Raw genomic sequence first — 144179 nt, forward strand, 5'->3', positions numbered from 1 at the left:
TTGATCTGGTGTATTTGATCTGCGCATGTGCCAGCACCAGTAGTGCAAGCCTCAGCACTATTGCGCCAGTGAAGTGAGTTCGGAAGAACTGAAAGTATGCATCTTAGAAAAAGTTTTCCTATACAAACTTTATATGTCCGAACTCAGAAACAACTAGACTTGGTCGCTGTGGTAGAACAGTTATTTTATTGCAGATTTTCTGCATGTACAGTACTAGTCAAACGTTTGGACACACCTACTCATTCAAGGGTTATACTTTATTTTTACTATTTTCTACATTGTAGAATAATAGTGAAGACATCAAAACTATGAAATAACACATATGAAATAATGTGTTAACCAAAAAACTGTTAAACAAATCAAAATATATTTTATATTTTAAATCCTTCTAAGTAGCCACCCTTTGCCTTGTTGACAGTATCACGTTTCAGGAGAAGACCCAGATGCAGACAGTGTCGAAGTAACAAAAGTGTATTACAAAAACAGGGGGCAGGCAAACGACAGGTCAAGGGCATGCAGAGGTCAGTAATCTAGATCCAAAAGGTACAGAACGGCAGGCAGTCTCAGGGTCAGGGCAGGCAGAGGTCAATAATCCAGGGTGGTGTGACAAGGTACAGAATTGCAGGCAGGCAGGTTCAGGGTCAGGGCAGGCAGAATGGGCAAAACCGGGAAAACTAGAAAACAGGAACTTGAAAAAGATAGGAGCAAGGGGAAAAACGCTGGTAGGCTTGACGAAACAAAACGAACTGGCAACAGACAAACAGAGAACACAGGTATAAATACACTGGGGATAATGGGGAAGATGGGCGACACCTGGATGGGGGTGGAGACAATCACAAAGACAGGTGAAACAGATCAGGGTGTGACAGACAGCTTTGCACACTCTTGGCATTCCCTCAACCAGCTTCACCTGGAATGCTTTTCCAACAGTCTTGAAAGAGTTCCCACATATGCTGAGCACTTATTGGCTGCTTTTCCTTCACTTCATCCCAAACCATATCAATTGGGTTGAGGTCGGGTGATTGTGGAGGCCAGGTCATCTGAAGCAGCACTCCATCACTCTCCTTCTTGGTCAAATAGCCCTTACACAGCCTGGAGGTGTGTTGGGTCATTGTCCTGTTGAAAAACAAATGATAGTCCCACTAAGCGCAAACCAGATGGGATGGCGTATCGCTGCAGAATGCTGTGGTAGCCATGCTGGTTAAGTGTGCCTTGAATTCTAAATAAATCACAGACAGTGTCACAAGCAAAGCACACCCACACATCACACCTCCTCCTCCATGCTTCAGGGTGGGAACTACACACGCGGAGATAATCCGTTCACCTACTCTGCGTCTCACAAAGATACCGCGATTGGAAACAAAAATCTCAGATTTGGACTCATCAGACCAAAGGACAGATTTCCACCGGTCTAATGTTCATTGCTTGTGTGTCTTGGCCCAAGCATGTCTCTTCTTCTTATTTTGTCCTTTAGTAGTGATTTCTTTGCAGAAATTCCACCATGATATATTTTGATTTGTTTAACACTTTTTTGGTTACTACATGATTCCATGTGTGTTATTTCATAGTTGTGATGTCTTCACTATTATTCTACAATGTAGAAAATAGTACAAATAAAGAAAAACCATTCAATGAGTAGGTGTGTCCAAACTTTTTACTAGTACTGTATTTAAGTCCCATCAGGTAGCCTGATTTAAAATGTGTCCATGTAAACCGGATTATTAGGGAAATCGTTCTTCTTGCAAAGCATGTAAACGTTTTAAACAAACTATTATATTAATCTGACTATCCAATCTGACATGTAACTGTACTCAATGTTTCAAGGACAAAATTACCTGTCATTGAGTATTTTTTTGTTAAAGTGGGGACAGTAACATTGGTGCTCTCAAAACATTTTACTTTAAGGAAAATGTTTTTATATATTTTATATTTTTTTATTTATTTGTATATTTAGCTCAATATAATTTAAAAGTGTCTGTAATAGAATAAACGTGGCAAAAACGAATGTAGACATTAATACATTCATTTTTATAGCTTCCAAAATATAGCTTTTTTACAATGGTGGGGGAGTACTAAAATGGAGGCGCAGTGGCCTCAAAACATCGTCCCCTGAAAGTCATCTAGTGTACATACTATATATAAAGCATTGGTCTCGGGTTGATACCTCTCTTCTGAACAGAACCGACCATGCCTATCGCTCTGGGTTTGATTACTCTGCCTTGCAGATTACTTTTGTGCATTACTTTCATTACAGTTCTCCTAGCAGCAGGATATTATCAAAGACAGTACAGTATGTAGAAACTCTGTGATATTATGCTGACAGCACAATCCCTATTATCTATTTTTTAAATAAGAGTCCCCCTGCAAAGACATGATGTTTTTCACAGCATTGCAACCACCTTTGAAAAAATACAGTGGGGAAAAAAATATTTAGTCAGCCACCAATTGTGCAAGTTCTCCCACTTAAAAAGATGAGAGAGGCCTGTAATTTTCATCATAGGTACACGTCAACTATGACAAATTGAGAAGAAAAAAATCCAGAAAATCACATTGTAGGATTTTTTATGAATTTATTTGCAAATTATGGTGGAAAATAAGTATTTGGTCACCTACAAACAAGCAAGATTTCTGGCTCTCACAGACCTGTAACTTCTTCTTTAAGAGGCTCCTCTGTCCTCCACTCGTTACCTGTATTAATGGCACCTGTTTGAACTTGTTATCAGTATAAAAGACACCTGTCCACAACCTCAAACAGTCACACTCCAAACTCCACTATGGCCAAGACCAAAGAGCTGTCAAAGGACACCAGAAACAAAATTGTAGACCTTCACCAGGCTGGGAAGACTGAATCTGCAATAGGTAAGCAGCTTGGTTTGATTAAATCAACTGTGGGAGCAATTATTAGGAAATGGAAGACATACAAGACCACTGATAAACTCCCTCGATCTGGGGCTCCACGCAAGATCTCACCCCGTGGGGTCAAAATGATCACAAGAACGGTGAGCAAAAATCCCAGAACCACACGGGGGGACCTAGTGAATGACCTGCAGAGAGCTGGGACCAAAGTAACAAAGCCTACCATCAGTAACACACTACGCCGCCAGGGACTCAAATCCTGCAGTGCCAGACGTGTCCCCCTGCTTAAGCCAGTACATGTCCAGGCCCGTCTGAAGTTTGCTAGAGTGCATTTGGATGATCCAGAAGAGGATTGGGAGAATGTCATATGGTCAGATGAAACCAAAATATAACTTTTTGTTAAAAACTCAACTCGTCGTGTTTGGAGGACAAAGAATGCTGAGTTGCATCCAAAGAACACCATACCTACTGTGAAGCATGGGGGTGGAAACATCATGCTTTGTGGCTGTTTTTCTGCAAAGGGACCAGGACGACTGATCCGTGTAAAGGAAAGAATGAATGGGGCCATGTATCGTGAGATTTTGAGTGAAAACCTCCTTCCATCAGCAAGGGCATTGAAGATGAAACGTGGCTGGGTCTTTCAGCATGACAATGATCCCAAACACACTGCCCGGGCAACGATGGAGTGGCTTCGTAAGAAGCATTTCAAGGTCCTGGAGTGGCCTAGCCAGTCTCCAGATCTCAACCCCATAGAAAATCTTTGGAGGGAGTTGAAAGTCCGTGTTGCCCAGCGACAGCCCCAAAACATCACTGCTCTAGAGGAGATCTGCATGGAGGAATGGGCCAAAATACCAGCAACAGTGTGTGAAAACCTTGTGAAGACTTACAGAAAATGTTTGACCTGTGTCATTGCCAAGAAAGGGTATATACAGTGGGGGGGAAAAGTATTTAGTCAGCCACCAATTGTGCAAGTTCTCCCACTTAAAAAGATGAGAGAGGCCTGTAATTTTCATCATAGGTACACGTCAACTATGACAGACAAATTGAGAAAAAAAAATCAAGAAAATCACATTGTAGGATTTTTTATGATTTTATTTGCAAATTATGGTGGAAAATAAGTATTTGGTCACCTACAAACAAGCAAGATTTCTGGCTCTCACAGACCTGTAACTTCTTCTTTAAGAGGCTCCTCTGTCCTCCACTCGTTTCCTGTATTAATGGCACCTGTTTGAACTTGTTATCAGTATAAAAGACACCTGTCCACAACCTCAAACAGTCACACTCCAAACTCCACTATGGCCAAGACCAAAGAGCTGTCAAAGGACACCAGAAACAAAATTGTAGACCTGCACCAGGCTGGGAAGACTGAATCTGCAATAGGTAAGCAGCTTGGTTTGAAGAAATCAACTGTGGGAGCAATTATTAGGAAATGGAAGACATACAAGACCACTGATAAACTCCCTCGATCTGGGGCTCCACGCAAGATCTCACCCCGTGGGGTCAAAATGATCACAAGAACGGTGAGCAAAAATCCCAGAACCACACGGGGGGACCTAGTGAATGACCTGCAGAGAGCTGGGACCAAAGGAACAAAGCCTACCATCAGTAACACACTACGCCGCCAGGGACTCAAATCCTGCAGTGCCAGACGTGTCCCCCTGCTTAAGCCAGTATATGTCCAGGCCCGTCTGAAGTTTGCTAGAGTGCATTTGGATGATCCAGAAGAGGATTGGGAGAATGTCATATGGTAAGATGAAACCAAAATATAACTTTTTGTTAAAAACTCAACTCGTCGTGTTTGGAGGACAAAGAATGCTGAGTTGCATCCAAAGAACACCATACCTACTGTGAAGCATGGGGGTGGAAACATCATGCTTTGGGGCTGTTTTTCTGCAAAGGGACCAGGATGACTGATCCGTGTAAAGGAAAGAATGAATGGGGCCATGTATCGTGAGATTTTGAGTGAAAACCTCCTTCCATCAGCAAGGGCATTGAAGATGAAACGTGGCTGGGTCTTTCAGCATGACAATGATCCCAAACACACCGCCCGGGCAACGAAGGAGTGGCTTCGTAAGAAGCATTTCAAGGTCCTGGAGTGGCCTAGCCAGTCTCCAGATCTCAACCCCATAGAAAATCTTTGGAGGGAGTTGAAAGTCTGTGTTGCCCAGAGACAGCCCCAAAACATCACTGCTCTAGAGGAGATCTGCATGGAGGAATGGGCCAAAATACCAGCAACAGTGTGCGAAAACCTTGTGAAGACTTACAGAAAACGTTTGACCCGTGTCATTGCCAACAAAGGGTATATAACAAAGTATTGAGAAACTTTTGTTATTGACCAAATACTTATTTTCCACCATAATTTGCAAATAAATTCATAAGAAATCCTACAATGTGATTTTCTGGATTTTTTCTCCTCATTTTGTCTGTCATAGTTGACGTGTACCTATGATGAAAATAACAGGCCTCTCTCATCTTTTTAAGTGGGAGAACTTGCACAATTGGTGGCTGACTAAATACTTTTTTCCCCCACTGTAACAAAGTATTGAGAAACTTTTGTTATTGACCAAATACTTATTTTCCACCATAATTTGCAAATAAATTCATTACAAATCCTACAATGTGATTTTCTGGATTAATTTTTTTCATTTTGTCTGTCATAGTTGACGTGTACCTATGATGAAAATTACAGGCCTCTCTCATCTTTTTAAGTGGGAGAACTTGCACAATTGGTGGCTGACTAAATACTTTTTTTCCCCACTGTAAGTGGATAATTTGACATTTTGTTTTTAATATTGTATCATTTATACCAACATCACTTTTGAAAGTTTACACAAATACAGGTATGTTGAAAGCTATTTTGTAGGCTATATTTAAATAAATACACTTTTAATAAAATACAGATATATGTGATTGGAATTACTACAAAACTTACACTGAACAAAAATATAAATGCAACATGCAACAATTTCAAATATTTTACTGAGTTACAGTTCATATAAGGAAATCAGTCAAATGAAATGAATTCATTAGGTCCTAATCTATGGATTTCACATGACTGGGAATATAGACATGCATCTGTATAAAATAAAATGTTATTTGTCACGTGCGCCGAATACAACAGGTGTAGACCTTACTGTGAAATGCTAACTTACAAGCCCTTAACCAACAATGCAGTTTTTAAGAAAAATAAGAGTTAAGAAAATATTTACTAAATAAACTAAAGTTTTTAAAAAAAAGTTACAAAATAAAATAACAATAACGAGGTTATATACAGGGGATACCGGTACCGAGTCAATGTGTGGGGGTACAGGTTAGTCAAGGTAATTGTGGTAAAATGTACATGTAGGTAGGGGTAAAGTGACTATGCATAGATAATAAACAGTGAGTAGCAGCAGCGTACAAAAAAGGGGGGGTCAATGCAAATAGTCCGGGTAGCCATTTGATTAACTGTTCAGCAGTCTTATGGCTTGGGGGTAGAAGCTGTTAAGGAGCCTTTTGGACCTAGACTTGGCGCTCCGGTACCGCTTGCCTTGCAGTAGCAGAGAGAACAGTCTATGACTAGGGTGGCTGTAGTCTTTGATAATTTTCCATAGGCCACAAAAAAAGGTTGCCGTGCGGTAGCAGAGAGAACAGTTTATGACTAGGGTGGCTGGGGTCTTTGACAATTTTCCACAGGCCACAAAAAAAGGTAGGGGAGTTGATCAGAAAAACAGTCAGTATCTGGTGTGATCACCATTTGCCTCATGCAGTGCGACACATAGAGTTGATTAGGCTGTTGATTGTGGGCTGTGGAATGTTGTCCCACTCCTCTTCAAGGGCTGTGCGATGTTGCTGGATATTGGAAGGAACTGGAACATGCTGTCGTACAATTCGATCCAGAGCATCCCAAACATGCTCAATGGATGACATGTCTGGTGAGTATGCATGCCATGGAAGAACTCTGACATTTTCAGCTTCCAGGAATTGTGTACAGATCCTTGCGACATGTCGCCGTGCATTATCATGCTGAAACATGAGGTGATGGCGGCGGATGAGTGGCATGACAGTGGGCCTCAGGATCTCGTCACGGTATCTCAAATCAAATCAAATCAAATGGTATTTGTCACATGCGCCGAATACAACCTTACCGTGAAATGCTTACTTACAAGCCCTTAACCAACAATGCAGTTCAAGAAATAGAGTTAAGAAAAGATTTACTAAATAAAAAAAAGTAAAAAATAAAAATAAAAAAAGTACCACAATAAAATTACATAACAATAACAAGGCTATATACAGGGGGTACCGGTACCGAGTCAATGTGCGGGGGTACAGGTTAGTCGAGGTAATTTGTACATGTAGGTAGGGGTAAAGTGACTATGCATAGATAATAAACAGTGAGTAGCAGCAGTGTAAAACAAATGGGGGTGGTCAATGTAAATAGTCCGGGTGACCATTTGATTAATTGTTCAGCAGTCTTATGGCTTGGGGGTAGAAGCTGTTAAGGAGCTTTGAGGACTTTGAGGATCTGGGGACCCATGTCATATCTTTTCAGTCTCCTGAGGGGGAAAAGGTGTTGTCGTGCCCTCTTCATGACTGTCTTGGTGTGTTTGGACCATGATAGTTTGTTGGTGATGTGGACACCAAGGAACTTGAAACTCTCTAATTTCTGTGCATTCAAATTGCCATCGATAAAATGCAATTGTGTTTGTTGTCCGTAGCTTATTCCTGCCCATACCATAACCCCACCGCCACAATGGGGCACTCTGTTCACAACGTTGACATTAGCAAACCGCTTGCCCACAAGACACCATACACGCTGTCTGCCATCTGCCCGATACAGTTGAAACCAAGATTCATCCGTGAAGAGCACACTTCTCCAGCGTGCCAGTGGCCATGGAAGGTGAGCATTTGCCCACTGAAATCAGTTACGACGCCAAACTGCAGTCAGGTCAAGACCCTGGTGAGGATGACGAGCATGGAGATGAGCTTCCTTGAGACGGTTTCTGACAGTTTGTGCAGAAATTCTTCAGTTGTGCAAACCCACAGTTTCATCAGCTGTCCGGGTGTCTGGTCTCAGACGCTCCCGCAGGTGAAGAAGCCGGATGTAGAGGTCCTGGGCTGGCGTGGTTACACGTGGTCTGTGGTTGTGAGGCTGGTTGGACATACTGCCAAATTATATAAAATGACATTGGAGGTAGCTTATGGTAGATAAATTAACAATTCTCTGGTAACAGCTCTGGTGGACATTCCTGCAGTCAGCATGCCAATTACACACTCCCTCAAAACTTGACACATTGTCCCCAGCACAAGGTGAATGATGTGTAATGATCATGCTGTTTAATCAGCTTCTTGATATGCCACACCTGTCAGGTGGATGGATTATCTTGGCAAAGAAGAAATGCTCACTAACAGGGATGTAAACAAATTTGTACACAACATTTGAGAGAAATAAGCGTTTTGTGCGTATGGACATATCTGGGATCTTTTATTTCAGCTCATGAAACATGGGACCAACGCTTTACATGTTTTGTTTATATTTTTGTTCAGTAGAAATTGGTCTCTTGTGCTGGGCAATGAGTTTAACAGAGTGCTGGTGACTCCTTACTTCACTGCAATGCAATACACTGAGTATACCAAACATTAGGAACACGTTCCTAATATTGAGTTGCTGCCTCACCCTTTTCCCTTCAGAACAGCCTCAATTTGTCGGGACATAGGCTCTACAAGGTGTCGAAAGCGTTCCACAGGGATGCTGGCCCATGTTGAACAGCAGCGTTGCAATTCCATAGTTTTTTTTTAAGGTTTCCTCGTTACCATACGAAAGTGACGTCATGATTTGTGCTGCTGGCGGAATACCCGTTCTTATTATGCTGCATTCAAACACTAGTCAAAACTAGGAAACTCGAACATTTCTGACTCGCTGATTCGTTGAACGCGGGACGTGTATAACTGCAACCAGATAGCATGTCGGACATTTCCGAATTTCCTAGTTCCGACTAGTACATGAACGTGGTATTATACCTCAGTGCAGAACACTAGTGTCACTTCCGTATTGCGTTTCTCAAAATTCGAGCGCGGTATGATTTCGTTTCATGTGGGAACGAAAAGTTAACCCGTGTATATTTCTTAGAGTTCGGTTGTAGCCAAAACAATTTTACCTGCTGTTAGTTCAACATGAGTGACGACCCGGACTCTCCTCCCGAAAGGGAAATGAAGGTAGGCAAACTATTGTACGTAGCTAGGTTCTGAAGTGGTTTGTTAGCTAACGTTAGCTAGCTAGATATCTAGCTAACGTTAGCTAAAGGCAACAGGGACGGGTTAACTCGTTTTCGTTTAGTCCTGGGGATAACCCTCCAATTGAAGTACTGTATTGGCTATTTCTTACAGCCCAATGCCCACAATGTTACTGGCTAACGTTAGTAGCTTGCTTATACTTTAGTCGAAGATAGCTAGCTAAGGCAGACTCCGCTAGGTAGCTAACAACAACATCACGAACATCAACGTCTCCATAAAAGCAATGTAACGTTATGGGTTAACAACAGTTGATAGCTACCTAGCTAGCTGTGTACAATTGGGTGTCTAACACTGACCTTCAGCTGTAATTTAGTAAGTCACGTTTGTTATGCCAGCTAGTTAGCTACTAACTACTGTAAAAAAAAATATATATCTATTTTTTTATGGACAAAAGCACAAATACAAAAACAGAAATATACAGACGAGTACATAAACCTAGCTAACGTAGACAGGGGTATTACATGTCAAAAGACATTATACATTTGTCAATGTTTTATGGTACATACTGCTTTTTTGTTTTTACATTTACTGATAATTTCAAATTAATGTTTCAGTTCTATCTTAAACAATGTAAAGATGGGTTTGTTCTCTGCACACTTAATCTTATGGATAAAGAAACTTCCAAGAACAATAAACAAATTAACAATGACAATTTAAATTGGGGTTGATATCAGTTGGGTCAAAATAAAACACAGGTTAATATCAGAGTCTTCCAAATAAACATTAACAGTAGTTTCCCTTAAAGTATTCTAACTCAATCCAAAATCTTCTGACATGAGAGCAGTCCCAAAATAGATGGTCAAGAGTTTCTGGGTCACAACCACAAAACACACATTTGTCATCAATAACAATTTTGAAGGTCTTTACAGGGTAGATGATATGAATGAGTTTATATGATGCCAGACATGCATCTCTGCATGTCTGGCAGACATATCAGTATGGATGACGGATCACCACCTCAAGCTGAACCTTGGCAAGACGGAGCTGCTCTTCCTCCCGGGGAAGGACTGCCCGTTCCATGATCTCGCCATCACGGTTGACAACTCCATTGTGTCCTCCTCCCAGAGTGCGAAGAGCCTTGGCGTGACCCTGGACAACACCCTGTCGTTCTCCGCTAACATCAAGGCGGTGACCCGATCCTGTAGGTTCATGCTCTACAACATTCGGAGAGTACGACCCTGCCGTACACAGGAAGCGGCACAGGTCCTAATCCAGGCACTTGTCGTCTCCCGTCTGGATTACTGCAACTCGCTGTTGGCTGGGCTCCCTGCCTGTGCCATTAAACCCCTACAACTCATCCAGAATGCCGCAGCCCGTCTGGTGTTCAACCTTCCCAAGTTCTCTCACGTCACCCCGCTCCTCCGCACACTCCACTGGCTTCCAGTTGAAGCTCGCATCTGTTACAAGACCATGGTGCTTGCCTATGGAGCTGTGAGGGGAACGGCACCTCCGTACCTTCAGGCTCTGATCAGTCCCTACACCCAAACGAGGGCATTGCGTTCATCCACCTCTGGCCTGCTGGCTCCCCTTCCTCTGCGGAAGCATAGTTCCCGCTCAGCCCAGTCAAAACTGTTCGCTGCTCTGGCACCCCAATGGTGGAACAAGCTCCCTCACGACGCCAGGACAGCGGAGTCACTCACCACCTTCCGGAGACATTTGAAACCCCACCTCTTTAAGGAATACCTGGGATAGGATAAAGTAATCCTTCTACCCCCCCCCCCCCCCCCCCCCCCCCCCAAAAAATATAATAATAATAATAATAATTTGTAAAGTGGTTATCCCACTGGCTACAGGGTGAATGCACCAATTTGTAAGTCGCTCTGGATAAGAGCGTCTGCTAAATGACGTAAATGTAAATATGATGCTTCTTTCACCTTGTTAGATATACAGTATTTGCTAGACAACGTGACTTTGTTCCAGTTCAGTCCCAGGGCTGCATTCCAGTATATTCTAGCAGAAGGAATAGTAACACCTTGACAGAGTTTTATTGTACTGTGTATGTATTTATGTATGTATGTAAAGTATGAATGTGTATTTTATTACAATTAGAGTTTAAAATGTAAATTCCCTCTAGCTGAATTGAGGCAGCAAATTCCTCAATAGTTGCACATGGAGTACTGTTATTCTCCTAAAAGAAGAGTATCACCTGTAGGTACAGCTCCAACAACTATTTGAAACTCCTCAGGATGATTGGAACATAGTGTGTTCTCATGAATTCTGGATGATTATATAGTTGTCCATCATTATTCAATAATTGTTTAACCCAGATAATGCTGTTGTCAAACCAGTTCTGGAAAAATAAAGACTTGTTTTTGTATCTTATGTCTCTATTATTCCAGATTGTATATCTACACTATATATACAAAAGTATGTGGACAACCCTTCAAATTAGTGGTTTTGGCTATTTCAGCCACACCCGTTGCTGATAGGTGTATAAAATCGAGCACACAGCCATGCAATCTCCATAGACAAATAGACTCAGTGATTTTCAACGTGGCACCGTCATAGGATGCCACCTTTCCAACAAGTCTGTTTGCCAAATTTCTGCCCCCAGTCAACTGTAAGTGCTGTTATTGTGAAGTGGAAAATTGAAGGAGCAACAACGGTTCAGCCGCGAAGTGGTAGGCCACACAAGCTCACAGAACGGGACCGCCGAGTGCTGAATCGCGTAGTGCGTAAAAACTGTCTGTCCTCTGGGAGGAAACATGGCACCTCTCATCACCTGGCCAATACCATCCCTACGGTGAAGCATGTTGGTGGCAGCATCATGCTGTGGGGGTGTTTTTCAGCGGCAGGGACTGGGAGACTAGTCAGGATCGAGGGAAAGATGAACGGAGCAAAGTACAGTGAGATCCTTGATGAAAACCTGCTCCAGAGCGCTCAGGACCTCAGACTAGAGCGAAGGTTCACCTTCCAATAGGACAACGACACTAAGCACACAGCCAAGACAACGCAGGAGTGGCTTCGGGACAAGTCTCTGAATGTCCTTGAGTAGCCCAGCCAGAGCCCGTACTTGAACCCAATCGAACATCTCTGGAGAGACCTGAAGATAGCTGTGCAGTGATGCTCCCCATCCAACCTGAAAGAGCTTGAGAGGATCTGCAGAGAAGAATGGGAGAAACTCCCCAAATACAGGTGTGCCAAGCTTGTAGTGTCATACCCAAGAAGACTTGAGGCTGTAATCGCTGCCAAAGGTGCTTCAACAAAGTACTGAGTAAAGGGTCTGAACACTTATGTAAATGTGGTATTTCCTTTTTAATACATTTACAAAAATGTATAACCTGTTTTTGCTTTGCTATTATGGGGTATTGTGTGTAGATTGATGAGGGAAAAAATATTTGATCAATTTTACAATAAGGCTGTAACGTAACAAAGTGGAAAAGTGAAGGGGTCTGAATACTTTCCGAGTGCACTGTATGTCTGCCCTTCATAAAACCAGATTGGTATCGTCAATGACTTCGTCAAGACCATTTTGAAGTCTTTCTGCAAAGATGGATGCTAGTAGCTTTCTATCATTGTTCATTATTATGATTGGTCTGCAATGTTCTATGATCATGGGATTTGTTTGTTTTGGGAGTTACAGAAATGAGGCCTTGAGTCATAGAAACAGGCCGGACCCCTAAGTCAATTGCCTCCTTAAAGACATTAAATGTAAATTCAACAATATCCTCCTGAAAATCTTCATAGAATTCACTAATAATGCCATCATTTTTACATTTACATTTTAGTCATTTTAGCAGACGCTCATATCCAGAGCGACTTACAGTTAGTGAGTGCATCAATTTTTTAATACTGGCCCCCCGTGGGAATCGAACCCACAACCCTGGCGTTGCAAACGCCATGCTCTACCAACTGAGCTACATCCCTGCTGGCCATTCCCTCCCCTACCCTGGACGACGCTGGGCCAATTGTGCGCCGCCCCATGGGTCTCCCGGTCACGGCCAGCTACGACAGAGCCTGGATTCGAACCAGGATCTCTAGTGGCACAGCTAGCACTAGCACTGCGATGCAGTGCCTTAGACCACTGCGCCACTTTTTTGCTATAGATTGTGAAAGTATTTTTTATCATTCCCTGGAGATTTGTTCTCTTTTAACTTGCTGATACATTTTTTTATTTCAATAATAGAGAAATTCATCACATGACTTTTTGAAGTCTTAATCTATGAACTTTGCATAGTCTTTGACAGAGTCCAGAAAGGCATACATGTCACTAGTAGGACAGGCATTACTGGTGTAAAATAAAATTGTATTTGTCACATGCACAGAATACAACAGGTGCTTACTTACAAGCCCTTAACCTACAATGCAGTTTTAAGAAAAATAAGATTTATATTGACTAAATAAACTAAAGTAAAAAAAGTAACACAAAATAACAATAACGAGGCTATACAGGGGCTACCGGTACCGAGTCAATGTGTGGAGGTACAGGTTAGTTGAGGTAATTGAGGTAATATGTACATTACATTTACATTTTAGTCATTTAGCAGACATTCTTATCCAGAGCGACTTACAGTTAGTGAATACATATATTTTTATACTGGCCCCCCGTGGGAATCGAACCCACAACCCTGGCGTTGCAAACGCCATGCTCTATCAACTGAGCTACATCCCTGCCGGCCATTCCCTCCCCTACCCTGGACGACGCTGGGCCAATTGTGCGCCGCCCATGAGTCTCCCGGTCGCGGCCGGCTGCGACAGAGCCTGGATTCGAACCAGGATCTCTAGTGGCACAGTTAGCACTGCGATGCAGTGCCTTAGACCACTGCGCCACTCAGGAGTTCAAGTAGATGTACATGTAGGTAGGGGTAAAGTCACTATGCATAGATAAATATTACCGTAGCTATATTAAGCTTATAAATATAAGTAAATTCAGTATATATATTTTTTGCTATAGATTGTGAAAGTATTTTTTTATTTTTTTTACCTTCCTGTAACCAACTTCTTGATCTTACAAATTCCCCTTTTGCTCTCTCTTCATACATTCGGTCCAGTTCTAGTTGTAAAAAAATTATTCACCCTTCTTCATCAAGGTCCACCATAGAGATTAAATAAAGTATTTCCTTAACACATTTCTCTTTTCTCAGTCTTTTAAGTTAAGCAATTTCTTTACCTCTCTTCATGGCTGTTTGTCTTATTTCATACTTCATTAATTCTAAATATTTCCCATAAGTCTTAGGTAGATTGTATAATATCTTTGGCAGCCATCTTGAATTTATAATCTCCCAACAACCTACTATTGAGTTTCCAATAAATTTGGTTTATTAACTTCAAAGCTATTCATATTTACTGATAATAATATATAACTTTATGATCAGTAAGAATAGATTGTTCAATGGATACCTTGATTACAGTATTATCTAATGAATTAGAAGTCAACCAGAAGTCAATTCTTTACTGTCTGGGCATGTCCTTGTTACACCAAGTGAAGTCCATATCCTTATTAGGATATTTAGATATGGATATATCGAATAACCCAAGACCAAGACATAGATTATTAAACTCAGGATTAACAATGATGGATCCAATTAGGGAAGGGGTGGTGGGGTTGGAAAGTAATAAAGGGAATTATATTTCAAAAATGGATATGAATGTGTGTGTGTGTGTGTGTGTGTGTGTGTGTGTGTGTGTATAAAAATATATATCTAAAAATATTTAACCTCAGCGAAAAAAGAAACGTCCCTTTTTCAGGACCCTGTCTTTCAAAGATAATTCGTAAAAATCCACAACTTCACAGATCTTAATTGTAAAGGGCTTAAACACTTTCCCATGCTTGTTCAATTAACCATAAACAATTAATGAACATGCACCTGTGGAACGGTCGTTAAGACACTAACAGATTACAGACGGTAGGCAATTAAGGTCACAGTTATGAAAACTTAGGACACTAACGAGGCCTTTCTACTGACTCTGAAAAACACCAAAAGAAAGATGCCCAGGGTTCCTGCTCATCTGCGTGAACGTGCCTTAGGCATGCTACAAGGAGGCATGAGGACTGCAGATGTGGCCAGGGCAATAAATTGCAGGGCAATAAATGTCCGTACTGTGAGACGCCTAAGACAGCGCTACAGGGAGACAGGACGGACAGCTGATCGTCCTCGCAGTGCCAGACCACGTGTAACAACACCTGCACAGGATCGGTACATCCGAACATCACACCTGTGGGACAGGTACAGGATGGCAACAACAACTGCCCGAGTTACACCAGGAACGCACAATCCCTCCATCAGTGCCTAGACCAGGGTTCTTCAATTCCGGTCCTGGAGGGCCGAAACACCTCTGTTTTTCATCCTCTCCTTCTAATCAGGGGCTAATTCAGACCTGGGACACCAGGTGAGTGCAATTAACTACCAGGTAGAAATAAAAAACAGAAGTGTTTCGGCCCTCCAGGACTGGAATTGAAGAACCCTGGCCTAGACTGTCCGCAATAGGCTGAGAGAGGCTGGACTTAGGGCTTGTAGGCCTGTTGTAAGGCAGGTCCTCACCAGACATCACCGGCAACAACGTCGCCTATGAGCACAAACCCACCGTCGCTGGACCAGACAGGACTGGCAAAAAGTGCTCTTCACTGACGAGTCGCGGTTTTGTCTCACCAGGGGTGATGGTCGGATTCGCGTTGAAGGAATGAGCGTTAAACCGAGGCCTGTACTCAGGAGCGGGATCGATTTGGGGGTGGAGGGTCCGTCATGGTCTGGGGCGGTGTGTCACAGCATCATCGGACTGAGCTTGTTGTCATTGCAGGCAATCTCAACGCTGTGCGTTACAGGGAAGATATCCTCCTCCCTCATGTGGTACTCTTCCTGCAGGCTCATCCTGACATGACCCTCCAGCATGACAATGCCACCAGCTATACTGCTCGTTTTGTGCGTGATTTCCTGCAAGACAGGAATGTCAGTGTTCTGCCATGGCCAGCGAAGAGCCCGGATCTCAATCCCATTGAGCACGTCTGGGACCTGTTGGATCGGAGGGTGAGGACTAGGACTTAATGGGTGCACTGCAGTACTTAATGCAGCTGGTGGCCACACCAGATACCCCCCCCCCCCCCCCCTTGTTGAGGGACACATTATTCAATTTCTGTTAGTCACATGTCTGTGGAAGTTGTTCAGTTTATGTCTCAGTTGTTGAATGTTATGTTCATAGAAGTATTTACCCATGTTAAGTTTGCTTAAAATAAACACAGTTGACAGTGAGAGGACGTTTATTATATATATATATATATATATATATATATATATATATATATATATATATATATATATATATATATATATATATATATATATATATATATATATGCGAGGGGGAAAAAACATGTGGGGATTGGAAGTGATGCAGACAATTACATTGATGAAAGTTACAATCTATCCCCCCATTCCATTACACCATAGCCTACTTGTCAACAGGATGTTTATATAACATTTTCAGAAATTGACCATATTAAATTATCATTGTAATTGCGTACAAAATTATGTCAGACATGCAGCTACACCAATGCTCTTTTTGCTGATGTCTGGGATGAATGCAGGAGCAGATTTCAGGAGCAGGACAAGACACCCTATTTTGGACGGATGACTCACATAAGAGCATGTACGTGATAATCATAGAAGCCAGATAGGCCTATGATGGTCAATGCTTCTTGACGGTGACATAAAGTGTATTTTCTTAGTCCATGTAAAGTGACACAGGATGGTCGTAATGCTTCATGAGTGTCATAAAGTGGGTTTTCTGCAAGTTATTTAAAATATGATGGGGAAAAAACTTGACTATAAAGAATTCATAACAACAACATAGGACTTAAGAAACACATTTCAAACGAACGGAAACTTCTTGGCAGGGAAAAAACACATTAGAATAAATGTGGGTTTTGACACTCCTTATGTAGGTGTCATAACCAGCCATAAAATAACACAATATACACTACATGACCAAAAGTATGTGGACACTTACTCATCGAACATCTCATTCCAAAATCATGGGCATTAAAATGGAGTTGGTCCCCCCTTTGCTGCTGTAACAGCCTCCACTCTTCTGGGAAGTCTTTCCACTAGATGTTGGAACATTGCTGCAGGGACTTGCTTCCATTCAGCCACGAGCATGCTTGGCATTGCGAATGGTGATCTTAGGCTTGTGTGCGGCTGCTCGGCCATGTAAACACATTTCGTGAAGCTCCCGACGAACAGTTATTGTGCTGATGTTGCTTCCAGAGGCAGTTTGGAACTCGGTAGTAAGTTTTGCAGCCGAGGACAGACTATTTTTACGCGCTTCAGCACTCGGCGGTCCCGTTCTGTGAGCTTGTGTGGCCTACCACTTCACGGCTGAGTTGTTGTTGCTCCTAGACGTTTCCACTTCACAATAACATAATTTTACAGTTGAACAGGGCAGCTCTAGCAGGGCAGAAATTTGACAAACTGACTTGTTGGAAAGGTGGCATCCTATGACAGTGCTACGTTGAAAGTCACTGAGCTCTTCAGTAAGGCCATTCTACTGCCAATGTTTGTCTATGGAGATTGAATGGCTGTGTGCTCGATTTTATACACCTGTCAGAAACGGGAGCGACTGAAATAGCCGAATCCACTAATTTGAAGGTGTCCCCACAACAGGTGTAAATATATGGGTCAGGACAGTGTTATGTCCCATGTTATGACATTATTACATGGTTATGACTGTCATAATGTGTTATAATGCTGGGTGTCAAGTAAAACGTTACCTAATTTTGATATCCTGAAATACACCTTTTAATTCTATTAATCACTTCAAATTCTTGAAATAATAACGTGTTTTGTTTGTTGTTGGATGAATAGATATGCCTTAATGAAAACATGACACTATTCAAATTCACTGTTAAAATTGTCCAACATCCAGAGTTTGGAGTCTTACTACTGATGTCCTTCCCTTTAAATACACCTCTTAAAACTGCTACTCTAGCGACATCCATAATAGGAGCATTTATTGCAGGAGGCATTCATTCCGCTGCTAGCTATCCCAACATTGGTGGTAGTAGTACTATAAAAACCACCACTAACTACCTAGTTGACTTATTTACAATCCTATCAACAATATATTTTTGTTAACATAGTCAATGTTCTTTACGGATCTTAAACCAGTAGCCTACAGTACAAGGGACATTCAGTGCCATCACGGTTATTAAGTATTTTATTATTCTTTTATGCAGGATTTTCAGTTCCGGCAAATGAAGAAAACCCGGGTATTTGATTCACCTGATGACCTGCCAAAGGACAGATCAAGTCTGCTCGCCGTCTCCAACAAATTCGGACTGACATTTGTCGGACTAGACAGAAAGATCAAGGTGTACCTCACGCGGGACATCCTAGCTGCAGACAAAGTTGATGGGAACTCCAATGAAATAAGTAAGAATGTCCTTACATTGGTCATTCCATCTTGTACAGTTTTTGCTAAGCAATTTTACTTGATTTTACCCTTTTCTCTCCATCTTACTCCCTTCTCTCTCATATCCCCTTTCTCTCTGCCTTAGTTGAGGGAATAGCAGCTTTGGCTGATGTTCCTGTGGAGTTGCCTGTGCACAACCTGAGCCTCAGTAGTGATGAGCTCACCCTGTCAGTCAGCGGCATGTCAGAGGAGTCTGGCCTGTCATTGGCCTTCTATGACGTCCGCACCTTCATCAACAAGGTGATTTAACTAACTCTCATAACAACACCCAACTGCTAATGGACCAGATAGATTGGTTTAGGTTCTAATATCTGCTACAAGATATGTGATATGCTCTTTTTCATTAGAATATGTTATGGCCTGCTTTTTTGAGAGGCAATATGTCCATCTTTGTTAGAAAACCACGTTTTTCAGAGTGATGTGATACGGTTTTGTCATGGTGAAACAGAGTCCAGAGTCCACGCTTTATCAACTACAAGCACACTAAGACTAGTCACCTCCACTTCTTCAGTTCCATATTTTCCCCACACACTTAATCCCCTAATTTCTATGGCTGTCCTCTTTCTCCAGGCCCGACCGCAGAAGTTGCCGTTTGTGACTCTGCGACCTGGAGTCGGCCTGGGCATAATTGTGCAGGACCTCAAATGGAATCCAGGGCAGGCGTCCATGCTGGCCACCTGTCTGTCTGACGGCAGCATGATGGTACTTGAGGTCACAGACAGTGTCACAGTGCAGGCCCAGCTCTCCGCCACCGAAGGAATCACCTGTGGTGAGTGTGACATAGTGTGTCATCACTTTGAGGAGTACATGCTGAAATTATTGTAATTTTTCATGTGATTGTCATTTCTACAGTTTTGCTCACTATTTCTGTCATCCTCTCTCTTCAAACAGTATGCTGGAGTCCCAAAGGAAAGCAAGTGGCAGCAGGAAAAATGAACGCGACAGTCAGTCAGTACACTCCAGTAAGTCTGTCCCAACAACTCGCAGTATAGTACGGAAATTGTAGACACACACATTATTCCTGTGACGTGTGTATGATGTATTATACGCCCTGGTGTGACTGACTGTGCTCTCCTGAACAGGGGCTTCAGGAGAAGAAAGTGATCCCTTGCCCAAGCTTCTACAGCTCTGACAACCCTGTCAAAGGTAAACTAGACACAGATCCCGCTGGCCTGAAGCAATAAACCTCTTAGCCTTTTTAGACATCTTCAGTGCCTTTATTCTCTGGACCCGATCTCAAATATATGTTTTCTTTGTTGTCCTTTCTCTGTCAGTGCTGGATGTGCAGTGGCTGAGTACGTTTGTGTTTGCCGTGGCGTATGCAGCAGCCGACGGCTGTCCAGAAACACCCCCTGAACTGGTGGTGATCTCCCTCCCTGTGAGTAGTACCACTGGTCTGTCATACATCTGAATGATGAGATCATTTTGCAGTGTTAATTATTAAAATATAAAAAGGTTCATTTCACTCAGTGACAAATGTTTTCCCTCCTAAGTGATAGATTATGGCATTTTGACAATTAACATGTTGATCTGACAGACAAAGACAGATAAGAGGGAGGAGAGGTACCTGAACTTCAACGACCCCGTCTACGGCACCTGCGCAGAGAGACAGCTCCACTACTTCCTCAGCCACATAGAGGACTGGTGAGACGCTCCCCACTCTGTATTCTGCCCTGCCTGTTCACAGAACACTGTGAAAGCTAAAAAGCTCGTATTTTCTTGTTTGCAGAAATTGGCTTTTGTATGCATACTCAGTTGGTATAAGCTCTGTTCTGTTTCCCTCAGGCTCTCCACTTCAATGTTTGAGGAACAACTGTGAGGTTGGTGAATCACATATACTCATTGTTGTTTCTCCTTCTTTCAGGGATGTTGTTCTTGCCGCATCGGCAGCCTCCATTGAAGTCAGTGTCATCGCCAAGCAAGAAGATAAGGTAATATTTGGGGACCAGCCATTGGTATGATTCTCACCTTGTGTCTTAGAAACTATAGCGGGTCAATGTGGATTTCTCAACTTCAGATGTCTTTGTGCAGCACGTAGTCAGATCCATTAGGTACCTTCCATAAGCAAACACCACCTCAGCATCTTCTGATAAATGATAATAGAGTAGCAAAGCCTGGGCAGCAGGTAGCCTAGCGGCTAAGAGCGTTGGGCCACTAACCGAAAAGTTGCTGGTTCGAATCCCCGAGCCGGCAAGGTGGCAAAACCTGCCGTTCTGCCCTTGAGCAAGGCAGTTAACCCCAAACAACAACTGCTCCCTGGGCGCGATGACGTGGACGTCGATTAAGGCAGCCCCCCGCACCTCTCTGATTCAGAGGGATTGGGTTAAATGCGGAAGACACATTTCGGTTGAATGCATTCCGTTGTGCAACTGACTAGGTATCCCCTTTCCCTTCCCAAAGGCCAACTGATATTGATCAAATGAGCCACTGACTGTCTATGTTGTCATGTAACCTCTCTGTGCCATGTGGTGTTGTTCAGACCAACTGGGAGCTGTGGCTACTGGAGGACGCCAGTAGGGGAGAGCTGCCTGTCTCTCAGAATAACGACGACACGCTGCCTTTGGGCCTGGCCATCGTCTACACCAGCCAGCAGGAGATCCACATCAGTGAGTGGTTGCTGCTCTCTCCTCTTCCAACTTTCCAGATTCTTCTATGACCCCATGCCAAACCGGTCACTTACTCCTTGATCCGCAGTAGGATTTGTAATTTTTAAAGGAAGCTATTTGACAGACACTTCCGCTAATCTGCCATATTGTTACCAGTCCAGTTTGTTCAGATCTGAGAATGTAGACTACACGGAAGCGTCAAGCAAAATAAGCTGGTGAACCATTTGGAATCAGCTGATATGTTGGTCAACCATGGCAGGATCAGTGAAAGTTGCACTTCAATTAGAAGCATAGTTACACATTTTTTTTATACACTGTCCAATGTTAATCTCCTCAGTAGCAGTTGGTAGGCAACGCTGGTTAGTGCATTTTTTTATTTTATTTTGGCAGCTGTGAGATGAATAGTGATAAACTACTGTCTCAGTGTCTACTGTTTAAGGCAGTCAGACAGTCACATAGCACCACTGATGTTGCTGTCTGGGCTCCCCACTCAAAAGGACTCCTCCAGCAAACCAAACCAGCAGTTTGTGCAGAATTTCAAAATGATTGTACTCTGATCAAACCCTGTCTCAAGTGAGACCTCAGCTGTATTGAAGAGAAAGAGCGAGGGAGAGATGGTGAGGCCCACGTTCATTAGAATGACTCAGACAAATGAAAGAACAACAAAAAAAGCAGAGCCAGACAAGTATGTCTGAGAATGTTGATGAGGTTTACCTTGAGCTTTCCAAACTTTTGTTTTCTCTATAGAGTGTCTCAGGCAAGCACACTCATTATTTGTCTCATCACTCTGGCCTTAGTGATGGTGCTTGGGGCTTTGTTTCTTATTAAGACCTTGAGGTCTCTTAATTCACACAGAAATATCACTTCCTATGCTCTGTCCTTGTACTTGTGTCTCTGCTTTTGTGTGTGTGGGCATGCATCTGCCTTGAGAGCTTTAGTGTGTGTTTGTCCGTGTGGGTGTTTGTGTGCCTTTCAATGGCTGTGTGTTTGCTTTTGTGTTGCAGTCTAAGTGTATGCCTGTGTGTTTCTCTCTGACTACCTATAGTTGTACTGCACTTCACTTGATGTCTCGTTGGCCCTCTCTAACATCTCTCTCCTATGTCGTTACAGCCGATGAGAAGACTTTGCCCCCGGTGCCCACTCTGCTGCTGCTGTCTACAGACGGAGTGTTGTGCCCCTTTTCACTGCTCAACCTCAACCCTGGGGCCAAGCAGCTGGTCTCTGCCCCCATTAACCTGGCCCTGGATGGAGAGAGACTGCCCCCTGCAGGTCTGGAGGAACTCTGCAGCGTCTTCATATTTACAAATAGTGTTTTTTTATTCTGTCACTGAAGACATTTGTCTTATGATACTTGCAATACCTAACTAACATAGTGTGGAGTACTTATAATAGTGTTGTGATATGGCCCACTAAAAGCAGCTCTCCTCTGCATTGCAGGTTCTGCAGCTCCCCCGCCCCCTTACCCAACCCCTCTCCCGTCAGCCCTGCGGGCGTTCCCTCCTCTCCGACCCCCCTCGGCCCCCACACAGACTCCCCCTGCCACCCTGTTCACCACCGCAGCCCCTGCCCCAGCTCCAGTCTCCTCACCCGGCTTCTCATTGTCCATGCCCCCTTCCTCCTCCGCTGTTCCCCCCTCTTTCTCTCTCGGGGGCTACACGGCCTTCAGCGTGGCCCCAGCCTCCGCTGGCTTCTCCTTCGCCTCCAAGCCCCTGACTGAGACCCCCGCCGAAGCCTCGGCCTTCTCCTTCAGTGCCCCCAAACCTCCAGTGGTGGAGACTACCCCGGACCCCTCCCCCGCTCCAACACCCACCCCCCAGCGCCTGGCCACCGCCTCCCCCATCACGGTGCTCCGAGGCACCCCAGAGCCAGCCACTCCCGCTGTGAAGATGAACCTCAATGACAGGTGAGAGGAGAGGTTGATATAACTTGCTGAATAACTTTGACTGTGTTCAGATATCTCTTAGATGCTAGCTGGCTGGCTTGGCTAGATACAGTGGGGGGGAAAAGTATTTAGTCAGCCACCAATTGTGCAAGTTCTCCCACATAAAAAGATGAGAGGCCTGTAATTTTCATCATACGTACACGTCAACTATGACAGACAAATTGAGAATTTTCTTTCCTGAAAATCACATTGTAGGATTTTTAATGAATTTATTTGCAAATTATGGTGTAAAATAAGTATTTGGTCAATAACAAAAGTTTCTCAATACTTTGTTATACAGTGGGGAAAAAAAGTATTTAGTCAGCCACCAATTGTGCAAGTTCTCCCACTTAAAAAGATGAGAGAGGCCTGTCATTTTCATCATAGGTACACGTCAACTATGACAGACAAAATTAGAAAAAAAATTCCAGAAAATCACATTGTAGGATTTTTAATGAATTTATTGGCATATGATGGTGGAAAATAAGTATTTGGTCAATAACAAAAGTTTCTCAATACTTTGTTATATACCCTTTGTTGGCAATGACACAGGTCAAACGTTTTCTGTAAGTCTTCACAAGGTTTTCACACACTGTTGCTGGTATTTTGGCCCATTCCTCCATGCAGATCTCCTCTAGAGCAGTGATGTTTTGGGGCTGTCGCTGGGCAACACAGACTTTCAACTCCCTCCAAAGATTTTCTATGGGGTTGAGATCTGGAGACTGGCTAGGCCACTCCAGGACCTTGAAATGCTTCTTACGAAGCCACTCCTTTGTTGCCCGGGCGGTGTGTTTGGGATCATTGTCATGCTGAAAGACCCAGCCACGTTTCATCTTCAATGCCCTTGCTGATGGAAGGAGGGTTTCACTCAAAATCTCACGATACATGGCCCCATTCATTCTTTCCTTTACACGGATCAGTCGTCCTGGTCCCTTTGCAGAAAAACAGACCCAAAGCATGATGTTTCCAACCCCATGCTTCACAGTAGGTATGGTGTTCTTTGGATGCAACTCAGCATTCTTTGTCCTCCAAACATGACGAGTTGAGTTTTTACCAAAAAGTTATATTTTGGTTTCATCTGACCATATGACATTCTCCCAATCCTCTTCTGGATCATCCAAATGCACTTCAGACGGGCCTGGACATGTACTGGCTTAAGCAGGGGGACACGTCTCGCACTACAGGATTTGAGTCCCTGGCGGCGTAGTGTGTTACTGATGGTTGGCTTTGTTACTTTGGTCCCAGCTCTCAGCAGGTCATTCACTAGGTCCCCCCGTGTGGTTCTGTGATTTTTGCTCACCGTTCTTGTGATCATTTTGACCCCACGGGGTGAGATCTTGCATGGAGCCCCAGATCGAGGGAGATTATCAGTGGTCTTGTATGTCTTCCATTTCCTAATAATTGCTCCCACAGTTGATTTCTTCAAACCAAGCTGCTTACCTGTTGCAGATTCAGTCTTCCCAGCCTGGTGCAGGTCTACAATTTTGTTTTTGGTGTCCTTTGAAAGCTCTTTGGTCTTGGCCATTGTGAAGTTTGGAGTGTGACTGTTTGAGGTTGTGGACAGGTGTCTTTTATACTGATAACAAGTTCAAACAGGTGCCATTAATACAGGTAACGAGTGGAGGACAGAGGAGCCTCTTAAAGAAGAAGTTACAGGTCTGTGAGAGCCAGAAATCTTGCTTGTTTGTAGGTGACCAAATACTTATTTTCCACCATAATTTGCAAATAAATTCATTAAAAATCCTACAATGGGATTTTATGGATTTTTTTTTCTCAATTTGTCTGTCATAGTTGACGTGTACCTATGATGAAAATTACAGGCCTCTCTCATCTTTTTAAGTGGGAGAACTTGCACAATTGGTGGCTGACTAAATACTTTTTTGCCCCACTGTATACCCTTTGTTGGCAATGACACAGGTCAAACTTTTTCTGTAAGTCTTCACAAGGTTTTCACACACTGTTGCTGGTATTTTGGCCCATTCCTCCATGCAGATCTCCTCTAGAGCAGTGATGTTTTGGGGCTGTCGCTGGGCAACACAGACTTTCAACTCCCTCCAAAGATTTTCTATGGGGTTGAGATCTGGAGACTGGCTAGGCCACTCCAGGACCTTGAAATGCTTCTTACGAAGCCACTCCTTCGTTGCCCGGGCGGTGTGTTTGGGATCATTGTCATGCTGAAAGACCCAGCCACGTTTCATCTTCAATGCCCTTGCTGATGGAAGGAGGGTTTCACTCAAAATCTCACGATACATGGCCCCATTCATTCTTTCCTTTACACGGATCAGTCGTCCTGGTCCCTTTGCAGAAAAACAGACCCAAAGCATGATGTTTCCAACCCCATGCTTCACAGTAGGTATGGTGTTCTTTGGATGCAACTCAGCATTCTTTGTCCTCCAAACATGACGAGTTGAGTTTTTACCAAAAAGTTCTATTTTGGTTTCATCTGACCATATGACATTCTCCCAATCCTCTTCTGGATCATCCAAATGCACTCTAGCAAACTTCAGACGGGCCTGGACATGTACTGGCTTAAGCAGGGGGACACGTCTGGCACTGCAGGATTTGAGTCCCTGGCGGCGTAGTGTGTTACTGATGGTAGGCATTGTTACTTTGGTCCCAGCTGTCTGCAGGTCATTCACTAGGTCCCCCCGTGTGGTTCTGGGATTTCTGCTCACCGTTCTTGTGATAATTTTGACCCCACGGGGTGAGATCTTGCGTGGAGCCCCAGATCGAGGGAGATTATCAGTGGTCTTGTATGTCTTCCATATCCTAATAATTGCTCCCACAATTGATTTCTTCAAACCAAGCTGCGTACCTATTGCAGATTCAGTCTTCCCAGCCTGGTGCAGGTCTACAATTTTGTTTCTGGTGTCCTTTGATAGCTCTTTGGTCTTGGCCATAGTGGAGTTTGGAGTGTGACTGTTTGAGGTTGTGGACAGGTGTCTTTTATACTGATAACAAGTTCAAACAGGTGCCATTAATACAGGTAACGAGTGGAGGACAGAGGAGCCTCTTAAAGAAGTTACAGGTCTGTGAGAGCCAGAAATCTTGCTTGTTTGTAGGTGACCAAATACTTATTTTCCACCATAATTTGCAAATAAATTCATTAAAAATCCTACAATGTGATTTTCTGGATTTTTTTTTCTTCTCAATTTGTCTGTCATAGTTGACGTGTACCTATGATGAAAATTACAGGCCTCTCTCATCTTTTTAAGTGGGAGAACTTGCACAATTGGTGGCTGACTAAATACTTTTTTTCCCCACTGTATGTTTCTGTTTCTGTCCCTCAGGTTCCTGGCAGTGGAGACCCCTGCTCCAGCTGCAGCTCCAGCCTCCCAGCCCTTCTCCTTCACCTCCATCCCCAAACCTGCCTTCTCTGAGCCCACCAGCCAGCCCGCCCTGCTGCCCATTGCCACCAAGCCCGCAGCCATGCCAGGTAAGGAGAATGATAAGCTTTATTTATACAGCATAATTCATACATACAGTATTTATATGAATGGCTTTGATTAAACAATACCATTTTAATTTGTATACCAACATTAGTATAGTTGTAGTTTGGTTTGTGATCCTTGATATCCATTCCGTCTCATCCCCAGTCCAAACCAGTACACCCCCCATGGTTGTACAGAAACCTGCCCCAGCCACCCAGACAAGTGCACCCACTCCACAGGTACTAAAACATCAGCCTGCTAAGATATTAGGCCACCAATCCATTTCTTGTAGTACTGGTCATAATAGTAAAGACTGTCTGTTTGCCCTCCTGTAGGCAGCGCTGAGTGTGAAGGCCCTGGAGAGACAGCTGCAGCAGAGGAAGGACTCTGACCCAGTCATGGCCGGAATACTGGAGGAGGTAATGGATTAATCCAATGGTCTTTCTCTTAAAGCTGAAATCTGCACAGGTGAAACAGCGCCACTGTTTGCCCCAGCGCCTTTGTTATTGTTTGTTTGGTTGATGAAACAGAGGCGAGGAGCGTCCGACAGTGTGGCTATAAATAAATAAATATATATATATATATATATATATTCTGGTGTTCTTTTGCACGTGCAATGATGGTAGAGGGCAGAAAAATCTTTGTTTTGAAGTAACTTCTTTGGTATAATATTCCAAACGGACGTGGCTGTTTCACCAAGTAAGGATTTCAGATTTAAACTACTGCTATATAATTACTTTTAATTGTATTACTTAATGCTATTTCTTGTCATAACCACACATATTCACCATAGTTAGCCCACAAAGGAATCGAACCCACAACTTTGGTATTTCCAGCACCATGCTCCAACCAACTTACAGTAAGTACATGGTTCATCATGGTAGCGTCATGCTGATTGTGTTCCTCTCAGATCGCCCACTTCCAGAAGGAGCTGGCTGACCTGAAGGCGCGCAGCCACAAGGCAGACTTCAGAGTGGGCACCATAGAGGAGATGAAAGAGCTGAGGAAAGAGTCTAAGGACCTCCACGTCTTCACCCTGGAGATTAAAGAAACCACTGAGGTACGGACTGAATCTGATTTAGATTGTATTATTAAAATGAGATGTAAGGCCAGTCTGTCAGGACATGAAGCTTGGTGAAGTTGCCATTGTTAATTAATGTATCCAGTTGTGTCCAATTCAAAATAACACTCAACCAACTGGTACCACACACAGTACAACCTCCTAAAGACCTAGACCCTTTCTATCCCTCATAGGCTCTGACCATGTGTGTGTTCTTGTTCTCCCCAGTCTCTCCATGGGGACATCAGCACTCTGAAGACCACCATGCTGGAGGGCTTTGCCGGGGCAGAGGACGCCAAGGCCCAGAGTGAGCTCAACAGAGACAGGGGCTACCTGCAGCTGCTCTACAAGAAACCACTGGACCCACGCAGTGAAGACCAACTCAAGGTAAGCCTGGGGTGGAGGAGGGTGATGGCTTATGGGAGGAAGTGTAAATGGAACTTCTATAATTCATCAGGGTGGATGTGGTAGAAATGGCAAAGGCAGAACACTATTGAAAAGTATTACCCATGTTAAACTGTTTTTCGTACAGCAGACTTTGTTTTGTTGGATGATAATTTCCTCTGGTGGTTTCTCCCCATAACTAGGAGATCCGCAGGCTGTACCAGTATGTGAAGTTTGCTGTGGAGGATGTGAGCGACGTGTTGGACCTGGAGTGGGAGAAACATCTGGAGAAGAAGAAGAAGAAACAGAAGTGAGGGAGAAGAAAAAATAATAGATCACTTACATTTTTGACCTGTAATTAATTTCCTATGACTATTTCTCATTATCATTGTATGTTGAATGTTTCCTTTCTAACCAATTCCCTCTGTGTCTCCTGTCTCTCCCAGACACATGATTGTCCCAGAAAGGGAGGCTCTGTTCAAGGCCCTGGCCAACAACCTAGACATCATCAACCAGCAGAAGCAGAGGCTGGACACACTGGTCAAAGATCTCCATGCCCTGCGGCTCTACAACAAGACTGCTGCCTGGAGTGCTCCTGCCCCCAGCCAGCCCGCTGCAGCCACCCCCACAGAACAGGGGTGTGTACAAGGGTGTATACCTGAAATACAATGGCCAGATATGTTGCAGCATGAGGATGTTTTTGGAGTCAGTTTAGTTTTTTTATATGTCAAAATGTTCACTGGGGCATGTGTGTGTTGCAAAGAATGATGCGTAGTGGATGAAAAACGAAGTAGGCTATCACTTCTTATGAATTACTTCTGTGTTTACTAGTTTGGACAACGAGCTGGAGAGTTTGAGAGATGCACTCCTGAAAGCCAGTCTGGAGACCATTCCCAAGACCACCTCGAAATCTCCAGGTAAAATACTTTATTTTTCCAACACATGTCTCACAGTGTTAACTATTGTTCTTGAGTGACGTAAATGTAATATGACTCTTTCCACTTCTTCAGCCAAGATGTCTCCGGTGAAGCAGTCTCAATTGCGTAACTTCCTCTCCAAGAGGCAGACACCACCAGTCCGCTCCACCGCTCCAGGTACTCCCAACACACAGAACATAGTGAGTAGTGTAAGTAATGTGTGGAATGTACCTCTCCTGAATGGTTCCATCTTTTACTCCAGCCAACCTGTCCCGCTCGGCCTTCCTCTCTCCCAAATACTATGAGGACATGGACGATGTGAGCTCCACCTCCTCCCTGTCTCAGGCCCTGGAGCCCGACTACTCCCACTGTTTTGAGGAGGAGGAGGAGCCCGAGCCTGCCCCCCTCCCCGTGCTGCCCGCCTCTATGCCCCGCCACCCCACGGTGGTACGCACCCCTTCCATAGCCCCGGGGTTTGGGGCCATCCAGTCCACTCCTTTCAGCAAGGTGCACCAGGGCCTGGGCATGGGCCTGGGACTCAGCCCCATCATAAGCACAGGTAGGAAACTCCATTGACTTTTTAGTTTATCTTTATTTTAACCAGGTTGGTCAGAGAACAAGAAGTTCTGAAACTGCTGTTGTGTTGTACTATGTAGTTTGTATTGCATGTTTTATCTTCTAGTAACAACCATCAGGACAGAGAGGGGACAGCCAACCATATGGCAAAGTGCTGTTCTATGTGGTTTTCAGAGAGCTGGTCTGTTGTACAATAAGTCATCAAATGTACTAACATCTTTAGCGATTTTCTAGTTCCAACCAATAAGATCAACTTGGGAGGTGCTGACAGCACTGCACTAGCCACTAAGACGGTGAAGCACGGAGCCCCTCCCACTGAGAAGGCCATACCCGTCCCCCTCCCTGCCCAACAGGCTGCTGCTAAAGCCGCTTTCCTCAGGCAGATGGCTAATCAGAAAACGGGTAGGTGGGGCATGACCGTTGTAGAGGTTGCAAATAATGGAAAGTGTATTGCCTTTGTGACTGATTTTCTGTCACTGTAACTCCCAGTTTGACACTCCGATGTATTGACCAGCAGAGCTTTAGTGACTGGTAGAGCTATTCTGCTCACCGTCTGTGTTGACTTTGAACAGTAAAACTCAATGCCATTTTGATACTCAGACACCAGGGGGAGACAAAGACCTCAGGATCCGTGGTGAACTGACAGCCCATGGTTTTACTATGCAGAATTATTGTTGATAATACTTTAATCAATACATTTAATTATTTAAACAGTACTTTTAATCTATTAGACCTATTCATGATAGTATACATCTGTGTCAGTAACCCAACATAATGTGTGCTGTTACATGCACACAATTATGTTGATTATTGTGGATAGTCAGATTAATATAATAGTTCGATTAAAATGTTTACATGCTTTGCAAGAATAGTAACATGCTTTTGCACCAATTTTGTCACTTTTGTTTATATCTGGTTGTCCCAATGTCAGTTGTAATGACGAATTGTCATTTACTTTTCTCCTTTGTGGTCAACCAGTGGTCAGTTCTTCTCTGGTAGAGTCTACCCTGAAGACCGTTCCCCAGTTGGTCAACATTCAGGAGCTCAAGGACAAAGGACCGCCTGTCTCCACTGTGATCAAGTAAGCCTTCATCATCATTATTACCACCCCTCTTCCTCAGGGCTTTACCTGAGGCCTACCTTCAAGACTGCTAGGCACCTTTTCTGATTGCAGTTCCCAAAACATAAAATATATGCACATAGATAAGACATTACATAAAAATATATATATGTAGATAAGAAATGTGTAGACAAAGTGAATACATTTCTTGTCCATCAAAATGGACTGTGATTAGGAACGGGGCTGAATGATTCCTATCTCATATCACTATAATATTACAATAATTGGATGATTCCAATCTGACTCACCATTACTGTACAAAGTAAATACTGTACACAGCAGCTTTCTTGTGTGTGTTTCTGTTTGTCTAACTTAAACTCCTGTGCACTGCAGTGTTGGGTCTGCTGACAGTGCTGTGTCCCTCACTGAGTCTCTCAGGGTCTGCCACAGGGACTCTGTTTCTCTTTTAAAAAAAGAACTCAAGTCACGGAAATACAAAGTCTCCCTTTGTAGTCTAATAAGCATAATGTGTATATATTTGAGTTTGAGTGATGCAGGGTCTTCTGATTGGCCAGGCTTTAAAATGAGGTCACGCTGAGGACCAGATTACTCAGAGGGAGAGCGGGGGGGGGGGGGGAGAGAGAATTGCTATTTTAGCTTTGTGAGGCATGTTTACAATGACTCGCTGAGGCAGAAAGATACAGCCACACACAAATAGGGCCAATGGAAAGAACGTGGTGAGTGAGTGTGCCGTACACCATACACAAAACTTACTGTGAACTATTTTTCACTGGCCCAGCTCATAGACGGTCACATCACTAGACTGGTGCTGCATGGAGGGGCTGTGCGTGTGGGGGATGGGCATATACGTGGACAATGGACCATGATATAAAGTATGTGTGTATAAGAGCGAGTGTGTGTGCATGTTGTGAGTTTACAACCTGGGGGGCGAGGGCCCACGTCAGTACTAGTCTATGCCGTTTGTCTATGTGTGTGGCTGCATACGCCCATATACAATATGTGTGGTTTGGGATATTTTGTGTGAGTCCCATCACAGCTGGCATATCCCAGGCCTCTATTGCTTATGCTGTGGGCCACAACAGCACAGAGCACAGCACTGCCGTCTCTCTCTATCTCTGCCTGTCAGGTCTGACATTTAAAACCCCACCCCCCTCCTCCCTTATCAGGTCAAGATGACCATCAATGAACTGATAAATTAACCTGAGTGCACAAACACACATAGAATTGAGCAATCATAAAACACAAGGGTAAAATAAATAAGCGTATGACACCCAGGTTGTAATGCTAATGGGGTGTATGTGAAGGGCATTGGTGTATAGACTAGACTAAAGCATGATATTGAACCCACCAGGGATTTATATGTGAATATGTCTAGAGACTGAAAGCATGAAAGAGATTTTCCGATACGTTTGTATACTTTTTAGCCAGTAGTTCTGAAAGTAGAGCTCACAAGCCAAAAGTGGTTCCTGAAAATGGCATACTATGTCACATATTTGCGCCACGTCTCTCTCGCTCTGCTGTGTGCATCTTGCTAGCTGACACTCAAATGGTGAGGGGGTGAAGTTAATTGGCTAGAAAATCGAATTGCTAGAGGGCTGGCACACTTGGGGGAAAATTGAGGGAAAATGGCGCATTACAGTTTTCAGAAAAAGTCGCTTTCAAACTATGGATTTTGTGTCTAATTGAGGTAATACAATAATACGGCTCATAGATTATGCATGTATGAACTACACATTGACACATCCAGCCCAAAACAATAGTCGCCAAAGTTCTGGAGCATGTCTTTAATCAAGTTGCTCTGAACACCTTATGTATCCAGCTGTTTTTGAGGCTGGATTGGCAAGCTCAAGACACTCCAAACATGCTTGGATCAGCATTCATACAACAGTGCCAGGTTCCTACCAACCATATGATGGCCCATTAAGCCTGTCACATGCTTCCCAGTCGAAACAGTTCGCACATAAATTATGACAATGTTCTGTCTTTTGGTGTTCGGCTGGTTTTTTTGGGGCTGTTCGAGCACACTTTTTTCTTGAGGTAAGTCTAAGTTCGGTAGCCGAAGTCTACGCCCCTTCGTTGGTGATTGGTCAACAGTACTACTAGTAGGAGTGGGAACAATAGACGGGATTCTTCAATGAAGTGTTTGTCATTCAACGAGAGACGACATGCAAAACATTTTTTAGTTGAGAAATACTTTACCAAACATCTTGGTTAGATGTAAAATTGAGCGACTAAGACCTTCGACAAAAACTTAAAATGAAATGACAGATTTCTTGATTTATCTTAGTATTGACTTGACTTTTTCTATGGCGTCTCAGGAGGGACAACCCGTAATATTGCTGCTTTTTTCTAGTTTTTCAAGCGAAGGTCTTTTTAAGGGAGTATGCGAGGCACAGATGTTTGCTTCGCCTAGCCGAGTTCTGCTAGGAGCAAACCGAACCTAGTATGCGGACACCTTTAGAGCCCAGAGTGACGGTTATATGGCTGACCTCCTGTCTTGACCTCGGGATTTGAAGAGTCAGATGGAACGCTGCTAATAAAAGACTTAACATTGCTCAATAATATGAGATGTGTATTAAAGAGCTTTGAGGTCACACATTGGATGCACACACAGCGCTCACATTTTGACCTCTTGTGTCAATGCAATTGCTGATATAAATGGCTGTTGATGACAGCTGTGCATGTCATGTGTCAATGCCAGAGTGACTGAGGGGCGCCAGGTTGGACAGAGTGGACAGATGTTTGACAGCTGGCATACAGGTGCAGGCTAGTGATGGGGGGTGGGGGATAAATATTACATATACAGTGGGGAGAACAAGTATTTGATACACTGCCGATTTTGCAGGTTTTCCTACTTACAAAGCATGCAGAGTTCTGTAATTTTTATCATAGGTACACTTCAACTGTGAGAGACGGAATCTAAAACAAAAATCTAGAAAATCACATTGTATGATTTTTAAGTAATGAATTTGCATTTTAGTGCATGACATAAGTATTTGACACATCAGAAAAGCAGAACTTAATATTTGGTACAGAAACCTTTGTTTGCAATTACAGAGATCATACGTTTCCTGTAGGTCTTGACCAGGTTTGCACACACTGCAGCAGGGATTTTGGCCCACTCCTCCATACAGACCTCCATACAGACCTAGATCCTTCAGGTTTCGGGGCTGTCGCTGGGCAATACGGACTTTCAGCTCCCTTCAAAGATTTTCTATTGGGTTCAGGTCTGGAGACTGGCTAGGCCACTCCAGGACATTGATGCTTCTTACGGAGCCACTCCTTAGTTGCCCTGGCTGTGTGTTTCGGGTCGTTGTCATGCTGGAAGACCCAGCCACGACCCATCTTCAATGCTCTTACTGAGGGAAGGAGGTTGTTGGCCAAGATCTCGCGATACATGGCCCCATCCATCCTCCCCTCAATACGGTGCAGTCGTCCTATCCCCTTTGCAGAAAAGCATCCCCAAAGAATGATGTTTCCACCTCAATGATTCACGGTTGGGATGGTGTTCTTGGGGTTGTACTCATCCTTCTTCTTCCTCCAGTTTAGACCAAAAAGCTCAATTTTTGTCTCATCAGACCACATGACCTTCTCCCATTCCTCCTCTGGATCATCCAGATGGTCATTGGCAAACTTCAGACGGGCCTGGACATGCGCTGGCTTGAGCAGGGGGACCTTGCGTGCGCTGCAGGATTTTAATCCATGACGGCGTAGTGTGTTACTAATGGTTTTCTTTGAGACTGTGGTCCCAGCTCTCTTCAGGTCATTGACCAGGTCCTGCCGTGTAGTTCTGGGCTGATCCCTCACCTTCCTCATGATCATTGATGCCCCACAAGGTGAGATCTTGCATGGAGCCCCAGACCGAGGGTGATTGACCGTCATCTTGAACTTCTTCCATTTTCTAATAATTGCGCCAACAGTTGTTGCCTTCTCACCAAGCTGCTTGCCTATTGTCCTGTAGCCCATCCCAGCCTTGTGCATGTCTACAATTTTATCCCTGATGTCCTTACACAGCTCTCTGGTCTTGGCCATTGTGGAGAGGTTGGAGTCTGTTTGATTGAGTGTGTGGACAGGTGTCTTTTATACAGGTAACGAGTTCAAACAGTTGCAGTTAATACAGGTAATGAGTGGAGAACAGGAGGGCTTCTTAAAGAAAAACTAACAGGTCTGTGAGAGCCGGAATTCTTACTGGTTGGTAGGTTATCAAATACTTATGTCATGCAATAAAATGCATATTAATTACTTAAAAATCATACAATGTGATTTTCTGGATTTTTGTTTTAGATTCCGTCTCTCACAGTTGAAGTGTACCTATGATAAAAATTACAGACCTCTACATGCTTTGTAAGTAGGAAAACCTGCAAAATCGGCAGTGTATCAAATACTTGTTCTCCCCACTGTAGTTACATATCGGGATATTGTTTTTGACGATGTATGGTTTTGATAATATCGCAATATTATTTTTGCGCTAGTTAGTTGAACCTGCACCAAAACTCCAGTATTTTTACTTCATAGCTTGTTCTCCATCTTTTTAAATGGGGAGCAAATGTGTTTTTAGCACTTTTATTTCCATGACTGATCAAAACTCGTTTTCTCCTGCTCTCTCTTGTCCCTCTGCAGCAGACATATGGTGAGCAATATGTTTGGAACATCAAATCGCAATAATCACTGTATCGAATCACATTACATATAGAATCATGAGAATCGCAATACATATCGTATCAGCACTCAAGTATTGTGATAATATCGTATCGTGAGGTCCCTGGCAATTCCCAGCCCTAGTACAGGCCTATGTTCCTGTTCTCATAGTGACAGAGAATGTCACTGTCCCCAATGTCACAGCACAGGCAGACTGGAGGGAGGAGGAGGACCTTCAATTTGTACCTTCAGCGGTTTCTGTTTTTATAATAATTGTTCTTGGGTGAAGGAGCAGTTGAAAGTGCATTTTATGCTTCTGAAGTGTAGATAACGAATAAACCCACAAATGTTCTACTCTTTGTAGACAATATCTGGTAATTGGGAATTAAATAGTTTGAATACATTTATTTATTCAGAGGACTCCTTGCTTACAAATTGAATTTTGGATAGTTTAAAGTCATACATTTGATTACATTTAAGAGTGTGAAATGCACATTACCCACCATCCTTGTCTAGGGAGATCTTTGTCTCTCTTACTTTGACCCTGCTCCCTATTTTTCACCATGGCATCAAGCTAAATCACCCATAGCTAATAAAGTCACCCATAGCCGGATGATTACTTCCCAGAAGAGTTATACACAGGAACAGCCATTTACTAATCCCATATCCCCAGCCTGTCCTGTCCTTACTGCAGTAGTGTTGTTGTCCTGCCCCAGCCACGGTGTGTAACTGGGGACACAGTATAGATTATCAGAGCCGCTGCTGCCAGCCAGATGCCAAGAGCCACTGTGACCTTTCACTTGATGGAGTGCCAACGTCCGGACGGAGAATGGGATTTGGTGTATGGGGGAAAACATAACCGCTGCAGTAATAGGGTTTTCTCTCATGCAACCTCTCTCTCTCCTCTGTCTTGTCTGTCCTCTGCTCTCCCATTCCTTCCCTGTATTTCTCTCATCTCATGCTCTTTTATACACACACGACTGACTAAATTCATCTTACTTAAACATGCCAGTCATGGTCTTTTTGAGCAGAGCACCTCCAAGCATATAGCCAGCTGTAGCATCCTTCCTATTAAGATTTACTTTGCATAATTCATTTCATTTTATCCGTGGGTGGTATTTTAATTTCAAGCTTCAGTGGCTGTGTGATAGAGTTATAGTGTACTATGTTCCAATTAACAACAGGAACATTGAACTGGAGTTGGTGGTCACTGGTGCCTGGCCTAGCCTGGCTGGCAGTGTCAAAGCCGGCTCACTTGTAAACCTGGGCTGATACATGGCAGTGCTTGTAAATGTGTGTGTCTGTTGGTGCCAGGTCACACTGCACATGTGTGCGCGTGTAGGGCTGGCACTGTTACCGTGTAACCGACGGTTATGGATGAAGACCATCATGAAAATAAAAACTCATAAATGTAAAAAAAAAAAAAAAAGTTGTATTTATTAATATTTTCTTGGAATGAACTGCTGATGTGTGTGTCTGCTTGACTTATAGCACCTAGGAAAGAGCAGGCAACAGCAGAGCTCTCTCCCATCTGAGTTAATGCAATGCTAAGGCCTGCCCATGCAACTTTGATGGAGAGACACTGAATAATTCAGTGTGTGTGGCTGACCAAAGGCGATAGGTCCACATGCCACAGGGGGAGCGGTCAACACACAGGTGCTGCTCACCAAACTGACATGCTTTTAATTATGGATACGTTGTAGCACAGAGAAACGGCTCCTATCTGTGGCCTTTGCGGATCTGAAATAATTAGATGGGTATAAGCAAAGTGGAGGAAGCTCCAATAAAACCAGCCATCACCATTTGCTTACACCTGTCTAATCCTTGCAGTGCTTGGAGTAATTCTGAATTATCGCATGCTTCACTGTTGGTTGACTACTTATGTACTCGTGTTCCAGTGCACAGTACTGCCACAGATGGAGGAAGGAGCCAAATGTCTCACAGGTTTTAAAAAAATCTGAAGCACCTGTTTAGAACTTCCACCAAATATGGTGATGATAGGAAGTCCAGTGGCGGGAAGTGAGAGAAGATGGAGCTAGATGAAACTTGGCTGACATTCTGCTAATTTTCTCATCGATTATACATTCGATCTCAATTGAGTTTTCTGTTGCCAAAACTAGAATATTTTAAGAACAGAGTGCACTAAGTTTTGTAGACTTGACAAATTGAGTTTTTGAATATTGCCTAACGGAAATATGCAAATACATGCCAGTATGATCTCGCTAGTGTGTGCTTGGCTATGCCCACCTTCTTGCTTGTTCTGCCCACTATGCTTAATTTGCTCCCATTGAAAACGACTCCAACGAGATATCTTGGGGTGTTAGTATCTTTGGCACTGCCTGATTGGGGAGCTTGTACTACCAGTATATCCCTGGAGGGGGCCCTGTTGGCAATGGGATTTCACTGGCCATTCTTGGCCTGACTTGGGCATGCTTGAGTGAGTGTGGGCTCAAGATGACAGCATTGGCACCTCACAGTTCAAACTCATCTCCATGTGATTAAACTATGTCAGAGGATCAGCCTTTACTTTACACTACACACATCCTCCTCTGTCTGTAATCTCACTGGCTATACATTTATAGCGGATGATCCAGGATCTATAGCGCTTCCCATTAGTGTTTAGATTTTATATCTGTCAAGCCTGTTCAGTGTGTCTGTCTTGTTTAGTGCTTATGCCATTTCCTCCACACACACACGACTGTGTGTGTGTGTGTGTGTCTGTCTATTGATCGAAGCAGGGTGCCCAGGGTGACGTGGTATTCATTCTGATGCAGCACTGAGATGGCCGTGAGGAGAGAGGCTGATGAGCTGAGTGATCATCCCTAGCTCTGCCACCTGCTCTGTGCTCTCTCTCTCTCTCTCTCTCTCACCCACATTGAAAACCAAACACACACTTAACCAACATTTTATGCATCCATGCGCACACACACACACTCATCACTACTGCTTATTACTATGAAATTGTTAACTTGGCACCACTTGCTCTAAGTCAGCAAGAAACTATTAAATAGTTACAATTTAACTTCAGTTAACTTGTAACTCTGAAGGCAATTTAGTTCTTAAAATGACAAGGTAATGCATTCTTAAAGATATTTTACAAAATATTTTTTGAATGAATAATGGAGATTGTGATGGCAAATTATGTACTAATGTGATAAGCTACAGAATCAGAGTCGCAAACAGGGAATGGGGATTAGAGGGCCTAAGATCAAACACAGTAATTCTTGATATTTCAGAATGAAACAAGGCAGGTGGGGATTTTAGGAGAAATATAGATAGTAATGATAAAAGTAACAGATACAGGTTACACACTCACATTCAAATCAGGGAAAAGACAGGTGAGATCGAGCTGGGTACTCTTACGTATATCTGTCTGGAACCAATGGTCTTCAGAGAACTCTCCATGCAGGTAGTCCAAAACAATTTCAGTATTCCAGAGTAGAATTCCACAAGGTCTCTGTGTGGGGTGTCCTTTTAGATTGTTTTGTAGTTTATAAATGACAGCAGCCATATGGCTGGTCGCTGTCCGAACACAAGGAGTGGTGATCACATGTTAAGTTTATAGTCCTTGAACCAAGAAGAGGTGAGGCCTCTCGTCAAGAGAGTTGTGATTGGCTCAGGTGAGGGAAAAGTTCCAGGGGCAGAGTCCGCTCTCATTCATCGCCTGCGTTGTTCTGTGACCTGCGCAGCCTATGAATCAATAAATCATCCACATAATAGGAGGGTATTTTGTGTACTCTAATATAGGGTTGGGCGATATGGCCTAAAATTCATCTCTATTTTTTTCAAACTTATGGGTGATTCACTATATATATACTGCTCAAAAAAATAAAGGGAACACTAAAATAACACATCCTAGATCTGAATGAATGAAATAATCTTATTAAATACTTTTTTCTTTACATAGTTGAATTTGCTGACAACAAAATCACACAAAAATTGTCAATGGAAATCAAATGTATCAACCCATGGCGGTCTGGATTTGGAGTCACCCTCAAAATTAAAGTGGAAAACCACACTACAGGCTGATCCAACTTTGATGTAATGTCCTTAAAACAAGTCAAAATGAGGCTCAGTAGTGTGTGTGGCCTCCACGTGCCTGTATGACCTCCCTACAACGCCTGGGCATGCTCCTGATGAGGTGGCAGATGGTCTCCTGAGGGATCTCCTCCCAGACCTGGACTAAAGCATCCGCCAACTCCTGGACAGTCTGTGGTGCAATGTGGCGTTGGTGGATGGAGCGAGACATGATGTCCCAGATGTGCTCAATTGGATTCAGGTCTGGGGAACTGGCGGGCCAGTCCATAGCATCAATGCCTTCCTCTTGCAGGAACTGCTGACACACTCCAGCCACATGAGGTCTAGCATTGTCTTGCATTAGGAAGAACCCAGGGCCAACCGCACCAGCATAGGGTCTCACAACGGGTCTGAGGATCTCATCTCGGTACCTAATGGCAGTCAGGTTACCTCTGGCGAGCACATGGAGGGCTGTGCGGCCCCCCAAAGAAATGCCACCCCACACCATGACTGACCCACCGCCAAACCGGTCATGCTGGAGGATGTTGCAGGCAGCAGAACGTTCTCCACGGCGTCTACAGACTGTCACGTCTGTCACATGTGCTCAGTGTGAACCTGCTTTCATCTGTGAAGAGCACAGGGCGCCAGTGGCGAATTTGCCAATCTTGGTGTTCTCTGGCAAATGCCAAACGTCCTGCACGGTGTTGGGCGGGCTGTAAGCACAACCCCCACCTGTGGACGTCGAGCCCTCATACCACCCTCATGGAGTCTGTTTCTGACCGTTTGAGCAGACACATGCACATTTGTGGCCTGCTGGAGGTCATTTTGCAGGGCTCTGGCAGTGCTCCTCCAGCTCCTCCTTGCACAAAGGCAGAGGTAGCGGTCCTGCTGCTGGGTTGTTGCCCTCCTACGGCCTCCTCCACATCTCCTGATGTACTGGCCTGTCTCCTGGTAGCGCCTCCGTGCTCTGGACACTACGCTGACAGACACAGCAAACCTTCTTGCCACAGCTCGCATTGATGTGCCATCCTGGATGAGCTGCACTACTTGAGCCACTTGTGGGTTGTAGACTCCGTCTCATGCTACCACTAGAGTGAAAGCACCGCCAGCATTCAAAAGTGACCAAAACATCAGCCAGGAAGCATAGGAACTGAGAAGTGGTCTGTGGTCACCACCTGCAGAACCATTCCTTTATTGCGGGTGTCTTGCTAATTGCCTATAATTTCCACCTGTTGTCTATTCCATTTGCACAACAGCATGTGAAATGTATTGTCAATCAGTGTTGCTTCCTAAGTGGACAATTTGATTTCACAGAAGTGTGATTGACTTGGAGTTACATTGTGTTGTTTAAGTGTTCCCTTAAATTTTTTGAGATATATACAGTTGAAGTTGGATGTTTACATACACCTTAGCCAAATACATTTAAACTAGGTTATTCAAAATTCCTGACATTTAATCCTAGTAAAAAAATCCCTGTTTTAGTTCAGTTAGGATCACCACTTTTTATTTTAAGAATGTGAAATGTCAGGATAATAGTAGCGAGAATGATTTATTTCAGCTTTTATTTCTTTCATCACATTCCCAGTGGATCAGAAGTTTACATACACTCTGTTATTTTGTAGCATTGCCTTTAAATTGTTAAACTTGGGGGATAAACTTTTCGGGTAGTCTTCCACAAGCTTCCCACAATAAGTTGGGTGAATTTTGGCCCATTCCTCCTGACAGAGCTGGTGTAACTGAGTCAGGTTTGTAGGCCTCCTTGCTCGCACATGCTTTTTCAGTTCTGCCCACAGATTTTCTATAGGATTGAGGTCAGGGCTTTATGATGGCCACTCCAATACCTTGACTTTGTTGTCCTTAAGCCATTTTGCCACAACTTTGGAAGTATGCTTGGGGTTATTGTCCATTTGGAAGACCCATTTGTGACCAAGCTTTAACTTCCTGACTGATGTCTTGAGATGTTGCTTCAATATATCCACATAATTTTCCTTCCCCTGATGCCATCTATTTTGTGAAGTGCACCAGTCCCTCCTGCAGCAAAGCACCCCCACAGCATGATGCTGCCACCCCCGTGCTTCACGGTTGGGATGGTGTTCTTCGGCTTGCAAGGCACCCCCTTTTTCCTCCAAACATAACAATGGTCATTATGGCCAAACAGTTCTATTTTTGTTTCATCAGACCAGAGGACATTTCTCCTAAAAGTACGATCTTTGTCCCCATGTGCAGTTGCAAACCGTAGTCTGGCTTTTTTATGGCGGTTTTGGAGCAGTGGCTTCTTCCTTGCTGAGTAGCCTTTCAGGTTATGTCGATATAGGACTCGTTTTACTGTGGATATAGATACTTTTTGACCTGTTTCCTCCAGCATCTTCACAAGGTCCTTTGCTGTTGTTCTGGGATTGATTTGCACTTTTCACACCAAAGTACATTCATCACTAGGAGACAGAACGCGTCTCCTTCCTGAGCGGTATGACGGCTGCGTGGTCCCATGGTGTTTAAACTTGCGTACTATTGTTTGTACAGATGAACGTGGTACCTTCAGGCGTTTGGAAATTGCTCCCGAGGATGAACCAGACTTGTGGAGGTCTACAATTTTTTTTCTGAGGTGTTGGCGGATTTCTTTTGATTTTCGCATGATGTCAAGCAAAGAGGCACTGAGTTTGAAGGTAGGTCTTGAAATAGATCCACAGGTACACCTCCAATTGACTCAAATGATGTCAATTAGCCTATCAGAAGCTTCTAAAGCCATGACATCATTTTCTGGAATTTTCCAAGCTGTTTAAAGGCACAGTCAACTTGGTGTATGTAAACTTCTGACCCACTGGAATTGTGATACAGTGTATTATAAGTTAAATAATCTGTCTGTAAACAATTGTTGGAAAAATTACTTGTGTCATGCACAAAGTAGATGTCCTAACCGACTTGCCAAAACTATAGTTTGTTAACAAGAAATGTGTGGAGTGGTTGAAAAACAAGTTTTAATGACTCCAACCTAAGTGTATGTAAACTTCCGACTTCAACTGTATGCACCCAAATTGAGTGTATGTAAACTTCTGACCCATTGGGAATGTGATGAAAGAAATAAAAGCTGAAATAAATCATTCTCTCTACTATTATTCTGACATTTCACATTCTTAAAATAATGTGGTGATCCTAACTGACCTAAGACGGGGAATTTTTACTAGGATTAAATGTCAGGAATTGTGAAAAACTGAGTTTAAATGTATTTGGCTAAGGTGTATGTAAACTTCCGACTTCAACTGTGTGTATGTGTGTGTGTGTGTATATATATATATATATATATAATATTCCAACTTCCGTGTGAGGACTGTGTGGTTGCACAGATACCAAACAACATACTTTTCCGTGAGGGTAATACATTAATTGTCAGGAAAATATGTTACACATCCTAAATACAAAATCTTATTAAACACTTTTAACCATGTCATTTTCAGTCAGTTTATGCTGCTTGCTTGAGAAAATGAGTTTGAGGCACTTTTGCATGGAGTGTATTATTCTACAATGGAGAAGTACCTTGACTGACCCGTAGTCATCCTGATCTTCATTGGGACCCTGCTGTGTACATCTCTCCGGCAGGCCGTCTGAGCACTATTTGGTTAAACATGCTGGCCTTGAGGCTGATAGGATAAGCTTTGAAGTAGACTGGAGGTGTGAGAGAAGGCGAAGTTGGAAGGGTTCTCTGTGCGATAAAGGGGGTTTGGTGTGTGTTCCCTTTGTCCTTGTTGCCTGGCTTGGATGTGTTGGTGCATCACTGCATCTCCCCCTGTTGGCCATCTTTCCACGGCTGGACCGTTGAAGCTGATGGACAATACGGAGCAGAGCATCAACAGCATTTGACATCACCATTTTCTAGGGCTGGGAATTGCAAGGGACCTCACGATACGATATTATTACGATACTTAGGTGCAGATACGATATATATTGCGATTCTCACAATTCTATGTATTGCGATTCAATACTGTGATTTTATGTTCCAAACATATTGCTCACCATCTGTCTGCTGCAGAGGGAGATGAGAGCCATAAAAAAATTAAATAATTCAGTAATGGAAATAAGTGCTGAAATTAAATTGGCTCCCTATTTAAAAAGATGGAGAACAAGCAATTATGAAAAATACCGGAATTCTGGTGCCGGTACAGCCAACTAGCGCAAAAATAATATTGCGACATTGTCAAAATGATATGATACAATATAGCATCAAATAATATCCCAATATGTAATTATTAATTTTTTTCCCCCATCACTAACCATTTCTCCTCCCCACATTTGACATACGCGTGTAAATGTCTATTTGGTCAATGAAAAGGACGAGATTGTGTACTAACATTCTAGGCCTTACTAGGCAATACCAATAGTGAGTTTCAGAACTCTCATTTGATTGTAAAAATGATTTTTAAAGGGAAAGAGAATAGGGGTCCTAAAATAAAATCCTCTTCAAGGTAGTTAAACTCATGGTTGATTCTGGGTGGTTTTATTCATGAGCAACACTAAAAGGGGTTATTGGTTGTGAGAGATGAACAGGATAGGGGTCCTAAAGAAATAAAGGTGCTAACAGGTGTATGATTCTGCCCAAAATATACATTAAGGACAGGTTATGGCCTGTAGATAAAGGTGTTATCAATGAGGTGAGGTGACCATTGAACTGTTAGCTTTAAAAGTTATTTAATGAGAACATGTAAGGGGCAAGAAATTAAGGAATTCGAGACAAAAGTATCAACGTATGCCAATGATTCAAGTTTTCTCTTCAATCTTGAAGGACATTGAGGACCTGGATAATTTATCCAGTTTCTCTTGACTAAAACCCAACTATGATAAGTGTACTATATTACGGATTGGATCTCTAAACGGTACAAACTTTTTAAATTGCCATGTGGTCTCCCGATTTTAAATGGGCGGATCAAATCAAATCACATTTTATTGGTCACATGCGCCGAATACAACAGGTGCAGACATTACAGTGAAATGCTTACTTACAGCCCTTAACCAACAGTGCATTTATTTTAAACAAAAAAGTAAAAATAAAACAACAACAAAAAAAAGTGTTGAGAAAAAAAAGAGCAGAAGTAAAATAAAGTGACAGTAGGGAGGCTATATATACAGGGGGGTACCGTTGCAGAGTCAATGTGCGGGGGCACCGGCTAGTTGAGGTAGTTGAGGTAATATGTACATGTGGGTAGAGTTAAAGTGACTATGCATAAATACTTAACAGAGTAGCAGCAGCGTAAAAAGGATGGGGTGGGGGGGCAGTGCAAATAGTCCGGGTAGCCATGATTAGCTGTTCAGGAGTCTTATGGCTTGGGGGTAGAAGCTGTTGAGAAGTCTTTTGGACCTAGACTTGGCACTCCGGTACCGCTTGCCGTGCGGTAGCAGAGAGAACAGTCTATGACTAGGGTGGCTGGAGTCTTTGACAATTTTGAGGGCCTTCCACTGACACCGCCTGGTATAGAGGTCCTGGATGGCAGGAAGCTTTGCCCCAGTGATGTACTGGGCCGTATGCACTACCCTCTGTAGTGCCTTGCGGTCGGAGGCCAAGCAGTTGCCATACCAGGCGGTGATGCAACCAGTCAGGATGCTCTCGATGGTGCAGCTGTAGAATTTTTTGAGGATCTGAGGACCCATGCCAAATCTTTTTAGTCTCCTGAGGGGGAATAGGCTTTGTCGTGCCCTCTTCACGACTGTCTTGGTGTGTTTGGACCATGATAGTTCGTTGGTGATGTGGACACCAAGGAACTTGAAGCTCTCAACCTGTTCCACTACAGCCCCGTCGATGAGAATGGGGGCGTGCTCAGTCCTCTTTTTTTTCCTGTAGTCCACAATCATCTCCTTTGTCTTGGTCACGTTGAGGGAGAGGTTGTTGTCCTGGCACCACACGGCCAGATCTCTGACCTCCTCCCTATAGGCTGTCTCATCGTTGTCGGTGATCAGGCCTACCACTGTTGTGTCGTCGGCAAACTTAATGATGGTGTTGGAGTCGTGCCTGGCCATGCAGTCATGGGTGAACAGAGAGTACAGGAGGGGACTGAGCACGCACCCCTGAGGGGCCCCCGTGTTGAGGATCAGTGTGGCAGATGTGTTGTTACCTACCCTTACCACCTGGGGGCGGCCCGTCAGGAAGTCCAGGATCCAGTTGCAGAGGGAGGTGTTTAGTCCCAGGATCCTTAGCTTAGTGATGAGCTTAGAGGGCACTATGGTGTTGAATGCTGAGCTGTAGTCAATGAATAGCATTCTCACGTATGTGTTCCTCTTGTCCAGGTGGGAAAGGGCAGTGTGGAGTGCAATAGAGATTGCATCATCTGTGGATCTGTTGGGGCGGTATGCAAATTGGAGTGGGTCTAGGTGTACATATCCCGGAAAAGTTAAGTGATCTTGCAAATATTAACTTTGATCGAAAACATTGCAAAATAGATAGACTCTTGAAACTGTGGAGAGGGTAACACTTATCCATTTACGGGAAGATGACCGAGATTAATTCTCTAGTGATATCGCAATTTACATATTTATTCATGTCTTTACCGACTCCAGGAGAATCCTTTTTCAATTAATGCGAGATAAATATTTCACTTTATTTGGAATGGCAAACCAGAAAGTTTGGAGGGTTAAAACGATTAATTAAATATTAAGGCATTAAACCCCTCTTTTAAAGCTTCCATTGTACCAAAATTGTATCTAAATCCAAACTGCTTTTCTAACAAGCTACTAATAGAGGCCCATTTTATGTTTAAGAGTGGTCTTTTTGCAGATTAAAAACGGCCAAACCCAGAGACTTTTCCTGAAGCCACTCCTGCTTTGGGTCGTTGTCCTGTTGGAAGGTCAACCTTCGCCCCCAGTCTGAGGTCCTGAGCGCTCTGGAGTAGGTTTTCATCAAGGATCTCTCTGTATTTTGCTCTGTTCATCTTTGCCTCTATCCTGAATAGTCTCCCAGTCCCTGCCGCTGAAAAACATCCCCACAGCATGATGCTGCCACCACCATGCTTGACCGTAGGGATGGTGCCAGGTTTCCTTCAGACGTGACGCTTGTCATTCAGGCCAAAGAGTTCAATCTTGGTTTCATCAGACCAGAGAATCTTGTTTCTCTTTAGGTGCCTTTTGGCAAACTCCAAGCGGGCTGTCATGTGCCTTTTACTGAGGGGTGGCTTCTGTCTGGCCACTCTACCATAAAGGCATAAAGGCCTGATTGGTGGAGTGCTGCAGAGATGGTTGTCCTTCTGGAAGGTTCTCCCATCTCCACAGAGGAACTCTAGAGCTCTGACAGAGTGACCATTGGGTTCTTGGTCACCTCCCTGACCAAGGCCCTTCTCCCCCCGATTGCTCAGTTTGGCCGGGCGACCAGCTCTAGGAAGAGTCTTGGTGGTTCCAAACTTCTTCCATTTAAGAATGATGGAGGCCACTGTGTTCTTGGGGACCTTCAATGCTGCAGACATTTTCTGGTACCCTTCCCCAGATCTGTGCCTCGACACAATCCTGTCTCGGAGCTCATGGCTTGGTTTATGCGCTGTCAACTGTGGGACCTTTATATAGATAGGTGTGTCCCTTTCCAAATCATGTCCAATCAATTGAATTTACCACAGGTGGACTCCAATCATGTTGTATAAACATCTTAAGGATTATCAATGGAAACAGGATGCACCTGAGGTCAATTTCGAGTCTCATAGCAAAGGGTCTGAATGTCAAATCAAATTGTATTTGTCACATGCGCCGAATACAACAGGTGTAGACCTTACAGTGAAATGCTTACTTACAAGCCCTTAACCAACAATGCAGTTTTAAGAAAAATAAGGGTTAAGTAAAAAATATAAATAAAAAACAAATAATTAAAGAGCAGCAGTAAAATAACAGTAGCGAGGCTATATACAGGGGGTACCGGTACACAGTCAATGTGCGGGGGTACAGGTTAGTCGAGGTAATTGAGGATACTTATGTAAATAAGGTTAGACATTTTGGCATCATTTGGAAGTTTAAAATGTTGGTCACCCCCCTGGAACTCTTTCTGAGTTGCTTTGTAAAAGGGGTGTGACTGGTTAAAATTGGCAACAAACTTGGGCAGCTTTTGCCTCTTTAGGGGCATTTTGTGTCATCTGTGGCCAATGGACTACCTGGAGCAGTGTATTGCATGTTGTTCCTGAGAGACTATCCCCCTACAAGAGTTGCATGTACATATACAGTGGGGGAAAAAAGTATTTAGTCAGCCACCAATTGTGCAAGTTCTCCCACTTAAGATGAGAGAGGCCTGTAATTTTCATCATAGGTACACGTCAACTATGACAGACAAAATGAGAATTTTTGTCAGAAAATCACATTGTAGGATTTTTTATGAATTTATTTGCAAATTATGGTGGAAAATAAGTATTTGGTCAATAACAAAAGTTTCTCAATACTTTGTTATAAACCCTTTGTTGGCAATGACACAGGTCAAACGTGTTCTGTAAGTCTTCAAGGTTTTCACGCACTGTTGCTGGTATTTTGGCCCATTCCTCCATGCAGATCTCCTCTAGAGCAGTGATGTTTTGGGGCTGTCGCTGGGCAACACAGACTTTCAACTCCCTCCAAAGATTTTCTATGGGGTTGAGATCTGGAGACTGGCTAGGCCACTCCAGGACCTTGAAATGCTTCTTACGAAGCCACTCCTTTGTTGCCCGGGCGGTGTGTTTGGGATCATTGTCATGCTGAAAGACCCAGCCACGTTTCATCTTCAATGCCCTTGCTGATGGAAGGAGGTTTTCACTCAAAATCTCACGATACATGGCCCCATTCATTCCTTCCTTTACACGGATCAGTTGTCCTGGTCCCTTTGCAGAAAAACAGCCCCAAAGCATGATGTTTCCACCCCCATGCTTCACAGTAGGTATGGTGTTCTTTGGATGCAACTCAGCATTCTTTGTCCTCCAAACACGACGAGTTGAGTTTTTACCAAAAGGTTCTATTTTGGTTTCATCTGACCATATGACATTCCCCCAATCCTCTTCTGGATCATCCAAATGCACTCTAGCAAACTTCAGACGGGCCTGGACATGTACTGGCTTAAGCAGGGGGACACGTCTGGCACTGCAGGATTTGAGTCCCTGGCGGCGTAGTGTGTTACTGATGGTAGGCTTTGTTACTTTTGGTCCCAGCTCTCTGCAGGTCATTCACTAGCTCCCCCCGTGTGGTTCTGGGATTTTTGCTCACCGTTCTTGTGATCATTTTGACCCCACGGGGTGAGATCTTGCGTGGAGCCCCAGATCGAGGGAGATTATCAGTGGTCTTGTATGTCTTCCATTTCCTAATAATTGCTCCCACAGTTGATTTCTTCAAACCAAGCTGCTTACCTATTGCAGATTCAGTCTTCCCAGCCTGGTGCAGGTCTACAATTTTGTTTCTGGTGTCCTTTGACAGCTCTTTGGTCTTGGCCATAGTGGAGTTTGGAGTGTGACTGTTTGAGGTTGTGGACAGGTGTCTTTTATACTGATAACAAGTTCAAACAGGTGCCATTAATACAGGTAACGAGTGGAGGACAGAGGAGCCTCTTAAAGAAGAAGTTACAGGTCTGTGAGAGCCAGAAATCTTGCCTGTTTGTAGGTGACCAAATACTTATTTTCCACCATAATTTGCAAATAAATTCATTAAAAATCCTACAATGTGATTTTCTGGAGAGAAAAAATCTCATTTTGTCTCTCATAGTTGACGTGTACCTATGATGAAAATTACAGGCCTCTCATCTTTTTAAGTCGGAGAACTTGCACAATTGGTGGCTGACTAAATACTTTTTCCCCCCACTGTAAACAGCTGTTTGGCTCTGGGAAATACACATACAAATTACGACTGGTTCAGCATTGGGTGTGTACTGTAAATACAAAATAGTTTTATGACCCTGGAAAAGGTGTGCACCAATTATATTGAGTTTTTCAGTTAGATGGCTGAAATCAAAAAGGGAAATGAGATCAACATTTGTTAATAACTAAGAGTGACTGATATGGTATGCGCAGAGATTAGTGTTTACTAAAAGTGTACGCATACAGACTGGGAAAAGAAAGGCAGTGGATTATTAACCAGGTAAGCTTTGATGCCCCCTGACTTCCCATATGAGTTAACCTTATCTGACCCGGTGCATGATAAGTGAAGAGGTTCCCTCTTCCGTTCTCCCCCCTCACCTACAGGAGGTAAATTGGTTGAGAGTGGAGGTTGTGTACCTTGTCACACATAGGCTTTGATCACTAGCGATGCTAATGTGGTCACGCAAACAAAAATAGTACGCCTAACTGAAAGAGCAGGGCACTTTCAGACACAATAGTTAGGTTGTCACCTATCGTGTCAAAATCAAAATTATGGCTCAAGGTATAGTAGGTATGAAAAATGGATGCACTCACTAACTGTAAGTCGCTCTGGATAAGAGCGTCTGCTAAATGAATGAAAATGTTTTTTAAAAATGTATAGTTACACTAGTATGGGCAATGGCGGTTGAGCAGCCTCATTTACTAGCAGAAAACCATTAGCAATACCAGCGGACCCTGAATATTACCTGGGTAAAACAAAATTGTACACCTAATTTAAAAGAGAAGGGTACCAAAAGACATAGCTTATCACCTACTACAAGGGTCAAAATTACAATTATTAAAATTAAATAAAAGTCTACTGTAGTCTCAGTGAGGGAGTATGGCAGCTCCCCTTGCACTCACTAGCAGAAAAATAAAAAAAATAGTTAGGATGATCAGACCTTACTCTATTGCTAGCAGGAACTCAATAATCGTAGGCTACCAGTCAGATACTGGACAGCCTAATTAGCTATATTGGTTTCCAAAAACAGTATCTCAACTCAGAGGCACTATATTTAGTGGAGGAGGTAGGCTAATTCAATAATCACCATTAATTAAAACACTACCTTAAAGTATGCCTTGACCATAGGGGTCAACACCACATCCACCAAGTTACAATATCAGAATAATATGATTTGTCCAAGTCCATAGGTTACACAATTCAATAGAATCCAACAATAGAATTGTCGAAGAAATAGGGACTAGAGTATGAATCATGCACGACTGCCGACTGGGCTCCTAATCTGGGAGGAGGGATATATTCAACTGGGCTAAACTAAGGATATACAGTGGGGAGAACAAGTATTTGATACACTGCCGATTTTGTAGGTTTTGCTACTTACAAAGCATGTAGAGGTCTGTAATTTTTATCATAGGTACACTTCAACTGTGAGAGACGGAATCTAAAAATCCAGAAAATCACATTGTATGATTTTTAAGTAATTCATTTGCATTTTATTGCATGACATAAGTATTTGATACATCAGAAAAGCAGAACTTAATATTTGGTACAGAAACCTTTGTTTGCAATTACAGAGATCATACGTTTCCTGTAGGTCTTGACCAGGTTTGCACACACTGCAGCAGGGATTTTGGCCCACTCCTCCATACAGACCTTCTCCAGATCCTTCAGGTTTCGGGGCTGTCGCTGGGCAATACAGACTTTCAGCTCCCTCCAAAGATGTTCTATTGGGTTCATGTCTGGAGACTGGCTAGGCCACTCCAGGACCTTGAGGTGCTTCTTACGGAGCCACTCCTTAGTTGCCCTGGCTGTGTGTTTCGGGTCGTTGTCATGCTGGAAGACCCAGCCACGACCCATCTTCAATGCTCTTACTGAGGAAAGGAGGTTGTTGGCCAAGATCTCGCAATACATGGCCCCATCCATCCTCCCCTCAATACGGTGCAGTCGTCCTGTCCCCTTTGCAGAAAAGCATCCCCAAAGAATGATGTTTCCACCTCCATGCTTCACGGTTGGGATGGTGTTCTTGGGGTTGTACTCATCCTTCTTCTTCCTCCAAACACGGCGAGTGGAGTTTAGACCAAAAGCTCTATTTTTGTCTCATCAGACCACATGACCTTCTCCCATTCCTCCTCTGGATCATCCAGATGGTCATTGGCAAACTTCAGACGGGCCTGGACATGCGCTGGCTTGAGCAGGGGGACCTTGCGTGCGCTGCAGGATTTTAATCCATGACGGCGTAGTGTGTTACTAATGGTTTTCTTTGAGACTGTGGTCCCAGCTCTCTTCAGGTCATTGACCAGGTCCTGCCGTGTAGTTCTGGGCTGATCCCTCACCTTCCTCATGATCATTGATGCCCCACGAGGTGAGATCTTGCATGGAGCCCCAGACCGAGGGTGATTGACCGTCATCTTGAACTTCTTCCATTTTCTAATAATTGCGCCAACAGTTGTTGCCTTCTCACCAAGCTGCTTGCTTATTGTCCTGTAGCCCATCCCAGCCTTGTGCAGGTCTACAATTTTATCCCTGATGTCCTTACACAGCTCTCTGGTCTTGGCCATTGTGGAGAGGTTGGAGTCTGTTTGATTGAGTGTGTGGACAGGTGTCTTTTATACAGGTAACGAGTTCAAACAGGTGCAGTTAATACAGGTAATGAGTGGAGAACAGGAGGGCTTCTTAAAGAAAAACTAACAGGCCTGTGAGAGCCGGAATTCTTACTGGTTGGTAGGTGATCAAATACTTATGTCATGCAATAAAATGCAAATTAATTACTTAAAAATCATACAATGTGATTTTCTGGATTTTTGTTTTAGATTCCTTCTCTCACAGTTGAAGTGTACCTATGATGATAATTACAGACCTCTACATGCTTTGTAAGTAGGAAAACCTGCAAAATCGGAAGTGTATCAAATACTTGTTCTCCCCACTGTAGGCAAGCGATTATTCAAATAATCCTAAAACGAAACAAAGGAGACATACAGCGTGGATCTAATCATAAGGAACAATTTCATAGGCTTAATTCACAATAAGGATTTACAGATTATGCGCCTATTTTAGGGTAACATAATAGCTTCTTATTGACTCAAACTCACAAGGGCTCTCACAATAAGGATTGTTGTGTTCGGACGTCGACCAGCCATATGGTTACAAAACAGTCAGTCCAAGGACGCACCACTGAAAGGATTTTTTTTGGACTGCGTGCATGGAGACTTCTCTGAAGACCATTGGTTCCAGACAGATATATGTAAGAGTATCCAGCTCGATCTCACCTGTCTTTTCCCTGATTTGAATGTAAGTGTGTAACCTGTATCTGTTACTTTTATCATTACTATCTATATTTCTCCTATAATCCCTGCCTGCCTTGTTTCATTCTGAAATATCAAGAATAACTGTTTGTTTGACCTTAGGCCCTCTAATCCCCATTCCCTGTTTGTGACTGATTCTGTACCTTATCACATTAGTACATCATTTTGCCATCACATCATCCTGTACATTCATTGCTTTACCCTGGTTATTTCTGAATAAATCTGATTTGTTTTGTAAAATATATACCGTCTTGCATTGCCTTGTCATTTTTAAGAACGTAATTGCCTTCAGAATTATAAGGTAACCTTTGTTATAATTGTAACTATTTAACAGTTTCTTACTGACTTAGAGCAAGTGGTGCCCCATTAATCATTTCATAGTAATAAGCATACACACTCCATTTCACTACCCACCCACCTTATATGAAACACACACTCTTATAACACACTCCCTGGCATCTCTCCACTAGAGCGGGAGATGAGCTATGCCCCTAGTCAGGCTGATATACAGTAGCTCTCTGATGTAGAGTCATAGCGCAGTAGAGGTGAGTCCATCACACGAGCCATCAGCCCTGGTTTGTGTTTGTGGCCCTCAGCCGAGAGAAATAGACCCCAGCCAGATAACAGGTCACTGCCTCCATCGCATCTGATTCACTGCCTTCAGAGGCTAACAATCTGAGTGCATCTCTCCTCTCATTTCTCTCCTCTCCCAACTCTGTCTCTCCCCCTCTTTCATCCCCCACATAGCACTCACTGCCCCAATCTCCCTTGTTTTTTGTATCTCTCCTCTCTTGTTTTTCAGCCTCTCCCATTTTCTCTCTCACAAACAGCTCCCTCTGTCCTCTCTCCCTCCCTCCTCGTCTTTGGTTCCCCCATCTTTCTGTCCCAATCACTCACTGTCTTTCATGTTCTCTTTCCTTTTCTCTCTGCCTTCTCCCAATGTCTTTCTCTCCCCATCTCTCCATCTCCGCTAGTGCTGAGCGATTTAGCCTAGCTAAATACGATGATTAAAGACTGTACAGTGTGGGGAGAACAGAGATAACGTTAGATGGTTGGTTGGCTGGCTGGCTGCTACTACCTGAGCAGAGATGGGATGATGAATTTAAGGAATTAAAAGTTATAAAGTCATTAAATAAAACTAAGTAATATACACGACTGAAATATTTTATTATTTAATAGTAATTTCCTATTTTTCAATGTGGACCTGACAGAGACTATGGCATATTTTCAATGTTTTGGCAATTGAATGTTCAATATTTTTGGCTTTGGAATTTCCATTAAAAAGCTATTATAATTTTTGTCATTATTTCATAATGAATGTAATGTTTTTCCAAAATAATCAAAATCGAAAACAGTGGTTATTTTTTAATAATCGAACCGAACAGACCTCAAAAAGCACTAATCGCTCAGCACTGATCTCTGCCCCTTTCCTCTCTCTCCATCTCTCTCTCTCTCTCTCTCCATCTCTCTCTCTCTCTCGCCATCTCTCTGAGATGATGTAATTAATGGACCTCTCTCACTTTCTGCTGGGCCTCGCTCCACTATTGTGTTGAGGTTGAATATTTAGGCAGGACTCCCCCGGGGCCATTTTCCAAATTAGCCCTGCTCACAATAACGAGTCCGCCACAGCCAAACCGTCAGATAGGGGGCTTATTTTAGAGCTGCACTACCCAGCCAGTCAGTCCCTCAGTCACAACACTGGACCTGTAATGTGTCTATCCACGTCAGTATGGTCTGTCTGTGGCAGTAGATATAGGGTTGATGCTAGAGAATAATTAGCGAGGCAGTGCAGGCCTGTTCTCTGTGGCTTTTGTTTTCTGTGTTCTATTCACTACTGTAGGTATTGTGCATGGCCCTGGCTTTTGTCTGGGACGACACTAGCCTTGGATTATGCAACTTATTGCAGATGGGGCAGTAAATGTGGTCCTCTGTAGCTCAGCTGGTAGAGCACGGCGCTTGTAACGCCAAGGTTGTGGGTTCGATGCCCGGGACCACCCACACACAAATAAATGTATGCACGCATGACTGTAAGTCGCTTTGAATAAAAGCGTCTGCTAAATGGCATATTATTATTATTATTATTATTAAATTATAGGCTGATTCAAAGTTCTAATGCGCGCACACACCCCAATTAATCACCCTGGCGTGAATGGATATCATACCTCATTTGTAAATATGTGCATGTCTCCTCATGACTGACTTGCATTCACTTACTTTCAGAAAGCAAAGCCTGATGAGAGAGAGTGGAGTAGAAGAGAAATTAGGCAACATTTAAAATGTGAGTTGCGGTGTAAATCCAACTCATTGCTCACAGTTATTTTCTTTCCTCTCCCTCTCTCAGCTCGTCAGTCCCAGCCCCGGTCGGTCAGGTTGTTCAGCAGGTTTTGGCGACGGTAGCCAACACCAACCAGGCCAAACGAGTGAGTACGAGTCCATCTGACATCCTCCCAACTGTCACATCCTATGAACTGCATCCCTCTCCATCCCTTCAAGCCAACTGTCTAGATATTACTAGCCAGAGGCCTCATTTCTCCCCTACTCTAAGAAAGCAAAGCAAAGGTACAAAGTCACCAACTTGCAGTTGGAGCCAAATGAAGCTCGGAGGCATATGGAAGTTCAATAGAAAGTAGTTATTTATTCATAAATACCAACGCGTTTCATCTGTGTGCTTTCCGCTATCAGAGGCTGAATATCTCTTGTACACCCCATCTCTAAGAACTCAGCAACTCCGTGTAGTTCCTGGAGTTCCGGTGTACTTGGCTGACCGCTGGCCTGCGTTGTTATAGGATAGAGTGGAAGGTCATTATGACAGGGCTGTGAAATGCCCCAGGTCCCTCCCATGTGTCGGCGGAGGAGTGATACAAGTGGTGACTGGGTAGGAACTGATACATACAGGGGAACTCTCTCACACATCATACCTCAGTCCGAACCAGGTTCAAGTTTATGGGATGACCAAAGCATGCATGACTCATAGCCTACACAAAGAAACACTCACAGAAAACACTGCATATACGAACACTAAAACACTGTTTTGCAATAAACAGAATCCAAAGTCTGAGTAGTGAGATGAACTAAATCACATAGCTTTGACTTAAGACAAACATGAACATTGATTGTTGGGTTCTCTAAAACAACATTGATGGTGTTTTTCATGTTTTAATGTGTTTTTCGCCTTAACTTCACTCTCTTACTTTGTGAGTAGTTATTCTTGAAGCCATGGCAATGAGAGATGTACAAACTGTCCTTCTGTTGTTTTACTCCTCAGAATTCTACTCAAGGCATACTGAAGGTGTCTGCTGAAAGTATCAGTTCGGCTTCCCCCCAGGGTTTTGTGTTTGGTAAGTATATAAAGCTAAGATGTTTTAGATGCTCATCATATCAAAATGCGTTGGAAAATGCCTTCCACCTAGTGTTGATGTATTTTTCCCAGGTAACTTTTTTCAAGGGTTTTTATATACTAGAAATTTACACAATTTCAGGGTGAACCATTCATACATTACATCCATTTGATTATTCATTATATTACATATTTTATCAGCTCTTAGTATAATTTGTATTAGAACCCTTTTGTCATGCTTATTTTAATGCCATCTCCTTCTGTCCCTCTCTCCCAGGCGGACCCCCTAAAGCTGACGCCCTGGCCCCCTCCAGCTCAGCCCCGTCACTAGGGGAGCAGAGCAGCAAAGCCTTCTCCTCCTTTACCACAGCGTGAGTCTCTGGGGGTCAGGGGTCAGAGAGGGAAACTTCATGTCACTCCTTCTTGATTAGAAAACAGGAAAGTTGAATGATAGAAATAGACCTATGGCTGACTGTGTTTTCTCATACTTTATGATGCTTTCGGACAGGTCTGGCGGGGGCTTCAGTTTCTCCTCTATGTCCCAAGGAGCTCCACCAGGTACCTCTCTCTCAAATGTACAGCCAAATATGACACTCATTGGTTTTATTAGACAGTAAAGTCAGTGCTATAGTTCGTTGAATGCCATATCAATGAATTACCGTAAAACTTCAATTAATAGCCCGGCCGTTTATTTGCTTAAATCACTGAAGACAACAGGTGCATTAGAGACAGGCTTCTATTTGAGCCAGACGTCTATTTCCTTAATGCACACAGCTTTTGCTCATTTGCATAGTTAATTGTTTAATTCCATCATTCACTTACATCATTTCATTTCATGTAACAAATCAAACAGTAAACCTCATAAACAATTCATTTAGAACCAGCGTTTATTTGAAACAGGCAAGTATTTACTGAAATGTGTGCAGTTGCCGGCTATTAAAAGGGACAGACAGCTATTTGAGACTCAGCGTTTAATTGAAGTTTTACGGTAGTCATTTATTAAATCCATTAGTTGAAAGCGTTTCAATATCTGGCATAGTTTGTAAATCTGCTGTCCATTTTTCTTCCTCCCCAGTGAAGGACGCAAGTAAATTCTCCTTCAGCAGCGCTGGCGGCGGCACCACCGGCAAGATGATGTTCAGCTCCTCTGCCGGGGAGGAACCCTTCTCCTTCATCCCAAAATCCTCTTCCCCTGCCCTGGGGGGCACTAGCCCCCCACCCCCCAGCATGTCAGGGGAGCCTGTGAGGCCCACCCCCACCTTCAGAGTGGAGCCCCAGGCCCCCAAGGTGGTAGGAGGAGAGACCCTGGGGAGTTTCTCTGGTCTACGCGTGGGCCAGGGGGATGAAGAGAAGCCCTCAGCGGCCGCGTTTAGCTTTGGCCAGCCGGACAGTGGAGTGGGGCTAGGTTTAGGCACAGGGGCGGCCCAGTTTAGTTTTGGGTCGGCCCCCCAGCAAGGGAAGCCAGCTGAGGCTGTGTTTGGTGAGGCGGATTCTACCGTGACAGACTTATCCAAGACTGCATTCAAGCCTTCCGAACCGGCAGCCCTGTCGATCACCAAGCCTGCGTTCTCCACGTCAGCAGCCACCTCCTTCAGCAGCCTCCTAGCTGCACCCCTCTCTTCCCCGTCCCCCACCTTGGAGGAAATGCCCCCCAAAGACCCCACCCCCCCGTCAGACCACACTCCACCCCCAGAGCCTGCTCCCTCACAGCCCAGCCCCTCCGTCAGCCCCCCTGTTGCTGAGCCTGAGGTTACTACCTCCCCAGTGCCCTCAGTCATCCCCACCCCTACCATCCCTGAAAAAGCCCCAACTCCCCCTGCCCCCTCCCCAGCTCCCCCTTCCGCCTCCACCACCCCACCAGCCCAGGCAGCCCCCAGCACTACCCTAGACCCTGTCCCGGCCCCCGAGGCCCCACCACCTGCTATCACCACCACCCCGGAGGCCCCACCACCAGCCTACCCGGCCCCTAGCTCTGACAAACCTGGTTCCATCTTCACCCAGCCACCGGCCATCACCACAGATAGCACCACTGTAGACGTCACCAGCCTCACCCCGGTCATCAACACCGCAGCCCCCGCTGCCACCACCACCACCCCTACCGACTCCAACACCACAGCCCCGGCCACAGGCTCTGTATTCGGACAGCCTGCTCCAGCGTCTGCCGGTGGCTTTGGTTCCACTGGCTTTGGTGCTCCCCCAGCTGCAGGTGCAGGGGCTGGCTTTGGGAAACCCGTATTCGGACAGACAGTAGGCGGGTTCGGCCAGCCTGTTGCTAACGCATCCGGTGGCTTCGGTTTTGGCCAGTCTGCGTTCGGGGCCAGCCCTGGATTTGGACAGCCCGCAGCGGCCACGGCTGCTGCAGCTGCCAGTACCACTGCTAGTGGAGGTGGTCTGTTTGGAGCCCCCAGTGCCAGCAATGCCAGCAGTTTTTCCTTTGGCACCCCCAGCGCCAGTACGGCCAGCAGTACGGGCACGGGCCTGTTTGGGCAGCCAAACGCCACCCCGGCCTTCGGGCAGCAGAGTGCTGGGTTTGGACAAGGCTCTGTGTTTGGAAGCAACACCACCACCACATCCTCTACTGGCTTCAGCTTTGGACAGCCTGCAGGTGAGTGTGTATGTGATATGTCACGTGTTTCTGAAAATGCACTAATTCGAAGTAGCGTTTAGGCCTCTGCATTCCATATCAGAAAACTGGGAACTGGTTCAACCCTATAATTCATCATCAATGTAATGTTATGTATTTTATATGTGGCAGACAGTTCAGGACAGTGTCTTATTGGAAGAGTATCCCTTGGACATCACCATTACACTGTATGAAGTTGTTTTAAGCCTCTAGCATTTACACAGACAGCCTCTCAAGCTGTCCAATCTGTCTTTTTTATTGACTGGATGTACAATCTCTTTAGGAATCAGATGATACCTTAAATGATTGGATTACCAGATTCTAGTTGATTTTGAGAAATGCTCTCCAAACTCCATATTTAGGACTACTAGGCTGATATTATTTTAGCCATGGTATGTTGACCTATACAATTACAGCATACATTGCCTTCTGAAAGTATTCAGACCCCTTTACTTTTTCCAAATTTTGTTACGTTACAACCTTATTCTAAAATTGATGAAATATGGATTTTTCCTCATCAATCTACAGAAAATACCCCATAATGACAAAAGCAAAAAAAGGTTTTTCAATTTTCTTTGCTAATTTATTAAAATAAACTGAAATATCACGTTTACATAAGTATTCAAACCCTTTACTCAGTACTTTGTTGAAGCACCTTTGGCAGTGATTACAGCATCGAGTCTTCTTGGGTATGACGCTATAAGCTTGGCACACCTGTATTTGGGCAGTTTCTCCCATTCTTCTCTGCAGATCCTCTCAAGCTCTCTCAGGTTGGATGGGGAGCGTCATTGCACAGCTATTTTCAGGTCTCTCCAGAGATGTTCGATCGGGTTCAAGTCCGGGCTCTGGCTTGGGCCACTCAAGGACATTCAGAGACTTGTCCCGAAGCCACTCCTGCGATGTCTTGGCTGTGTGTTTAGGGTCATTGTCCTGTTGAAAGGTGAACCTTCGCCCCAGTCTGAGTTCCTGAGCGCTCTGGAGCAGGTTTTTATCAAGGATCTCTCTGTACTTTGCTCCGTTCATCTTTGCCTCGAACCTGACTAGTCTCCCAGTCCCTGCCGCTGAAAAACATCCCCACAGCATGATGCTGCCACCCATGCTTCACCGTAGGGATGGTGCCAGGTTTCCGCCAGACGTGACGCTTGTCATTCAGGCCAAATAGTTCAATCTTGGTTTCATCAGACCAGACAATCTTGTTTCTCATGGGCTGAGAGTCTTTAGGTGCCTTTTCGCAAACTCCAAGTGGGCTGTCATATGCCTTTTACTGAGGAGTGGCTTCCGTCTAGCCACTCTACCATAAAGGCCTGATTGGTGGAGTGCTGCAGAGATGGTTGTCCTTCTGAAGGTTCTCCCATCTCCACAGAGGAACTCTAGAGCTCTGTCAGAGTGACCATCAGGTTCTTGGTCACCTCCCTGACCAAGGCCCTTCTCCCCCGATTGCTCAGTTTGGCCGGGCGGCCAGCTCTAGGAAGAGTCTTGGTGGTTCCAAACATCTTTCATTTAGGAATGATGGAGGCCGCTGTGTTCTTGGGGACCTTCAATGCTGCAGAAATGTTTTGGTACCCTTCCCCAGATCTGTCCCTCGACACAATCCTGTCTCGTAGCTCTACGGACAATTTCTTTGACCTCATGGCTTGGTTTTTGCTCTGACATGCACTGTCAACTGTGTGGGACCTTATATAGACAGGTGTGTGCCTTTCCAAATCATGTCCAATCAATAGAATTTACCACAGGTGGACTCCAAGTTGTAAAAACATCTCAAGGATGATCAATGGAGACAGGATGCACCTGAGCTCAATTTCGAGTGTCATAGCAAAGGGGCTGAATACTTATGTAAATAAGGTATTTCTGTTTTTTATTTTTAATAAATTTTCAAGCATTTCAAAAAAACTTTTCGCTTTGTCATTATGGGGTATTTTGTGTAGATTGCTGAGAATTTTTATTTATTTAATCCATTTTAGAATAAGGCTGTAACGTAACAAAATGGGGGAAAAGTCAAGGGGTCTGAATACTTTCCGATGGCGCTGTATGTAGGGAATGAAGCAATGGGGCGTCCTTGACAAAGGCAGTTACCCCAGTTACTCATCCAGTCAGAGCTGCTGCCAAAGTGCTTAAATTAATGTAGTTGTTTTCCTTCTGTGGGACTGAGCAGCATCATTAGGAAAGGTATTTATCACGCCATTAGGATAATGGAGCTTAGAGAGAAGCCCTCTACTCTCTGATACAGCCTCATCCAGTCCAATCCCATCCATCCATCAGGGCATGTTAGGATCTGCTGGTATTGGCTGGCAGACCATACTGCTCCATATGTCCATGGGTCATAGGCCTCTGTTAAACCACTATGCTGGAGGAAGTTGGCATTAACCACTGGTCTAGGGTCAGTTTTGTTTCACCTAGTACCGATGTGGTTAGGTTTGAGGATGGTGGTTAGCTGATCCCTGATCTTTACATATAGGGGCAAGTTATACCTTGACCCTGTAAACGCCAGTATATGGTGTACGCTCTACTTATTGCCGGGACGATACCAGTATCGCGATAGTCGTTAGTATTGTGACAAGGAAAACAAAACACGATGCGAATTTAACTTCTTTAGGAAAATAGCCCTAATGTTGGAAACAAACATTGTTGTTATCCAGATGTATTTATTTTCCAAGATATAGCCATATTTTACATACAGCAGGTTTTTAAATGACCGAAAAGTTAGGGCTGCTTCATGTTTAAATTTTTGCCAATGGAAAAATATTGCGTTACTGGTATTGTCACAGCCCTACTATACATGTAAAAAAAAAATGCGGAACTGCAAATTACAGAAGATTCTACGTTTATTTGATTATGCAAATTACAGTACCAACCAAGACAAGTGCCATGATGATAATGAAATTAACCAAGCCCTTGCAATATGTTTTGAAGAGATAAGCTACTGAACCTTATTCAATTGGAACTGTCAGCATTTTAGCGACATGAAATCTTATTGAAATCTGTTCAAATACACCACCAGGAAGAATATAACACATTTTCTGACAAGCGAGCACTTAGATATGGTCATTTTCACATTTTCATAAATTCTTAGAATGTTTGGGAATGATGTATACTAATTCATTTGTGAAAATTCTATAGCAATATAGAGTGGGAAAGCAGCCGTGCGTTTGGACAATGAATTGACACTGCAGTAAATAAAAACATCTCCAGGACTGTAATCTACACAGACCGGTGAGCCATAGCCAATCGAAGCTTCAGTAGGCCTTTATATAAATAAGCCATTTCCCACATGGGCCTGCCATCATTCACTTTGAACTGGACTGTGTGTTTACAGGCAGTAGCAACAGCGCGACTTTAGATCATTAGAACACATTCGCCAAAAGCCACAAAATACACCTGAAAGGATTTCTGCAAAAATGTAAATACCACAGGGAACTTTACAGTCCGATTGATCAAACAACCATGAAAAGGTAGGCTCTCTCCCTCAGTTATGCACATCAACAATAAGATCAACAACTAATGCTAGCCAGTGTGAGATGAGCTAAAATCTAACAAAGGAACATTAGATAAACCCTCTCAAACTTTTTCAGCTAGTTGGCCATCAACATTTCACTGATAAACGATGGGTAGCCTGTTCGTCCTTCTGCAGCTTGCCTGCCAATGCATACTTGTCCCAACCAAGCACCCAAGCTAACTGGCTAAAGCTAGCTACTTCCAGAAATAAAGATAACACCTCACTCTGACCAGTAGAACTGGTTAGGCTGTTTACATGTTATCTAGAGCGTTCATGACTAACTATTACTTTTTTTGGCAATGTTTACTGACACCGGTCATATTCAGCGGGTGTTGCACGTTCGTAAATTAATCAGTTATTCTGCACACTCAGACGAGAGTGCTCTGAAATCGGAGTAGATGGAGTGAATTTGAGAACGCAAGAGATATGCTAACTGGATAACAGTTGTTCAGCATAGCTAGCTAGCTAGCTAAGCAAAGCGATTCACATTTCTTGCTAGCTAACCAAATGACACCTGCACCTCTAGCTGTGTAGCCACCGAAAAACGATATGAGGGGGAAAAGTTGTTCACTCACCCACTCCTCCAATGAAATTACATCCTCCTAGCAGCAGCTAGCTAGCTATCTAGCTAACGTTAGGCTCCGTGTTTTTAGCTTGCTACATAAATAGATACGCTAGCCTATTTGCCACGTTATGACTGACTTGTGATCATTGCCCTTGCTAGTTTGATTGTATTGACATTCCCCAGCCTTAGTTACATTCGTCCGTTTTTGTCCAAAATATTGAGTCATTGAAACTGAAACAGTGTGTCAGGGTTGAGTGTAGAGGTGGTGTAGAATCAGGCGCAGGACACAGAGGTTACGAACAGCGTCTTTAGTAAAGTCCAAAATGAGCCAAACACGGCAACAGGCTACAGGTGAACTTTACGCACAACAGTAAAGTATGCTACGGCGCACAAAGTGCGGAACTCTCTCTCAAAACACAAAATACAGAGAGAACAGAAAATGTCGAACTAGCACACAACGTGACACGGAAACAATTACACACAACACCTGACCAAACTCAAGAGAACTAAATAGGACACCTAATAAACACTAATAAGGAACAGGTGTAGCAACACAGACAAAACCAATCAAACATAGAAACATAGAACGGTGGCAGCTAGTACTCCGGAGACGACGACCGCCGAAGCCTGCCCGAACAAGGAGAAGGAGCAGCCTCGGCCGAAACCTGGACACAGTGCATCCCGAATGGAGGCAGCAAACAATGTACCAGGCCAGCTGTGATTTACAACCTGATAGCAAAAAGACATTGACTACCAAAAAATGTATTGGTGAATTATATTAATCATGCATTGAACTGCATCCATCTATTCTGGCAACAATGCCTTACTGTACGTCATGGAATGTTGAATAAAATATAACCTATTTTTAAAACCTCTTATAACGTTGGTTTTGTAGCATAAACTGGGAATGTTGATGTTTTTTACAGATATGATTGTCTGTTTCATAACTGCAAAGTAGTTAAATCGCTATCAGTTCAACTTTAATTAAGAAGCCATTATTATGGCACCACGTAAAAAAATAATAATTGGGGTGGTGTAGGAGTGTTGAGCAGGGAGTTGCCCTATTCCCAGGGATTCTCTGAATTCCCACCCGTGCCAAGAGGGGCTGGATGGGCTGCGGGATGACAGTTGACCTGTCTGTGTGTGTCACAACAACTCAGCAGTTACAGAAGCAATGTCTCGGTTCTGACTGTCTTAGGGCTCTGTGTTCCCACCCAGATAGGCTTTCTGTTATACCATAGTGACAGTGTGTCTGTCTGGCCATATGCATGCACTAATAGTGGAAATAGGCTTACAATTCAAAGCCACGTTGTGATTTACTTTTTCATTTTAATTACACAAAGAATTTAACATTTAATGCCCCACCGGCTAACTACACCTAACATACAAGATGGAATTGTGGAAGCAGGGTTAGTCACGCTGTCAGAAAGTGATGAGGTGAACAGGAAACGGATGAGGTTGTGATGGGGTTTAATTGAGCTCACTGGTGCGCATGGTGTGTACCACTGTCAGTGCCTTTGTCAGTCTTTACTGTATTATATAGGCAATAGATGAGGTGAGGAGAGCAGCCCTGGGTCATACGGTCATTTATCTGCAGAGCCCCACAGCAGGTTAAACATGAATTAGGGCTACTTACCCTGCATCAGAGCAGGCCTGGTCGATGTCGCTCTTAACAGAGCTTGATTAAGACGTTATAGCCAAAGACCAGACTTCATTAAATCTGTCTTGAAACAGAGGAGGAACTGCCTGAAATTGTCTAATAAGAAAGCTCAATTTTACATCATAGACATGGCAGAAATCAGAGAGACTTTGACTTTGCTCTGTATGCCTAGGGGTGATTTAGCAGTTTTGTAGAGAAGACAGTTAGTGGTATCTAAGGGAGTGTTAATAGCCAGGGTCATGGTGTGTTTGTTTCTAAATGTCTTTGTGCGGGTCTGAAGGTGACAGCAGCCAGTATTTTGCTACAATAGCCAACTAGCTAGCCACCAGGACAGCAACAGGTGTTACACTATAAATGGCCCCCAAATTCCTATTGAGTCTGGATATGTGTTCTTCATTCCCATGTATTATTTCTGTCCCCTTCACGGCTGGCTAGTTATTTCAGGCAGTATATTGTCAGCATAGTTAAGTGAACTAGCCAAAGGGCTGCTGTTACGTTTTATTTCGTTGCACGTCCATCGTCCGCAAACTGCACATGAACATTTGTTAATAAAAATGAATGTTGACTGTTCCTTAGGGCTGTCCCCAACATTTACTTTTTTTTTTTTTAAATGTTGGTCGACCAAGCCTTGTCAGTTCTTTCGACCAATCGACTGGTCGAAATAAAAATAAAATGTATGTTTCCATATATAGACACACTTTATGTGATTTAATAAAATCAACTATATGTAGGCTACTAAGCTTGTCTGATGTTTTAAGCACAATGTGATTAAATAATTAAGACACACAAATGACTTGAGGGAGCAAATCTAAAAGTACTATGTAAAAATAGCCTACCTAACACCAACAAATAAAAACATTGCAGCCTGCAGGTAGAACATATCCTGATTAAAAATAAATCACATTGGCTATGCATGGCCTGTCTGCAAGGAACTTGAATCATTGTATCAACTTGGTCCAGCCTGAAGCTTGCACAAACAAACTTGCAACATTGTAAAAAATATTCTGGACCCTCAGTTTCCCGGGCCAGTGACCTCCGGACAGACATAGCTGTAGGCTATTTGCTCAAGGGATAAGAAGTAATCAGGTAGGCCTATTTTATGACGTTTCCACCGGATCGGAGCATGACATTTTTTCCCCCTTTCATGCTGAGTGGTTATCGAAAGAGAGCTGGAAAGATTTTTCAAATAGGCTACATTGAGGAACTATTGTCATTCTCAATGGATGTAAAAATAGACTTTGTTTACTTGCTGTTTGCGGTGAAGAAAACATTTCTTACAGCTCATTAGTGGTGGTGAGATAGAAGACAATCAGAAATTCTATCAGATCCCCAAATGGGCACATTTATAAGCCTACATTTGCACGCAAGCCAGGTAGCCTTACATCTATGTGTAATCAGGTGCGTGTCCTTACTCAACATTGACAGTAGCCCTCCAAACAAAACACAATGAATAAATTGACAACTCATAAATAAAATGAAATAAACCAAAACTTGTTTCTCACAAGTGTAACCTAGGTTGTGCGCTCTGCAAACAACGTGTCCACTCCAACAATGAGAACTGTAAAAGACTGTAATAATAATATATTGAATGCATTAACAGAAATTACGGTAACCAAACAAACATTGTAGATGAGAAATGATGGGAACTGTACTGCTGGTGATACTGGTGCGCCATCCCCTCGGCCTCCACAATGGATTAGTCCACTGAGACAGGCGTCAATCAAGACATGTGAAATACATTTTTATTTTATTTATTTTTTGCAACTGCTCTACTAAAATATTAAAGGGGGAATGAGCTTAGACCCAGGCAAAATGGAAGTGGAATAAAAGGGAAATGTGGAGTTGGCTGATGGGAGATATCCTTGGATCCGCAGGGTAGTATGGCTGGCATTCTCACACACGCAGGCACACCCACACACACAGCACACACTCTGCCACACACACAGCATGTACATCCATCTAGAGTTTGTGGCATCGTGTCAGAGATAAAAGTGGAGAGTGTGGGGATTTGTCTTTTTCTGCTCCGCTGTCTTCCCCCCCCAGTCATCTAAAACCTGCAAGGAAAATAGTTCTGTCGCCATAGTCTAATGCTGCTGGAACGAGACCATCCATAAAATGACTGCACTAGCAGCGTGTACACACACATCCACAGTTCTGACTTCCTAGCACTGTCATCATTGCTAACCTTAAATGACTGCACATCCCAAGCACAATTTGTGACAGTTTGCATTGGTGTATTGGTAGTACAGAGGCTGCTTAATATATTTAATGTGCTACTTATTATTTTCTGTCCTCTTCCCTCCCAGCTTTCGGAAGCTCCTCCACAACCTCAGTGTTTGGTCAACAGACCAGTGCTGGGAGTGTCTTTGGACAGGTAACATTCACATTTTGCTATGTGTACAAAATAGACAACCATCCTACAATTTGATATGTAACACTTCAGGGGAAGACTCCCAAATGCCCCTCTTCAAATGTGCACACACCGCACCACTCAAATACACATTAGATGTATTATTGCATTTGGGTAAGAATCAGGGAGAGAACTCATCAGGGAGGCCCATATGTACTTGTTACTGCATAACCAACACTGATCATTGTGACCTTGTTGTGGCTGTGCACCCCTCCCCCCTCTCCCACCCAGCAGCAGCCATCCAGCGGTGGGGGTCTGTTTGGGTCTGGCTCTGCCCCGGCTGCAGGCTCCCAGCAGGCAGGGGGAGGCTTCTTCAGCGGCCTGGGGGGCAAACCCACTGAGGATGCTGCCAACAAGAACCCCTTCGGCACTGCCACCGCCACCGGGGTCTTCGGACAGCCCAACCAGACAGGTGGGAGGACCCACAGGGGCCGAGAAGTGTTGTAGCAGAAAGGATGACTCATCTTAGATTTAAACTTCCTGTTCAATTTTAAGACTGATGGGTGCAGTTATCATCAGTAGGGGGGACCCTTTCATTGACATCCCTCTTGCACAGAATGATAAAGTGGACTGCAAGCAATACAATGCAAATCACCAAAGTTCTTAAAATGATAGCTAAAAAATGTTTGAATGAATGTTATCAAGATAGATGTTTTCATGTGGGGGGAGGTAGCGAATATCAACATATTTTTTGTTTCTTAACACAGCCCAACGTAAATCGATTTTCCTCAGCATTATGCTGCGAGCCTTAATCTCATAAGCAGAATAGTGATTTAGCCTGTTGCTGCTGCAGGCACTGACAGCGTATGTATCTGTGCTGTCCTATCTGTGACACGACACGAGTCTGCACCACCTTCTATAGCTCCCGGTCATATGGCACTGCTCAACAGACTGGCATAGTTTTCCATATAGGCTTGTATCTGTATGTTTTCTTATTCCTCTAATGCACACAAACTGTATCGAATCATCCATGTTTGTTCTGTAGATTAATGCAAATATGTTCATATTTTCCCAACCTTTGAGACCTTGAGGTGGTACGTGATTCATTTGTGTTAAACAATGTTAATGAAATCATTAGTCTACTTTTCCTCTAAGCTATATTTCACTGTGGTACTGAACATGTAGGTTTGATGAGTAGAAATATCCACCTTGATATGCATTTGAGCCCCCATACTGTCCTCCTATGCTCTCTTTTGTTCCGAATTGGAATGGTGCGGTATTCTGATTATGGCTATCTGAATATGTATGACCCATTTCATAGGGACTATGTGATAGTATAGTATATCCCTTGCATGCCCAAGGCTTTGATTCTTACCCACATTTTCACCCATGTCTTTGCTGTTCTATAGTTTATTTTCTCAGCGCACTGCATGCAGACCATTGGCTTTTAGTCCAATTCCTCAATTCCATTGATTCTTGGACAATCACTTTTGGGAAGAGCACTGCAAATGACTATTTTCCTTGAGTAGCTCTTAACTGACAGTAGGCGTTGTGCCATGCTGCCTAATGCATCAAGTGTCCGTCCCAATGTCTTCCACACACACCTAATACCATTCAGCCACGTATCCATTTCCTTCATCTCCCTGTTTCTATGATGAAAAGTGATCCCCTTTATCTGATAGTCAGGTAACTCGTCCATGTAACCACCCAGCCCCAGGATAATCCATTTTGATTTGAAAGGCGATTTATTTATTTATTTATTATTTGTTTTCTCTCACGTTGTTTGCTTTCAAGTTACTATCTTGCAAATTGTTGGAGTGTGAAGTGCTAAATTGCATCTCAAATGAGATTGCAGTGTTGCGTGTCATTTACACACAAGTACTTGCCATGAGCAGAATTACCATTATGGCGGAAGCATTGTGTAAAAAAAGTATGAACTCTCTATGCCGATTGATATATGATGTCTGGGACTTGGAAAAGTTCTGTGAAATGAACATCGCAGGAAACCTTAATGCGAAAACTAGAATTTAATGATCAGAGATGAGGCTTTTAAACATCTCTCCAGTGCTATAAAAAAGAAAGGAAAGATGAAATGATTCTTGAAACATTGTCAGCATTGACATGGGGGCCACATCTGCCAGGGCGGTCGGAACAGAAAGTGACCAGTGACCAGTGGGCGGTGTTAAACAAATCAAAATATATTTTGTATTTGAGATTCTTCAAATAGCCACCCTTTGCCTTGATGACAGCTTTGCACACTCTTGGCATTCTCTCAACCAGCTTCATGAGGTAGTCACCTGGAATGCATTTCAATTAACAGGTGTGCCTTCTTAAAAGTTTATTTGTGGAATTTCTATCCTTCTTAATGCGTTTGAGCCAATCAGTTGTGTTGTGACAAGGTAGGGGTGGTATACAGAAGATGGCCCTGTTTGGTAAAAGACCAAGTCCATATTATGGCAAGAACAGCTCAAATAAGAAAAGAGAAACAACAGTCCATTACTTTAAGACATGAAGGTCAGTCAATACAGAACATTTCAAGAACTTTGAAAGTTTCTACAAGTGCAGTCGCAAAAACCATAAAGCACTATGATGAAACTGGCTCTCATGAGGACCGCCACAGGAATGGTTCCATATGTGTTATTTCATAGTTTTGATGTCTTCACTATTATTCTACAATGTAAAAAATAGTAAAAATAAAGAAAAAACATTGAATGAGTAGGTGTGTCCAAACATTTGACTGGTAGTGTATATTTTTTAATACTTTTCTTTCTTGGACATAAGACTGTAAAATCACCAGGAAATGAGCTCAAAGTTATTTTAATTTAGGAAATCTGTTCCCAAGTATTCCCACACATAAATAGAGGCATACAGTATGTGATCGTATCCCAACGTTTTAAATTATTCTGTTTTTGTCAAATATTTGATCTGTCTGGGATTCTTGCGGTCAATTTGCAGTGTACAAATTATTTATAACTATGTTCTGGCCCCCCGTCCATCCGCTCAAGGAAAAATCAGCCCACGGCTGAGTGTAATTGGGGACCCATGTTATAGAGGATTGTTCAGGTTTGCTTCATCTCTGTTGTCCACGCTTTCATCCTCTTGGAAGTGACCAATAGCCAATTCAATAACTTTTCTTTGTGAAGCTGTCCAGGGTTTCCCATACAGTTGCTTAGGTAGGATGCTTAGCTCAGTGGCGCTCTGTCTAGAAATCTTTTGGGATCCTTTTACGTCTTTAAGACGAACTCTATGGGAAACACTTGGTTGGTTTACTTTTGTGTAGAAACTCTTGTTTTCTTCTCTCTCTATTGGAAACACTAGGGCTGTTGACTTAACTATAAATTGGTGCTTGATTTGGGCAGGAGCTCACCGGAACTGAGTACCGGCCCTTCAAATGTTCTGCTGCTTGAGTTCCTGCACCTCTTATAGAATATTACCTCAAAACTATTGCACCTAAATATGAACAGTACCGGCACTCAAAATGAGTACAGGCACTTTTTTCAGTTTAGCACTGCTATAAATTCACTCTTAACTTCTGTCCTACAGGAGGAACTACCCTGTTTGGGAACAGCGGGGCCAAGGCCTTTGGCTTTGGCTCCCCAGCGTCAACATTCGGAGGTGGGGAGCAGACGGCCAGTGGGACCTTCAGCACGGGAGGGGGCAGCGTGGCCGCTCAGGGGTTCGGCTCCTTCTCCACCCCCACCAAACAAACAGGTAGGCTACACCTTCATCCCAAAACAAGTGACAACAGTCGCCCAGCTCTGTCAACTCCAGACTTTTGTGTCCATGGTGATATACACTACCAGTCAAAAGTTTGGACACACCTACTCATTCAAGGGTTTTTCTTTATTTTTACTATTTTCTACATTGTAGAATAATAGTGAAGACATCAAAACTATGAAATAACACATATGGAATCATGTAGTAACCAAAAAGTGTTAAACAAATCAAAATATATTTTATATTTGAGATTCTTCAAATAGCCACCCTTTGCCTTGATGACAGCTTTGCACACTCTTGGCATTCTCTCAACCAGCTTAATGAGGTAGTCACCTGGAATGCATTTCAATTAACAGGTGTGCCTTCTTAAAAGTTAATTTGTGGAATTTCTTTCCTTCTTAATGTGTTTGAGCCAATCAGTTGTGTTCTGACAAGGTAGGGGTGCGGAGGGTGTATACAGAAGATAGCCCTATTTGGTAAAAGACCAAGTCCATATTATGGCAAGAACAGCTCAAATAAGCAAAGATAAATGACAATCCATCATTACTTTAAGACATGAAGGTCAGTCAATACGGAACATTTCAAGAACTTTGAAAGTTTCTTCAAGTGCAGTCGCAAAAACCATCAAGCGCTATGATGAAACTGGCTCTCATGAGGACCGCCACAGGAATGGAAGACCCAGAGTTACCTCTACTGCAGAGGATAAGTTCATTAGAGTTACCAGCCTCCAAAAATTGCAGCCCAAATAAATGCTTCACAGAGTTCAAGTCACAGACACATCTCAACATCAACTGTTCAGAGGGGACTGTGTGAATCTGGCCTTCGTGGTCGAATTGCTGCAAAGAAACCACTACTAAAGGACACCAATAATAAGAAGAGACCCACTTGGGACAAGAAACACGAGCAATGGACATTAGACCAGTGGAAATTTGTCCTTTGGTCTGGAGTCCAAATTGGAGATTTTTGGTTCCAACTGCCATGTCTTTGTGAGACGCGGTGTGGGTGAACGTATGATCTCCACATATGTAGTTCCCACCGTAAAGCATGGAGGAGGAGGTGTTATGGTGTGAGGGTGCTTTGCTGGTGACGCTGTCTGTGATTTATTTAGAATTCAAGGCACACTTAACCAGCATGGCTACCACAGCATTCTGCAGCGATATGCCATCCCATCTGGTTTGCGCTTAGTTGGACTATAATTTGTTTTTCAACAGGACAATGACCCAACACACCTCGAGTCTGTGTAAGGGCTATTTTACCAAGAAGGAGAGTGATGGAGTGCTGCATCAGATGACCTGGCCTCCACAATCCCCCGACCTCAACCCAATTGAGATGGTTTGGGATGAGTCGGACGGCAGAGTGAAGGAAATGCCGCCAACAAGTGCTCAGCATATGTGGGAACTCCTTCAAGACTGTTGGAAAAGCATTCCAGGTGAAGCTGGTTGAGAGAATGCCAAGAGTGTGCAAAGCTGTTATCAAGGCAAAGGGTGGCTATTTGAAGAATCTCAAATATAAAATATATTTTGATTTGTTTAACACTTTTTTGGTTACTACATGATTCCATGTGTGTTATTTCATAGTTTTGATGTCTTCACTATTATTCTACAATGTAGAAAATAAAAATGTTTAGAAAAACCCTTGAATGGTGTGTCTAAACTTTTGACTGGTGCTGTATATACAGTGAGGAAAAAAAGTATTTAGTCAGCCACCAATTGTGCAAGTTCTCCCACTTAAAAAGATGAGAGAGGCCTGTAATTTTCATCATAGGTACACGTCAACTATGACAGACAAAATGAGAATTTTTTTCTCCAGAAAATCACATTGTAGGATTTTTTATGAATTTATTTGCAAATTATGGTGGAAAATAAGTATTTGGTCAATAACAAAAGTTTCTCAATACTTTGTTATATACCCTTTGTTGGCAATGACACAGGTCAAACGTTTTCTGTAAGTCTTCACAAGGTTTTCACACACTGTTGCTGGTATTTTGGCCCATTCCTCCATGCAGATCTCCTCTAGAGCAGTGATGTTTTGGGGCTGTCGCTGGGCAACACAGACTTTCAACTCCCTCCAAAGATTTTCTATGGGGTTGAGATCTGGAGACTGGCTAGGCCACTCCAGGACCTTGAAATGCTTCTTACGAAGCCACTCCTTCGTTGCCCGGGCGGTGTGTTTGGGATCATTGTCAAGCTGAAAGACCCAGCCACGTTTCATCTTCAATGCCCTTGCTGATGGAAGGAGGTTTTCACTCAAAATCTCACGATACATGGCCCCATTCATTCTTTCCTTTACACGGATCAGTCGTCCTGGTCCCTTTGCAGAAAAACAGCCCCAAAGCATGATGTTTCCACCCCCATGCTTCACAGTAGGTATGGTGTTCTTTGGATGCAACTCAGCATTCTTTGTCCTCCAAACACGACGAGTTGAGTTTTTACTAAAAAGTTCTATTTTGGTTTCATCTGACCATATGACATTCTCCCAATCCTCTTCTGGATCATCCAAATGCACTCTAGCAAACTTCAGACGGACCTGGACATGTACTGGCTTAAGCAGGGGGACACATCTGGCACTGCAGGATTTGAGTCCCTGGCGGCGTAGTGTGTTACTGATGGTAGGCTTTGTTACTTTGGTCCCAGCTCTCTGTAGGTCATTCACTAGGTCCCCCCGTGTGGTTCTGGGATTTTTGCTCACCGTTCTTGTGATCATTTTGACCCCACGGGTTGAGATCTTGCGTGGAGCCCCAGATCGAGGGAGATTATCAGTGGTCTTGTATGTCTTCCATTTCCTAATAATTGCTCCCACAGTTGATTTCTTCAAACCAAGCTGCTTACCTATTGCAGATTCAGTCTTCCCAGCCTGGTGCAGGTCTACAATTTTGTTTCTGGTGTCCTTTGACAGCTCTTTGGTCTTGGCCATAGTGGGGTTTGGAGTGTGACTGTTTGAGGTTGTGGACAGGTGTCTTTTATACTGATAACAAGTTCAAACAGGTGCCATTAATACAGGTAACGAGTGGAGGACAGAGGAGCCTCTTAAAGAAGAAGTTACAGGTCTGTGAGAGCCAGAAATCTTGCTTGTTTGTAGGTGACCAAATACTTATTTTCCACCATAATTTGCAAATAAATTCATTAAAAATCCTGCAATGTGATTTTCTGGATTTTTTTTCCTCAATCTGTCTGTCATAGTTGACGTGTACCTATGATGAAAATTACAGGCCTCTCTCATCTTTTTAAGTGGGAGAACTTGCACAATTGGTGGCTGACTAAATACTTTTTTTCCCCACTGTATGTTCAAAAGTGTTGTCCAACAATGTCACAAATAACCCTTCTGTTGTTAGACTTTAGGTCTCGATAGCCTCTCACAAAATATATACATTTGTGATTTGAAGTGTGTCAATTAGAACGTTTTCAAGCAAGCATCTTTTCCTTTCAATTGAGAAATGATTGCCTTGTTGCAAGGTGGTATTACAAGGTAACAGCACACCTGCAGAACTTGCGTACACAATACAAGCTGGTACAGTAGGGTAATTGTACTGTATTTTACAATACCTCCTACCCTCTGTGAACACATTCCCCATCACTATCCCCTCCAGTCTCTTTGACTGTGATAGTAACAGCTGTTTACGTTCTTGGCTTCGTCTCTGATGTTGTCCTGCCCGCCTCGGTCTGCGGCGGGCGGCTCAGTGACGAGTGAGGGTCAGAGAGAGGGGCAGGTGGTTATGGATGAACACTCCACACATGCATCACTTCCTCTCCGGCCCTGTGGCGGCAGCAGCTCCACTCCCTGCAACCTCAGCTTCCCCCAGTGCTTGCTCTGCTGAATTACAGCTAGAGTCACCTTATCTCTCTCTCTGCCAGTACAGTGCTAGTGGAGCATGGTTAGGCTACATTCCACAATGCAGCATCTTTCCAAGCTAATGAACAGTCTTGGCGTCTACCTGGCTAAAGTAGTCATAGTATCCATCAATTTAGTCAATGCAGTTTTAATATTTCCTCAATCTAGCAAAAATCTAGCTTATTTTAGCAATTAGAATCATAGCGTTCCCCAAAAGTTAGCACCTCCGCAGTTCTGTCTTGGCATTTTACTCAGCTAACTATCAAGCACTGCCAAAGGACATCACCTCTCCTAGTTATAGCATAGGTAGCATCTACCCCTAAACTCTTCGGCCCATATTCACAAAGCATCTCAGAATAGGAGTGCTGATCTAGGATCAAGTCATCCCTCTTATTCAGCACTCGTACTCTGAGACGCTTTGTGAGTACGGGACCTGGGGGTTTTCGGTACTGCTGTCGGTTCTATAGCTCCTATCATTGGCCAGGCTCCAAGGAATGTAATCCTTTTACATTAGCCCAATCAATTATTCACTGGGCCGTGCTCGTAGCCAGGCTGTAATTTCAGTGCTCCCCTCTCTTTATAACTCCCTTTTCAGCCCCAGAGAGTGTGTGGTTGGCAATTGATTCCTATGTGTGTGAGAGCTGTGTGTGAGAGCAGTTGTCCCTGAACAGAAATGGAGGCGTTGCAGAGCAGACGATAATACAACTTTATTAATCATGTTGGGGCAAGTAGTTTCAGGGCAACAGCAGGTGTGACATACACATCCATCACAATTGAGGAAGAAGATAAACGTTGCCTCTGTTTACATCTATTTTTGAAGTATTTACTATTATGTATGGTTAGTATTAGACTGTGGTAAGTGTCCCCTGAGACATTCTGCCCTGCCTGCCCATCTCAACGAATTCAAGAATATTGCTCAAATACATGTCAGCTTTATTCATGTAACCGTCCTTCTCATGCATTTTTATCAAAACAAAGTTAACGATCTTACCCTTCCTCACACCCCTCTCTCTGTACCCCTTCAGGTGGTTTTGGGAGCGCCCCTGTGTTCGGTAGCCCCCCTGCTTTCGGGGGCTCCCCAGCATTTGGGGGGTCAGCAGCGTTTGGCTCGGCCCCATCCTTCAGCAGTCCCATGGGCTCCTCAGCCAGCAAGGTGTTTGGAGAAGGCACGGCAGCCGCCAACGTGGGAGGATTCGGGTAAGAGAGACACCCCTCTTTAGACATTTATTGGATATGAAGAGTGAGATGTTTTGTATTCTTCTAAAATGACAGCGTAGAAGAGCTGAATATTCACGATAATACCGACCATAAAGGCTGCAGAATGTCTTGCAACGTTTTTATGCATTTAATGCTTTGTATGGGATATTGTATTGGTTCTGTTATGTATATTAAAAAGCAATATAGGGACGAGGGGCTTTAGCCACCTGAGGGGTTAGTCATGCACCACCGGACAGTCCAGCTGAGAGCACACTGACACCTCCTAGCCACTGTTTTCATATTCACACATGGATTTTGTCACCAACACTACCTGATAAGTAAGTAATACCATGCTAACCCCCAACCTCCTTTCTCTATTTGGGCATAATACCCTAAGCCCCGCTTGGCTCTACACTGGCACACATTAATGACCTTGACATTTAATTTAGAAAAGTCCACAATAGTTGTGTATTGAAGATTACTTACTGCATTTACGGCAAGTATTTCTGGAATTATTTTATCACAAGACATCGGGGGATGGAAATCAGTCAGCTATAACCACCTAGACCCCCTGCTGAGTCAACCTCTATTCTGAATTTAACCTCAAACCTCATTGTAAAATGAGAAAATTGGATTATTCCTCCATCCCCTCCTGCTCGGCTCCCTCTCCCCCTGGAGCAGCCCCCCTGCCACATGCAGGCCTGCTGAGGCGCTGGGCACCTCTGCCAAGCCCCAAATCACGGAGCCATGCAGTGCTAGATTATTCCACCCAGATAATCCCACTCTGAGGTCATACTGCCAGCAGATTAAGATGGGCTAGTTCCCCCCTTCTCTCTATCCTCCCTCTCTCTCTCCCCCCTGTGGGTCTTGTATTAGGCACAGGTCTTCTAGAGGGGATTACCAACTAAACCCCAACCCCTCAATCCTCTACCACGCCCTCCACACACTCGCACGCTTTACACCCTCTGTCTCCAGTCCTGTTGGCTGCAGGGAGACAGGAGCCAGCCTTGCCGTGTGTGAACTCATCTCTCTGTTTTTCTTATTTTTCTCCCATTCTCTCACTCCTTTCTCTATTTAAGTTTTCAGGGTTTCATCCTATGGGGTTGTCAAATGGCAGCAGGCCCAGTGGCTTGGTGTTTTTTAACTCATTCCCTTTCTCAATTCAGTCACACTTATTTCATTTTTTCAGTCTTTTTAAAAATGTGTTATTATGTCAGGACTCGTGAGGTAATATTTTTAGCACTCTTTATCTCACTTGTCATCACCCCATTGTCTTGTTTACAAAGAGAAATATCGATAAAGTTGTTTACGAATGCCTGTGCTAGTTTTGTTGTTTTCCAAACCCCTGCAAATATTTATTGAAAGATGGTTCAATGATAAAGTGCCTCATGACTCCCTACAACCAGTAAATGTCACCCTCCCTATCTTTTAAAGTGGCTCCTCAATTTAGCAGTGGGGTCGTACAGAGAGATGAGGCGATTGACCCAAGGGCGGTAGAGGTGGGCGGGCTGGCCAGCAGGAGATTGCTCCTGTATTGGGGTCAGAGTTCAGCCATTATTTATGTCCAGGTGTCTACCCCTGCTGCCTCCACGATTAAAACCAGCAGAGCAACTGAGCTGGCTGGACGGCCCGGACTATTCTCTACCCCTCTCTCGCTGTCCCTCTATATTCTCACTCTCTTCTTTCATGTCTGTCTATTCTGCTGTCTTTTTCTCTTCCCCTCTTTTCTGTCTCCTCTCTGACCACTGCAACACACTTATACACATGCACATATACTATACTATCTGTCCTTCACCCGTCCTCCATCCTCATCCCCTCATCTCTCTGCTGATGTTTGATGACTCTAGTCAAATAATCCTGGAGGTTCGGCTGTGTGACTGGCACTGGTCTTGTCTGTCTGTCTCACTCAGGGCACCTGAAGCCTCCATGTCAGAACTAACTTCCCCTCACACTGTTCTACTACACATTTAAACTCAATAAAACATCAAACACACTCAGCTCCCTGACTGTGTCGCAGCCTCCACACACAGATCCCAGATCAGTAGGGGAAGAGCCGTGGGAGCATTAGCGATTTATTCCATTGTAATTCAAATCAAAGCTTATTGCAAAATGCTTTGATGTAATGGGCTCTGATATTTTTTCAGGCATGGCTGTTCCTCTGCATATTTTAGGAGCCTCTCCTCTCTGGGTTAGAATGGTAATGGGAACAGAGTAGAGGGACTGGGGCGGTGTGCTACGCTAGCTGTACTAGACGGTCTACAGACTAGAGAGAGAGGGAGGTAAGGAGCACAGAGCATAGTAATTCTACCTCTGACTGTATGGTGTCAGGGGGGTCGGGACTGACGTAGAAATAGAGTATTGTACAGTGGATGTAAACTGACCAGTGCCTCAATAACGTAATAAATCAACTGTACCAATGGTTATTCAACACATCCTCCTGAAATGATGATTAGGCTATTGTTAGACTGTAATATTGAATATTCAGTCTTTTAATGTTTTTAATCTTTTATGTGTGTTTCGCTCCCCTCACAGCTTTGCTTCCACTCAACAAAGCACGCTGTCGTTTGGTGCTCTGGCCAACCAGAGTGCCCCATCGTTTGGTAACCTGGCCCAGCAGCAGCAGGGGTCAGGGTTCGGAGTTCCTCAGCCCAGCGGCTTCTCTGGGTTCGGACAGCAGGGAGGAGGAGGTGAGTAGTAATATCTCACCCGTTCAGTTCTTTCAGATCATTGCGAGGACGCTGCTCTAGGCTATCGAGATGCACCCAAAGCCTTAATTGACATGTTCCCTCCCTATTCTTGTGACTAAACTGTACCAACAGTATGAAAGGAGTCAACCCCCAGCTTAGTCATTTCTGCCCCTGCAGTCTCCTCCCCACTCCCCCAGCCACACTAATGAGGAACAAATAAACAAGGGCACAAGTCCTCGTTTGAAGCCCTGCCAGTGAGTCCCTTCCCCTATTCCCCTGAAGTAAAGCCACTGGTTAACTAAGCCCATTAGTGACTGTTTAAATAGCAGTCATTTAGCCTAGCGGCTAATGCCATCCCCAGCACTCTGTCTGCTGTGCAGTACAACAGGGCCACAAGATGCAGCGCTAGGATAATTCTAGGCTAGGCTAGCCGTGGGACTGTTGGAATCCCACAAGTGGCTTCCTATTAACCCACATTCCTGCTGCGGTCACGCGCCGCCATGCAAGCTATGTTTTTGTTTGCACATGGTCCAGTTTTCCCAAGATGGGAAGAGGATGGTGGGAAGAACTCTTTCACTGTCTTACACTGAACAAAAATGTAAAGTGTTGGTCCCATATTTCATGAGCTGAAATAAAAGATCCCAGAAATGTTCCATACGCACAAAAAGCTTATTTCTCTCATTTTGTGCACACATTTTTTTTACATCCCTGTTAGTGAGCATTTCTTCTTTGCCAAGATAATCCATCCACCTGACAGGTGTGGCATATCAAGAAGATGATTAAACAGCATGATCATTACACAGGTGCACCTTCTGCTGGGGGCAATAAAAGGCTCTAAAATGTGCAGTTTTGTCACACAACACAATGCCACATATGTCTCAAGTTTTGAGAGAGCATGCAATTGGCATGCTGACTGCAGGAATGTCCACCAGAGCTGTTGCCAGAGAATTGAATGTTCATTTCTCTACCATAAGCCGCCTTCAACGTCGATGTAGAGAATTTGGCAGTACGTCCAACCGGCCTCACAACCGCAGACCACGTGGATGGAGTCGTGTGGGCGAGCAGTTTGCTGATGTCAATGTTGTGAACAGAGTGCCTCATGGTGGCGGTGGGGTTATGGTATGGGCAGGCATAAACTATGGACAACGAACACAATTGCATTTTATCGATGGCAATTTAAATGCACAGAGATACCGTGACAAGCTCCTAAAGCCTGTTTTGAGGCCCATTTTTTTGTAAGCTATCTGTGACCAAAAAATGCTATCTGTATTCCCAATCATGTGAAATCTATAGATTAGGGCCTATGTCAAATCCTGTTAGGTCTAGAGGAACTAGATCAGCAATCACATTATTATGGTTTGTGTTTGGCTGACTCTGGAACAGAGGTAATAAGGTGTAAATAGTAGTAACTCACCTGGGGGTTTTCTTCCCGTTATTAAGTCTATATTTTACCGTGTCGTTTTAAATTGTCTCTACTAATAATTCTAGTAGAGAATTATACAGTGGGGGAAAAAAAGTATTTAGTCAGCCACCAATTGTGCAAGTTCTCCCACTTAAAAAGATGAGAGAGGCCTGTAATTTTCATCTTAGGTACACGTCAACTATGACAGACAAAATGAGATTTTTTCTCTCCAGAAAATCACATTGTAGGATTTTTAATGAATTTATTTGCAAATTATGATGGAAAATAACAAAAGTTTCTCAATACTTTGTTATATACCCTTTGTTGGCAATGACACAGGTCAAACGTTTTCTGTAAGGTTTTCACACACTGTTGCTGGTATTTTGGCCCATTCCTCCATGCAGATCTCCTCTAGAGCAGTGACGTTTTGGGGCTGTCGCTGGGCAACACGGACTTTCAACTCCCTCCAAAGATTTTCTATGGGGTTGAGATCTGGAGACTGGCTAGGACACTCCAGGACCTTGAAATGCTTCTTACGAAGCCACTCCTTCGTTGCCCGGGCGGTGTGTTTGGGATCATTGTCATGCTGAAAGACCCAGCCACGTTTCATCTTCAATGCCCTTGCTGATGGAAGGAGGTTTTCACTCAAAATCTCACGATACATGGCCCCATTCATTCTTTCCTTTACACAGATCAGTCGTCCTGGTCCCTTTGCAGAAAAACAGCCCCAAAGCATGATGTTTCCAACCCCATGCTTCACAGTAGGTATGGTGTTCTTTGGATGCAACTCAGCATTCTTTGTCCTCCAAACACGACGAGTTGAGTTTTTACCAAAAAGTTATATTTTGGTTTCATCTGACCATATGACATTCTCCCAATCCTCTTCTGGATCATCCAAATGCACTCTAGCAAACTTCAGACGGGCCTGGACATGTACTTGTTTAAGCAGGGGGACACGTCTGGCACTGCAGGATTTGAGTCCCTGGCGGCGTAGTGTGTTACTGATGGTAGGCTTTGTTACTTTGGTCCCAGCTCTCTGCAGGTCATTCACTAGGTCCCCCCGTGTGGTTCTGGGATTTTTGCTCACCGTTCTTGTGATCATTTTGACCCCACGGGGTGAGATTTTGCGTGGAGCCCCAGATCGAGGGAGATTATCAGTGGTCTTGTATGTCTTCCATTTCTTAATAATTGCTCCCACAGTTGATTTCTTCAAACCAAGCTGCTTACCTATTGCAGATTCAGTCTTCCCAGCCTGGTGCAGGTCTACAATTTTGTTTCTGGTGTCCTTTGACAGCTCTTTGGTCTTGGCCATAGTGGAGTTTGGAGTGTGACTGTTTGAGGTTGTGGACAGGTGTCTTTTATACTGATAACTAGTTCAAACAGGTGCCATTAATACAGGTAACGAGTGGAGGACAGAGGAGCCTCTTAAAGAAGAAGTTACAGGTCTGTGAGAGCCAGAAATCTTGCTTGTTTGTAGGTGACCAAATACTTATTTTCCACCATAATTTGCAAATAAATTCATTAAAAATCCTACAATGTGATTTTCTGTATTTCTTTTCTCAATTTCTCTGTCATAGTTGACGTGTACATATGATGAAAATTACAGGCCTCTCTCATCTTTTTAAGTGGGAGAACTTGCACAATTGGTGGCTGACTAAAAACTTTTTTTCCCCACTGTATATACACACAGTGCTATGAAAAAGTATTTGCCCCCTTTCTAATTTTCTCAACTTTTGCATATTTGTGATACTGAATGTTATCAGATCTTCAACCAAAACCTAATATTAGATAAAGGGAACATAAGTGAACAAATAACACAACAATTACATATTTATTTCATTTATTTTATAAACAAAGTTATGCAACACCCAATTCCCCTGTGTGAAAAAGTAATTGCCCCCTTACACTCAATAACTGGTTGTGCCACCTTTAGCTGCAATGACTTCAACCAAATGCTTCCTGTAGTTGTTGATCAGTCTCTCACGTCGCTGTGGAGGAATTTTGGCCCACTCTTCCATGCAGAACTGCTTTAACTCAGTGACGTGTGGGTTTTCAAGCATGAACTGCTCTTTTTCAAGTCCTGCCACAACATCTCAATTGGGATTAGGTCTCGACTTTGACTAGGCCATTCCAAAACTTCCAATTTGTTGCTTTTTAGCAATTTTCATGTAGACTTGATTGTGTGTTTTGGATCATTGTCTTGCTGCATGACCCAGCTGCGCTTCAGCTTCAGCTCACAGACGGATGTTCTGACATTCTCCTGTAGAATCCTCTGATACAGAACAGAATTCATGGTTCCTTCTATTAAGGCAAGTCGTCCAGGTCCTGAGGAAGCAAAGCATCCCCAAACCATCACACCACCACCATGCTTGACCTTTGGTATGATGTTCTTACTGTGGAATGCAGTGTTTGGTTTTCGCCAGGCATAATGGGACCCATCCCATTGAAAACCCACACGTCACTGAGTTAAAGCAGTTAAAGGGGGCAAATACATTTTCATAGCACTGTGTATGTATGTATGTGTGTGTGTGTGTGTATGTATGTGTATATATATATATATATATATATATATATATATATATATATATATATATATATATATACATATATATATATATATACATATACATATATATATATATATATACATATATATATATATACATATACATATATATATATATATATACATATATATATATATATACATATATATATATATATATACATATATATATATATATACAGTGGGGGAAAAAAGTATTTAGTCAGCCACCAATTGTGCAAGTTCTCCCACTTAAAAAGATGAGAGAGGCCTGTAATTTTCATCATAGGTACACGTCAACTATGACAGACAAAATGAGAAAAAAAATTCCAGAAAATCACATTGTAGGATTTTTTATGAATTTATTTGCAAATTATGGTGTAAAATAAGTATTTGGTCAATAACAAAAGTTTCTCAATACTTTGTTATATACCCTTTGTTGGCAATGACACAGGTCAAACGTTTTCTGTAAGTCTTCACAAGGTTTTCACACACTGTTGCTGGTATTTTGGCCCATTCCTCCATGCAGATCTCCTCTAGAGCAGTGACGTTTTGGGGCTGTCGCTGGGCTACACAGACTTTCAACTCCCTCCAAAGATTTTCTATGGGGTTGAGATCTGGAGACTGGCTAGGCCACTCCAGGACCTTGAAATGCTTCTTACGAAGCCACTCCTTCGTTGCCCGGGCGGTGTGTTTGGGATCATTGTCATGCTGAAAGACCCAGCCACGGTTCATCTTCAATGCCCTTGCTGATGGAAGGAGGTTTTCACTCAAAATCTCACGATACATGGCCTCATTCATTCTTTCCTTTACACGGATCAGTCGTCCTGGTCCCTTTGCAGAAGAACAGCCCCAAAGAATGATGTTTCCACCCCCATGCTTCACAGTAGGTATGGTGTTCTTTGGATGCAACTCAGCATTCTTTGTCCTCCAAACACGACGAGTTGAGTTTTTACCAAAAAGTTCTATTTTGGTTTCATCTGACCATATGACATTCTCCCAATCCTCTTCTGGATCAACCAAATGCACTCTAGCAAACTTCAGACGGGCCTGGACATGTACTGGCTTAAGCAGGGGGACACGTCTGGCACTGCCGGATTTGAGTCCCTGGCGGCGTAGTGTGTTACTGATGGTAGGCTTTGTTACTTTGGTCCCAGCTCTCTGCAGGTCATTCACTAGGTCCCCCCGTGTGGTTCTGGGATTTTTGCTCACCGTTCTTGTGATCATTTTGACCCCACGGGGTGAGATCTTGCGTGGAGCCCCAGATCGAGGGAGATTATCAGTGGTCTTGTATGTCTTCCATTTCCTAATAATTGCTCCCACAGTTGATTTCTTCAAACCAAGCTGCTTACCTATTGCAGATTCAGTCTTCCCAGCCTGGTGCAGGTCTACAATTTTGTTTCTGGTGTCCTTTAACATCTCTTTGGTCTTGGCCATAGTGGAGTTTGGAGTGTGACTGTTTGAGGTTGTGGACAGGTGCCTTTTATACTGGTAACAAGTTCAAACAGGTGCCATTAATACAGGTAACGAGTGGAGGACAGAGGAGCCTCTTAAAGAAGAAGTTACAGGTCTGTGAGAGCCAGAAATCTTGCTTGTTTGTAGGTGACCAAATACTTATTTTCCACCATAATTTGCAAATAAATTCATAAAAAATCCTTCAATGTGATTTTCTGGATTTTTTTCCCTCAATTTGTCTGTCATAGTTGATGTGTACCTATGATGAAAATTACAGGTCTCTCTCATCTTTTTATGTGGGAGAACTTGCACAATTGGTGGCTGACTAAATACTTTTTTTCCCCACTGTATATGTATGTATGTATGTATGTGTATATATATATATATATATATATATATATATATATATATATATATATATATATATATATATATAAATAAATAAAACATGGGGGATTGGAAGTGATGCAGACAATTACATTGATGGAAGTTACAATCTATCTGCAATATTAAGCTGATCTACCCCCCAAAAATAATAATTTTGAAAGCCAACTTAACAAACAGATCACCGACCATTTCGAATCCCACCGTACCTTCTCCGCTTTGCAATCGGGTTTCCGAGCTGGTCATGGGTGCAACTCAGCCACGCTCAAGGTCCTAAACGATATTATAACCGCGATCGATAATAGACAGTACTGTGCAGCCGTCTTCATCAACCTGGCCAAAGCTTTCGACTCTGTCAACCACCGCATTCTTATTGGCAGACTAAATAGCCTTTGTTTCTCAAATGACTGCCTCGCCTGGTTCACCAACTACTTCTCAGATAGAGTTCAATGTGTCAAATCGGAGGGCCTGTTGTCTGGACCTATGGCAGTCTCTATAGGGGTGCCACAGGGTTCAATTCTTGGGCCGACACTTTTCTCCGTGTATATCAATGATGTCGCTCTTGCTGCTGGTGACTCTCAGATCCACCTCTACGAAGACGACACCGTTTTGTATACATCTGGCCCTTCATTGGACACTGTGTTAACAAACCTCCAAACGAGCTTCAATGCCATACACCACTCCTTCAGTAGCCTCCAAATGCTCTTAAACACTAGTAAAACTAAATGCATGCTCTTCAATCGAACGCTGCTGGCACCCGCCCACCCGACTAGAATCACTACTCTCGACGGGTCTGACCTAGAGTATGTGGACAACTACAAATACCTAGGTGTCTGGTTAGACTGTAAACTCTCCTTCCAGACTCACATTAAGAATCTCCAATCCAAAGTTAAATCTAGAATCGGCTTCCTATTTCGCAACAAAGCCTCCTTCACTCATGCTGCCAAACATGCCCTCGTAAAACTGACTATCCTACCGATCCTTGACTTCGGCGATGTCATTTACAAAATGGCCTCCAACACTCTACACAGCAAATTGGATGTAGTCTATCACAGTGCCATCTGTTTTGTCACCAAAGCCCCATATACTACCCACCACTGTGACCTGTACACTCTTGTTGGCTGGTCCTCACTACATATTCGTCGCCAAACCCACTGGCTCCAGGCCATCTATAAATCACTGCTAGGCAAATCCCCGCCTTATCTTAGCTCATTGGTCACCATAGCAACACCCACCCGTAGTATGCGCTCCAGCAGGTATATCTCACTGGTCATCCCCAAAGCCAACACCTCCTTTGGCCGCCATTCCTTCCAGTTCTCTGCTGCCAATGACTGGAACGAATTGCAAAAATCTCTGAAGCTGGAGATTCTTATCTCCCTAACTAACTTTAAGCATCAGTTGTCAGAGCACCTTACCGATCACTGCACCTGTACACAGCCCATCTGAAATTAGCCCACCCAACTACCTCATCCCCATATTGTTATTTATTTTGCTAATTTGCACCCCAGTATCTCTATTTGCACATCTTCTCTTGCACATCTATCATTCCAGTGTTAATACTAATTGTAATTATTTTGCACTATAGCCTATTTATTGCCTTACCTCCATAACTTGCTACATTTGCACACACTGTATATATATTTTCTGTTGTATTTTTGACTTTATGTTTTGTTTTACCCCATATGTAACTCTGTGTTGTTTTTATCGCACTGCTTTGCTTTATCTTGGCCAGGTCGCAGTTGAAAATGAGAACTTGTTCTCAACTGGCTTACCTGATTTAAATAAAGGTGAAATAAAAATAAATAAATACAAAATAAGAAAGAATAAGAATAAGAAAAAATATATTTAAAATAATTATATCTACATCAGGGGTGTCAAACATATGGGGGGGGGGGGGGGGCGAACTCAATATCATTTAAAATGACTAAAGCAAAATAGAAACTGTAGAAATGATAATGGACCTACATTTATACAGTTTCTTGACTGTGTCCAGCTCGCTAATAATCACCGAAATGAAAGCTAGACAGTCAGAGAGCACTGAAAATTCCCAATATGATGGATAGAGGACTGTTTTTTGCACATTTTGACGACAAGGAAATATAAAAGAAAATATCTGTGTGTCCCTCTGGACCTTGATGAAGACCGAATGCGGCCCCCGGGGCAAAATGAGTTTGATCTAGATTAAGTGTGTTTTTGTTTTTTTGCAGGCTTTGGGTCCGCTGGCGGCTTTGGGTCCAATCAGTAAGTATCACTCATCTTTGTGCTCTTCTGTGTGTGGGTGGGTGTTTTGGTGTCTGTGTTCACATTTGTTGTGTTCATTAGTGTCTTTGTGCTTGAGTGTGTACATTTGTCTGTTGAGTGATTGAACCCTCCCTATACACACTCGCTTGTGTGTCTCTGGCAGTAGTGTGTGGAGGAAAAGTGTGACCACAGCCCACTTCTGAGAATCTGAAGGGCAGCACGAATTCACAACAAGCTGCCCTAATATATCATCCCTCCTTCCCCCCTCCTGTACCTTATTCAACCCTCACCCTTCTCCTCTCTAACACCACTGATCTCCTCACCCTCGAGGGCTCACCCCAGACACTCGCCTACTCTAGCCGCTTCCCCGTCTTTGCTCTCCTTTTTCCCCTACCTCATCTACCACTCTCTACCCTCTTCCTCTACCTCCTCCCTCTCCTTCCTTTATTTATCTCCACCTTGCTTCCTCCTTTTCCTCCTCCCTCTCTCCCGTGCCTCCTCTCCTTGTGCTGCTGTGTCACATGGCCCCTGTGTATCCCCCAGGGTGCATTGCAGTGGAATGCGATCTGAAGTGCTCAGGAGAGTGTGGCGACGTGGCCCGAGCTCTGAGAGTCATTCACATGCTGTTAGATAAGCTCCTCTCTCTCCCTCCGTTCCGCTTCACCCTCTCCCCTCCTCTTCTCCCTGTTCTCGTCTTCTATTTCTCGCTTTCTCTTCCTCATCCCTCCTTTAACCCCCTCATTTCCGACCTTGCTCTCTCCCTCATCCCCCCCTTCTTACTAAATTTCCTTCTCACTCACTCTCCTCTCTTCTTCCTCATCCTCTTCCCCTCATCATACCCATTTATAATGGTTGATGAAAGCAAAATGCTGCCAAATGCTCTGAGATGGGTCCTCTGTGTATGTTTTAGTTTAATTTGATGCAACAAGAATGTATGCTTAAAGAAACATGGTTTATATTAATACTCTTTGACACAAGCAAGCGTTATCCCTTTTTTAAAATATATATATATGTCTTTCTATATAATGTTATTCTGAATACATTTTCATGAGGCAAAGCGTTTTCATGTATGCAGAACTTGCAGTACATAACTGCAGGTCCTCCTCCAACCCATAGAAACTGATGCCACTCTTCATGTAGCTGCCTCCTAGTATTACTCTATGGACATATCTCACGTCTCAAGTCCCTCTCATCACTCCCACATTCTTCCTCCCCCTCTTCCTCTCCTCCTTCTAGTTCCATCCCTTCTTTCTTCTCTCCACCTCCCTCAGTCCCCCCCCCCCCCCCTCTCTCTCAACCCTCTCTCTCCTTCTCTGTTCCACTCATCCATTTACGCCTCCATCTTCCCTTTCTAGTGTGCTATGTGTTGATATGTGTATCTTGTTCCCTCCAGGACTCCCTCCTCATATATGTTATATGTCCCTGAATATACAGTACATACTTCCCTCACAGTACTGTGAGACAGCATTAGTATTCCTCATAATCATCAGTCAGGGCAAGGCAGGGGCTAGGGGGAAAAGGCCAAACCATCACACAACAAGGTAGCTAACTTCCCAAGCAGACTCCCCTTATTTTTATTTTTTTGGGGGGGTTTGTGTCTTCATTGGTTGTTTTTTTTCAGATCATCTTCTCAAACGTTTGGAGCCGGTCCGGGTTGGAGAAGCTAGTTTTTGTTGACCCCTCCCTGGGCGAGTGCACCCCTGGTGTGTGTGACCAGCAACACTGCTCTCTGCAATCAAGCTCTTTGAGTAGACGGCACCTGAAGGGAGAAGGGTGGAGAAAGGGTGCCTGGGTTGGGGTGGAAGGAAGGGGGGTTGAGGTGAGACAGTCCAAAACAAGTTGTAAAGTATGTAGACTGACCTTACAGACCATCGTAATATGCTTACTTCAAGTACATCAGTGTCGACTACCATGTGGAATGTGTATTTGGATTAATGAATTTACATTTTGTGTGGGGATTTTAAAAAATCAGAACAGTAATTATTTATCACATAAATTGATCATCCACTGTGCAAAAACTTCAAGGGCACCTAATGTAGGTTTTTGTCATAATCCCATTAATACATTTATTATGAATTTACTTGGAATATTTAGTTAGTTAATAATCCACTCGCTTTACCTCATTGAAACATGTGCAACACCTGTATTCATATGAAATAGAATACTGTGCATTTGTCTCCATTGTCATCCACTTTTGGCTGTAACGCTATAATAGATTTATGTTAATCCGTATTGACTTTGTTTTGCTCTATAAAATAATTCCGCAGTTCATCATTTAGCCTTGTTCTTCGCACATATTTTGAATCTGGGAAAGTTCTATGCTTTCAATTGAGGTTTTAGGATATCTAATGTTCCAAGCTTTAGTAGTTCTGATAAGAATCAAGTTCTTAATGTTTCTCAAAACTTGTCTTGTCTCAGTAAATGGAGTAGAAAATACCATCCTCCGGTACCATAATTCATCATTTACTGACGCAAGGCAAGACTTGGTCAGGTCGTTGATAGAAGTATCCACTCTTGATTGCGTAGAATGAACTGCAATATGATAAAAAAATGTATTCTGCTTTTTATCATGCCTACTGCTGGAACCCCCTATTCCTATAAATGTGTATATTTTATACATGGAAAATGGGAAATAAACTTGGCAATTCTCAAATCTGTATCTAATGTAGTCTCTCTTTTTTTTTGGCAACGCACTGAAGATGAGCACTAATTGATCGCCTTTTGTTGTTTTAATGATGACAGCCTCTGGCTATTTTCCTATAGCCTTTGTGTGTGTCTGTCTGTCTGCTTATTAAACAGAAGATGTCATATGATTAGCTTACTGTTTGAAAGGCCCAACAATTAGATGTCTTTGGACTAAATACTTCAATGACTATTGTACCCATGAGGAAAATCTGTTGCAAATTTGTTGCAGTATCATGTATGTTGATGTATTTAATTGATGTATTTCATTCATCAACCTTGGATTAAGAGTATTTGAATCGGAGAAAAGAGGTGCTGAAGAGGTTTGTCTCTGGCGTTAATGGTTAATGTAATAATTTAACGCAGCATACAGTGCATTCGGAAAGTATTCAGACCCCTTGACTTTTTCCACATTTTGTTACGTTTCAGCCTCATTCTGAAATGGATGAAATTGTTTTTTTCCCCTAATCAATCTACACACAATACCCCATAATAACAAAGCAAAAACAGGTTTTTAGAAAATGTTGCATATTTATTTAAAAATCAACAACTGAAATATCACATTTCCATAAGTATTCAGACCCTTTACTCAGTACATTGTTGAAGCACCTTTGGCAGCGATTACAGCCTCAAGTCTTCTTGGGTATGACACTACAAGCTTGGCACACTTGTATTTGGGGAGTTTCTCCTATTCTCTGCAGATTCTCTCAAGCTCTGTCAGGTTGGATATTTTCACGTCTCTCCAGAGATGTTCGATTGGGTTCAAGTCTTTGGCTGGGCCACTCAAGGACATTCAGAGACTTGTCCCGAAGCCACTCCTGCGTTGTCTTGGCTGTGTGCTTAGGGTCGTTGTCCTGTTGGATGGTTGCCCCCAGTCAGGTCCTGAGCACTCTGGAGCAGGTTTTTATCAAGTATCTCTCTGTACTTTGCTCTGTTCATCTTTCCCTCGATCCTGACTAGTCTCCCAGTCTCTGCCGCTGAAAAACATCCCCACAGCATGACGCTGCCACCACCATGCTTCACCGTAGGGATGGTGCCAGGTTTCCTCCAGACGTGAAGCTTGGCATTCATGCAAAAGAGTTCAATCTTGGTTTCAGCAGACCAGAGAATCTTGTTTCTCATGGTCTGAGAGTCCTTCGGTGCCTTTTGGCAAACTCCAAGCGGGCTGTCATGTGCCTTTTACTGAGGAGTGGCCTCTGTCTGGCCACTAAGATAAAGGCCTCACTTGTGGAGTTCTGCAGAGATGGTTGTCCTTCTGGAAGGTTCTCCCATCTCCACAGAGGAATTCTGGAGCTCTGTCAGTGACCATTGGGTTCTTGGTCACCTCCCTGACCAAGGCCCTTCTCCCCCGATAGCTCAGTTTGGCCGGCCGGCCAGCTCTAGGAAGAGTCTTGGTGGTTCCAAACTTCTTCCATTTAAGAATGGAGGCCACTGTGTTCTTGGGGACCTTCAATGCTGCAGACATTTTTTGGTACCCTTCCCCAGACCTGTGCCTCGACACAATCTTGTCTCGGAGCTCTAAGGACATTTCCTTCGACCTCATGGCTTGGTTTTTGCTCTGACATGCACTCTCAACTGTGGGACTTTATATAGACAAGTGTGTGCCTTTCCAGATCATGTCCAATCAAGTTGTAGAAACATCTAAAGGATGATCAATGGAAACAGGATGCACCTGAGCTCAATTTCGAGTCGCATAGCAAAGGGTCTGAATACTTATGTAAATAAGATATTTCTGTTCTTATTTTGTTATATACATTTGCAAAAATTTCTAAATACCTCTTTTCGCTTTGTCATTATGGGGTATTGTGTGTAGATTGATGAGAAGAAAAAAATATATATCCATTTTAGAATAATAAGGCTGTAACTTACAAAATGTGGAAAAAGTCAAGGAGTCTGAATACTTTCCGAATGCGCTGTAAGGGAACTCCAAGCTATGTTTAGAAAGTGATGGGGGGGAATTAGCTAGCTGCTAATTAGCGTAGAGTTCTTGATTTGGAGGAATTCACTGGCCCTCATTAAGTATTAGACATTTGGATGTAAGCCTAAGACATTGCAGGAATGAGAGTATAGTGAATAGAGGGGTGCAAGTGTTTTGTAGTGGCATCTGGTCTTTGAGGCGTGTGGCTGTCACCAGAATGCTATCCATGGTCACCGCCATTGAGAATGTCACCGTCCCCTTATCTCTGGCGGGCCTGGCAATGTGGGGAATGTTGCAAGCCCGGACACTGAAGTGATTGGGGAATGTTGGGGTCACAACGTGACCTATAGTCCTAGCTTCCCTCTGTAACAGTGGAATTTATCCTTCCCTGTTCGCTAAGATTGGTCACACACACTGTGGTCAGTGGTATCAGAGGTAGGAAAGAGAGAGGGAGTTACATTTGTATTGGACTTCTGGACGTTTTCTACCGCTTATCTTTCATACTAATGTATGCTTTGCTGTTATAGCCCAAGGAGACTCGATGTGTTTGTGTGAAATGTAAATCATAGGTATACGTATTTGGAATATCTGATCCGTTTCATAGTCTCACTTGGCAATGAATTATACATTTTGCTACACGGCCTATCACGGAGCCCAAACTCTGCACTGTTGTGATTGTTGCTAAAGAGGTTAAGCTGGAGAGGTTTTCAGCACAGTGCCTTTCCTCCATCCCGCAATTGACTTATTTGAACAGATCAAGGACAGTCTACTTTGTTTTGTGGATTTGCTGCTGCTGCGCAACACTGATACATACTCCCAGTGTCTTGTGATGCTCAACAATGATAACTCCCAGAGTGCAACACTGCCTTCTCTCTCCTCTTTTTCTCTCCTGCTTTACATCATTGCATCGCTCTGACAGAGAGAGGGAGAGCAGGCCAGTCACACAAGCACCCATGGGGACGGCAGCTGTTTTTGAGGAATTTGTATAAAAATAACCACTCTGTCGGTTTCTCTCACTGTTTTTACGGAGGGATGATTGGCATTGTTCACACTCTCTGCTTTATCGGTCCAGCCTTTTCTGCTCGCTGGCTTGTCTACAAGCCGTCAATGTGTAATGCAATAAGCCCACCGAGTGTTAGATGCTGAGGTGATTTCCGGGGGGGTCGACCTATGTTGATGTACACAGAGACTTATGTAGCTAGCATTTAGAGCTATGGCGCCTGTCCTGTTTTCTCGTCAGATGTATGCCACTTTTAGGTTATGGGAAGGTTATTGGCTTTAAGTTGAAGGTTTGGTTGCCTGTTGTCACTGGCTAATAGAGCTTACTTGCTTTACAACTGGTTCATCCTGAGAGAATTGGATTTGATTGTCTTCAAAGCCCCAGTGACTCGTTTAGTGACAAAGGCATGGGTGCCAGTGAGGGTAGCGTTTGATAACCTTGGTAAAAAATATCCCTGTCTCCCCACCGCACAGATTGGACAGGGAGTGAGGTAAACAGACGTTTTAGAGTCTGATTTGGAGAGTGTAGTCAGTCATCACTATAGTCTAGCTTTGTGGCTGGCAGCTTATTTTATTATGTAACAGGACGCAAGCAAACGAGAGCACACAAGAGACTCCAAATTCACGATCAGGTGAGAGGTTTGCAAATTCGCACTTCAAACTACTGTGGTTGCTTTCCTATTGCCTGATATACAGTGCCATTAGAGGTGTAGTTAGATGAGGTGTGTATGTGCCTTACAGTAGAGTAATTTTGACCTTGCAGGCTGTGTGACCTGGTTGACGTCCAATCTCCCAGCTGCCAAGTGCTATCCCAAGAACACCATGTCATGCCAAGTGCATGTAGCCAATGTTCCTGGTCAATGTTCCCTTCACGTGGTCAGAGGTTTTGAAATACTGCTCTGTGTGTGTATATATTTTAGTGTGTGTGATAGTTGACCCTACTCCCAGTCTGTATGGCCTTGTCTGATTGGACGGTAAGGGTGAGTGCAGGAATCAGTCTGTGTGCCCTCTAGGGCTTTTACAGTAATTACATGCAGACATTTCATATTTGATCGGCGTCTGTGCGAGAGTGCGCCAGTGAAATCAGCCATGCTGCCGTGACTTTAACATCACATCAGCCAGCCAGTTATCTGATGGAGCCACAATCCACTAACTGAGGAGAGAGGAAAAAACCTTCCATATCTTAAGCTGTGTGCTGTCTGTGTTTCTCTATGGATGTATCAATTTACCTCAGTCGAGATAAGAGTGCGGCAGGCGGACATAGTAAATGAAATGAATCATAATTAGTGTCCACGCTCATCACTGTTACCGGAAGAAGGCCGGTATTGTTATTTAAGAGGCTCTCGGTCTTAGCGCTGTTAGCGGAGGCTAGTTATTCATGCCCGCAGTGGAAACGCTCTTTACTGTGAAAACAACATTCTCTCTCTTTATCCTCCCATCTGATAATACAGTAATCAATGTGTATGTTTATGTATGCCCTGTGTTTAGACTGCTTGCTGTGAATTCAGCTGGTGAATTCATCCCATGTGATCACAAAATATTAGCCCTCTAGCCACTGAGCCCCCCTCTTATTTCAGCCAATGATTTAACTCACCCCCTGGTTGGTGTTACAGTTAATGGTGCCCCCCACATTCATTGTTTGGACATTAGCTTATCAAGTAGGAAATTGTCTTTAAACACGAATATCCTAAAAATAAGTTGTTTCTTTCAGATGATCCAGTGGGGTCCCCTAATCCAGGAGGAAACTAAATGGTGTGTTTTCAAATTGAGAACAAACCTGCTACAGTTAATAATGGAGGCCAGCGCAGCCATGCCATGTCTAACACTGATGTTTCTGTGCTTTTACAGACCAAGATGGCCTGGACTACAATAAAGAATCTACGCTGTTTTCAATTTTGGGGGGAGTGAGATCTGTTATTTCTGCACACAAGATGTTTATAATGTAAGCTTGGTCTACAGTATCCCCCCCAAAAAAAATATGTTTGATCACAGGAAAAATAAAACTCAAATTTGATGTTTGTTGCAATCATGCTTCACTGTACCTTCACCATATTGCGAGGGATTATGCTGAAATACACAAGCCTGACAACTCACACTAAATTATTCCGCTGCTCTGTCGTTCGCTACATACTTTAGTCTGAGACTGCCATCATTGAAGTAATTTGTGGTGACGGACGTTGTATAAAAAGTAATCGGCAACTGGATCGTCTCTAACTAATCAGGGTATGATAGCCAGTGACGAACTTCCAAACCGCCGCTTTACCCATGTCTTCTGGCTCTGGCCCAACCCATCGTTTTCTGGACCAATCAGACGGCCCCAAATGTGTTCGTATTCGGTGAAGGGTCAGGGAGGTACTCCGATACAGACTCATTGCGGAGAAGAAACTAATGTCCGTGGGCGGCGTAGCATTTGATCTGAACAAGGAGTCTGGGTAGCCAGGCAAGAAATACACTGGACCATTGCAGTTTTCAGAAACAGTAGCACATTATTGACCTTTCCAGGACACCATAATAGGAGTTTATCCATCAATAGCAGAGTTGTGATTAAATTCCCTTCACATTATCAGATATTTATTTTGCCGGCTTACAGCCTGATATTCTCATTATGATGTGGGAATATCACTATGTTCTTCTTCGGTGGACATGGTGAACCTAACATGTACTTGTGTATAAATGGAGGGATTTCTAACCTTTTTGGTGACTGGGAGATAGATTTCAGGTTGACTACAGATCTCAAATCATGAATTATTGCTCCCTAACTGCGGTTGTTTACCACAGTTAAAGTGCCAGGGGCTATGGATGTTATTCTGTTTCATAAACATTTGCAAACTCCTTTGGATATGAAAATTGCATGAGACTTATTCCCTCCCAATTTTCTTGCATCATTAGTAATGGCTGGAAATACAATTAGCACTTTACATTTAAATTGTAGATTCTTGCAGTGTTGTGGAAACTACTCTGAAAATATAATTTACCAAGCTACCAATTACTTCACACTGGAAGAAGTTAAGCTACACTAAAGCTTCTCGTAAGAAACATTGTTTACCTAACTAAAGTTACTTCAACATTTTTTTCACTACTTTGTGAAAGAATAGCATATCTAAATTTGAAATGTCATAGACTACAAATTGCAAGAACAGATCATCACTATGTCGGATTTTAATGGAATGTGTGAGTTAGTCTATTAAACACAAAAAGTGAGAATTAAGCAGAAAGTGTTTCAAGTGAGAATTAGGCAAGTCTGATGCTGAAAAAGTTGTGAAGTTCCAGTATTCAGCCACACCAATACATGGCATAAAAATTAACTACTGAAAACACTACCAAGATTTGAATTTAGTTCAACTACCACCAAGCTACTGCAAAATGTAATGAAATTACTAGTTGAACTGCATGTAGTTCACTACTCCCCAACACTGGATTATTGCATGAGCTGCCTTCTATTGTCATCAGTATGCATTGTCTATACAGTGGGGGAAAAAGTATTTAGTCAGCCACCAATTGTGCAAGTTCTCCCACTTAAAAAGATGAGAGAGGCCTATAATTTTCATCATAGGTACACGTCAACTATGACAGACAAAATGAGAAAAAAATCCAGAAAATCACATTGTAGGATTTTTTATGAATTTATTTGCAAATGATGGTGGAAAATAAGTATTTGGTCAATAACAAAAGTTTCTCAATACTTTGTTATATACCCTTTGTTGGCAATGACACAGGTCAAACGTTTTCTGTAAGGTTTTCACACACTGTTGCTGGTATTTTGGCCCATTCCTCCATGCAGATCTCCTCTAGAGCAGTGATGTTTTGGGGCTGTCGCTGGGCAACACAGACTTTCAACTCCCTCCAAAGATTTTCTATGGGGTTGAGATCTGGAGACTGGCTAGGCCACTCCAGGACCTTGAAATGCTTCTTACGGAGCCACTCCTTCGTTGCCCGGGCGGTGTGTTTGGGATCATTGTCATGCTGAAAGACCCAGCCACGTTTCATCTTCAATGCCCTTGCTGATGGAAGGAGGTTTTCACTCAAAATCTCACGATACATGGCCCCATTCATTCTTTCCTTTACACGGATCAGTCGTCCTGGTCCCTTTGCAGAAAAACAGCCCCAAAGCATGATGTTTCCACCCCCATGCTTCACAGTAGGTATGGTGTTCTTTGGATGCAACTCAGCATTCTTTGTCCTCCAAACACGACGAGTTGAGTTTTTACCAAAAAGTTCTATTTTGGTTTCATCTGACCATATGACATTCTCCCAATCCTCTTCTGGATCATCCAAATGCACTCTAGCAAACTTCAGACGGGCCTGGACATGTACTGGCTTAAGCAGGGGGACACGTCTGGCACTGCAGGATTTGAGTCCCTGGCGGCATAGTGTGTTACTGATGGTAGGCTTTGTTACTTTGGTCCCAGCTCTCTGCAGGTCATTCACTAGGTCCCCCCGTGTGGTTCTGGGATTTTTGCTCACCGTTCTTGTGATCATTTTGACCCCACGGGGTGAGATCTTGCGTGGAGCCCCAGATCGAGGGAGATTATCAGTGGTCTTGTATGTCTTCCATTTCCTAATAATTGCTCCCACAGTTGATTTCTTCAAACCAAGCTGCTTACCTATTGCAGATTCAGTCTTCCCAGCCTGGTGCAGGTCTACAATTTTGTTTCTGGTGTCCTTTGACAGCTCTTTGGTCTTGGCCATAGTGGAGTTTGGAGTGTGACTGTTTGAGGTTGTGGACAGGTGTCATTTATACTGATAACAAGTTCAAACAGGTGCCATTAATACAGGTAACGAGTGGAGGACAGAGGAGCCTCTTAAAGAAGAAGTTACAGGTCTGTGAGAGCCAGAAATCTTGCTTGTTTGTAGGTGACCAAATACTTATTTTCCACCATAATTTGCAAATAAATTCATTAAAAATCCTACAATGTGATTTTCTGGAGAAAAAAAATCTCATTTTGTCTATCATAGTTGATGTGTACCTATGATGAAAATTACAGGCCTCTCTCATCTTTTTAAGTGGGAGAACTTGCACAATTGGTGGCTGACTAAATACTTTTTTCCCCCACTGTATATACAAGTGTACATATTGATTTCAAAATCAATGGTGGTTGTTGAGAAATTATTTATGGAAAAATTACAGTCCCATAAAATTTCAGCGCAATGAATATTTCATAAATGTGAAATGATTTCATGTCAAACCTTGCTTGTTGAAGATACAGTCCCATCTCATTGTCTTTAATGTTGCATAAGAACCCCAACAATATGAATACATCTCATTTAAGTTTAATTCTTTCTCAAAGCTTCCCTTCCTGTCCCAGCAAATCTATAGCAGAATTATAAACTGTAGCACTGTAGAGGCAGATCTCTAACTGCTTCTGGTGACCATTAATTCTTTACCATTAGAAAAATAGGGTCCAATTTATGGACAAGTCTTGCCTGTCGATCAGCTACCTTTGCTTTAGTATGGGAATAGTAGGGAACATGTTCGTGACCGAGCAACACAGGTTGTTGTGGATGTTGTAAGGTGTTACACTTGAAATGGTCATGTGGAATTTAAAGTGCACACTGATTAATCCCACACTTGGAGTGCAGTAAAAATGTATTGTAGGTGTGCACCGAATAATGGCCTGGATATATAAATAAAATTCTCCTGTAGATCGAATAAATCTTCGCTTAGGAATTTCATCTAGTTTCAATGTGTTTTATTAATATGCTGGTACTATTGCAAGGCACATGCAACTGGATGCGGACGTGCACCCTACACAACTCATTCTGACCATGGAAAGTAATTTTTTTTTCAATGGGGCACCCCCCCCCCCCCACACCCACCTTTCTTAATCCTGGCATTCGTTACTTCGGTCCCCATCGCGTGTAATCCCTGTTGGATAATAAACTGGGGGGATTGGAAGATCTGGGTGAACTGAGAGGAAGCAGCCACATGTTCTATTAACGGTGGTGTGTGGGTGCAGGACTGACAGGGTTACCTTAAAACTCTGACAGAAGAAGATCCCTTGCACAAGCCTCTTTTCCTCAGTAATCTGTTATGAAACGTTGGTGAATTTGAAAGCAGTGTTGAAGCGACTGATCTCAGATGCAACCTCTCATACAGTGAGGGGAAAAAAGTATTTGATCCCCTGCTGATTTTGTACGTTTGCCCACTGACCATGAAATGATCAGTCTATAATTTTAATGGTAGGTTTATTTGAACAGTGAGAGACAGAATAACAAAAAAATCCAGAAAAACGCATGCCAAAAATGTTATAAATTGATTTGCAATTTAATGAGGGAAATAAGTATTTGACCCCTCTGCAAAACATGACTTAGTACTTGGTGGCAAAACCCTTGTTGGCAATCACAGAGGTCAGACGTTTCTTGTAGTTGGCCACCAGGTTTGCACACATCTCAGGAGGGATTTTGTCCCACTCCTCTTTGCAGATCTTCTCCAAGTCATTAAGGTTTCGAGGCTGACGTTTGGCAAAAAACACCCCCAAAGCATAATGTTTCCACCTCCATGTTTGACGGTGGGGATGGTGTTCTTGGGGTCATAGGCAGCATTCCTCCTCCTCCAAAGTTGATGCCAAAGAGCTCCATTTTGGTCTCATCTGACCACAACACTTTCACCCAGTTCTCCTCTGAATCATTCAGATGTTCATTGGCAAACTTCAGACGGGCATGTACAGTGGGGAAAAAAAGTATTTAGTCAGCCACCAATTGTGCAAGTTCTCCCACTTAAAAAAGATGAGAGAGGCCTGTAATTTTCATCATAGGTACACGTCAACTATGACAGACAAAATGAGAAGAAAAAATCCAGAAAATCACTTTGTAGGATTTTTTATGAATTTATTTGCAAATGATGGTGGAAAATAAGTATTTGGTCAATAACAAAAGTTTCTCAATACTTTGTTATATACCCTTTGTTGGCAATGACACAGGTCAAACGTTTTCTGTAAGGTTTTCACACACTGTTGCTGGTATTTTGGCCCATTCCTCCATGCAGATCTCCTCTAGAGTAGTGATGTTTTGGGGCTGTCGCTGGGCAACACAGACTTTCAACTCCCTCCAAAGATTTTCTATGGGGTTGAGATCTGGAGACTGGCTAGGCCACTCCAGGACCTTGAAATGCTTCTTACGAAGCCACTCCTTCGTTGCCCGTGCGGTGTGTTTGGGATCATTGTCATGCTGAAAGACCCAGCCACGTTTCATCTTCAATGCCCTTGCTGATGGAAGGAGGTTTTCACTCAAAATCTCACGATACATGGCCCCATTCATTATTTCCTTTACACGGATCAGTCGTCCTGGTCCCTTTGCAGAAAAACAGCCCCAAAGCATGATGTTTCCACCCCCATGCTTCACAGTAGGTATGGTGTTCTTTGGATGCAACTCAGCATTCTTTGTCCTCCAAACACGACGAGTTGAGTTTTTACCAAAAAGTTATATTTTGGTTTCATCTGACCATATGACATTCTCCCAATCCTCTTCTGGATCATCCAAATGCACTCTAGCAAACTTCAGACGGGCCTGGACATGTACTGGCTTAAGCAGGGGGACATGTCTGGCACTGCAGGATTTGAGTCCCTGGCGGCGTAGTGTGTTACTGATGGTAGGCTTTGTTACTTTGGTCCCAGCTCTCTGCAGGTCATTCACTAGGTCCCCCCGTGTGGTTCTGGGATTTTTGCTCACCGTTCTTGTGATCATTTTGACCCCACGGGGTGAGATCTTGCGTGGAGCCCCAGATCGAGGGAGATTATCAGTGGTCTTGTATGTCTTCCATTTCCTAATAATTGCTCCCACAGTTGATTTCTTCAAACCAAGCTGCTTACCTATTTCAGATTCAGTCTTCCCAGCCTGGTGCAGGTCTACAATTTTGTTTCTGGTGTCCTTTGACAGCTCTTGGCCATAGTGGAGTTTGGAGTGTGACTGTTTGAGGTTGTGGACAGGTGTCTTTTATACTGATAACAAGTTCAAACAGGTGCTATTAATACAGGTAACGAGTGGAGGACAGAGGAGCCTCTTAAAGAAGAAGTTACAGGTCTGTGAGAGCCAGACATCTTGCCTCTTTGTAGGTGACCAAATACTTATTTTCCACCATAATTTGCAAATAAATTCATTAAAAATCCTACAATGTGATTTTCTGGATTTTTTTTCCTCATTTTGTCTGTCATAGTTGACGTGTACCTATGATGAAAATTACAGGCCTCATCTTTTTAAGTGGGAGAACTTGCACAATTGGTGACTGACTAAATACTTTTTTTACCCACTGTATATGTGCTTTCTTGAGCAGGGGGACCTTGCGGGCGCTGCAGGATTTCAGTCCTTCACGGCGTAGTGTGTTACCAATTGTTTTCTTGGTGACTATGGTCTCAGCTGCCTTGAGATCATTGACAAGATCCTCCCGTGTAGTTCTGGGCTGATTCTTCACCGTTCTCATGATCATTGCAACTCCACGAGGTGAGATCTTGCATGGAGCCCCAGGCCGAGGGAGATTGACAGTTCTTTTGTGTTTCTTCCATTTGCGAATAATCGCACCAACTGTTGTCACCTTCTCACCAAGCTGCTTGGCGATGGTCTTGTAGCCCATTCCAGCCTTGTGTAGGTCTACAATCTTGTCCCTGACATCCTTGGAGAGCTCTTTGGTCTTGGCCATGGTGGAGAGTTTGGAATCTGATTGATTGATTGCTTCTGTGGACAGGTGTCTTTTATACAGGTAACAAGCTGAGATTAGGAGCACTCCCTTTAAGAGTGTGCTCCTAATCTCAGCTCATTACCTGTATAAAAGACACCTGGGAGCCAGAAATCTTTCTGATTGAGAGGGGGTCAAATACTTATTTCCCTCATTATGCAAATCAATTTCTAACGTTTTTGATATGCGTTTTTCTAGATTTTGTTGTTGTTATTCTGTCTCTCACTGTTCAAATAAACCTACCATTAAAATTATAGACTGATCATTTCTTTGTCAGTGGGCAAACGTACAAAATCAGCAGGGGATCAAATCGTTTTTTCCCTCACTGTAAATGATTTGCATTGGTTCAGCATATTATTCTTCAAAATGACCTTTACTGTATGTTTATTGGTTGTAACAGTTGTGAGTCTTGCAAATGATGCTGAGTGGATTGAGTTCTGCATGGATCAGATTTCAGATGGCTTTGTGATTTATTTGACACATAGTATTATAGTATCATTAGTCAAACTGTCCTTTCACCACGTCTACCTTTTCTCTGTTACCCATGCTGTTTCCCCCAGCTGCACTCTGTCAACTCTAATCTGCCCACAAAGCATCAATCAATCTGTTACATAATGTAGACATGAAGGTTGCAGCCAGGTTATCTAGACAGGTCTAGCTTTTTCCAAGGAACTGTTTTTGAACCCATTACACAGTATGTCATTCACTTTACCACCATTGCAACAAAGCTTGAATAATTCAAACTGTTAACTGGTTTAAAACACCTGATTCTCTCACTGAGCCTGTCTCTAATTAGCTGTTGCTAAGGTGATGTTAGATTGTCATGCCAAGCCAGACTCCTCGTTATCAGATTAATCCTTTGGAGGAAAAGTTTTCTGACCGTTACACAGTCCTAGAAATGGAAGAAGAATAGCTCAATGCGAACAATGGTCTACGCTGACATTCTGAGTTTGCAGCTGTTTGCAATGTCATTGACTTCAATGATATGCTTTAAGATATTAAGATTTTTTTTTGAAAATATATTTGGTTTATCTAGACTTTGCAGAGTCAATAATGTATCCATTATTTTACTAAGAATGTTTTCAGCGTTTCAATTATCCCCATTCCACGCTTGGCTTCAAGTTCCATTAGAGTTCCTCCACCCACACTTAGGTTACTACCACAATACAAATGAATGGAAACAATAAGAGCTGTACAGCCACAGTGGACTTCGATTAGTCTCTAGTCCTAACAGGGAAGCAGTGAAAACACAGAGGGGAATGTAGAGATGTTGTGAGATAGAGCTGTAAGCCCCATAGGGCCAGATAGGCTGAACCATAGAGATCCATGGCTAAGTGCCCTGTTACCCACAGCATTGTTCCAGGGATCAGGGTACTAGCACACTGCTATTGCTATCGTAATATTAGCACAGGCTGGTATTAATAGTTAGCGACAGTTGCCAAAGTACAGGGAAGTTGCATTGTGATTACTAAGTATTACGGAGGAGGACAGGTGTGCAGCTTGGTGTGAAAGAGTAGGCTGTGTGCTTGTATAAGGCTGTGACACCAAGGACGCACACACACATACATACAGTTGAAGTCGGAAGTTTACATACAATTTAGCCAAATACATTTAAACTCAGTTTTTCACAATTCCTGACATTTAGTCCTAGTAAAAATTCCCTGTCTTAGGTCAGTTAGGATCACCACTTTATTTTAAGAATGTGAAATGTCAGAATAATAGTAGAGAGAATGATTTATTTCAGCTTTTATTTCTTCACATTCCCAGTGGGTCAGAAGTTTACATACACTCAATTAGTATTTGGTAGCATTGCCTTTAAATTGTTTAACTTGGGTCAAACGTTTCAGGTAGCCTTCCACAAGCTTCCCACAATAAGTTGGGTGAATTTTGGCCCATTCCTCCTGACAGAGCTGGTGTAACTGAGTCAGGTTTGTAGGCCTCCTTGCTCGCACATGCTTTTTCAGTTCTGCCCACAGATTGTCTATAGGATTGAGGTCAGGGCTTTATGATGGCCACTCCAATACCTTGACTTTGTTGTCCTTAAGCCATTTTGCCACAACTTTGGAAGTATGCTGGGGGTTATTGTCCATTTGGAAGACCCATTTGCGACCAAGCTTTAACTTCCTGACTGATGTCTTGAGATGTTGCTTCAATATATCCACATAATTTACCTTCCTCATGATGCCATCTATTTTCTGAAGTGCACCAGTCCCTCCTGCAGCAAAGCACCCCCACAGCATGATGCTGCCACCCCTGTGCTTCACGGTTGGGATGGTGTTCTTCGGCTTGCAAGGCACCCCCTTTTTCCTCCAAACATAACGATGGTCATTATGGCCAAACTGTTCTATTTTTGTTTCATCAGACCAGAGGACATTTCTCCTTAAAGTACAATCTTTGTCCCCATATGCAGTTGCAAACCGTAGTCTGGCTTTTTAATGGCGGTTTTGGAGCAGTGGCTTCTTCCTTGCTGAGCGGCCTTTCAGGTTATGTCTATAGGACTCGTTTTACTGTGGATATAGATACTTTTGCACCTGTTTCCTCCAGCATCTTCACAATGTCCTTTGCTGTTGTTCTGGGATTGATTTGCACTTTTCACACCAAAGTACGTTCATCTCTAGGAGACAGTACGCGTCCTGAGCGGTATGACGGCTGCGTGGTCCCATGGTGTTTATACTTGCGTACTATTGTTTGTACAGATGAACATGATACCTTCAGCCGTTTGGAAATTGCTCCCAATGATGAACCAGACTTGTGGAGGTCTACAAATATTTTTCTGAGGTCTTGGCTGATTTCTTTTGATTTTCCCATGATGTCAAGCAAAGAGGCACTGAGTTTGAAGGTATGCCTTGAAATACATCCACAGGTACACCTCCAATTGACTCAAATGATGTCAATTAGCCTACCATGACATCATTTTCTGGAATTTTCCAAGCTGTTTAAAGGCACAGTCAACTTAGTGTATGTAAACTTCTGACCCACTGGAATTGTGATACAGTGAATTATAAGTGAAATAATCTGTCTGTAAACAATTGTTGGAAAAATTACTTGTGTCATGCACAAAGTAGATGTCATAACCGACTAGCCAAAACTATAGTTTGTTAACAAGACATTTGTGGAGTGGTTGAAAAACTAGTTTTAAGGTTGGAGTCATTAAAACTTGTTTTTCAACCACTCCATTATTTCTGACATGTATTTGGCTAAGGTGTATGTAAACTTCCGACTTCAACTGTATATATGTGGGAACTCCTTCAAGACTGTTGGAAAAGCAGTGTCACCAGGTGACTATCTCATGAAGCTGGTTGAGAGAATGCCAAGAGTGTGCAAAGCTGTCAACAAGGCAAAGGGTGGCTAAGAATCTAAAATCTAAAATATATTTTGATTTGTTTAACACTTTTTTGGTTACTACATGATTCCATATGTGTTATTTCATAGTTTTGATGTCTTCACTATCATTCTACAATGTAGAAAATAGTAAAAAATAAAGAAAAACCCTTGAATGAGTAGGTATGTCCAAACATTTGACTGGTAGTGTATATATATATATACATGTGAATGTGAAACGGAGGAAGGTGCAGGTACTGAACTATCCAGACATGGCCATCTGCAGCTGGGGACAAATCTAGACAAGATCCCCTCAAAGAAAAGACACATTCAGTACTAGGATGCACTACTCATACATACAAAACATATGCTGATGTGTTCAAAACTAAATGTATAACACATACCAGCCTTTGCTAAGTAATGAAAGTTAAATTATGTTTATATACACTACCGTTCAAAAGTTTGGGGTCACTTAGAAATGTCCTTGTTTTCGAAAGAAAAGCAATTATTTTGTCCATTAGAAATACAGCAAATTGATCAGAAATACAGTGTAGACATTGTAAATGTTGTAAATGGCTATTGTAGCTGGAAACAGCTGATTTTTTATGGAATATCTGCATAGGCGTACAGAGGCCCATTATCAGCAACCATCAGTCCTGTGTTCCAATGACACGTTGTGTTTGCTAATCCAAGTTTATCATTTTAAAAGGCTAATTGATCATTAGAAAACCCTTTTGCAATTATGTTAGCACAGCTGAAAACTGTTGTGCTGATTGAAGAAGCAATAAAACTGGCCTTCTTGAGACTAGTTGAGTATCTGGAGCATCAGCAATTGTGGGTTCAATTACAGAATCAAAATGACCAGAAACAAATAACTTTCTCCTGAAACTCGTCAGTCTATTCTTGTTGAGAAATGAAGGCTATTCCATGCGAGAAATTGCCAACTGAAGATCTCGTACAACGCCGTGTACTACTCCCTTCCCAGAACAGCGCAAACTGGCTCTAACCAGAATAGAAAGAGGAGTGGGAGGCCCCGGTGCACAACTGAGCAAGAGGACAAATACATTAGTGTCTAGTTTGAGAAACAGACATCTCACAGGTCGTCAACTGGCAGCTTCATTAAATAGTACCCACAAAACACCAGTCTCAACGTCAACAGTGAAGAGGCGACTCTGGGATGCTAACCTAGGCAGAGTTGCAAAGAAAAAGCCATATCTCAGACTGGCCAATAAAAAGAAAAGATTAAGATGGCCAAAAGAACACAGACACTGGACAGAGGAAGATTGGGAAAAAGTGTTATGGACAGACGAATCTAAGTTTGAGGTGTTCGGATCACAAAGAAGAACATTTGTGAGACACAGACCAAATGAAAAGATACTGGAGGAGTGCTTGATGCCATCTGTCAAGCGTGGTGGAGGCAATGTGATGGTCTGGGGGTGCTTTGGTGGTGGTAAAGTGGGAGATTTCTACAGGGTAACAGGGATCTTGAAGAAGGAAGGCTATCATTCCATTTTGCAACGCCATGCCATACCCTGTGGACAGCACTTGATTGGAGCCAATTTCCTCCTACAACAGGACAATGACCCAAAGCACAGCTCCAAACTATGCAATAACTATTTAGGGAAGAAGCAGTCAGCTGGTATTCTGTCTATAATGGAGTGGCCAGCACAGTCACCGGATCTCAACCCTATTGAGCTGTTGTGGGAGCAGCTTGACTGTATGGTACATAAGAAGTGCCCATCAAGCCAATCCAATTTGTGGGAGGTGCTTCAGGAAGCATGGGGTGAAATCTCTTCAGATTACCTCAACAAATTGACAACTAGAATGCTAAAGGTCTGCAAGGCTGTAATTGCTACAAATGGAGGATTCTTTGACGAAAGCTTGAAGGACACAATTATTATTTCAATTAAAAATAATTATTTCTAAACTTGTCAATGACAAAATGTCCTATTCATTTTGCTATATTTCCTATTCAAACTCATTTCATGTATGTTTTCATGGAAAACAAGGACATTTCTAAGTGACCCCAAACTTTTGAACGGTAGTGTATGTGTATATATATATATATATACACACTCACACACACACACTGAGTGTACAAAGTATCTTTCCATGACATAGACTGATCAGGTGAATCCAGGTGAAATTTAAATTATTTATTTTTTATTTAACCTTTATTTAATCAGGTAAGCCAGTTGAGAATAAGTTCTCATTTACAACTGCGACCTGGCCAAGATAAAGCAAAGCAGTGCGATAAAAAACAACAACACAGAGTTACATATGGGGTAAACAAAACATAAAGTCGAAAATATATATACAGTGTGTGCAAATGTAGCAAGTTATGGAGGTAAGGCAATAAATAGGCCATAGTGCAAAATAATTACAAGTTAATATTAACACTGGAATGATAGATGTGCAAGAGATGATGTGCAAATAGAGATACTGGGGTGCAAATGAGCAAAATAAATAACAATATGGGGATGAGGTAGTTGGGTGGGATAATTTCAGATGGGCTGTGTACAGGTGCAGTGATCGGTAAGCTGCTCTGACAACTGATGCTTAAAGTTAGTGAGGGAGATAAGAGTCTCCAGCTTCAGAGATTTTTGCAATTCGTTCCAGTCATTGGCAGCAGAGAACTGGAAGGAATGGCGGCCAAAGGAGGTGTTGGCTTTGGGGATGACCAGTGAGATATACCTGCTGGAGCGCATACTACGGGTGGGTGTTGCTATGGTGACCAATGAGCTAAGATAAGGCGGGGATTTGCCTAGCTGTGATTTATAGATGACCTGGAGCCAGTGGCTTTGGCGACGAATATGTAGTGAGGACCAGCCAACAAGAGTGTACAGGTCACAGTGGTGGGTAGTATGTGGGGCTTTGGTGACAAAACGGATGGCACTGTGATAGACTACATCCAATTTGCTGAGTAGAGTGTTGGAGGCTATTTTGTAAATGACATCGCCGAAGTCAAGGATCGGTAGGATAGTCAGTTTAACGAGGGCATGTTTGGCAGCATGAGTGAAGGAGGCTTTGTTGCGAAATAGGAAGCCGATTCTAGATTTAACTTTGGATTGGAGATTCTTAATGTGAGTCTGGAAGGATAGTTTACAGTCTAACCAGACACCTAGGTACAGTGAGGTAAAAAAGTATTTGATCACTTGCTGATTTTGTACGTTTGCCCACTGACAAAGAAATGATCAGTCTATCATTTTAATGGTAGGTTTATTTGAACAGTGAGAGCCAGAAAAACGCATGTCAAAAATGTTTTAAATTGATTTGCATTTTAATGAGGGAAATAAGTATTTGACCCCCTCTCAATCAGAAAGATTTCTGGCTCCCAGGTGTCTTTTATACAGGTAACGAGCTGAGATTAGGAGCACACTCTTGAAGGGAGTGCTCCTAATCTCAGCTTGTTACCTGTATAAAAGACACCTGTCCACAGAAGCAATCAATCAATCAGATTCCAAATTCTCCACCATGGCCAAGACCAAAGAGCTCTCCAAGGATGTCAGGGACAAGATTGTAGACCTACACAAGGCTGGAATGGGCTACAAGACAATCGCCAAGCAGCTTGGTGAGAAGGTGACAACGGTGCGATTATTCGCAAATGGTAGAAACACAAAATAACTGTCAATCTCCCTCGGCCTGGGGCTCCATGCAAGATCTCACCTCGTGGAGTTGCAATGATCATGAGAACGGTGAGGAATCAGCCCAGAACTACACAGGAGGATCTTGTCAATGATCTCAAGGCAGCTGGGACCATAGTCACCAAGAAAACAATTGGTAACACACTACGCCGTGAAGGACTGAAATCCTGCAGCACCCGCAAGGTCCCCCTGCTCAAGAAAACACATATACATGCCAGTCTGAAGTTTGCCAATGAACATCTGAATGATTCAGAGGAGAACTGGGTGAAAGTGTTGTGGTCAGATGAGACCAAAATGGAGCTCTTTGGCATCAACTCAACTCGCCGTGTTTGGAGGAGGAGGAATGCTGCCTATGACCCCAAAAACACCATCCCCACCGTCAAACATGGAGGTGGAAATATTATGCTTTGGGGGTGTTTTTCTGCTAAGGGGACAGGACAACTTCACTGCATCAAAGGGACGATGGACGGGGCCATGTACCGTCAAATCTTGGGTGAGAACCTCCTTCCCTCAGCCAGGGCATGGAAAATGGGTCGTGGATGGGTATTCCAGCATGACAATGACCCAAACCACACGGCCAAGGCAACAAAGGAGTGGCTCAAGAAGAAGCACATTAAGGTCCTGGAGTGGCCTAGCCAGTCTCCAGACCTTAATCCCATAGAAAATCTGTGAAGGGAGCTGAAGGTTCGAGTTGCCAAACGTCAGCCTCAAAACCTTAATGACTTGGAGAAGATCTGCAAAGAGGAGTGGGACAAAATCCCTCCTGAGATGTGTGCAAACCTGGTGGCCAACTACAAGAAACGTCTGACCTCTGTGATTGCCAACAAGGGTTTTGCCACCAAGTACTAAGTCATGTTTTGCAGGGGTCAAATACGTATTTCCCTCATTAAAATGCAAATCAATTTATAACATTTTTGACATGCGTTTTTCTGGATTTTTTTGTTGTTATTCTGTCTCTCACTGTTCAAATAAACCTACCATTAAAATTATAGACTGATCATGTCTTTGTCAGTGGGCAAATGTACAAAATCAGCAGGGGATCAAATACTTTTTTCCCTCACTGTATTTGTAGTTGTCCACATACTCTAGGTCAGACCCGCCAAGAGTAGTGATTCTAGTCGGGTAGGCGGGTGCCAGCAGCGTTCGATTGAAGAGCATGCATTTAGTTTTACTAGTGTAGCAGTTGGAGGCTACGGAAGGAGTGTTGTATGGCATTGAAGCTTGTTTGGGGGTTTGTTAACACAGTGTCCAATGAAGGGCCAGATGTATACAAAATGGTGTCGTCTGCGTAGAGGTGGATCTGACAGTTACCAGCAGCAAGAGCGACATCATTGATATACACAGAGAAAAGAGTCGGCCCGAGAATTGAACCCTGTGGCACCCCCATAGAGACTGCCTTAGGTCCAGACAACAGGCCCTCCGATTTGACACATTGAAATCTATCTGAGAAGTAGTTGGTGAACCAGGCGAGGCAGTCATTTGAGAAACCAAGGCTATTTAGTCTGCCAATAAGAATGCAGTGGTTGACAGAGTCGAAAGCCTTGGCCAGGTCGATGAAGACGGCTGCACAGTACTGTCTATTATCGATCACGGTTATAATATCGTTTATGACCTTGAGCGTGGCTGAGGTGCACCCATGACCAGCTCGGAAACCGGATTGCATAGCGGAGAAGGTGCGGTGGGATTCGAAATGGTCGGTGATCTGTTTGTTAACTTGGCTTTCAAAAACTTTCGAAAGGCAGGGCAGGATGGATATAGGTCTGTAACAGTTTGAATCTAGAGTGTCACCCCCTTTGAAGAGGGGGATGACCGCGGCAGCTTTCCAATCTCTGGGGATCTCAGACGTTACGAAAGAGAGGTTGAACAGGCTAGTAATAGGGGTTGCGACAATTTCGGCTGCTAATTTTAGAATGAAAGGGTCCAGATTGTCTAGCTCAGATGATTTGTAGGGGTCCAGATTTTGCAGCTATTTCAGAACATCAGCTGTCTGAATTTGTGTGAAGGAGAAGCGGGGGGGGGGCATGGGCAAGTTGCAGCAGAGGGTGCAGAGCTGGTGGCCGGGGTAGTGGTAGCCAGGTGGAAAGCATGGCCAGCCGTAGCAAAATGCTTGTTGAAATTCTCGATTATTGTAGATTTATCGGTGGTGATAGTGTTTCCTAGCCTCAGTGCAGTGGGCAGCTGGGAGGAGGTGCTCTTATTCTCCATGGACTTTACAGTGTCCCAAAACTTTTTGGAGTTAGTGCTACAGAATGCACATTTCTGTTTGAAAAAGCTAGCCTTTGCTTTCCTAACTGCTTATGTACAGTGGGGAAAAAAAGTATTTAGTCAGCCACCAATTGTGCAAGTTCTCCCACTTAAAAAGATGAGAGAGGCCTGTAATTTGCATCATAGGTACACGTCAACAATGACAGACAAATTGAGGAAAAAAAATCCAGAAAATCACATTGTAGGATTTTTTATGAATTTATTTGCAAATTATGGTGGAAAATAAGTATTTGGTCACCTACAAACAAGCAAGATTTATGGCTCTCACAGACCTGTAACTTCTTCTTTAAGAGGCTCCTCTGTCCTCCACTCGTTACCTGTATTAATGGCACCTGTTTGAACTTGTTATCAGTATAAAAGACACCTGTCCACAACCTCAAACAGTCACACTCCAAACTCCACTATGGCCAAGATCAAAGAGCCGTCAAAGGACACCAGAAACAAAATTGTAGACCTGCACCAGGCTGGGAAGACTGAATCTGCAATAGGTAAGCAGCTTGGTTTGAATAAATCAACTGTGGGAGCAATTATTAGGAAATGGAAGACATACAAGACCACTGATAATCTCCCTCGATCTGGGGCTCCACGCAAGATCTCACCCCGTGGGATCAAAATGATCACAAGAACGGTGAGCAAAAATCCCAGAACCACACGGGGGGACCTAGTGAATGACCTGCAGAGAGCTGGGACCAAAGTAACAAAGCCTACCATCAGTAACACACTATGCCGCCAGGGACTCAAATCCTGCAGTGCCAGACGTGTCCCCCTGCTTAAGCCAGTACATGTCCATGCCCGTCTGAAGTTTGCTAGAGTGCATTTGGATGATCCAGAAGAGGATTGGGAGAATGTCATATGGTCAGATGAAACCAAAATATAACTTTTTGGTAAAAACTCAACTCTTCGTGTTTGGAGGACAAAGAATGCTGAGTTGCATCCAAAGAACACCATACCTACTGTGAAGCATGGGGGTGGAAACATCATGCTTTGGGGCTGTTTTTCTGCAAAGGGACCAGGACGACTGATCCGTGTAAAGGAAAGAATGAATGGGGCCATGTATCGTGAGATTTTGAGTGAAAACCTCCTTCCATCAGCAAGGGCATTGAAGATGAAACGTGGCTGGGTCTTTCAGCATGACAATGATCCCAAACACACCGCCCGGGCAACGAAGGAGTGGCTTCGTAAGAAGCATTTCAAGGTCCTGGAGTGACCTAGCCAGTCTCCAGATCTCAACCCCATAGAACATCTTTGGAGGGAGTTTAAAGTCCGTGTTGCCCAGCGACAGCCCCAAAACATCACTGCTCTAGAGGAGATCTGCATGGAGGAATGGGCCAAAATACCAGCAACAGTGTGTGAAAACCTTGTGAAGATTTACAGAAAACGTTTGACCTGTGTCATTGCCAACAAAGGGTATATAACAAAGTATTGAGAAACTTTTGTTATTGACCAAATACTTATTTTCCACCATAATTTTCAAATACATTCATTAAAAATACTACAATGTGATTTTCTGGAGAAAAAAATTCTCATTTTGTCTGTCATAGTTGACGTGTACCTATGATGAAAATTACAGGCCTCTCCCATCTTTTTAAGTGGGAGAACTTGCACAATTGGTGGCTGACTAAATACTTTTTTTCCCCACTGTATATTGGTTCCTAACTTCCCTGAAAAGTTGCATATCGCGGGGGCTATTCGATGCTAATGCAGTACACCACAGGATGTTGATGTTTTTGTGCTGGTCAAGGGCAGTCAAGTCTGAGGAGAACCAGGGGCTATATCTGTTCTTAGTTCTGAATTTTTTTAATGGGGCATGCTTATTTAAGATTGAGAGGAAAGCACTTTTAAAGAACAACCAGGCATCCTCTACTGACGGAATGAGATCGATATCCATCCAGGATACCTGGGCCAGGTCAATTAAGAAGGCCTGCTCGCTAAAATGTTTTAGGGAGCATTTGACAGTGATGAGGGGTGGTCGTTTGACCGCGTACCCATTACGGACGCAGGCAATAAGGCAGTGATCACTGAGATCCTGGTTGAAGACAGCGGACGTGTATTTAGAGGGTAAGTTAGTCAGGATGATATCTATGAGGGTGCCCATGTTTATGGATTTAGGGTTGTACCTGGTAGGTTCCTTGATAAATGAAAGCTATGATCCCAGTGGTAGAAAAAGTACCCAATTGTCATACTTGAGTCAAAGTAAAGATACCTTCATAGAAAATGACTCAAGTGAAAGTCACCCAGTAAAATACTACTTGGGTGAAAGTCTAAAAGTATTTGGTTTTAAATATACTTAAGTATCAAAAGTAAATGTAATTGCTAAAATATACTTAAGTATCACAAGGTAAAGTATAAATCCTTTCAAATTCCTTATTATTGTACACTGGTCACTTAATGTTTACATACTGTTACATACAGTACTTACCAATTTCATATGTACAGTGCATTCGGAAAGTATTCAGACCCCTTGACTTTTTCCACATTTTGTTACGTTTATATAAATTTGCAAAACTTTCTAAATCTGTTTTTGCTTCGTCATTATGGAGTATTGTGTGTTGATTGATGAGGGGGGAATTTTTTTCAAAATTAGAATAAGGCTGTAACGTAACAAAATGTGGAAAAAGTGAAGGGGTCTGAATACTTTCCGAATGCACTGTATGTTGGTGTTTCCTTTATTTTGGTAGTTACATGTTTTAATATGCAATATTGGTGCACAATTTCTACATAAAATATCAAAGGGATGCAAAAGGAACTCATTTCGTGGAAAGACCCTCCGATTGAACAAACTACCCCCGGTTTAACTAGACAATAATGACTACATCAATTAATGTGTACATACAGTCAGGACCATAATTATTAGTACCCTTGATAAAGATGAGCAAAAAATACTGTATAAAATAAATAATAAAAATACTGAGCTATATTGTATGCTAAAAAAGAATACAATTTATATTATTTTATACTAATACAATTGCTCAGATAAAACATTTTTGTTTAACAAGTAATACAAAAATCGCTAAAAGATAGGGGTCAAAATTATTGCCACCCCTGTTTTCAATACTCTAGCACACTCCCTGTGCGAGGACAATGACACTGAGCCTTTTTCTCAAATGTTTTTTGAGATTGGAGAACATGTTTGAATGGATAGACCATTCCTCCTTACACAATCTTTCCAGATATCCTTATTCTGCTCTTATGGACTGCCCTCTTCAATTCAAACCAAAGGTTTTCAATGTGGTTCAAGTCCTGAGATGGCCATTGCAAAATGTTGATTTTGTGGTCTATTAACTATTTCTTTGTGGATTTTGATTAGTGCTTGCGGTTATTGTCTTGCTGGAAGATCCACTTGCAGCCAAGTGTCAGCCTCCACAGTCAGCTCCACAGTGAGTCCCTGAGCCATAGGAAAATAGAATGGATTTCCCTGGCTCCTAGGTCTTGGAAAGCTTATTCTAAGCTCCCACCTCTTCCATGTATAATGGGATGATATGCTATTTTATCAATACAATTCTAAAGGACTGGAAGGTGTGCTTCTAGAATCTTTTTGACATAAGACTGAAGGTTAAACCAAAGATACCCGCAGTATGCACAGTATTTCATTCTCAATGCTTATTTTGAGTGAGCATTTCTGTGCCACTGAATTCAGTTTGTCTTTGTATACACAGCACTTAAGAAACACTGGATCTGTGTACACCACTGTGAGACTTTGATTCTAGTTGCCAGTGGACCGTACGTTATGTTACAGGCCTGTGTTTATGTAGGTTAGCACTATGATTCTTAGACATACACTATGAGTGTAAACATGCATTCTTCTATGTCCCTCTGGGTGTGCACAGCATTTACATTAGTGCTTGGGGATCTGCACTGTATACACACACAGTATATCTCCCTGTTGTCATTTCCCCTGTGTGTCTGTCTAGTTAGCCATATCTATTCCTTTCTGTCTGTCATGTGACGCACATCCCCACCCCTCTCCCAGTGGAATGGCCACAGCCACTATCAGACATTTGATTGGTGCCTCCCGGAGCGGACCGTTCCATCCCAGCGCTCCTCTCTCTCTCCATGGGGGACACAGGGTGCGCTTTGATTGACACACGTATGAGTCCATGTTCCGTGCCACTAGTCATGCCCCACACCACGCTGGCAGCACTGTGACAGTCAGGCAAGGGGAGAGGGACTTTCAGTCAACGCATAGGTGGGGAGGTAGCAGCTATTTCTCTAGCTTAATGTCTGTCTGCCTTTACTTCCACTTTACTGTGATAATGTAGCGTTTGAGAGTCAATTGCGCCTCCACATTGTCTACCCATTTGTTTATATACGTAGACATTCTTATTATCTAATGGGGGAACAAATGGTTTCTACGATCGGACCAGTGAATATTTTCATTCATACAGTAGGAGAAAGGAATGGCTATTCCCAAAAAGGGAGAGACCCAGAGTTGGGGAGAAAATATATGTGAGATGGAAAGAAGGGATGAAAAGGAAGAGAGAGAACAGGATAGATGATGGAGGGACTCTCCCTCCCTGGAAAGTTGTTTACAGCTGGGCCAGTAGGGGAGTTGATATTCTGTTCACCGCAGCAGACGGTACAGCACATTACACCCCTGCTTCAAAGCACCAGCCAGTCAGTCACATGGACTCAGATTCAATCAAAGAAGGTCCATTATTTCAGTTATTTACTTTATCACCCAGAGGGGAAAGGATGGAATCCTCACAACCTGGGCTGTCAATCATTCACTACTGATGGCTAAAATAAGGTAGTTGATGAAGAGAGAAAAGAGCTGCAATTGGATGGAATTACTGATTATCCTGCCCTGATTGAACCCATTGAGGTTCACACACCATACTCTACAGTACATGCCTTTATATCACTCATGCTGTGTAGTTATATTGAAGCAGTGTAGAAATATGCACACTTCAATTAAACATGTATAACATATAAGTAAGTTCTAAAGCTTGTGAAATAAGCTATTCTATACAAATGTAATTCATAATTCATGAACACATGGCTTCAGCAAAACTATAGAGCCCCCAATCTTCAGAAGATATACTTTTGGGATGTCTGAAAACTAGCTGACAGTGCAGTGGCTGTGATTCTATTTGCCTGCGCTTTCATACAGTTTGTCGAGATATCTCAGAGGAGCAGCCTTGGGATCCAATCTAAATGTCACCTCTCCCTCTAATACCATAAGCCCCAAGGCTGGTCCACTTGATGTGATATTTCAATCAGACTGGACTGCTGGTTGCTCCTTGAAGGAGGCTTGGCAGACATTCTCTCTAACACATGCGCACACACACAAACACACACACACATGAGGAAGGTTAAGATCATTCAAGTAAGCTTTTCCATGTTGGTTTCTGATCTCATTCTAGGTAATTCTAACAGAAGCATTGGTCTTGAAGTCTAGTCACAAAACCATCACTATCAACCCAAGATGGGTGATGTCTTTTAAGATTTCTCTCCCTCTAACTGACACATAGATGTATAAAAAGAAAAGCAATTTCCTCTAGGCATAATAAGGATTCAAATGTATCCAGGACAACTCTAAAGACTACTCTATAGTACCACAAATACACATCTGTTTTATTCCTCTGGATGTAGCAGCAGTTCTTGTCCCCCCACTTAAAGAAAGTGCTATAGAGGGGGTGTAATGGAGGTTTCGGGTCATAGCACAGGCTTGTCCCTGTCATGGCTTCGAATGTTGATGATGACGTCAGAAGTTATCATCACCACAGTGTTCCCATCTCTGTGCTTACACATCTCTCTTCCCAGATCACACTGCTCTCTATCAATCTATCTCTCTATTTATCTTTGTATCTATCCCTCAGGTTTATCCTTGTCTCTCTCCTCTCTCTCCCCTCCCACTCTCCCCTCTCCTCTCTCTCTCTCTCTCTCTCTCTCCTCTCTCTCGCTCTCTCCTTCTCTCTCTCTCTGTCACTCTCTCACTCTCTCTCTTTCTCTCTCTGTGTCTGTCTCTCTGTACAGTAGTGGTGTTTCAGAGGTATTTCACAGCCCATGCACATCAGCTCATTGATTTATTGCTCCCCTGTGGCAGAGGCACTCACCAGGCCCAATGCCCGAGCAGCATCTCTAATAACCTGCCAATCCCCTCTTTTCCATTTCCTTTTCTCTCTCACTTACTCTCTCTGACATCCTCCTTGACCATCTCTCTCTCACTCACTCTCTCTGACATCCTCCTTGACCATCTCTCTCTCACTCACTCTCTCTGACATCCTCCTTGACCATCTCTCTCTCACTCACTCTCTCTGACATCCTCCTTGACCATCTCTCTCTCACTCACTCTCTCTGACATCCTCCTTGACCATCTCTCTCTCACTCACTCTATCTGACATTTTCCTTGACCATCTCTCTCTCATTTACATTTACGTCATTTAGCAGACGCTCTTATCCAGAGCGACTTACACTCATCACTCACTCTCTCTGACATCCTCCTTGACCATATCTCTCTGACTCACCTTCTCTGACATCCTCCTTGACCATCTCTCTCTCGCTCATCCTCCCGTATTCTATCACTCCCCGCCCCCCCCCTTGTTTGTACAAGGCTTTCATCATCCGCACTGATGAGATGACGTTTAAAATGCATTTGTCATTACTAAATGTGTAATGTAATAGGTATTTTAACATGTTGTTTTAACACAAAATTCAAAAGGCACTCGCACGTCAGAGCTATCTTTGTTGCAGGTGCTTGGTAACAGTTGAATAAGATGAGAAAAAATAAGAAACCCGCACACTGCTCTTGCATCACTGCTCTTTAATAAGCTTTACATATCGACCTCAAGGCCTTCATTAGAGCTTTTGTTTTAACACACAAATACATTTGAATAAATACAACATTTAATCAGTTGTCTTCCTCAAATGAAGTGGTTGATGACGCAATCTTGCGAGAGGGAGAGAGAATCTGATTTCATTAGTCCTCAACTCGGGGCTCAGACACTTCATTTAGAATAAATGTAGTTAGCCCTGTTATCCTGCTTGGAGCAGGTTAGATCTGAATGATTCGTTGCCATAGAAATGTACCTGGCTAAAAGGTAACCCACTTTCGTGGTAACGGTTATCCCAAGTTGAACTCGGAGTTGACCAAAGTTACCTCACTAACTCCTCAAACTACATTCGTGGTACAGGGCTCTGGTTTTGCTCTGAATCGGCAGTTCAGTAGTAAGAGGAGACAAAAAAACAGCAGACACATGATATGTGGTCCTTGTGTCCTTGCATAGACTCACCCATTTAGTCAGGGTGGCGCAACATTACAGAGCCTTAAGATAGAAATGTATTGCGTACAACAGAAATGACTCTCCACTTTGTACAATAGAGAATTGTATCAGATCTATACAGTTGAAGTCAGAAGTTTACATACGCCTTAGCCAAATACATTTAAACTCAGTTTTTCCCAATTCCTGACATTTAATCCTAGTAAAATGTCCCTGTCTTAGGTCAGTTAGGATCACCACTTTATTTTAAGAATGTAAAATGTCAGAATAATAGTAGAGAGAATTTTTTATATCAGCTTTTATTTCTTTCATCACATTCCCAGTGGATCAGAAGTTTACATACACTCAATTAGTATTTAGTAGCATTGCCTTTAAATTGTTTAACTTTGGTCAAACGTTTCGGGTAGCCTTCCACAAGCTTCCCACAATAAGTTGGGTGAATTTTGGCCCATTCCTCCTGACAGAGCTGGTGTAACTGAGTCAGGTTTGTAGGCCTCCTTGCTCGCACACGCTTTTTCAGTTCTGCCCACAAATATTCTATAGGATTGAGGTCAGGGCTTTGTGATGCCACTCCAATACCTTGACTTTGTTGTCCTTAAGCCATTTTGCCAAAACTTTGGAAGTATGCTTGGGGTCATTGTCCATTTGGAAGACACATTTGCGACCAAGCTTTAACTTCCTGACTGATGTCTTGAGATGTTGCTTAACATAATTTTCCTTCCTCATGATGCCATCTATTTTGTGAAGTGCACCATTCCCTCCTGCAGCAAAGCACCCCCACAGCATGATGCTGCCACCCCCGTGCTTCACGGTTGGGATGGTGTTCTTCGGCTTGCAAGGCACCCCCTTTTTCCTCCAAACATAACGATGCTCATTATGGCCAAACAGTTCTATTTTTGTTTCATCAGACCAGAGGACATTATTCCAAAAAGTACGATCTTTGTCCTCATGTGCAGTTGCAAACCGTAGTCTGGTTTCTTTCTTGCTGAGCGGCCTTTCAGGTTATGTCGATATAGGACTTGTTTTACTGTGGATATAGATACTTTTGTACCTGTTTCCTCCAGCATCTTCACATGGTCCTTTGCTGTTGTTCTGGGATTGATTTGCACTTTTCACACCAAAGTACATTCATCTCTAGGAGACAGAACGCGTATCCTTCCTGAGCAGTATGACGGCTGCGTGGTCCTATTTATACTTGCATACTATTGTTTGTACAGATGAACGTGGTACCTTCAGGCGTTTGGAAATTGCTCCCAAGGATGAACCAGACTTGTGGAGGTCTACAATTTTTTTTTCGGTAGTCTTGGCTGATTTCTTTTGATTTTCCTATGATGTCAAGCAAAGAGGCACTGAGTTTGAAGGTAGGCCTTGAAATGCATCCAGAGGTACACCTCCAATTGACTCAAATGATGTCAATTAGCCTACCATGACATCATTTTCTGGAATTTTCCAAGCTGTTTAAAGGCACAGTCAACTTAGTGTATGTAAACTTCTGACCCACTGGAATTGTGATACAGTGAATTATAAGTGAAATAATCTGTCTGTAAACAATTGTTGGACAAAGTAGATGTCCTAACTGACTTGCCAAAACTATAGTTTGTTAACAAGAAAGTTGTGGAGTGGTTGAAAAACGAGTTTTAATGACTCCAACCTAAGTGTATGTAAACTTCTGACTTCAACTGTACATGACATTTCTCTCTGCAACATTTGAAACATTGTACTCCAGTGCCGTGAGTAAGGCTGGGGTATAGAGTAACAAATTACATAATTGAATTGTTTGAATCTGCTTGTTTGAGTCACGGGGCACAAGAATACCTTCCTTAAACAAGTATAACACTAGATTGGGGTGAATAGACAAATTAGTCAAATACATACAGTGGTAATTGCCCGTTAAAGCTCTGGCATTCAGATCAAAGCCTGGAAATCCGTTTTAGCAGGGCCAGAGCAGAGCGGAAGGATGAATGCCTCTGGTCTTCAATAGAGATTTTAATTAATACACTCAAACTCTAAACCAAGTCAGCCTTAGTGAAAAAATTATAAGAAAATGCATCAAATGATAGAGGAAATGCACCACATAAATTGTTCGGTATTACTTTATTAAAGATAAACTACTTATAAACTGCATATAAACATAATTTGTTAGCCATTTAAATACATGTATAAGGATTGTTGTTCATGATTTGTATATGACTGCAATAAATAGTTGATTTACTGTATTTACTGATGTTAATAGATTGTATATTATGTATGTCAAAGTTTACTAATGGTTATTTGACTATTGATTATGGTTAATAAGTCGTTTATAAGCAGAATTTCACATTTGTGTCACCAACTCTTTTCCTTCATAAAGTATGACATGGGATCAGAGTTGATAAAAGCTAGGGTGTTGTGGGTGTTTGTGAAGCATCTTGGCAAAGTGCTTCTGTAGATAGAATCACCATTTCACAGGGTGCAAATTCTCCCATCACACAGCTGAGGTGAAAGCCTGGTCTATCCACACTTCAGGAGAAAGATTACAGGGAACAGATAACATTTGCACATTTTTATTTATTCATGAAAAATACCACTTGTTATTTTCTGTATTGTTTTTTTAACATTGTGCATTTTCACAGTTTTAAATATTTGCCAGTACTGTTCTTTTTTCAAGTATCGAGTATCAGTGTCAATGACAAAGCTAAAAAACAAAAAACATTCTGTATTTTTGTTTCAGTGCTGTGAAATATATTATAGAATTTTTCAGAAGACAAACCCAAAGAAATGAGAAATACATAGCCAATTGTGTATAATCTGCTACAGTTAGTCATAGGGCTACTCTACTGAAAACCTAGTCAGAGGTGGAGGGAGCGAATGGTAAGATGGACAGACAAATGGAATATCCAATCAACTCTTTTGTTTACATGGGGTAAGCCAATAGTAAAGGCTAGGAAACAATGGAGGGTGATCCTGTGAGTGAGCTTGGGCCTGTTATTGGTTGAACTAAAAGCTAAACCTTTTCTGCTGGTCAATGAAGTGTGGCTGGACTGTTTACAGGACTCTTTTACATAAAGATCCATAGAAAAGGTGGGAGCCCTCAGAACTAGGAGCTGTGGGTTTAGGAAAGGAAGGCTCTACTCAGTAGCACAACCCCAGAAGGTGAGACATGAAGTCCATGAATTCCACTCGTTCAGTGATAGCATCGTAATCTCATAAGAACGTTTATGTAAATGTCCATTTTTAAAAACAGAACTCAGTTAGAGGCGTTTTTCGAGGAAGCACTTGTACATTATGAGATGGCCTCATCAGTAGCACATAACAACACGGTCAGAATCAGACACACATTGAGGCAATCGTCTCCCCTGTGACCTCCCTCTCTCATGTGTGTGTTTTGCTGGGGGCCACGTGCTCTGCCAATTAGCTGTTCACACTCGGTCCCAGTGTAATGTAGTGACGATCTGATTCCATGCAAGGAGAGACCGCCCCCGGGGGCCTCTGTCCCTGCTGTCTTATGACAAGTGTGTGTGTGTGCCCCACTCCCTCTAACACTGACCTTTGCCCTCTAGCTCCAAGAGCCCATCATATATCACTCCGGTCAGCCTTGGCACAGCCCAACACAGTGCATCTAAAGGGGGCTCAGTATTTCACAGCAGATCTAATAATGGCAGCACTTCCCCCCACCAGTCCCCCCCTCCCTCCCTCAGCCCATATGATTGAGTCCAGAGCAGGGGCTATCTCACAGAGCCGACGCAGGACAACGAGGGCCGTCCGATTAGGCTATTATAAATGTAATTATAACAATGGAGAACTGCAATATACTGTATCATAGCTATCATATTGAAGATCTCGTTTGGCGAGGCTATTAGTCTATCTAGTTTCCTAGCCCTGTCTCTTTTTTCATTCTGTTCAGCTGCTACACACTGGCTGCTCTGTCTTTTCTCATAAGGCAAAGATGTCAGATCAACGTCGAATTAAGATCAATATTTGGTGGAGACGTCAACAGATTTGAGTTTAATTTGAAATGAACCAAACCACGAAGACCTGTCAGCAGTAGGTCGAAATAATGAGTGGCATTTGATGGTAATATTATTCCTCTACCAAGAAAGCTTTGCCTCCATAAAATATCAAAACAGAATAAGTGGCATAACATCAATACTAAAACAATACCATCAGTGACAAAAGCAGAGATGCTGTTTTCTCAACCACTTCAAAATGGCAGCTTGACCCCAGTGTTACAAAACACAAACATCAGTCCCTGTTCCTTTTTTTTAGCTCATTGTTGTTGTCGTTGATGATGTGATAAGGAGATAAAAACCCTGATGCCAAATTCTGCCCTCCAGTCATCCCTCTACCTCACCCCCTCCCTCCCTCCTCCATGAGAGAGATTTCAGCCTGGGGTAAAGCCGCCCTTCCCACGGATAAACGAATGACTGGACATCGTCTCATTTATGGAGGTATTTAGCTAGCCGGGGTTCTGTGCGTTATCCCTGCGAGAGGAGGGGAAAAAAAGCAACACATTTCTGCAGCGGGCTACAACTGGCAGTGGCAACCCCAGAAGTGGGTCATCTATATGCCAGGCTGAGCCTCGCATGCCTACTGCTGCCTGCCCTTCCTCCACACAAGGAAGACAGAGGACAGGGTGGAGGGAGGGATGGAGGAAGTAGAGAGACAGATCGAGGGGAGCAGAGAGACAGATGGATCAGAGAGAGGAGAAAGTGCGGACAGGGTGAGAGAGGGTGAACGGGGACGAACATCAGAAGTGGAGAGAGAGAGGGTGAGGGGAGCGGGGGGACCTACAGTAAGAGAGAATAGAGAGGGAGGGCAGTGGGCTACATCCAGTTAACCTCTGCAGAGCCCCCCCCCCCCCCTCGTGTGGATTCACACACAAGGACCCTAAAGCCAAGATGATTTATCTCCCATAGCATCGCATGGAGGAATGCTTTCTTATTGCCCCGGGATTTGAAACGCACAGTATTTCCCCTGGCTGCTGCTTGCTCTGATTGCTTATTAATACCAATATTGATTAGGTGGTAGCTTGCCCCTCTCTTCTGACAGCTGTAGCGAGGAGAGAAGAAATGCAGAGGGATGGATGGATGGATGGAGCAATGGAGGTGTGTGTGACACAAACACTTGACATTGACAGGGGCCCTGAGATGGAGGGAGTGGTGATAAATAAAATGAAAGATAACATGATGAAAGACAGTTTTCTCTCTGTAAAGGGAGGTTGTTGACAACCCTAGCTGTCTATCTGAATGTCAGCTGAATGTCACTCTCAATGGGAGTGAATGTTGTCAGAAAACCTTTTACACTGCCAAACATAACGTGTGCGATTGCAGTGATGAGATGAGCTAACTGGCATTTTGAAAGGGTTTGTTTGAATGATTTTTCTCTGTATTTCTGTGGTAGAAAAAGGGTTCTAACAGTATTAAGACCCATTTTGGTTCCCCGTAACCCCGTAAATAATGCTAATTTAACCATTCCCCTATTTGTTTAAAATGCCATTTGTCATGCTACAGTGGTAAATATGAAAATAACAGCATTTTCCAAATTAAACGTACACCCCCACCTCTGTGTCATGGTTAAAAAAAAGAAAGAAAAAAAGAAATCCATGTGTCCCGACTTTTCTTTCTACAAAAAAGGTCATTTCGTCAGCATCAATTAATTCAGGCTTCAATTCACACTTTTTGGTGTTTTGTAACAGATGCCTCTTTCCATATATCAAATGGGTGCACATGTTTGGGATGCTGGAATTATTTTGGTGTGCAGGTAACCTACTTTTTGAAGTGATTTGTTTGACAATCAGATAAAACCATCATGACTGGTTGTGTTCATTCCACATTAAAAGGTAATATATTTTTTACATGTCTTTACTATTAGGCCCATAAAAAAATGTCACAGTATCATTTGCACTCTGGTGCCACTGTTCCGTTCCTAAACCCACACACAACAGCACCAACAGTCTGGATGGAAGAAGAGACAAGACATGTTAAGGAATATTGCATTGCACATGATTAAAGGCTAAAAGTTTGCAGTGGAAAGCGATGCAAACTTAAGGCAGCTAGGATTGAATGTCTCGCATGTTTAAAAAAGTACTAAAATGACATGTCACCCCGATGTGGTTCGTATTCACGTATCCCTCATGTAGAGCACAGAATAGCGCTTTTTCACAAAAAATGCACTCTCTCCCAGCCCATAAATAAATACACAACTGGTATACGCAAACTTTGTGCATATACATGTATGTACCATGTACATAAACATGAACATAAATACTATGTTATTTTTTCAACTCACACACACTCCTCAATCCAAAAAATTGAACCAAAAATGCAGTTTCTGTTGTTTTTTTGCAATTACTTCATCTAGCACAGTGAAACCCGACCCAGTTTGAAGGTAGAATGGTTGCAGTTTGTTCACTCCTGTTTTTAAAGTCAGCTTCAGCTCCCACTTATAGGCAATGAGTGTCCTCTTTCTCCAAGCTGCTCTTGTCCTTGTTTCACTTTCTCTCTCTCTCCCTCTCTCGCTCAATTCTTACAAAAAAAGAGAGGAGAGGTGGGAAACGTAGAGGCAAATAGAGGCAAGGAGCTTGAGGGAAGGTTAAAAGGAGAAGAAAGGAAAAGTGAGGTGTAGGTAGAGGAGTGGGAGAAGAGGAAGAGCGTTTAACCCCCAGAGGTCAGTCAGTATTTGGGCGGGATGACCACGATGGCGTCCCCGGTCTTTGGCCGCCACATGAGCACCTGAGCGTCGTTGGCGTTGGGCTTGACCATGGCGTTGGGGGGGATGGGTTCGTTCTTGCCCAGGATATGGGGCTGCTCCTGGGCCACGGGCTCGCGCAGCGTAGCCCTCTGGCCCAAGGGCTTGTCTGGGTCCACCTCGATGTGGAGCTGCATTCTCCAGCGGATGGTCTGCAGCACCAGGGTCTCGGCCGTGGCCTGATTGATGGCCACCAGCCAGGTGGTGAAGCTCTGGTCACGGCGGATGCTGCTGAGCTGCGGCAGGTTGCTGTCGCTCACAGGCACGCCCCACGTAACACTGGGATAGAAGTTGTCGTTCATGCTGACCGTGAACTTGGTGTCCTTCTTGGTGGGGCCCACGATGGTGCACGTCTCTGTGGTGTTGCCATACCATGGGTAGTTGACGCCGTCCGAGTCGCTGATGGCCTGGATCTTGCCATCCCGCAGGTCAGGGAGTTCCCAGCTCGACCTGGAAGTGGAAAAGCAGGTAGTTAGATTTAACCCGGAAGGGAAAACAGAGTGAGGCTTAAAGGGATAGTTCACGACAAAATCAAAGATAGTGCCAATCACTCACATTCACATGGGATTGAAGTATCCATGTGTAAATATAGCTAAATCTACACAACAGATGGTGTGAACTGTCAACGGAACTCGATTTTAGACCAGTTTTATGGTGTGAATTTTGGGTGAACTGTTCCTTTAACCTGGAAGTGGAAACAAGAAGGTGAGACTTGTTTTACAAGTGGGAATCTCTCTGCATGTGGCTACTGCTTTGCTGACAAAACGTATTTGAGTGAGATATCAATCGTAATAGGCTCTTACCCGCTGTTAAATAAAGGCTGGAGGATAAGAAAAGTGGAGGAGACTTTCTCCATGAGAGGCTCAAACAGCCTGGCAGAGTGGGTTTGTTATACAAACATCATCTCAGTAGCTATTGAGAATCAGGGCAGGGCAGCACAATCACAGCACACCCCAGGTTCCCATTGTTAACAGCCTCCCTGCCTGTCTAACCCACTCCTGTGTAGTAAGTCACTGTAGATGCATGGCAATAATCACAAATGGCTTCCTTTTCTCATTTCTCACTGACCAATGATCTGTCAACACAGGATAGGTGAAAGCGATATGTCCTAAGCCTATTGGGATTGCTTTTCCTCGTCCACCCTTATTTCAGATCTGAGTGAATTAAGTGAAGGAAACGAGGAGAGGCCACTTTGGCAATTTTGGAGTATTGAGACGCAGCTGGTGACATTGTGGGATAGAGGCACCTCATAAACAATCCGGTCCATCCGCCTATCGATTCCCCCTCGGCAGGAAGAAAATGACCTTTCTCCCAGAAGTGGAGGATCAGCAGAACTGCTGTATATAACAGTGTGATCACCAGCCACATGACAGGCCTGCATGGACATTGGCACGGTTTCTGCATAAGCACTTTGTGACAACTACTGATGTAAAAAGGGCTTTATAAATAAATGATCTGTGTGTGTTTTATCCATGTCCATTCTTGTCGCTACAAATCACTATCCTATCCTCTCTATCGATCTGTCTCCAAAAATACTTCAGCAATCTTTACATCTATAAATATATCTCTGACAGGAGCCAAATTGTTACATCAATTTCACTGTGAAGGGCCAACGACTACAGACAATGGCCAACAAAGCACTCCTTGTATTTTTTATCTTGCTAACACATGGTTTCTTGAGAACAGAACATGCCCAAAAGCAAAAACATTTACCTTTTTCTTTCTCCCCCTATTGGAAGTCTAATGATACTACAGGATCTACCTACTCTTTATAGATGGCATTTTTATTATAGTACTATACTATTTTCAGAACAGTATTCAAAACCATGGGAGGTGCTCTATTGAAATAGATACTAGGAAGAACCCAACAGACTAAATGGCCGATCAACAGTAGTGGCAGGCTTGGCTTCTTTTGATGTTGAGTGAGGGGCTAGATACATGACAAGCAGACACCAACACTTTGCTGTACCATCTTATAAAGTGATATAGCTGAATTGTGCTACTATAAAGGAGGTTTTATTGCAGGTAAAATGGATAGCAATCACCTTTTACCAAGTAGGGAAGGGAGAAATTATTTAGACGGGCTACTCAGACACAGGGATGGCAGGCTGGCTGATTCAGGGTAATCAATCATAGCATCCTTGAGCCGTGTGTGTGTGTGTGTGTGTAATTATTATTATTTATTGTGTCCCTTTCAGGAAATGTGTCTTGCATCTCAAACATAACAGCCCAGCATCACCAGATAGAGTGCATAAATGCGTTCAACAGTGTAAATCTCTAGCAATATCACAACAAGAAACAACACGTGGATACAGTTCATATTCAGTTCAGCTATTTGTTTTTTTTGTCTGATACTGGTGGGGACGAACGATTTCTGGGCTCTGGCAGTTTTGTGTGGGTGTGTGAGTTTGTCTGGGGGATGTTGTGGATGTGGTGTGTCTAAGTCTGTGGCTCTGTGCTGAAGCGAGTGTGCACAGTCTGGAAAAACTGCTTGGGACCGCCCCCTTGAGTCTTACCAGGGTGTGTGAGGTCTGTGTGTGTGTGTGCGTGCTTACTGTGTACGTCTCCACCTACGTGCTTGAATTCTTGTGTGTGTGTGTGTAGCATTACATCAGTGTGATACACACCTAACTCTACTATACCACACAAAGAGAACGCTAGACTACTGATGCTCTACTCTATTTTCCAATCACAGCGACCGTAAGACTGAGTGTCTGGCAGATTCCAAAACTAGGGCACGCACATGAGCCGACAGAGAAATCATCCACAGTATTATCCTGAGTCGCTCTGTCCAATTAGACCAGAGCATTCTGGAAGTTTACTGCCGTAATTGACGTAACTCAGAACAGCAGTCTCAATAGAGAAAGAGATAACTTATGTCCTGCATCTTAACTGTCTCCTCAAACATGGATGACACAGCTCTCTCTGTGTTATTAAGAAGCTACTAAATAACTTTTGTCTTTCTCTGAGATTGCAGTCAAAAGGGCAGCACTGAATGATTATGGTAATGAGCTTAAATGTATGAAGGCATTTGTCAAGACTAACGACAAGTCTTACAGGGAAATCGTGGTCCTCTCTTTCAGAGAGTAGGCTCTCGGTACACAGAAAAGCATAAGGGGGAAATGCTACTGTATAGCCTTACAAATCAGACTACCGGGGCATTCTTTTTATAATCCCAAATCAGCAGAAATGTGTCGCTTAGATGAGAGAGGAGATGCACATTTACTTTGGCCATTGATCTGCCCAGAATAGAGGATGTGTTCAGTATTTGTGCCATATGAGGTGATAGCTGCTCAGAGAGAGAGAGAGAGAGAAGAGAGAGAGAGAGAGAGAGAGAGAGAGAGAGAGAGAGAGAGAGAGAGAGAGAGAGAGAGAGAGAGAGAGAGAGAGAGAGAGAGAGAGAGAGAGAGAGAGAGAGAGAGAGAGAGAGAGAGAGAGAGAGAGAGAGAGAGAGAGAGAGAGAGAGAGAGAGAGAGAGAGAGAGAGAGAGAGAGAGAGAGAGAGAGAGAGAGAGAGAGAGAGAGAGAGGGGGGGGGTTGTTAATACCAGTTTAATCTCTCTCACTCTCCTCTCTATTCTCTTTTCATATTATGTTTCGTTTGCAGAGCCGAGGGACGTCTCTCTAATCTCCACACAGCATTCATTTTGTTTTTTCCATTCAGTAGCTCTTTAGGCCCAGTGCGATAGATTAACACACACACACACACACACAGACAAACACACATAGCCAGACTAGGGCAAGGGGAGGAGGTCATGTAGGGGATTGTAGTATTGGGTGTGTGTAATCTTTGACATGCAGACCCGAAACATCCCATGCTGCAACGGGTGAAGATAAACCCTCTGCATTCTGGGTATACAGTGCCTTCAGAAAGTATTCACACCCCTTGACTTTTTCCACATTTTGTTGTGTTACAGCCTGAATTTTTAATGGATTAAACTGATATTGTGTGTGTCACTGGCCTACACACAATACCCCATAATGTCATAGTGGAATAATGTTTTTAGAAATGTTTACAAATTAATATAAAATGAACATCTGAAATGTCTTGAGTCAATAAGTATTCAACCCCTTTGTTATGGCAAGCCTAAATAAGTTAAGTAGTAAAAATGTGCTTAACAAGTCACGTAATAAGTTGCATGGCCTCAATCTGTGGCAATAATAGTGTTTAGCATGATTTTTGAATGACTACCTCATCTCTGTACCCCACTCATACAATTGTCTGTAAGGTCCCTCAGTCGAGCAGTGCATTTCAAACACAGATTCAACCACAAAGACCAGGGAAGTTTTCCAGTGCCTCGCAAAGAAGGGCACCTATTGGTAGATGGGTAAAAATAAATCAAGCAGACATTGAATATCCCTTTGAGCATGGTGAAGTTATTAATACACTTTGGATGGTCTATCAATACACCCAGTCACTACAAAGATACAGGCGTCCTTCCTAACTCAGTTGCCGGAGAGGAAGGAAACCGCTCAGGGATTTCACCATGAGGCCAATGGTGACTTTAAACAGATAGGAGAAAACTGAAGATGGATCAACAACATTGTAGTTACTCCACAATACTAACCTAACTGACAGACTGAAAAGAAGATGGCCTGTACAGAATGCAAAATATTCCAAAACATGCATCCTGTTAGCAATAAGGGTCTAAAGTAAAACTGCAAAAAATGTGTCAAAGAAATGTACTTTACATCCGGAATACACAAAGCGTTATGTTTGGGGCAAATCCAACACAACACATCACTGTGTACCACTTTTCATATTTTCAAGCATGGTGGTGGCTGCATCATGTTATGGGTATGCTTGTCATCGGCAAGTACTAGGAAACATTTTTGGATAAAAAGAAACGGAACAGAGCTAAGCACAGGCAAGATTCTAGAGGAAAATTTGGTTCAGTCTGCTTTCCAACACACACTGGGAGACAAATTCACCTTTCAGCAAGACAATAACCTAAAACACAAGGCCAAATATACACTGGAGTTGCTTACCAAGACGACATTGAATGTTCTTGAGTGGCCTAGTTACAGTTTTCACTTAAATAGGCTTGAAAATCTATGGGAAGACTTGAAAATGACTGTCTAGAAATGATCTACCAACTTGACAGAGCTTGAAGAATTTTACCCAGAAAGACTCACAGCTGTAATCGCTGCCATAGGTGATTCTAACATGTGTAGTCAATTTGAGCTAACTGCCTGAGCTCACTTTAACTAATTTCGTAATATTTGGAAAATAATGTGATTTCTCATACATACAGTTTCTGTTGACTCCAGTAGCCTACCTCACAATGAAACCCAGCTTGAATGGATCAATTGAACAGGGAGTGTTTATGAAAGCCTTGGCTTTAAAGAAAATTGTGGACTCAGTCCTTGCCCACTTCACCGTTCTATAGAATCCAACAGTGCTAAAGCGTACTGCATCTTCAAGGACACTATCGCCTCTCTATGCACCAGAGACAGTGAATTGATACACTATATATACAGAAGTATGTGGACACCCCTTCAAATTAGTGGATTCGGCTATTTCAGCCACATCCGTTGCTGACAGGTGTATAAAATCGAGCACACAGCCATGTTATCTCCATAGACAAACATTGGCAGTAGAATGGCCTTACTGAAGAGCTCAGTGACTTTCAACGTGGCACCGTCATAGGATGCCACCTTTCCAGCAAGTCAGTTCGTCAAATTTCTGACATGCTAGAGCTGCCCGATCAACTGTAAGTGTTGTTATTGTGAAGTGGAGATGTCTAGGAGCAACAACAGCTCAGCTGCGAAGTGGTAGGCCACACAAGCTCACAGAAGGGGACCGGCAAGTGCTGAAGCATGTAGCGCATACACATTGTCTGTCCTCCGTTGCAACACTCACTACAGAGTTCCAAACTTCCTCTGGAAGCAACGTCAGCACAATAAGTGTTCGTCAGGAGCTCATGAAATGGGTTTCCATGGCCGAGCAGACGCACACAAGCCTAAGATCACCATGCACAATGCCAAGCGTCAGCTGGAGTGGTGTAAAGCTCGCCGCCATTGGACTCTGGAGCAGTGGAAACGCATTATCTGTAGTGATGAATCACGCTTCACCGTCTGGCAGTCCGACGGACGAATTTGGGTTTGGCGGATGCCATGAGAACGCTACCTACCCGAATGCATAGTGCCAATAGAAAAGTTGCATAGTGCCAACTGTAAAGTTTGGTGGATGAGGAATAATGGTCTGGGGCTGTTGTTTCGGGCTAGGCCCCTTAGTTCCAGTGAAGGGAAATCTTAACACTACAGCATACAATGACATTCTAGATGATTCTGTTCTTCCAACTTTGTGGGAAAATATTAATATTTTAGGTCTTTGAATGACATAGGGGCATAGGGTTTATCCCCATGGACATGAGATATAAAAGTGGATTTTTTTCTTGATAGTTTGGGTTTTTTCAATCCAATAATTGATTTGATTTTGCAAAAGGATGGATTTGCAGTATGAATAAAAATGTGCCTTGGCTTTTCCACCTTTCCTAATTTCCACTAACTTTTCCCGGGAAGTCATCATGACGCAAGTGTGCTCCAGCATCGAGGTACAGCAGACTGTTGACGTTCTGGAGTTAGCCCTCCAATCTCCGAAAATATATTGGAGGTGTCAAAGCCCCAGTGCCATTGAGAGGTGAATATGAAACATGAGGTAGATTACGGATGGCAGGTATTGTCTGGCATTTTAATTCAGGGTTATTTATATTAGGTCTTAGTCTACTCAAATGTGATTGCCTCTGCACCTGATTAGACTGTAGCCCGAAGTAGCCTACTGCATCACCTGCACCGTTGGTGAACTTGAAGTAGGCCTAGACTTACATTTCACATGGTTGTATACGTTCCCTTGTTATGTGGGTTGGGTTTAGGTTGATACTCACATCCCTTTGGTTCCATATTTGTTGTAAAACTCCATGTGGTTGCATGCTTGGATCCAGCCAACAGTCCACGTCTCTTTACAGGCCATGGGCGGCACTAGTACCCGAGCAGAGGCTCGGAAGTGCGGTGTCCGATAGCGCAGAACCACGTTGGATGACTCGTCGATGCTGGTTGGATTGGAGTCGATTGAGGAGTTCACCTCGAGAACGATGATACTTTCACGGAAACTCTTGGGCTTACACCTGATACTCTGGATACAGCCCATTGCATTAAATAGCAATACAATCCACAACAACGTCCTGAGGTCTGGAGGAGAAAGACGCATGGAAACAGCAACAAATTCACAATTGCATCCACATTTTCAATACTAAAAAAAGACCCAAAAAACGAAAAAGGGTGGCACTGGCAAATGGCCACTGTTCTCCGTTGAGAATGACTAGGCTATCACTTTGCTGACATGTTCATAAAAGCCATGCATTTTGCAACCAGTTCTGTATTCCAACACTGAGGGAAAATGTAGTATTTTACTCAATAATGGAAGAGTTGTAATTAAATTCACAGCAGCATGCTTTCTGCTTTTCGTTGGCGATCCGCTTACATCACCAAAAAAGGGCCGATGCAACTTTCTTTTCCGTGTCTTGAAGCTTCCTCCATCAATAGAAGTGCCTTTTCAGATGTCTGTGCTGTGTGATCTGTTTCACCCCCACGAGAAGCGTGCGGTCGCCAGCGATCACTGGCAACTTGCGACCATCGGAGATGTACACCAGCAAAGATTCACATTTAGGCCTAATTTGTGGTCGAATAAAGCAGAAGTAATTGCTAATTGTGACGCATAATTTACAAAAACTGCTAACGTAACATTTCGACGTCATATTGGCGGAGCTCAGCGCCTCTCATCTGTGAGCCTATTCATGTACACTTTCAATTTCCTACTGAGTGTGCGTAAAATCAACTTTTCCCTCGGTTACGCATTCTGATTTCCATAAGCCACCAGTTCGGTCACTGGTGAAAGGTTTTTATTCCAAAACATTTGTTTTTGTGTGGATAAGAGGGCTGCAGCCAGCAATGGCTTGCATTGAACAACGTCTTAATTCTGTAACAATAAACTGTTAACACTTAATGCCACAGTAATAAACCCCCTTTCACTGACCCCAGTGTTACGACAATTATAACAATGTGACATAAAAAAATACATTATGACTAAATGAGGTGCACGTACATAATAAATAACCCATCTGGAATAAGTTGCTGAAGGTCCTCACTACAATAGACACAGCCCGCGTGCAATCCTACAATAACTCTGTGCACAGGGATTATATGACCGATAAGAATAAATATTGCTGTCCGTACCCGAAGTCGATGCACATTTTAGACATGGTATGCAAAAGGTTATAGGGAAAGTGAAACGGTTATCTTCAAATTAAACAGTTGGACGTAGTATCATTGCAAAACGCCTGTTGTATCATAAACCCAATATTTTCTATTTGAAAAAATAGAGGTTCAGCACACTTTTGGTCAATGCAAGGCAAGCCAGTATTTTTTTATTGTCCCCTCAAGACAGTTTATGGGACTGCCCTAGATGAGTGCGCGCTTGGTTCGAGTGGTAATTCCTTTATCTTCCCAGTTGGTTCCTTTCTCTTTTATTGTTAAGATCAATTTCAAGGTCCAGTAGTGGTAATATTTCAATTTACAGTTATTTCATCGTCGGTTATTAGAATTAACACCGAGCAACATTCAAAGGCAACCAGGTCAACTTTCCCCTCTCCATTTGGATCCCAATCTTCTTGTAGATCAACAAATAAAAACCTATTTTAATTATAATCATGGAATGTCCGATAACCCAACCAGGCTCCTTCCTCGATCCCTGTCCTTTGGGTATAATTTAGTCCCAATTCCTGGACAGACTGTCATTTCTCTGCGCTGGTCCGATCGCGGCCACAGCAGGTTCACCCACCCGCATTGGTCTATTTCAGCGGCTTGAGCTGCAGCTCCTTTAAGTAGCCTACCTTTGAGACGACACTTCCCCTGGCCACTGCAAGCATTCTGGGAAATGTAGTGATGGGTTTCTTGCTACATTTATTAAATGCACAGAATTCAGGCTATAATAGGCCTACTTCGATCAGTCAAAGTTAAATGAATAGCCCTGATTTAATTGAATGTTTTGGGCGATGTTATAGGCTATAGTCTATAGCTCACATCAATTTGGATGCATGACCAATTAGAAAATATAAATTGGTGAATATTAAATATTTAAAAAATCATTTAAATGTAGGCCTATTTTTGCCTAATAGCCTTACTTTTAAAATGCTCCTGAATTTTTTTTTAATCTATAGGATAAAGTAAGTTTTCATAATTGAATGTTTGTTATTTCTTCTTGATTTGCTGTTTTCTTTTCTTCTATTTTTGGTCATTGACAAATTGACAAAGGCGTGCCATGGGTTCGTGCTGAGAGCGTCTCTGTCGCTGTCCATTTAAGAACCTTGGAGAACTCCCATCCGGAAAATCGCGTCCGTGGATGAGCGCGGTGGAAGTGGGATTGTGCGTAGGCTACGTCATGTCCACGGGAAAACGACTGACAGATCTCATCTTTTGAGCTCTCTTCTTTTGAGCTCTCATCTTTTGTAAATACTGAATGACTTGGATGCTTGTTCCTTGATTGACTTTAATAGAATCGGGGCTACAGTCTATCAGTCTAACTAAGAATTCCTTGCTGTGTTCTCTAAATTCCAATCGTGTTACGCAACGCGCGAGAGGGATCTGAACGAAAGCCCATTCTTATACCGGCCTGGTAAGATGATAACAAAAATGTGTCTGTCGTTGAGCATAACAGGAATAGTATTGCCCATCTATTTATGCGTAAAACCAGTGTCTTTAGTTTCTGCCATTCAGGATCAAAACAAAACGTTATGCCATTCCATGTTAGTTGCTGATGGTTGTATATTTTAGTTTATGACATGTTAAAAGCTGATGATGACAATCTGTTTTCACTGTAGATTGTATCTCATTTGATTTGCCCAGGCAAATACCAGTCACGCCTCTTCGTGCAAGCAGGGATCCCGTTGTAGCCTAAACACAGCAGCATGGGCAGCGCGCATTCCAACCGGGCTAAATATATCTGGTAGGGCCGCAGGAGGGGAAGGACGACAGGGCTTAGCTTTGGACATTTAGCCTTCGTGTGTAAAACGAGAAATTGACCTTCTGAAACGTAGTACAGTAACTTTTTTCACCAAGGAGGCGAAGTGGGACCAATCCAAAATGCCCGCAATTCCGAGTTCTAGGTCCAGGACGCGGGATCGGAACAACGTCCTGAGCAGACCAGAGTTCATGTCCCTGAACCAGCCCCTACGGAGCGGCAACTCGGAGAGCCGGCGACCGGGTCAACCCAAACACCAAGCAAGCCAGCCGTGCGACCCGCAGGAACCTACCGACAGTGCCAACAAGGATCGGAAAGAGCCCACGAAACTGCCCGAGGAGGACTGTATCCAGCTGAACCCTTCCTTCAAGGAGATAGCGATGAGCTCCCTCCTCGCCATTGACATTTGTCTGTCCAAGCGCCTGGGGGTCTGCGCCTACACGTCGTCGTCTTGGGGCAGCGTTCGTTCCATGGTCACCCTGCTCGCGTTCACGGGACACGGCACCACGTGGATCTTTGGCACTATCGTGTGTCTGACAAGGAGTAATACGCTGGCGGGACAAGAGGTCTTGGTCAACCTATTACTTGGTAAATGCACTCCTCACTCTACCCAAAACACATTGTGTAATACTTCAGTTATTGCATTGTACATGTATGATTCAGCTCTTCTTTAATGGTTTAGTTATTATGCTATAGTGTGTCTATCAGTGCATTTTTAATAGGTGTAGACTAGGCAGCCTACTGATATGATCACATCTCTCTACTTCCTTATCCCTGGCCCTGTATTAGGCCTATATAACCCATGTCAATAGGCTAATATTTATGCCATGATTGTTAACTGTTAATGCTTCTCACTAAAATATGTCATTGTCCACCAGAATTTAAAGCATCCCATGGTAGAGGATCAGAAGCAGGTAATTAGGAAATCCTAGCCCTCCATGGACCCTCTCTCCTTCACCCAGCACAGAACCAGGCCTGGGGAACAGGTGCTAGGCTCCACATATCACGAGTTTACTTTGGACTGAAGAACTATAAGTAGACATTTTAACAAGCCAGGGGCCTACATCGAAAGACTCAGTGAAGTCATTATCATCAGTGTCAAGCATAGGCCTATATCAAGATACAGGCTTACACACTGCTTTGCACTTCTTATCCCCACTATGGCAGCTGGTACAAAAGCTACAGTGGAATAATTTTCCAAAGTACCTTATTTAAGTAATAAATACTTGATTAGACTTACTTCCTTAATATGATATGAAACATTAGTAAAACTAAATGCATGCTCTTCAATCGAACGCTGCTGGCACCCGCCCACCCGACTAGAATCACTACTCTCGACGGGTCTGACCTAGAGTATGTGGACAACTACAAATACCTAGGTGTCTGGTTAGACTGTAAACTCTCCTTCCAGACTCACATTAAGAATCTCCAATCCAAAGTTAAATCTAGAATCGGCTTCCTATTTCGCAACAAAGCCTCCTTCACTCATGCTGCCAAACATGCCCTCGTTAAACTGACTATCCTACCGATCCTTGACTTCGGCGATGTCATTTACAAAATAGCCTCCAACACTCTACTCAGCAAATTGGATGTAGTCTATCACAGTGCCATCCGTTTTGTCACCAAAGCCCCATATACTACCCACCACTGTGACCTGTACGCTCTTGTTGGCTAGTCCTCACTACATATTCGTCGCCAAACCCACTGGCTCCAGGCCATCTATAAATCACTGCTAGGCAAATCCCCGCCTTATCTTAGCTCATTGGTCACCATAGCAACACCCACCCGTAGTATGCGCTCCAGCAGGTATATCTCACTAGTCATCCCCAAAGCCAACACCTCCTTTGGCCGCCATTCCTTCCAGTTCTCTGCTGCCAATGACTGGAACGAATTGCAAAAATCTCTGAAGCTGGAGACTCTTATCTCCCTCACTAACTTTAAGCATCAGTTGTCAGAGCACCTTACCGATCACTGCACCTGTACACAGCCCATCTGAAATTAGCCCACCCAACTACCTCATCCCCATATTGTTATTTATTTTGCTCATTTGCACCCCAGTATCTCTATTTGCACATCATCTCTTGCACATCTATCATTCCAGTGTTAATACTAATTGTAATTATTTTGCACTATAGCCTATTTATTGCCTTACCTCCATAACTTGCTACATTTGCACACACTGTATATATATTTTCTGTTGTATTTTTGACTGTATGTTTTGTTTTACCCCATATGTAACTCTGTGTTGTTGTTTTTATCGCACTGCTTTGCTTTATCTTTGCTTTATCTTGGCCAGGTCGCAGTTGTAAATGAGAACTTGTTCTCAACTGGCTTACCTGGTTAAATAAAGGTGAAATAAAATAAATAAATAAAAGGTTATTTCCCTACATTTGCTATAGTCACGTGAATGTAACATACAGTACCTAAAGTATGACCCTGATTTCCCTAACTAGCAGTAATGGAATCATCCTAGATGGTGAACTAATTTTAGGTGGTTATTTTTGACACACGTCTGCAAAGGAAACCAGCAGACTATACCCCAGATTGATTTGAGTGAAATTGGGGCCACTGTGCCTGTGTGTATGTGTGTGTGTGTGTGTGTGTGTGTGTGTGTGTGTGTGTGTGTGTGTGTGTGTGTGTGTGTGTGTGTGTGTGTGTGTGTGTGTGTGTGTGTGTGTGTGTGTGTGTGTGTGTGTGTGTGTGTGTGAGAGTGCGTGCGTGTGTGTGTGTGTGTGCATGTGTGATAGTTCAAAAGTACCCATTCAGCTATGTGCCATTGAAGCTAAGCAGGGTTGGTCCTGGTCGATCCCTGGATGGGAGACCAGATGCTGCTGGAAGGGGTGTTGGAGGTCCAGTAGGAGGCACTCTTTCCTTTGGTCTAAAAAAAGATCCCAATGCCCCAGGGTAGTGATTGGGGACATTGCCCTGTGTAGGGTGCCGTCTTTCGGATGGGATGTAAAATGGGTGTTCTGACTCTCTGTGGTCACTAAAGATGCCATGGCACTTATTGTAAGAGTAGGGTGTTAACCCCGGTGTCCTGGCTAATTTCCCAATCTGGCCCTCATACCATAATGGCCACCTAATCATCCCCAGCTTCCAATTGGCTCATTCATCCCCCCTCCTCTCCCTTGTAACTATTCCACAGTTTGTTACTGTAAGTGAGAATGTGTTCTCAGTCAACTTACCTGGTAAATTAAGGGTTAAATCAAAAATACTCCTACACACCCCTTTGCTATTGTAGGCCCACCATGTTGGCATCCAACATGTGCTGGTTCATACCAGTGAATTCACCATGTCCCATTTGACACATGAAAGCCTAAGGGATTTTATTTTTGCTCCTATGCTGGATGCCTGGTTGCTTTGGGCAGGTGTGTGTGGGAGGCTTTTGCGTGTGTTATACCAGTAGAGGGATTACTCAGAAAAACACTGCAAATCTGTGGACTGAATCTGTATTGTGTTTAGTCTATAATCTGTTTAATTTGGGAAAGTTTTGTGTTTGGGCAATGTTCAGGTCATTGTTCAGGTCATTAATAATGATCCTGGATAGGATAGGGAACCACCGTGTTTGAACAAACATCCTGATTAAGGCAGCTGTGAATGCAGTATAATTCTTAATAACATCTCTATCTCACTTCATTTTGCCTTCAGGAATGGACAGACAGACAGAAATATACATATTTTTTTGCATAGATAACATTGACTCTAGGCTGGTGAAATCCATGGCTTGGCTCTCCTCTCCCCTCACCTTCAGTAGTGCTGAGGTGGGCTATATCAGGGGGCAGAGCTGGGTCCTGTAGCTGACACCATTGGCTTTCATTGGCAGCTCAGCACTGTGTCCCCATTGTCCCAGAATGACCCCAAGGTACCACATACTCACGTCCATGCTGTCCATTCCCCTCTCTCTGCCTTCTTTCAATTTCCCCAACTTTCCTTTCCTTAATGGTCTGTGAACACTGTGAATTCTAATTTGCTAGAAGTTTACTTAAGCAATAAGGCCCAAGGGGGTGTGGTATATGGCCAATATACCACGGCTAAGGGCTGTTCTTAAGTACGACGCAATGCGGAGTTCCTGGCCACAGCCCTTAGCCGTGGTATATTGGCCATAAATCACAAACCTCAGAGGTGCCTTATTGCTATTATAAACTGTTTACCAACATAATTAGAGCAGTAAAAATAAATGTTTTGAAATACCCATGTTATACGGTCTGATATACCACAGTTGTCAGCCAATCAGCATTCAGGGCTCGAACCACCCAGTTTATAATTTACAATAGAACTAGGGGGTTATGTGTGTGGGTGGGTGTACAGGAAGGAGACAGCATCATCAATGTCTGAATCCTGAGTCCTGACAGGTTCCACAGGGTAGCTGGGTGATCAAAAATGTGATTGTGGGGATATTTTGCTGCTAAAAAGAGACAGAAAAGAGACACTTGAGGACAGGATCAAGTACTGTAGGTGAGTCATATCCAAATAATTAATAATGATCTATCACACCCAATCATAAGTAAGTCTATTATACTGTACATCTACAGTATTTCAAGTATTCTCCAGTCTTATTACAAGAGTTTGAGGTGGAAAACGTTTCTGTCTCAGTATTTCACTTGCAAATACTCTCAGCGACAGTCGCCTCAGATCAAATCACTACACAGACAGACAAGTGCACATACAGTAAGCCAAAGCTGAACTATAAGCTAGGTGCTCTCTCAGTTCTGTGCTAGCTTCCAGACCTATTTAGAGAGTAACTGGGCTGCTAGCCTGATAATGTGGCCGATTGGGATGCTGTAGCATAGAGGCTCATACATTCTGATCACACACAGGGAAGAGAGAGGAGATGCGACGATGCGCCACTGTTCCACAAACTCTTGGCTCTTCTTAACCTTCTACTGCAGTGGGCTAAATCAGGGTCACACAGAGTGTTTCTTGGTAATCTTAAACAAATCTACTTTGAAACAAGTATACACCTCACGCACATGGTTATGAGCTTACAAAAAGAAGACATCTGTACCATGGCAGATATAAAGTTGGAACGTATTCAATTTTGAATTTATATACATCACAGAAGACTGAAATATAACAAAACTGTTTGAAATAGAAACACCAGATTTTCGGCAGATTTTTTGAAAGAATGTTTATTAATTATGAAATTATGAAAAATATTAATAACATTCCACCCATGAGGCCACTAGGTCATTTGACTGCAGGAAAGGGCTACAAGCCACTGTGTCATTGCTGGGGAACCGCCTGGCCTGCGTTGTTCATCACTGATGCCGAGTGGCGCAGTGGTCTAAGGCACTGCATTGCAGTGCTAGCTGTGCCACTAGAGATCCTGGTTCGAATCCAGGCTCTGTCGTAGCCGGCCGCGACCGGGAGACCCATGGAGCGGCGCACAATTGGCCCAGCGTCGTCAAGGGTAGGGGAGGGAATGGCCGGCAGGGATGTAGCTCAGTTGGTAGAGCATGGTGTTTGCAATGCCAGGATTGTGGTATGAAAAATCTAAAAAATTATGTATGCACTCACCAACTGTAAGTCGCTCTGGATAAGAGCGTCTGCTAAATGACTAAAATGTAAATGTAGCAGATATAGAGCAAATTACACAAACTACAAGCTAATTGATCTCCATGTGTTTTTGACTACAGATATTGTGTGTTGTGGTTTACTGACCTGTGGTTAATTGATCTAGTTTGGCTTTTTCATGCAACATAATACTTTTTTTATCTTCCCACCTCAGCCCTTCTGCTTGATGTCATGACAGTGGCCGGAGTCCAGAAGCTGATCAAACGCAAAGGACCCTGGGAGATGAGTCCGGGATTCCTGGACTATTGTGTCATGGATGTGTACTCCTTCCCGGCGGCCCATGCCAGCCGCGCTGCCATGGTGTCCAAGTTCCTGCTGTCCCACCTGGTCCTGGCCGTCCCGCTTCGCATCCTGCTGGTGCTCTGGGCCTTCCTGGTGGGCATGTCCCAGGTGCTGCTGGGTAGGCACCACCTGACCGACATGGCGTGCGGCTTCGCCCTGGGTCTGCTGCACTTCAGCCTGGTGGAGACGGTGTGGCTGTCGTCCAGCGCCTGTCAGACCCTCATCTCTATAGGGACCCTCAGCTGGAGCTCCTTCTACTGAGCACTATCTATCAAGGCTCTCAACACCTTTTTGAAGCTGTGAAGCCTGGCTTTATAAAGCCTTAAAAGTAGGGCCATGAGTTCTTCCTAACATGATCTGGAACAGAGTTTTCCCTGATCAGGGCCTACTGCCCTGGCTTTATCTTGATTTCCTTTCAATGATGTTGTTTGTATTTTTCTGCTGGAAACTATCATTTGTTAAAAACTATAAATTGTTGAGAAACAGATGGACTGGACTCCAAATGTGAATAGATTTTTGCTGTCATTGAATTGTGCTGTATGTGTTAAACAAATAACATGATTGTTGTCTAGAAGGTCAGGGATTTTGATACAGGGTTAAATATTTATCCTATCCAAATAAGTTTCAAAAGATAGTTTTGATTTGTTTAAGGCTAGCAGTTTCATCATAGATCTGTACATTGTATATTCCACATTGTTTGCCTTCTCTGCTGCAATCTAAGCATTAACCAAACAGATAGACACAGTCAGTTTGTTATGGTGCTGATTTCATGCCTCTCTGAGTAACTGAACAACGTCTGTGTGAAGTCATCTACAGTACATCAGGCTTGGGGTTACCATTGATACTGTGACATATGTGTGTGTATATGGGTGATTGCGTGTGTGTGTGCATGTGTCTGTGCGTGTTTGTATGTATGCATGCAAGATTTCTTATGTGTGTACCATTGAGTGTCTAATGTAATGTATTTTGGAGGGTAGAAGTCACTGAGTAAACCTATGCTGGGTAAAGTCCTGAATGTTCACTGGAGTGTACAAAAAATTAATTATACCTGATATCAAAGGCTTTATAACTACTGTATGCCTTCATTTATTTCATTTATTTGTCTTCTGCTATCTCTTTTGGTTGCTTATTCTTGTTGTGATATTATGGACTATTTAAGCCGTAGCCTTTTTGCTTCCGCATAAAAAGATTTAATTGGGTTGGACCTGTATATATATATATATATATATATATATATATATATATATATATATATATATATGATATTGCATTAGTGCAAGTCAGCATGTTTTGTTTTGTACAAGGATGACAAGAAAGTCATCTTTTCATGCAGTGTTTCAGTTTATCCAGGCTAATTTGCAAAATTAAGAAGATGGCTGGATAGCCTTTATAAGATGTGGACTCTTAAAAAGTTGTATGTCCTTCCTGCGTTGTTTATGCATGCCCGTAAATATACCATTTGCCATGACTTATTTTCGTGTTGTTTTTCTGTGTGTGTTTGTGTGTGCTTGTGCGCGCGTGCGTGCGACATTCATGTTTTGATTGTGGTGGATGCTTTTAAGAACATGTAAATGTGCTCAACCCAAGTAATGACTGTATTTGGAGTCATTGACTACAAAATTGATTGGTAGCCACCACCTGAAAACCATTGATTTACATGACTCCACTCCATCAATATGTCTCACTGTCCGCAGTTACTCATCAGTAATGAAGCTGAAACAACAGCTTCCTTATTTATTCAGGAAAAACCCATTGAGATTCATGTATCAGGGCTGACCACACACACACACACACACACACACACAAAGTTGCATGGCCAGCCTTTCACCATTTATATACACTCACAGAAGGATCTGAGCCACACGGGACTCCTAATCTTCTCATTCTCCCCTTTTACGGAGAAGAAGGAAGGGAACAAAGGAGGGACAATCTGTCTCAGCAAATGAGAAAATTGCATTTACAGTGCCTTCAGAAAGTATTCACACCCCTTGACTTTTTCCACATTTTGTTGTGTTACAGCCTGCATTTAAAATTGATTAAATTGAGATTTTGTGTCACTGGCATACACACAATACCCCATAATATCAAAGTAGAATTATGTTTTCCATTTTATTTTATTTTTTATACAAAATGAAAGGCTGAAATGTCATGAGTCAGTAAGTATTCAACCCCTTTGTTATGGCACACCTAAATAAGTTCAGGAGTAAAAATGTAATGGACTCACTGTGTGCAATAATAGTGTTCATCTCTGTACCCCACACATACAATGATCTGTAAGGTCCCTCAGTTAAGCAGTGAATTTCAAACACAGATCCAACCACAAAGACCAGGGAGGTTTTCTAATGCCTTTAAAAGAAGGGCAACTATTGGTAGATGGGTAAAAATAAAAAGCAAACATTGAATATCCTTTTGAGCATGGTGAAGTTATTCATTACACTTTGGATGGTGTATCAATACACCCAGTCACTACAAAGATACAGGGGTCCTTCCTAACTCAGTTGCTGGAGAGGAAGGAAACCGCTCAGGGATTTCACCATGAGGACAATGGTGACTTGAAAACAGTTACAGTTTAATGGCTGTAATAGGAAAAAACTGAGGATGGATCAACAACATTGTTTTTACTCCACAATACTAACCTAAATGACAGAGTGAAAAGAAGGAAGCCTGTACAGAATAAAAAATATTCCAAAAAATGCATCCTGTTTGCAATAAGGAACTGAAGTAAACAAACAAAAAAAAAACGTTATGTCCTAAATACAAAGCATCTTGTTTGGGGTAAATCCAACAGAACACATCACTGAGTACCACTCTTTAGATTTTCAAGCATGGTGGTGGCTGTATCATGTTATGGGTATGCTTGGCATCGGCAAGGACTAGGGAGTTTTTTAGGATAAAAATACATGGAATTGAACTAAGCACAGGCAAAATCCTAGAGGGAAACCTGGTTCAGTCTGCTTTCCAACAGACACTGGGAGACAAATTCACCTTTCAGCAGGACAATAACCTAAAACACAAGGCCAAATATACAGTGAGGTTGCTTACCAAGACGACATTGAATGTTCCTGAGTGGCCTAGTTACAGTTTGACTTAAATCTTAAATCGGCGTAAAAATCTAAGGCAAGACTTGAAAATGGCTGTCTAGCAATGATCAACAACCAACAAGAGCTTGAATAATTTTTTTAAGAATAATGTGAAAATATTGTACAATCCAGATATGCAAAGCTCTTAGAGACTTACCCAGAAAGACTCACAGCTCTAATCGCTGCCAAATGTGATTCTAACATGTACAGTGGGGAAAAAATTATTTAGTCAGCCACCAATTGTGCAAGTTCTCCCACTTAAAAAGATGAGAGAGGCCTGTAATTTTCATCATAGGTACACGTCAACTACGACAGACAAATTGAGAGAGAAAAAATCCAGAAAATCACATTGTAGAATCTTTAATGAATTTATTTGCAAATTATGGTGGAAAATAAATATTTGGTCACCTACAAACAAGCAAGATTTCTGGCTCTCACAGACCTGTAACTTCTTCTTTAAGAGGCTCCTCTGTCCTCCACTCGTTACCTGTATTAATGGCACCTGTTTGAACTTGTTATCAGTATAAAAGACACCTGTCCACAACCTCAAACAGTCACACTCCAAACTCCACTATGGCCAAGACCAAAGAGCTGTCAAAGGACACCAGAAACAAAATTGTAGACCTGCACCAGGCTGGGAAGACTGAATCTGCAATAGGTAAGCAGCTTGGTTTGAAGAAATCAACTGTGGGAGCAATTATTAGGAAATGGAAGACATACAAGACCACTGATAATCTCCCTCGATCTGGGGCTCCACGCAAGATCTCACCCCATGGGGTCAAAATGATCACAAGAACGGTGAGCAAAAATCCCAGAACCACACGGGGGGACCTAGTGAATGACCTGCAGAGAGCTGGGACCAAAGTAACAAAGCCTACCATCAGTAACACACTTCGCCGCCAGGGACTCAAATCCTGCAGTGCCAGACGTGTCCCCCTGCTTAAGCCAGTACATGTCCAGGCCCGTCTGAAGTTTGCTAGAGTGCATTTGGATGATCCAGAAGAGGATTGGGAGAATGTCATATGGTCAGATGAAACCAAAATATAACTTTTTGGTAAAAACTCAACTCGTCGTGTTTGGAGGACAAAGAATGCTGAGTTGCATCCAAAGAACACCATACCTACTGTGAAGCATGGGGGTGGAAACATCATGCTTTGGGGCTGTTTTTCTGCAAAGGGACCAGGACGACTGATCCGTGTAAAGGAAATAATAAATGGGGCCATGTATCGTGAGATTTTGAGTGAAAACCTCCTTCCATCAGCAAGGGCATTGAAGATGAAACGTGGCTGGGCCTTTCAGCATGACAATGATCCCAAACACCCCGCCCGGGCAACGAAGGAGTGGCTTCGTTAGAAGCATTTCAAGGTCCTGGAGTGGCCTAGCCAGTCTCCAGATCTCAACCCCATAGAAAATCTTTGGAGGGAGTTGAAAGTCCGTGTTGCCCAGCGACAGCCCCAAAACATCACTGCTCTAGAGGAGATCTGCATGGAGGAATGGGCCAAAATACCAGCAACAGTGTGTGAAAACCTTACAGAAAACGTTTGACCTTGTCACACCCTGGCTCGGGGACTCATTATGTTGAGCCAGGGTGTGTTCATTCTATGTTTTCTGTTTCTTTGTTGGGTGTTCTAGGTTGTCTGTTTTCTATGTTTGCCGGTGTGACTCCCAATCAGAGGCAACGAGTGTCAGCTGTCGGCTGGTTGTCTCTGATTGGGAGCCATATTTAACTGCCTGTGTTTCACTTTGTGTTTGTGGGTTTTTGTTTCGTGTTCGGTCAGTGTTACCGTTGACTTCACGAGTCGTTTCTTGTTTTGTATTTGAGTTTTGTGCTTTAACTAATTAAAGTAAAGATGTTCGTTCAACACGCTGCACATTGGTCTACTCACTCCTACGACGATCGTGACAGAAAAACCCACCGTAAAAGGACCAAGCAGCGTGTCCAGGATCAGGCAGACTGGACATGGGAGGAAGCGACAGGAAAGGAGATGGAGAGGCTGGCGATGGCCCAGGTGGGCAAATCGTGGTCCTGGGAGGACATGCTCGGGGGCAAGGGACCTTGGGGTAG

General features: G+C 43.1%; 3 protein-coding genes and 1 long non-coding RNA gene across 6 annotated transcripts; 2 read left to right on the top strand and 2 right to left on the bottom strand.

The window, feature by feature from the left end:
* Positions 1 to 8903: 8903 nt before the first annotated feature.
* On the top strand, positions 8904 to 93193 carry LOC311100037 (nuclear pore complex protein Nup214-like). Its single transcript, XM_084140778.1, has 37 exons — positions 8904 to 9051; positions 18299 to 18494; positions 18620 to 18774; positions 19105 to 19303; positions 19426 to 19496; positions 19617 to 19680; positions 19809 to 19912; positions 20072 to 20178; positions 20399 to 20465; positions 21014 to 21140; positions 22251 to 22409; positions 22578 to 23043; positions 26352 to 26497; positions 26658 to 26731; positions 26828 to 26911; positions 27403 to 27552; positions 27781 to 27939; positions 28140 to 28246; positions 28383 to 28574; positions 28768 to 28853; positions 28947 to 29030; positions 29116 to 29412; positions 29664 to 29831; positions 30408 to 30510; positions 54577 to 54655; positions 55501 to 55573; positions 55850 to 55943; positions 56081 to 56130; positions 56648 to 58177; positions 66220 to 66287; positions 66555 to 66735; positions 69807 to 69974; positions 74834 to 75005; positions 77538 to 77692; positions 85686 to 85719; positions 93030 to 93070; positions 93167 to 93193. Exons 1-36 carry the CDS (start codon positions 9010 to 9012, stop codon positions 93031 to 93033), a joined length of 6015 nt encoding a protein of 2004 aa, XP_083996904.1. The 5' UTR covers positions 8904 to 9009; the 3' UTR covers positions 93034 to 93070; positions 93167 to 93193.
* Positions 26819 to 38667, bottom strand: LOC311100038. 2 transcript variants are annotated; one of them, XR_014609780.1, is made up of 4 exons: positions 38512 to 38667; positions 28060 to 28220; positions 27351 to 27528; positions 26819 to 26902 (listed from the first exon to the last, which is right to left on the bottom strand). It is a non-coding gene; the product is annotated as an uncharacterized lncRNA (long non-coding RNA). The 2 variants fall into 2 exon arrangements; XR_014609781.1 differs by having other exon boundaries at positions 38465 to 38667.
* Positions 93194 to 122750: 29557 nt separating the features above from the next.
* On the bottom strand, positions 122751 to 130915 carry LOC311099935 (protein FAM78A-like). Of its 2 annotated transcripts, none has more exons than XM_084140651.1 (2): positions 130048 to 130915; positions 122751 to 123612 (listed from the first exon to the last, which is right to left on the bottom strand). In XM_084140651.1, exons 1-2 carry the CDS (start codon positions 130368 to 130370, stop codon positions 123087 to 123089), a joined length of 849 nt encoding a protein of 282 aa, XP_083996777.1. In that variant the 5' UTR covers positions 130371 to 130915; the 3' UTR covers positions 122751 to 123086. The 2 variants fall into 2 exon arrangements, with proteins under 2 accessions (XP_083996777.1, XP_083996778.1); XM_084140652.1 differs by lacking the exon at positions 130048 to 130915 and adding an exon at positions 123718 to 123790.
* Positions 130916 to 133300: 2385 nt separating this feature from the next.
* LOC311099309 (inactive phospholipid phosphatase 7-like) lies at positions 133301 to 139295 on the top strand (the record flags this gene model as incomplete). The annotated part of the gene is made up of 2 exons (XM_084140030.1): positions 133301 to 133766; positions 138907 to 139295. The coding sequence occupies 2 exons, from the start codon at positions 133301 to 133303 to the stop codon at positions 139293 to 139295; spliced, it is 855 nt and encodes a 284-aa protein (XP_083996156.1).
* Positions 139296 to 144179: the final 4884 nt, after the last annotated feature.

Source organism: Coregonus lavaretus (assembly GCF_964263955.1).
Source record: "Coregonus lavaretus genome assembly, chromosome: 24".
NCBI classification, from domain to species: domain Eukaryota; kingdom Metazoa; phylum Chordata; class Actinopteri; order Salmoniformes; family Salmonidae; genus Coregonus; species Coregonus lavaretus.

Coding starts and splice junctions, on each gene's coding strand:
- LOC311099935 (XM_084140651.1), bottom strand. CDS start 130,370: ATGCGTCTTTCTCCTCCAGACCTCAGGACGTTGTTGTGGATTGTATTG. Junction 123,613..130,047: donor AAATATGGAACCAAAGGGAT/GTGAGTATCAAC, acceptor TTCCACTTCCAG/GTCGAGCTGGGAACTCCCTG.
- LOC311100037 (XM_084140778.1), top strand. CDS start 9,010: ATGAGTGACGACCCGGACTCTCCTCCCGAAAGGGAAATGAAG. Junction 19,497..19,616: donor CAGTCAGTCAGTACACTCCA/GTAAGTCTGTCC, acceptor TCTCCTGAACAG/GGGCTTCAGGAGAAGAAAGT. Junction 27,940..28,139: donor GCAGTGAAGACCAACTCAAG/GTAAGCCTGGGG, acceptor CCCCATAACTAG/GAGATCCGCAGGCTGTACCA.